General features: G+C 36.1%; 2 protein-coding genes across 2 annotated transcripts; one reads left to right on the top strand and one right to left on the bottom strand.

Moving 5' to 3' along the window:
* Positions 1-51,259: 51,259 nt before the first annotated feature.
* Positions 51,260-54,118, bottom strand: LOC117334853 (early nodulin-75-like). Its single transcript, XM_033894677.1, has 2 exons — positions 54,107-54,118; positions 51,260-52,597 (listed from the first exon to the last, which is right to left on the bottom strand). Exons 1-2 carry the CDS (start codon positions 54,116-54,118, stop codon positions 51,260-51,262), a joined length of 1,350 nt encoding a protein of 449 aa, XP_033750568.1.
* Positions 54,119-65,314: 11,196 nt separating this feature from the next.
* On the top strand, positions 65,315-143,872 carry LOC117334487 (zwei Ig domain protein zig-8-like). Its single transcript, XM_033894143.1, has 8 exons — positions 65,315-66,029; positions 113,710-113,799; positions 123,306-123,439; positions 135,228-135,441; positions 137,196-137,216; positions 137,634-137,921; positions 142,330-142,356; positions 143,350-143,872. Exons 1-8 carry the CDS (start codon positions 65,942-65,944, stop codon positions 143,448-143,450), a joined length of 963 nt encoding a protein of 320 aa, XP_033750034.1. The 5' UTR covers positions 65,315-65,941; the 3' UTR covers positions 143,451-143,872.
* Positions 143,873-144,179: the final 307 nt, after the last annotated feature.

The following is a 144,179-nucleotide window of genomic DNA, read 5'->3' as shown; positions in this document are numbered from 1 at the left end:
AGCCCACATAAGTCCTCTCCAAAGGTACCATATATATAAAGAGAAAGGTGAATAAAGGAAATATCATAAATAGTGAAGTATGTAAATAAAGAGAAATAGATTAAGGGATGTAAGAATCAATGGTAATATCAACACACACACACACACACACACACACACACACTCTCACCCTCACAACCCCTCACACACATGCCCTCACACACACACACATCCACACACACACTTCTCAACACATATAAAGATGTGTACTCAGCCTCAGCAAGTACTACTTGAATAATTATTGTAATCATATCTATAATATCAGACTGAAATGGTAGATTTTTAGTAATTCAATATAATTACTAATTTGTTTTGTACCATTTATATAACATTTTACATTAGTTAAGGTAAATTCATAAGTATCATCCGATAGTGTATTATCACCTGAAGTTAATATGATTGAATAGAACCGCGGTGGCCGAGTGGTTAAGGTGCCCGACACTTTATCACTAGCCCTCCACCTCTGGGTTGCGAGTTCGAAACCTACGTGGGGCAGTTGCCAGGTACTGACCGTAGGCCGGTGGTTTTTCTCCGGGTACTCCGGCTTTCCTCCACCTCCAAAACCTGGCACGTCCTTAAATGACCATGGCTGTTAATAGGACGTTAAACAAAAACAAACCAAACCAATTGAATAGGAAAAAACGAATACAGTTATAAATATCAAGAGAGTTTTGAAGTTTTGTAAGATGTGTATGCTTAGCTTTTCTAAGAAGGTCAATTACAGAATTTCTCAACATTCTAAATGTATACCAATCATTTACTTTATTGGTATTTTATGTAGTCTATTCTATTCCCTTAATTGGGTTCTATTTTCATTAGTCAGCCATGATTTGTTATTAGGTTTATTCTTATAATATTAAATGAAATATACTCTTTTCAGTAAACCAGTTTATTTGATATATAAGTATCCCATTTATTTCATTCACATTATCATTATATCCGATAAATGTATTCCAATCAATTGCTAGAAGACCTCCATTTATTTCATTCCAGTTTACTTCACTATATTTGAAAATTTCTTTAACAAATGATTTTACTATTAATACTTTAAAATATTACTTTATTTGACCCCCCGTGATCATGTAAGAGGGTCAATGATCAAACTTGGTATTCCTTCATCTCAGCATACTTCTAGCAAAATAGCGGCATCCTGATATTACTGCGAAAAAGAATTTGAAAAGGACATTTGATCTTTGTGACCTTGAAAGTGGGTAAAGTTCATTAATTAGAACAAACATGGGAGCGCCCTCTATACAGATATGCTACAGGCCAAACATAAGTACCCCAGGCCTAACGGTTAGAGAAAAGAGCTCTCTTGAAGATTTTAAGTCATTTGACCCTTGCTACCTTGAAATTGGGTCAAAGAAACCCATTGCAACACACTTACAATTAGTAGTAATTCATCCCAGCACACTACATGCACCATCTGCATTACTGGATAATTTGACAACAGATGCTGCACCACGAAATATGATCACTTCGCCTTTTGGGTCAGGTGAGTTAAAATGGAAATTAAAAAAAAAAATATTTGCTAGCTGTAATAGGATAAACATATTTACCATTCTATAACTGTTAGAAATTACAAATATATAACTACTATGATAACATGTAGTCATTGAAACGGCGCCCTAATCCGTTACACAGACGTTCCACAAACGAACCCTGCAAGTCATAACCATGCTCTTATTTCCGTTATATACCTACAAAGTAGAATTAACAAACTGGACAGCATATAAATTTCGACCAATCAGAGACTTCTATTTCCCTTCCCATTGTTACTATAATAATAAAATATATGCTGTTTAATTCAATAATCCACCAAATATAGTTTTGCATATTACGTCATCAATATCTTATTATATTGTAGAATAAATACATTTTACACATTTAACGAAGTAACATATTATGAATGACTTTTCATTTAAACAAGTACATGTGCTACAATGCTCGTGCAGAAAACAATGCAAACCATTTCACATGTATGCCGTATAAAATATTCCACAATGTCAATGTATACACTAGGGTATACTTATAACAGACAATAGCACGGTATTCAGCCAGCATACCACGACTCCCGAGGTACATACAGAAGGCTCTGGTGTCGATGTAGTAAAGTAGTCGGCGTACATGTACCTTGTCAGGATGCGAGAGCCAATTGAAGATACAACGTTTACAATATAACACACAATGATGCCAACTGCCACCTGCAACACAAATCTATCCACAAAGTGCATATCTTATGCGTGGAGTAGAGTAAACAAGTTACAGTCTTCTATCAAATTATGTAAACGTCGTCGGTGTTTCCTCCCAAATGTTGGCTGTAGACATCATGTTCAGTGCCAGGAGGTAACAGCTCAGACAGGTTATGGAGGTGGCATCGGCGAGAGATATCAGAAACGTTCATGTCAATGCAGGGAATTAACATGCATTCTCCGCTGCTGAATTTTTTGTCTACAATTTACCTCAAATTGTCTGTGTAATATCCATACCGGACAACAAGTCGTTTTATGTAACTATACAATTGATTTTATTCGCTTTAAAAAGATATTTGATAAATTGATACATGTACATGCATACACGTGAATATTTAAAAAACGGCGTGCCTGTACAAGCTCTAGGAAAGAATATGCTTCAATGACAGTCTACCATTGAATGAGGCGACCGTTTCATACGCGGAAATTGTGGTGTGCTAGATGAACATGAAAAAAATCAAATTCACACAAGTAAGTTAGTATTTACTTAATTCAAGTCGCATCTCGACATGCTCCTTAGTTTGAATCCATTTCAAAATAAATTGACACGTTGAAATTCCCTGTAGTTGTTGACATTCTACGGCTTTCCTAAATAGAGGTTACACAACGAGTGGTTGTTGGATATGGAATTTATTTCACACGAGTAAGTTATTTTTTAAAAGTTACAAAAGACACGAGCTTTAGCGAGTGTTTTTTGCAACTTTTAAAAAATAACTTACGAGTGTGAAACAAATTCCATATCTAACAATTTCGAGTCGTGTGACCTGTTTCTACCACAGTAATATCGGCTTGAATCAAAGGGAAACGTCGCCAAGTATAATTTCGCTTATGCAAATAAAGTGTACCGGTGACGTCCGGGACCCGGTGATGTAACGTCATTAGATTATTGATGACGTCAATAACAATTGCAGCTTGGGTCAAAGTTCACCGTGTTAGCCAATCGAAATGCGTACAGAGTTTTTACCAAGTGTGGTATAAACAGATTGTTAATCAACAGCTGTAATGATTAACTGATGGTCTGAGAGTTGAATAATACGGCGTATTGTGGTAGAAACCATGTTACCAAACAGTGTAAATAGAGGTTGTAAAACGAGTGATTATTGTATATGATGTGTCTTTCACTCGAATTAGTTATTTTTCAACAGTTACAATAACACGAGATTTAGCGTGTTCAATTGCATTGAACCATGTGATTAAAAAATAACCCTGTCAAAGGTCATCGTATCAACCAATCAAAACGCATTTTTAAACCACTTGTGGTATATACTGGATATTATTCATCAATTGCAAGGATTATTCTACGCCTAGATAGTTGAACAACAACCGCCTATTGTGGTGGAAATAAATTTAAAATACGTCGAAAGCAAATTTGAACATACACTATGAAATACAGGTGCTAGGATGCTTTGATCATATATGTTACCAAATACAAATGTAATGCAGGTGTTAGAATATTGGCTAATTCGAGATAGTGTTAATTATTAATTAGAATGTCATGCAGGTGCTAGGATGCTGGATATTTGGAGTTAGTGTTACGTAATAGAACTTCATACAGGTAATAAAATGATGGGATCATTTAAAAAAAAATTACCGAATAGAAAGTCATACAGCTGGATTATTAAAGATTACGTTTCATAACAGAATATATTTAGGTACTAAGATGTTGGATCATTGAAGATAGTGTTACCTGGAAGAATGTCATAGCTGTTAAAATGCTGGTCATTAAATATTACGTTTCCTTACAGAATGCATTCAGGTAATAAGATGCTGGATCATTGAAGATAATGTTACCTGGAAGAATGTCATACAGGTGTTTGATTGCTGGATCATTGGAGCCAATGTTACCTTACATTATGTCATACATGTATTAGATTGCCTTGATGCTTAGAGCTAGTGATGTTTTATACAATATATATGAATTAACGCCTAATTTAAAAGTAAGCATTATATATAATAATTTCACAACAAAAGCATCAATTGGAAATGCTTATCATAATGACATAATTTGCAAACATCACATTCAAATACCACTTCAATTATATGCAATTGATTCATTTCTCTATACATCTATACAATAGAAGTGCGGACTACATTTGTGTGTTCGTGCTGTACTGAAAACTGTTTAACTGTTTTTGCAGAATAAATGGATGATTATATCATCTACGAACTCTCGTCTTTTTCAATAGTTAAACAACCAAGATTTTAGGCTTAAGTCATTACCATGAAACTATTGATTCTTTGTACGCAGCAAGCTTTGAGAAACAATCAATTCTCTGTTAAACTATAGAAGGAGATAACGACTTTTTGTGTGTCTTACAAAAGGTTCAACCGTTTGATGTTTTCTGTCAGATATATCGTTAAGTTCACAGCAGGTCCGAAAATGGGTGTTTTTGCTATTGTAAATAATACAAAAAAACTCAACTTTGATACATTATATGATGATATACATTATTAACGGAAGTATGAAGCGTATGTTATCAACTCCTAAATATTTGCAATACATAGGAGGACTCACCGTATAATATTTCAACTTTTGAACCAGTATCTTTTACAGCGACAGATTTAATTTTGCGAAGTACAAATTGAGCTGTATGGTATGGTATCTGCCATTAACGTGTTTAACCATTAGGGAAACACATCTGGATCAATAATGGTAATAGAAATCTATGGGACCACACATTAACGTTATGATATACATTGCACATCATATACGGGCCATATTCCGGTGGAATTTCCCTATATCAGACTCCGGCGTGAGTCGCAGTAATGACAAACATCCGTGGCGTTATAGCTTTTAGTTACGGTGTCATACATAGCTCACCTCAACTGTAATATCTTTTTTTTTATAATTTTTTTATTTTCAAAGACATTTCATTTTGGATTACAAGGCAATAAACATCACATTCACACACCTCACATTCACACACTTCACATTCACACACATATATACTGAAGAAAACCAAACTGTCAATTAATGGGTTTTTTTCATTGTATTATGTATTATGGAATAAATTTAGTATATATGAAATTGTCAAAAGTCAATTGATCTATAATATTGAGTATAGTTAATTGATTAAATGACATAATAGTCACTATATTGCTAAAGAACTTTTAAGTACATATAAGTTGTCCAAAATATTAATGCCATATATAAAGTTATATGTATATCCAAATTACTATATAATATCAACAGTAACATGTAACATAAACACTGTACGTAATATTGCACAATCAAGAAACATACATATCTCTTTCATATATAGTTTTCCTTTTTTAAATTATAACTTTTTATGTGTGTGCATACATATCTCACAAACATATACACCTTTACATCCATTCACCATACATACCAGGATAATACAGTAGACAAACATTGAAGAGATAAAAATTAACTGTATTAAATTGAAATAGTAGAACTAAATATCGTAGGAGACAGAGACACACACAACATAGAAAGAGAACAATAAAGAGAGAAAGAGAGAGAGAGAGAGAAAGGGTGTAGGTAGGAAAGAAAAGGAAGTTAGAGGTCCCATAGCTAAAATATCCGAAATATATTCAAAATTCCTTGTATAATTTGAGTATTAATAAAACATTACATTTTCGAACAATAGGCAAAAGTCAGAGCATGCGATAGCATTAACAATAAAAAACATGTAATAATATTTCAACTTTTGAACCAGTAGCTTTTACAGCGACAGATTTAATTTTGCGAAGTACAAATTGAGCTGTATGGTATGGTATCTGCTATTAACGTGTTTTAACCATTAGGGAAACACATCTGGATCAATAATGGTAATAGAAATCCATGGGACCACACACTAACGTTATGATATACATTGCACATCATATACTGTACGGGCCATATTCAGGTGGAATTTCCCTATATCAGACTCCGGCGTGAGTCGCAGTAATGACAAACATCCGTGGCGTTATAACTTTTAGTTACGGTGTCATACATAGCTCACCTCAACTGTAATATCTGTTCTGCAGTCGATTTACCACATTTTCTTATAAAGTAATTCCTAGATATAAAAGTGAATCAAATTACTAATTCTACATCGATTGACGATGCAATATTAATCAATTACAACAGTATGTCAGCATGAATACTTTCCGAAAGGGACATACTGATTCAACATGCAAACATTACGATAATGTAACAAAGCGAATGATTAAATTTAATTCAGGATCGCACTCTTGACTTCTGGATTACTAGTCTGATATTGAAGCTTTTATTTTACCAAGGTTACATACATGTACTCCCCTCCCAATGCAGAACTCGTCCTCAAATGTATAAGAGTCACAGCGATACTTTCACAAGTAACGCTAAGCATACTTTCCGATTTCCTACATAGGCGTCAACGTAACAGAGCGCACGCTTAATTAAATCTAAATTACTGCCCTCGCTTTTGATCGAACCAGGGTCGAACTTGGCTGGCTGAAGTTAGCAGCGGATTCGTTATACGTTATTTGAGAATCGAATAGCAAATCCGCAGCCAGCAAGTAGTGGCTTGTGGATGCAGTTCTTTATGTTTATTTGGTATTTTATTTAGAGAATATGATAGGAGATTCGGAAAATGAATTTGCTGCCATCGCCAGATTAGGGGGATTCAGTTACATATTTGTATTTTCTTTTAAAATCCGATTGGATATTCAACGCATCCGCTGCCAGCAACGGATTTTGGTTTCAGTTCTTTATATTTAATTCAAATCTTTTCTTGAAATTTTGAGTGAGGATTCGAAATATTAATTTTGCTTATATGTCTTTCGAATAACATTCTCGTTGGCAATTATGTGTAAATGATAAATAAGCCACAATGCAAAGGAGACATCTTCCTTGTGGTTTCCGAACATTACCTGAAATTACTTGATATTTTGAGACAGCAACATATATAATTATCGGAGTTTGATGGAACAGAATTAGGCGATCATTATTTTCCCTTCAGTGTCATATTTTCTTATAGGTGGCGTGGTGGTCGAGTAGCGCACATGCTTGTGTACGCGGTATGTGACTGTCTGGTCATTCAGCGATAGTTGCTCTGACAGTCCACACGGGTTTTTGTTAGCGGCATGGACGACGAGGGTCAGGACAGGAGTTCTCGTGATAAAGATACGTCAGAGGGCGGGTTGGAAACTGTCCGCCAGTACGAGTGTCAACAGTAGCTAGTGACTCTGATGGTGAAAGTAAAAGAGCAAGAGCCGTTAAGAGGAAGAAAGATGCATCTCTTTCTTGGATTCGGGTACTTAAGGGGTCCCGGCAGTCAGCCTGCTTACCCCAGGACAGGGACATCGTATGGGGGAAGGGCGTGCTTCAGTTGCGGCGAGTTTGGCCACTAAAGACGTTAGCCTCCGTACACAGGAGGGTCAGCGATTTCAGTTCCCCCACAGGTCATCAGCAGAGGACACGCAGATTCCATCAAAGGATGACATGGAAGATGGGTATTTCAGTACTAATCAGTTTATACGCGACTATTACGAATACGAACAAGGGGGCAAGAACATTTTAGTAAAGGACAGAAATTTACGATTTCTGAAGGAATATTGGTACTAACGAGTACATTTTAAATGTTATTCTTAATGGATATCAGAAACCATTTTATTCAAACCAAGAAAGCTGTACTTTAAAGAATAATAAGTCGGCGTTAGCAGAGTCTAGTGTTGTAAAAGAAGCTATTAGTGATATTATGCAGAGGAATTTAGTAGTGATCTGTAGTGACATCCCGCGGGTTGTCAATCAACTGACAGTTTCTATACAGAGGAATCCTAAAAAGAGATTGATTTTGGATTTAAGAGTAGTTAACAGACATCTAAGGAAGCAGTCCGTGAAGTATGATGAAATTCGTACAGCATTAATGTATGTTCAAAAGAACTGTTGGATGTTTAAATTTGATATACACTCTGCGTATCATTTTGTTGATATATTTTTGCCACATACATAGTATTAAGGATTTTCCTGGACATACAAGGATGGTGGAACAGTTTACTATAAATGTTTAGTGTTGCCTTTCGGGCTTTCTTCTGCCCCATACATATTCACAAAACTTTAATAGCGAAATGGAGAGGGGAGGGGTAGCTGGTATTGATTTATCTTGATGACGGCTTCGGTTGTTTAACGATTTTTTAGAGACTCGGAATTTAGCTCAGGATATCAAATTTGACTTGCTCAAGTTCGGCTTAGTTCCGAAAGCGAAAAGTCGTTGTGGGTACCAACCCAGGTCTTACAGTTTTTGGGTTGTGGTATTGATTCTGAGACGTTTATTCTGTATGTTATGGATAGCAGGGTTGTCAGAATTTTGAATGCTTAGATCATATTGAGAAAACGATCAGGAAGAGTAGGGGGGTTCCGGTCAGGAAAGTAGCCAGTTTGGTGGGTCAGATCATATTCATGAGTGTTGTAATAGGAAGTGTTTCTCAAGTTATGACGAGGTATATTAGTATGGATTTCAAAGGCTGGTTTTTGGGATGCTTTTATAAAGTTGTCTGACGAAAGTCTATTACAGCTTCAGTTTTGGAAAGACAATATTAACAATGTTAATGTTAAAGCCTTAAGCGATGTTGAAAAGTGTTCAAAAATAGTTTATAGCGATGTAAGCGGCTCTAGGTTTGGTGGATACGAGGTTAACACAGTATATGGTGTAGCACATGAGGAATGGACTGTGGAGTATTAAATCGTCAACTTGGCGGGAATTAGCTGCGGTTTTGAGAGTTTTAAAATGTCTAGGAAGTAGTTTAAGTGACCATAGAGTGAAATGGTTTACGGGTAACACAGGGGTTTGTAAAATTGTGGATAAAGGCTTTATGGAGCATGATTTGCAATTAGCTGCTATGTGTCCTGTTATAAACTTTGCAGTTGTATTTTACCAGCCAGTTTGATGCAGAATTCTGAGAAGTATGAGTTTTGTAATGTATCTGCTACTAAATATGGTTACAAGTTGTGGTTGGACAACAAACCCCTATGTCTTATAGAAATTTGCGGGAGCTTATTGTTGGAACCTTTAGACATCATGTTGATGATATTTCTCAATTTTGTTTGCATTCATTGCGGTCTGGTGGTGCTACAGCAACAGCTAAGAATGGCATTGGTGATAGGTTGTTTAAACGTCATGGGCGTTGGATTACGAAAATGCTAAGGGTGGTTATGTGGAAGACGTGTTTTCAGAGCGCCTTAATGTTTCTGAAAGTTTAGGTTTGTAAATGTATATACCTTATATCTCGTTCTTTTTTATTCAGCGGCGATTATGCGCTGCTTATCAATAGATACTATTATTGTTATTCAAGTGTTGAGTCTTTCCTGTCAGAAGGTATGGTATAAGAAGGAAATATATCTATCGGAGTTTGATGGAACAGAATTAGCCGATAATTATTTTCCCTTCAGTGTCATATTTTCTGATAGGTGGCGTGGTGGTCGAGTAGCGCACGTGCTTGTCTACCTGGTATATAACTGTCTTGTCATTCAGCGATAGTCGCTCCGACAGTGCATGTGGGGTTTTATTTTTGATCTAATATATATACAAGTATAATCTAAATATTTACATTTTGGCGGCAAAGCCACGATATAAACTAAGTAAAAAGATTTTCTATGTGAGCATAATTGACACCCAAAACGTGACATCAATCCATGCCGCGCATAAATATATTCACCCACCGGAACTACCTGTAACTAAAGTAAATAATCATATGGCTCTATGGAAAAAAAGCTAGGACTACGTCATTTTTTATGTTAATTAAAATTAAAGTATCAAATAGAAATTTTATACAATATTGTTACACAAATTATAAAAAGAATTGAACAGACTGTGTTTTTTTTTCTTTTTTTTTTCGTATTATTTCAATGCACTTTTTTGTTTTCCAGTCTGCACATGCCAAATGAAAGTTGAAAAAATAGGCTGTTCCATTTGTCTAACCTCATTGACGAAGTCGCTGAATATTTGCATTTTTTATGCTAACTCAATTTTAACTTTCAAACAATATCAAAAAAATATGTCGAGAATGTAAATATAAGAATTAAACTGTCTTTTTTGGTGTCTATGGTCTCTTCTTTCCTGACAAAAAGCAGTCAGTCGAATTCTAAAAACGCTTGATGCTTTGTTTTAATTCATCATCTGATGGCCAATTCCTGTGCCCAAGTAGTAAAAGTTATAATCTTAACATTAATAGGGCACTTTAACACTCGAGGTACAGGCAATTTTTTTCAATTATTAAGCCCTGAAAATTCTCAATTCGCAAGACGGTTTGTATGTGCAGTACGTCTTTGTTCTATACCGTTTGGTGTTATTTTCATAACATGTACAAGTAGACACAAACAATTATATAATTGTATCTATACTATGTATGCATAAATTATGTTTTGTATGTATGAATGCAAACACTATGTTATGTAAGTACATTGTATGCATGTATGTATGTATGTATGTATGTATGTATGTATGTATGTATGTATGCGTGCGTGCGTGCGTGTATGTATGTATGTACTTTAAAATGTCGAGTGAAGTGACCCCTATCTCTTTTTTGTTTTACCTATGGCCCTGCCGCGACACTGCTCTGTACATTTATTGCTATTGCCGATCCCTCCAGTTCGGGTCTCTTGGCTTCATTTTCTGTCAACGCTCCTTTAGATTTGCAATAGACCGGACTAGCTAATGGGTGAGCGTGATGTCCTTTTTCGCGGATCTCTTTTGGGGTAGAAATTAACTGTCTTGACAAGTCTTTTCTTTTTTGCGAATCTATATCTTTTTAAACCTTATTATATTGAGGTAAACATCACGTTTTTAATTATACTGCTCTATATGTCCTTATTCTAGACTCATGTATGTATGGATGTATATATATATTCTCCTACCGTACTCCTCCATTTGCTCATGCCAAACTGATTTTGATATCCTCCTGATCCATCTACTGTTCATCATGCTCTCCAACCTTTTGACTACTTTACTTATCATTTTTTGCACGACCCCTTCCCTTCACAACTTTCACCCTTTTATAAATATACTCTTCCTCAAATACTACACTGCATTATACTTTCCTACTCAAATCTCTGTTGGTCTTAGTACGAAATGGTTCATTATGTACCCTATCCGGATGAGATTTTTCATGTTTCTCCAAAGATTATCCTGTGTAACTTAAATGCCGATTTGCCCTAGTTTGTATTGTATCCGGATAGGCTATTTTTACAATCGTTGTTATTCTGTATTTTGCAACCACGCATGTGTGTCTTGAGCTATGCTTGTAGACATCTTATTTGTGCTATTTGTACTACATGTATTACCGATATTGGTGAATGTCTTACTTACTCCGATTAAGTTACAAATACATTTTACTGATATGAATGTACCTAATGAAGTTAAGAGTGTTGTGTCTCTCTCAACTACGATATGTATCACCTTGTTAATAATTAGACTTTTGCTCCTTCTCTCTGGTGATGTTGAGAGTAACCCTGGGCCAAGTCAGTCTGAATCAGATCTTCCTCGGTTTCATCATACTCTTCTAATTTTACAACTTTATTTAATGACGCCAATTATTCTTTTGTGCACCTAAATGTCCAAAGTTTAAAGCAAGAACTTGATATTCTTTTCAATGAACTACATAATATAACTATCCTGTCCTTTACCGAAACGTGGCTTAGTCCTGACGAGATAACTTCTGATTTTGACTTTCCTGGTTTTGCATCCCCCTTTTGTTACTGCAGACCCAATAGGCAAGGAGGAGGAGTGTCAGTATATGTAAGCAATGAAATTTCCTCTAAACGTCGACCCGACCTAGAGTTAACCTCAGTCGAGTGTGTATGGTTGCAGCTAAATATTTCTGGAAGGTTCATTTTATATGGGACTTTCTATAGGCCCCCCGATGCACCAGTTTCTTCCTGGGATCACATTGCCCAGTCTATAGATCTCTCTTTCAGTACCGGAATCACTAATATAATTGTAACTGGTGACCTCCATGCAAATTTACTAAGTGATACTAACCATTGTCTACACCTACGTAATTTACTATCTACTTTAAATCTTACCCAAAGCGTTGCCAGTCCTACTTTCTTCACTGAATCGTCTTCCTCCCTATTAGATATAATTTGCGCAAGTGATCCATTTTTGGTAAACATGTGTCATGTCGGTAAAAATTTCCTCGATCAGCCTATTAGATATCATTGTCCCGTGTATGGCACTCTTAACATTTCAAAACCCCTAAAATCCAGTTTTAAACGTAAAGTATGGCTATACGACCTAGGCAACTACGACGAATATCGTGACAGACTTTCTAACGTTGATTGGGACAGCACTCTCGACAGTGATGACATAGACATAAGTACATGCAGTGCAGTTTACACGTTGTTTACTTACAATTGCAAATGAGTGTATACCTAATAAAGATATAATTGTAAGAGCGAATGATGCTGTTTGGATGAATGGTGCAATTCGAAAATTGATTCGTAGACGTAAGTATATACACCGCAAATCCAAACAGTCACAGAATGCTGACGACTGGTCGAATTTTAGGAAAGCTCGTAATATGTGTGTAAATGCCATTCGTAAATATAAACGTGATTATTTTAACAAATTATGTACAAAGCTTAACCATACTAATACCAGCAGCAAAGAATGTGGAAAATTGTTTTACATGTATGTCTAACTCAAGCAAAAAAACCCATATTCCTCCTACTTCCTATAACGGTAACTTTATACACGACGACTTAGACAAAGCCAATGCCGTTAACACTTTCTTCAGCTCACATTCTAATATAAATGACACTAATGTTGACCCTCCTGATCTACAAAAATCCCATAGTCATACTCTTTCTGACATTGTCATATCACGACAAGATGTTCTTGGCGTAATACCTTCTCTTGACTGCAAAAAAAGCTGTTGGCCCTGACCTCATAAACCCACGCCTAATCAAAGAAGCAGCCGAAGTTCTTAGCTGTCCACTTCAAACATTATTCAATCACTCTCTTACTACTTATAAGTTCCCGTCGCAATGGAAGAGGGCGAATGTTACTCCCGTGCACAAAAAAAGATGATCCTTCTGTTCTCGGAAATTACCGTCCCATCTCTCTTTTGTCTATACTAGGTAAAATGATGGAAAGGTGTATATATAAATATGTTTATAACTATTTAACTGACAAGTCCTTACTCCCATCTTGTCAGTCAGGTTTCAGATCCGGTGATTCCACTATAAATCAACTTGTATTTATTTCTAATGATATATTTCCGCTTTAGATAATGGTAAAGAAATTAGAATGGTCTTCTGCGATATTAGTAAGGCTTTCGACCGAGTATGGCATCGTGGTCTTCTTTCTAAACTCCAAAACTTTGGCATTGCAGGTAAATTATTTGATTGGTTCTCGAGCTATTTACGTAATCGCTGCCAACATGTTGTCATCAATGGTAAACAATCAAACTTAACTTACATTTCTGCTGGAGTGCCTCAGGGGTCAATTCTAGGTCCATTATTATTTCTAATTTTTATAAATGACATCGTCCAAGATATTAATTGTATCATAAAGTTGTTTGCTGACGATACGTCTCTATACGTTATAGTGGATTTGCCGGATTTGAGCGCTAATCTCTTGAACGATAATCTAAACAAAATTCATGAATGGTCAAAAACATGGCTTGTCGATTTCAATCCTAGTAAGACAGTGTCAATGACAGTAAGTAGAAAAAATGACAAACCACTTCATCCCCCTTTGTCTATGAACAACAACCCACTAACACAGGTAGCATGCCACAAACACCGTGGTGTCTTTATCTCGTCTAATGGAGGGTGGACTGATCATGTTCAATATATAATAAACAAAGCTTAAAAAATGGGCATTTTAAGAAAACTGAAATTTTCCATTGACAGAAAAACGCTTCAAACTATTTACTTTACTTTTATTCGACCTTTGTTAGAATATGGGGACGTGGTATGGGACAATATAACGACAGGCCAAAGCCATCTGTCAGAAAATATTCAACTCGAAGCAGCCATGATTGTAACTGGGGCTACTAAATTAACTAGTCATGAGAGATTGTATTTAGAAACTGGCTGGGACACTCTTATTGAAAGAAGACGAAAACATAAAATAACTCAACTTCATAAGATTGTTCATGGTCAGTGTCCCTCCTATTTAACTAACATACTCCCCGCTCGTCATTCTGACATTCACTCTCACGATACTAGAAACGCAAATAAATTCTGTCAAATAAGATGTACTAAACTCTATAAAGACTTTTTTTACCTTCCTCTGTTGACTTATGGACAGCTCTTCCGGACGACGTTAAGCATAATCCATCACTTACTAATCTTAAGAAGTCTGTGTATGTCAACTATAATCACAGTAATCTTGTTCCATCCTATTATTATTAGTGCAAATGTAGATTTGGCCAAATTCACCACGCTCGGCTGAGGATGAACTGTAGTTCCCTTAATAACCACTTATTTTTACGTAACTTAGATGAAATTCCAATGTGTTCTTGTAACCGTTCTGATGAAACTACTGAACACGTTCTCCTCTTTTGTCCTAACTTCGAACAATTTAGACTACAATGTTTTACTAATTTTCCACCTGGGAATAATTTAAATCTGCTGCTGTATGGAAATCCTGATATGCCAGATCAATATAACTTAAATTTTTTTGACTCTGTCCAACAATTTATCTGTAAGTCGAAACGATTTTAGGGCAAGATTTATTTACTTTATTTAATATTATGTAATTATTGCGTTTGTTTAAACAATGTACATTAACTTTGAAACCTATGTTGTTCGATAACACTTGTGACATTTAGACTTAATGAGTCTTGTTGATACTGAAATTAATATAGACTTCAACACTCATGCATTTTACAGGATATCAGTATACAGTGGAACTTCGTTAACTCGAACTCGGAAAACTCTAAAAACTCGGATAATACGAAGTGAAAATTGGGTCCCAACAATAAAAATCCTAATTAAAATGATCGAATAACTCGAAGTATCATTTTTGTGTCCCAACGATCGGTGGTAAACGCCGACATTTTTTCAACATCGAAATTCCGTTTGTATCGGCACTACAATTCTACCGACTATAATACGCGATTATAAGTGTTTCATAAATTCATGAAAGAAATTGTAGGTGGAATCTTATAACAACAACTGTCGGTGATAAACGGTACTGTTTTACTTACATCAGGTAATTTCCTAAGGCGGTCGCCGATAATAGTACACACGATAGTCAACAACTAATCTACCCGCTCGCTGAAGCGGAACTAATCTCTGACACACCGGTAGATCTACTCGGCTGATGTTTTTACAGGTGTAGAAATGAGTCACCGGTGCCTATTAAATCTAAACTGCTGAAACAATAGCGTAATTACTGCCGAGGTATTCAGAGTACAACTGTAACGGTCAGTGCTGTCTATTAAATCGGGTAAAACGACAACTCAGTTACAGTAACATTTTATACGCACATGCGCAGTACCAACTTCCTGTGCTAATACACATGGAAATGGCGTGGTTGTCGGTAAAACGTAAGTTGGACTATCAAACACTATTTTATATGTCCAATATAAGGTAATGGTTCTGTTACGTTTACATACAATCTGTGTTAAATTTAAACGGTTATTTGATATAACATTAATAAATTGTTATTCGGTTGAATTCCATTTTATCGTTATGCCTTTTGCAAACATGACATGAACACCATATCGTTATTGAACTTGAAGTGACTAAGTGAAAGAAACTTTATCGAGACTGTATATCGGCAAACCTACACCAAACTACAAGTGACAGAACGAAATATTACATATACATTTACATGTATTGACCAGTCTTTACACTGAACTGATGAGTGACAGAGCGGAGTTATAATGATTATATAATGTTGACAAATATTGACCAAACTTTGCACCGAAAATGACAACTCGCTTAATTCGAACACTCGGATAACTCGAAGTTTTCTCGTGGTCTTCGAGTTAACGAAGTTCCACTGTACTTTTTGATTGGAATCAACATAAGGTAATTTAGAGATTTCCAATGTATTTAATGCATCCTTATATAGAGCTTATTAGGATACCTTTTCATGAATCACATTCCAACCAGATTCAATCAAGTAATGCAGTTCTTGTTATTCTCTTCGTAACCACTTTCTTTCGTTTCCTGATGCATCCCTTCTGCCCTCCCCTCCCTGATTTCTTCTTCTTCTTTGTCTATTATACTATCAAAACACATGTAACAGTGCCGTCCTACTGCCTGATTTATTAATAAGGAGACGAATTGATATAAGTACGTATGTACTTGTTTTCGAATCCTTTTTGTTTATTTTTGTATTATTTTGTCACTGCCATATTTTGAATAAAATACTGTTTTAACTAAACTAATTATATAATCATTAGTTGGCCATTGATTTCATCAATAGGTTTTTCATGCATCTGATATACGGACGTGGTAATGCCAATTATTGCGGTTCGTCTGTTTGTCTGTCCGTCGGTTTGTCACGCTTCTTTTTCTCTTTTCTTTTTTAAAGTAAGACACAATCCTTAAATATTATTGGAAAACTAAATTTTAACTTCTAAGCAAGTTTAACAAGTTACCTTGAGCTAAAAAGTGGTAACAATATAAAGGAAATAGAGCCATTAAATAGTATTTCACTTGCGTAAACGGACGTATTACTGATATCCGAAGATACAGTATCAATATTGATACCACGGCCGCTGTCGGACAAGTATTAAAGGGACAATTTAGTCAAGTTTGTTTACCTTTTTTATCATTTCACAAATTATTTCATGAAAGTGTACTTCAGTTCTCCTTCTGAACTATCCTTGGTCATATATTGATACAAGTTTATGTTTTCCATGCGTTTTTTAGTTAATTGTAAGGGGGATCCTAATCGTATAACCATACGATTTATATGCAAATGAGCAAGTCGTCTCTACACACTTTGTATAAATGTGTGCAAGCACAGCCCCGTCTCGTGACTGTTTGCATTTGAAGCTGTTAGCGGATATTTTAACTGGGTTGCGGATCTCGTACCAAACGTAGACAGTGAATGGATAAACAAAATATATGGAGAATTACTGTTAGGTCATGAATATAACAGATGTGAGTTTTTCGAACGGTTGCGACAACAATGAAGAAGTTCATACGGTTGCAAGCGAGTCTGCCGAGACTTGACCTAGATCGGCCTACGAAGTAATGTTGAGGTGCGATATTTTTGTCCTGTACAACTTCCATTATCATAATTCCATTCGTACTTGTTATAAGTATTGTTCTGACTACATCATGGACGAAATAAATCACCTAGATTGGTGTTAGCGTTTGTTTGCATTCATACACAAATGAAAATACAATCTTTTTTCTGCATACGTATCGGCCGTATACATGCACGTGTGTACACAATTATATGAACACGAATTCCCGTTCGATGACCCTGGAATAAACCTGTGTTTGGTCGATTTGAATTGTCAAAACAATAAATCATTATTGAATCTATCAATCATGATACATGTAACAACTGTTTGCCACGCATGTTGTTAAATCGAAATCCAAAGAAATAAGTGTACGTCGGATCTACCGTGTCGTCACTTACAACCAACTCTGTTCCCGCCAGAGGGCGCAACAAGTTGCACTATATTTGGAGCATAGCTATATTTGACGTGGGCTTTCCCAAAACTTAAAACTTACCATAATGGACATTGGCTACGTAGAGATAGTTATTGACCGCAAATGTTTTTGTCTGGATAATACTGTAGTAGTGTAATATTTGTATTTTAAATCCTTATTATATGTTTTAGGAAATGTTGTAATTAATGTTGATGCTATATTTATGTGCTTAATTGGTAATGTATTTTAATAAAGGTACATGTATTATAAACATACCTGTGTTATATTAGCAGCCAGGTAAAATACCCGTATTGTCTTTGTATTCAGCTGGCGGTAGTCGACACACATCCTAAGGCTTCCATCACGTTTTCTTGCAAGGACTACACATGGCGCCCATGTAGATTGATGGACTATCTCTGTTTCCAATGCCAATGAGGTTTGATTTACTACCAATGAAGTTTACTTCCAATTTTCCCGCCTTTCCGGAACTATAGTCTGGAGCCTTGAAGTTGACTCGACGACTACGTCATACGTCACTACTTCTGGATCGTGTTTTGAAGTGTGTTAATTATCAACAATGATTTCTATCTGTTCTTATGTGTTGCTGAACTTTCAAAAGTTTGTCCAGTAATTGACATTTCTCGGATCTCAGGTGAATATGTTCATGACTATAAAGACATTTCATTTGATTATATTATACAGAGACTCTTATCTATATTGTGCTAATATTTATGCTGATTTCATTGAATTTGTTACTGTGATTTTGCGTAAGTTAATTTGTGTTTTTGCACGATATAATTTATGATTTTCTGGAGGTAATTGTAATATTTAGTAACACTATGTATGTGTGTTAGACATTGCATTTATTTCAGGTATTGAATGTTACATTACTAAAAGTTTGGCTAGCAGTTTGTTTGTTAATCTTCAGGTATTTACATTGTGTTTTACTTGGCAACATCTACAGTAGATAAATACAGAATTTTTTTCTTTTTCTACTTATTTTTTATATAGGTTACTTAGGTTAACTTTTGTCTTTCTTCATTTACTCTAGTTAATTTTTTTTCTTATTTATGTCATTTTATAGTCTTCTCCAGTATAGAGGGTGGGAGAACTTTAGTTGTTGCTCATCAATACAACCTTGATACTTGACCTGACCTCTTATTTGACTTTGACATAATTACTCATTTGATTTTTTCTTTAACATCAAGCAGGGTAACTACGGTTTATATTTCTTTGAAATTTTTTGCTTTATTTACAGATTTGACTTTGCAAATTTCATAGTCTTTTATGTGTGTGCATAATTTAAATTTCAGCTGATAGGTTGACGATTGTATACTTTTGTCAACATTATTACACTCATTTTACTTGGTATTTGTTCGTAATTCATATCTGGCATTGTCATTTATGTATACCGGGTAATATTTTGTTATCTGCAATCATGTCTATATCCAAGTTACACTTATGATTTTGGTTCACAGGTTTAACCTTGTTATACTTACTGGTATTGTGGATCTTCATGTCTCTTATATTTTGTAATTATATTGTGTGTTGTGTCATATTTACATTGTCAACCATGGCTCTTTCTGCTGATGATTTGTCTAAATTAGATAATTATTTACAAGAAATGGACATTAAGCCTGATTTGACTTCCAAGGATGCTTTTGAACAGTGGCTTAGTCATGTAAAAGAAAAGGAGACAACTTCTGAAATTGAAAGTAAGCCTGTACTTACTTCTCGTCAACGCCCACGTATTTTCCAATTTTCATGGTTCTCAGCCAGATAAGAAGGAACAAGCGTCCTATGAGCAATGGCGTTACGAGGTCCAGTGTCTGTTGACAGACAAGATGTATCCCACAGAGGAAATTCTACTCGCCATTCGACAGTCTTTGAAAGGAGATGCGGCGGGAGTTGCACGTAGGTTAGGATATAAAGCTGATTTATCAACTTTAATGGAAAAAATGGACAGCGTTTATGGAGTCGTGGAATCCCATGAGGCACTGTTGGAAAAGTTTTATGGAGCATCACAGAAAGATGATGAAGATGTCGCCACATGGGGTTGCCGTATTGAAGAGTTGTTGTTAAAGGCTACTGAGAATAGTGCAAGGCGTGTACCACGTACTGTCTACAACGAGATGTTGACTTCAAAGTGTTGATTTGTTGACAGCATCAACCGATAAATACAATTACCAAATGCAATGATATATCAAATGTTTTTAAAGCTTTTGAAACAAACAATTTGGTTGATAAATTGATTTTTTTTTTTCGTTTTTTTACGTGTTTTTTCGGTAGAGTAATAGTTGATATTTCCTCATTATGTTCCTGATGTAAAAAATATAGCGGCTTGCTACATTTGCAATTTAGATATCAGAGTCTAGGACGTTTCAGAGTGATAAATCTGATCTAGATCTTATTTTGTTAATATTTCTTAATCATGTACAAAGATTACACTAACCTTTCTGTTTCTATATGAAAATAACAACACACCAAAAATGCAAATGTAGTCTACCATTTTGTTTAAACTTCCGCGGGCGAGCCTAATAACTACTTCCGGTACGTAATCCGGAAATAACACAAAGTACGGAAAGAGTTAAGATGGCAGCTGTTGTGCAAGAAGAAAATTCTGAGATCAAAGAGATCAAGGGTATGATTCAGCAGTTATCAGCAAATGTTGCTAGGTTAGAAGGTCAACAGAAGCAGTCTCAGCCATTCAACAAAGACAGAGCATGGAAGGACACATCTGGTAGTTACAGAAACTACTCAAGATCCAAGCAAGACCGGAAGGATGATGATGACACTGTTGGAGGTCCGGTATGTTGGCGTTGTGGTCAGCAAGGACACTTGCGAATTGGATGTCGGGTCATTATTGATCATTCTAAGAAGGCTTTAAACGCCATGCAGCCTATGAAGAAGGGTCAGTCTTAGGCTGGAAGAAGTTGAGGCCCAGGAATTTTTCCCAGATGTCTAAGCAGAAATCGACTATGGATACTGAATTAGTTGGAGCAGGTAACGAGGCAACTATTTCAGTTGAAGGACGAGATGTATCGGCCTTATTGGACACTGGTTCCACAGTTTCAACTGTGAGTGAGTCTTATTATTTTAACTATTTGTCACATATTCCATTACACTCACTGACGGAGTTGCTGAATATTGAGTGTGCTTGAGGTACAGCTTTGCCTTATCTTGGATTTATAGAAGCTGCATTGGACAATATACCTTTTAGAAAAGAAATGCATGGTTTATTTCTTGTTATGCCCAATAGTAATTACAACAAGTCTGTGCCTTTTCTTATTGGAACTAATATATTAGTGCCTATATTTAAATCTTGTAAGGAAGATTTTGGTGAGAGATTTCTACAAACAATGGATATGGAAGCATCTTGGTATATGGCATGTAGATGTGTTACCTTGAGGGACCGTGAACTTTTACGGAAGAATTTGTGTCTCGGAATAGTCAAGAGCGCAGAGACAGATGCTGTAAGTATTCCATCTAATTCTAAGGTAACTATTAGGGGATACGTTGACAAGAAAGTGGATTATTTACCCATCTGTGCCTTAGTGCAGCCCACTGATTCATCGAGTCTTGATCCCGATTTGGATATTACGCCAGGGGTAGTACATTATGACTACAAGGACTGTGGGTATATTCCTATTACCATAGCCAATGTTACTACAAGGAATGTCTTGGTACGTCCTAGGACTGTTATTTGTGAGTTACAACCTGTATGCATAGAAGGGTCTGTGGAGGATGAAACACTAACCTCTGCTAGTGACACTCAGTTCATCAATTTGTTGAATTTGAATGAGGTTGACCTCAATAAAGATGAAGTGGATAAAGTACATTCTTTGCTAGATGATTTCAATGATATTTTTCCTACAGGTGACCTAGATTTGGGTCATTACACAGATATTCAGCATCGTGTGGATTTGACGGATTCTACACCATTTCGCCATCGGTATAGAAGAATCCCTCCCGCTATGTTTGATGAGGAGAGAGATCATCTACGACAGTAAGCTGCCTGTGGAGTCATCCGTAAGTCTCATTCTCCTTGGTCATCATGTGTAGTCCTTGCAAGAAAACGTGATGGAAGCCTTAGGATGTGTGTCGACTACCGCCAGCTGAATACAACGACAATACGAGACAGCTTTATCTTAGTAAAGAAAACTCGGAAAACTGGGGCTTATGGACAGCGTAAACAGTGTTTACCTATGTGTAGTTTTACTTGGTAGGTATAGATATGGATTTAAATACAGATTTAAACCTTTGAACCTAGACTGACCTGTGGACTGAACTTGACCGGTTGTTTTTATTGGATACCATCTAGAGCGGGAAAAAGGCATGCTTTTTAGACATTTATTATAATGTAAGGATAGATTGGGTCAGTTTGATCCCAGGCAAGCTAGGAGAGCTGTGCAACAATTTATTCAAGAGGGATGGGATATTATTGGTAAGTCATATTCTTATTATAGTATTTTTTATATCATTGTTGGTAATTGTATGTAATTTATTATTTATACTGTACTATAAAGCATAATAAATTACTATCAGGTTATAATTAATATTATGAAATTCTTTTTTTGGATTGAGTAATGTTATTTTTTCCATTTTAAATTTATATATTGATAACTTGTGACTTCTGAATATCTACAATGTTGCCAGATATTGTAAGTAGTATGTCATATTTTAGAAATATTGTGTTTTGTCCATTTAGGAAAATATATTGAAAATGTTGTCCTGAGAGAGATAATTCGTCCATTACGAACCCATACAGATATATACCACTGCATAATATGTAGGGTGAGTTGTGTTAAGTTGTACTTAGCACTGTCTGTAGACATGTGTACAATTATAATATAAAAGATAAATTATGTGTATGAAATCCATGATACGGTTAAGGAAAGAAATAGAGGATATCTAACAGTGTCTTCAGTAATACCAAATATATTTCATGAGTGGGGCTAATATTTTGATATTTTTCACGAGTGCGCAGCACGAGTGAAAAATATCAAAATATTAGCCACACGAGTGAAATATATTTGGTATTACTGAAGACACTGTTAGATATTCTGTTTATTACATTTTTTATCAACGAAAACCCTACCCCGTATGCTAAGTAGGACTACAGCGATAATTTGTAAACAAAAACAGTAGTTTCCCCTGTCCAGGTGCTGACATATATGTCGGGCTTTCTGATTGGTCAATTATTTTGGTATTTTCTAATATTTAATTTGATTGGTCAAATCAGCAAATATGATATTCTTCACTAGTGAAAAATATGATATTCTTCACTAGTGAAAAATATCACTTTTATAGAATGAATAATTTTTGATATTTCACTGGTAAAAATGTAATAGTATGTACTCTTCCTTATGTATATGATTATTATTATGTGATAATAATAATGAATGATGAATTTTTTATATTGTCAAGATATGGTTAAGATATGTAATCTGGTTTTATTTTAAAGATAATTTGTAATTTGAGATAGTGTGTAAGAAGAGTACATGTGGTAAAATTATATTTGTCAAGGTTGCGAGTTGTTTCCCTTGAGTGTGAGAGAGTGTTTACTGTATTTTTGTATTTGTCTATTTCAGGGTATTTTTTACCTACTTAATAAATGGTGAACCGTCGATTTCATTTTTCGTCGTGTTTTAACCACCTGCTACAATAGGAAGTGAAAATTTGGTCCCAACAATAAAAATCCTATTTGAAATGATCGAATAACTCGAAGTATATTTCGTGTCCAACAACAATCGCAGGTAAACGCCGACATTTTTTAACAGCTAAATTCCTTTTGTAATACATCGGCACTACAAAGCTACATGCTATTATAAGTGTTTCATAATTTCATTAAAGAAATTGTCGTTGGAATCTTATAACAACAACTCTTGGTGATAAAAAGTAATGCTTTACTTACATCAGTTAATTTCCTAAGGCGGTCGCCGATATTAGTACACACGACAGTCAACAACTCATCTACCCGCTCGCTCAAGCGGAACTAATCTCTGACACACCGGTAGATCTACTTGACTGATGTTTTACAGGTGTAGAAATGAAACAGTCACCGGTGCCGATTAAATCTTTAAACTGCTGAAACAATCGCGTTATTACTGCCGAGGTGTTCAGAATACGACTGTAACGGTCAGCGCTGTCTATTAAATCGCGATCGGATAAAACGCTAACTCAGTAACAGTAACATTTTAAAGGACACGCGCGCCAAACTTCCGGTGCTAATACACATGGAAATGGCGTGGTAATCAATAAAACGTAAGTAGGCCTATCAAACAGTATTTCATACGTCCAATAAAAGATAATGGTTCTGTTACGTTTTATATACAATCTGTGTTAAACTTAAACGGTTATTTGATTTGACATGAATAAATTGTTATTCTGTCGAATTCCGTTTTATCTTTATTACTCTTGCAAACATGACTTGCACATCAGATCGTTATTGAAGTGACTAATTGAAAGAAACTTTATCGTGACTGTTTATCGGCTAAACTACACCAAACTACAAGAACGAAACATTACATATATATTCACATGGATTGACCAGTCTTCACACTAAACTGATGAGCGACAGAGCGGAGTTATAATGATTATACAATGTTGACAAATATTGACCAAACTTTTCACCAAAAATGATAGTTAACGAAGTTCCACTGTATATGCATGTCCTTTTGTACCAAACTACTGAATCCGTAATGGAACACGACTTACCAGCCGGACTGAACCGGTCCATGTGGTGGTGGTTCGTTTCTGAAGCCTTTCACATAGATCCAAGTTAACGGAAGTGTGATTCTCATTTCATCGAAAAGTGAATTTAGTTACAACAAGGCAGTCAATTTTCTGCCATGATTTTTATGTGATGAAGATCCATAAATGTATGTTGGCTGATTACGGCCATCTTTGTTGGAGCTTTTGAGTGTTGGCGCAGTTTGTGATACGCGACATCGCGACTAAATCTAAATTGTATATCATTTGTGTCTTAAAAATGAAAATTATTGAGTTTTTGTCTCGCCTTCAACGGAAGTCAAAGAAAACGAGACAGACTAAGATGCTCATTTCGACTGTGGCTGCGGCGTCGACATTTGCGTTAAAGTTCACCTGTAACACAGCTGTATGTATAGCTATCAAAATGAAACTTGGCGATGGCCAGCTCACTAATACTATCAAACTGAAAACCCAGCCGTTATGTTGAAGAGGTCATTGTAAGAGAGCAGGAAATCGAGACATACAATTACGCGTTGTCTGTTGTAATGGAAGCGTATCTTTTATTTAGATGCCGTCATTCTGGGAACGTGTTAGAGGTTAAATTTAAACGAAGAACTTCGCTATACCGATTCATGGATTCATCGATTTTATCCCATTGAATCCAAATTGCACGATTTGCCATTTTCACCACCAGAAATTGAAAACAATAATTGATTTTTCTTGTCAAATTTAGTGTTTCTAAGACCTGCTACATTACTGGATGGATTTTTAAATATTCGAAGACATTTAAATTTCAAATTGGCAAATTCAGTTAAATTCTATTTATTGTAAGTACATGTCTAATGTTCATGCAATGATATCGGATAAATTGATATACTTCAATGAATGAGGTATACACTCATGTTGTTAAAAATTGAATGATAGTGTCTTTTACTCTTTTTTGTTTGTTTGTTTTGTTTAACGTCCTATTAACAGCCAGGGTCATTTAAGGACGTGCCAGGTTTTGGAGGTGGAGGAAAGGCGGAGTACCCGGAGAAAAACCACCGGCCTACGGTCAGTACCTGGCAACTGCCCCACGTAGGTTTCGAACTCGCAATCGAGTGGTGGAGGACTAGTGATAAAGTGTCGGGAATAATGCATGGGTATCGCTGGATATAAACTCAGGAGACGACTTTGTTGTTCAAAAGGGCCAAATTACATATGGCATTTTGATTCGTATGACAAGCTGCGTCAATATGGAATTTGCATCAACGGATGTCTTGATGGATTTTCGCGCAAAACAATTTGGGTTAAAGTACTGTAGAACAGTAGGTCAAAGTCAAAGTGATAATTTGATCAATCTATGTGACCATTTATCCCAGCATACTACAGACCCAATATCGACCGACGGACCAAGGACGGTTAGATCACTTGAGACTTCGTCGATTGTTTTTCTCAAGATAACAGTCACCTCGGATTTCAAAACAGTTTGGTAAAATACCAACACTTGGTAAGGACCATTTCAGGATCATTTCCAAATAGGTTCAAGATAAATCTCTCTAGTAGAACTTAAAAAGAATTTACACCAGTGGTATTCCGGCAAACATTGATTACGCAACCATGTCATAAGATAGCACTTTTCTTTATTACCTACCACTTTCCAAATCAATTGCATTAGTGGAACTTGGGAAGTTTAAAATATGTTTTCCAGCATGGCGGTTTAAGATGCCATCTTGAATTTCAGGAAAATAACAATACATGCTCATTTGAGCTTAATTCCACTGGTGGAATTTTAGAGGTTTAAAAGATTGCACAATCATGCTAAAAGTGGTCGCCGTGGCTGTCATCCTTAACACTCCAACCAATCTGATCATTTGAGGAAAAAGATATGTTAATACTAATGTGATAGTGTTGATTGGTGACAAATGTGTAAAGACGGAAGATGGACCAAGGATGAAGGGCATTTTGTATAGAACAACATCTGATGACGGTGGCTCAAATATGACATTGATGTAACAGAAGGGACTGGAATGTTTTACTTAAACAATATGATTTTTTGGATTCTGCTTGTATTGCTATTGGCTATTAGATCTTTTTTTGTATCATTAACACACCGCAAATTCATTCCAGTATAATAAGAAGTCCCGGGATGAAAAGGCAAAATCACCTGATTTTGTTAAATCACAAGTATAGACAAACACGATGGATTTCAAAATTTTTCCAAATTTTGAAAATAAATTTGAAATAAAACATCTACTTGAAGCAGGTTGGAAAAGGACTATCATACTTTCTATGCTCTCAACATAATACAATGTCAAATATACCTATACAATATAGGTCAATCATTAAAATTTACATGCATGTAAAGATATGTTATGGGAATTTATTAAACATTGAGTCACTGACTTCCTCTAAAAATGTCCTTATGTATAGTGTGTACTTCCAAGTCACGTTTTTTTTCACGTTTTCTTTTGCACTGACATATCAATCAGAACATCACCATTCATTTTTATATATAAACACTGTCGAAATATAACATGATTTTACAGTGTAAAAAACCATACGCAATGCAAAAATACATAAAGTAACATTATTAAAACTATAGTTGGTGACTGTAAAACAACCAACAACATAAAAACTTGAATGAAAAATTGATAACATATACAACATAATTGATTTGCAATGACTGTTGAGAGGATCATACATATATTACTTATACTCCTGATCATATCATACCATGTGTAGTATGTAATATACATGTAATAGGTGACCATGCCTTTTAAGACAGAGTGGTATTATCCATGTTCTTCACGACCCTGAGACAAGATGATCAAACAGCAACAACAATTGCGATCATTTGTTGACTCTCAGAAAGGAACACAGATAAAAACATTAATGTAAAAAATAACATATTTAAACAAATATTGGAGGAGAATGAACTATCAGGCTCTGGTTTCATCAACATTTCTGAACTTCAGGAAAGTCCTGTACTTAAAATTCTCCAAAGAAAAGCATTACAGGATTTAGGGGAAAATCTTAAGGAAAAATCCTTCACGTCTGTAATGTTTTCCTAGGGACAATTTTCAGTTAGGAAACTTTCTTTCATCAAGCATTACAGGATTTAGGGGGAAATCATAAGGAAAAATCCGTCACGTCTGTAATGTTTTCCTAGGGACAATTTTCAGTTAGGAAACTTTCTTTCATTAAGTATTTAAAGAAATATTGATGAAACTGGGCCAATATTATAACAGATAATGGTGAATGTGATCACAGTTCAATTTCTTCAACAATTACCCTTTATAAGAAAAAAGCATTTATAGGAATCAATTTTCAACTCCATTACTAAACTTTTACTTCTGTGTGTTGCATCTGAACACAGGTAAAAGTTGTTTATTTCACACCTAATTACATTTCACACCTCAGCGGGATATGCAAAGAAATTAAAATGGGGGAATTCGATAAATCCCTTAAGAACGAAGAGAGGTTCCCACCCTGATTTATTGAAGACTGATACTATTGCCAAAGCCGAAAAAAAAGTTTTATCAATAAATGTCCATGAAACTGAATCAAAAGCTTTTTTTTCAAAGTCAATCATAAGACGCATTATGGGTATAAAAATTTCTTCATTATATTTCAAAATATCCTAAATGAGTCTAGTGTCTTCACCTATGTAAATGTAAATCCTATTTGATCATTATTTATTTCTTAGTTTTTCTAAGACCGTTTTTAACCTTCCCGCTATAATGCGAGCTGCCATTTTATAAACAATATTTGTGAGAGATATTGATCGCCAATTTTTAATTTGTGATAGAGATTTCATTTTTGCAATACACAAAATTAAAAGAACAAACAAAAGTACCTATTTGTTTCCAAAAGCATTAAAAATAATCTGCTGTAAATCCATCTGAAACTGGACTTTTATTATTTTTCATTTTACTTAAAGTTTCCCCTGTTTCCTCCAATGTAATAATACCTTCTAACTTTTTCTGATTCAGTAACATCTTATTTTGGAACGTTACAACCGGATAAAAAAATCAGTTAAATTGATATATGCAGTATCATCTGAATTATCATTCAATTTCTCATAAAAAATCATTAAACTTTAATAATCAGTATCTTCAGAAAGGGTTAGGGTCATACCCTTTTTATCCTGTGGGAAACACTAACCCCTGTGGTATAGTCAAACATTCAAGGCCTGTTATACAGAGAGAAAAAGAACAGAACGTAGAACATGCAAACGTAGAAGAGAAACATAAAAGAATAACCTATTTGGTTTTAGTCATAGACAACAGTTAAATTACGCGCCTGAAAACACAAACAGCAAATTAACTGCTCGACGAAACCGTGTAAAACGTAAACTGGAAGTAAACATGAAAACCGGAAGTTTGCCAGAAATAAGATCCAAATGCCGGAACGAAATTCCGGGAACTTGATATCTATACAATAATGAAATAAAGCAAATAGGAAATTATAACCGCTGAAAAACTATATCTAACTCATGTGGTGTAGTAGAAAGTAAACGATTTTTAGAAACATAATCAAAGAAAACGGAATTAAATCTGGACGAAAATAACTACTTAATTAATATATAAGAAATTATTAACTCTACTGTAGGACAGTCAGAGTAAAAAATATTCGCAGAAAAAGAAAGAAAAAGCCAGTACAGTTTATGTATATGTACATAATTATTTATATGTAAATATTTCACTTACAATATAAAAAAGAAAAATAATCAAAACAAAAAATATGTGTATCAATAAAGCATGATAAGCTCACCTGAGTAGGAACAGGGTTATCTCAACTCGACATGCTTTCCAGGTAATTGAAATTTAAAATAAAACATCACACTCAGAAAGCAACAAAACAATACGTAGTAAGGTCACATATAGCAGAAAGATCAAAACCCACTCAAACACAAATTGGTAAACCGGGAGCTACCCCGCAAACGTCCACTACCGATTTGTACTAATATCCATTCCAGTTCACCTAAAATTTCCATCCTTCAACAAATGTTCCTCATTCAAAGGGGTGTTGTCAAATAGTCTACGTCCTATACCGCCCTTCAGAATAATATACACTTTCCCGTCGATGCTTTAATAGTTCTTTACACACTCTAGTCTGTAGGCTTCCCTAAGGCGACTTGTGTTATTTTGGTGAGATCGTCGAATATCGTAATCCCAGTATTCTTAAACGTTACTTTTAGAAGTTTTCAATGTTTTCAACTGTTTCTCTGAGCTCGACATTTTCCTTTTCTAGATCGTAAATTATCCCTTCATAAGAGTCTATTAGTTCACGGGTCTTTGTCCGGATATCTTCCTTCAGCTTAGCAAATGTTTCCTTCATCTTATCTGTAATCCGTTGAATCTCTTTGTCACAATATTGGAAAGCATTGAACTGCTACTCCTTACTCCCTGTTTACCCATGACTCAATAGTTAGTAATGTAATGCAGTGTATAGTTCAAGACAAGTACAGCTGAACATACACTATTCACACAGGAACAAGTATACCAAGCGCATTATTAATAGCCTAATCCATTGTTTGGTTTTCAATTTCCCAAAAAATCATTTTCTCAGATCCGCGTGACTTTGACCTTCTCAATTTTCTCTCTCTATTATTTTCTGTAAAGTAGCTTTAATCTTTTATAGACGAAATGAACTGATAAGTGATCGGTAAAACAATATATCAAAGTTTCTGAAATCTCTACTATATACGAAGGTATATGATAATTTTGTTGTCTTGTTGGAAAAACATAGCTGTGTGGTCTTGGATAGTTATAGTTAAAATCTGTTTAATATGTACATAAAATAGGTAAAATGACATTCAGTTTTGAAAAAATGCAATATCAATTTTAATAAAATCTGTTTAAAAATAAAATATTGCTCAACCAAATGCGACAGCTTCGTTTACATTGAACAAAAAGTAGGAAATACTATAAACAGTTATACACTACCCTATACTATACACAGTTATACACTACCCTATACTATACAGTTATACACTACCCTATACTATACACGGTTATACACTACCCTATACTATACACAGTTATACACTACCCTATACTATACACAGTTATACACTACCCTATACTATACACAGTTATACACTACCCTATATTATACACAGTTATACACTACCCTATACTATACACAGTTATACACTACCCTATACTATACACAGTTATACACTACCCTATACTATACACAGTTATACACTACCCTATACTATACACAGTTATACACTACCCTACACTATACATAGTTATACACTACCCTATACTATACACAGTTATACACTACCCTATACTATACACAGTTATACACTACCCTATACTATACAGTTATACACTACCCTCTACTATACACAGTTATACACTACCCTATACTATACACAGTTATACACTACCCTATACTATACATAGTTATACACTACCCTATACTATACACAGTTATACACTACCCTATACTGTACACAGTTATACACTACCCTATACTGTACACAGTTATACACTACCTTATACTATACACAGTTATACACTACCCTATACTATACACAGTTATACACTACCCTATACTGTACACAGTTATACACTACCCTATACTATACACGGTTATACACTACCCTATACTATACACAGTTATACACTACCCTATACTATACACAGTTATACACTACCCTATACTATATACAGTTATACACTACCCTACACTATACACAGTTATACACTACCTATACTATACACGGTTATACACTACCCTATACTATACACAGTTATACACTACCCTACACTATACACAGTTATACACTACCCTACACTATACACAGTTATACACTACCCTATACTATACACAGTTATACACTACCCTATACTATACACGTTATACACTACCCTATACTATACACAGTTATACACTACCCTACACTATACACAGTTATACACTACCCTATACTATACACAGTTATACACTACCCTACACTATACACAGTTATACACTACCCTATACTATACACAGTTATACACTACCCTATACTATACACAGTTATACACTACCCTATACTATACACAGTTATACACTACCCTATACTATACACAGTTATACACTACCCTATACTATACACAGTTATACACTACCCTATACTATACACAGTTATACACTACCCTATACTATACACAGTTATACACTACCCTATACTATACACAGTTATACACTACCCTATACTATACACAGTTATACACTACCCTATACTATACACAGTTATACACTACCCTATACTATACACAGTTATACACTACCCTATACTATACACAGTTATACACTACCCTATACTATACACAGTTATACACTACCCTATACTATACACAGTTATACACTACCCTATACTATACACAGTTATACACTACCCTATACTATACACAGTTATACACTACCCTATACTATACACAGTTATACACTACCCTACACTGTACACAGTTATACACTACCCTATACTGTACACAGTTATACACTACCCTATACTGTACACAGTTATACACTACCCTATACTATACACAGTTATACACTACCCTATACTATACACAGTTATACACTACCTATACTATACACAGTTATACACTACCCTATACTACACAGTTATACACTACCTATACTATACACAGTTATACACTACCCCTATACTATACACAGTTTATACACTACCCTATCACTAGTACACAGTTATACACTACCCTATACTATACACAGTTATACACTACCCCTATACTATACAAGGTTATACACTACCCTATACTATAACACAGTTATACACTACCTATACTATACACATATACACACCTATACTATACACAGTTATACACTACCCTATACTGTACACAGTTATACACTACCCTATACTATACACAGTTATACACTACCCTATACTATACACAGTTATACACTACCCTATACTATACACAGTTATACACTACCCTATACTGTACACAGTTATACACTACCCTATACTATACACAGTTATACACTACCCTATACTATACACAGTTATACACTACCCTATACTATACACAGTTATACACTACCCTATACTATACACAGTTATACACTACCCTACACTATACACAGTTATACACTACCCTATACTATACACAGTTATACACTACCCTATACTATACACAGTTATACACTACCCTATACTATACACAGTTATACACTACCCTATACTATACACAGTTATACTATACACAGTTATACACTACCCTATACTATACACAGTTATACACTACCCTATACTACAAATACATAACCCCATACCTAACACCATTTCTTACTTTCATTACCATTTTTAAACCCAACCTAACCATAAAAACCATCCTAAAACTATACAATACCCCTATACTTTAAACCAAACACACTAAAAAATAAACACTATAACTATAACAGTTAACCTACCATACTATACACATTATACATACCCAAAACCGTACAAACTTTCCATCACATTTATACAACCTTACAAAATAAACACACCCTTTATACAGTTACCTACCCATACTATACAATTTTACATCCCTATATTAAAAAGTTTTACACACCTAACTAAACAACCCAAATTTTTATAAAACCCAATATCAAAACACTTCCCACACTAATACCCTTTTACACTTTACTCCCTTAAAACATACAACATTTATTCCCCCTATAACACTTTACACTACCATCTAACACTAACTACTTTTACCCTTTTAAAAAGTTTATACCTACACTTAAAAAACTATATATAACAAAACTACCATATACTATACAGTTATACACTACCCTATACTATACACAGTTATACAACTACCCTATACTATACCAGGTATACACTACCCTATACTAGACAATTATACACTACCACTATACTATACACAGTTATACACTACCCTATACTATACACAGTTATACACTACCCTATACTATACACAGTTATACACTACCTCTACTACCTATACTATACACAGTTATACACTACCCTATACTGTAAACAGTTATAGCACTACCCTATACTTACACGTTATACACTACCCTATACTATACCAGTTATACACTACCCATTTACTATACACAGTTATACACTACCCTACTACTATACAAGTTATACACTACCCTATACTATACAGTTATACACTACCCTATACTATACACAGTTATACACTACCCTATACTATACCAGTTTATCCACTACCCTATACTTACAACAGTTATACACTATACCCTATACTATACACAGTTATACACTACCCTATACTATACAGTTTACACTACCCTATAACTATACACAGTTATACACTACCTATACTATACACGTTATACACTACCCTATTACTATACAGTTATACACTACACTACACTATACTATACAGTTATACACTACCCTATACTGTACACAGTTATACACTACCCTATACTGTACACAGTTATACACTACCCTATACTATACACAGTTATACACTACCCTATACTATACACAGTTATACACTACCTATACTATACACAGTTATACACTACCCTATACTATACACAGTTATACACTACCCTATACTGTACACAGTTATACACTACCCTATACTATACACAGTTATACACTACCCTATACTATACACAGTTATACACTACCCTATACTATACACAGTTATACACTACCCTATACTATACACAGTTATACACTACCCTATACTATACACAGTTATACACTACCCTATACTTACACAGTTATACACTACCCTATACTATACACAGTTATACACTACTACCCTATACTGTACAACAGTTATACACTACCCTAGTACTGTACACAGTTATACACTACCCTATACTGTACACAGTTATACACTACCCTATACTAGTACACAGTTATACACTAACCCTATGACTATACACAGTTATACGACTACCCTATACTATACACAGTTATACCTACCCTATACTATACACAGTTTATACACTACCCTAATACTGTACACAGTTATACACTACCCTATACTATACCAGTTATACACTACCCTATACTATACACAGTTATACACTACCCTATACTATACACAGTTATACACTACCCTATACTATACACAGTTATACACTACCCTATACTATACACAGTTATACACTACCCTATCACTGTACACAGTTATACACTACCCCTATACTATACACAGTTTATACACTACCCTATACTATACAGTTATACACTACCCTATACTATACACAGTTATACACTACCTATACTATAATATAACATTACACCCTTTATACTTTCACATTAACATACCCTTTTATAACTACATTTCCCTACTTTAACAAAACCCTACTATACACAGTTAAACCTACCCTATACTTACTTTAAAAACCCTACATACCAGTTTTAAACTACCCAAAATTAAAATTAACACTACCCTATCTTAAAATATACCTAACCCTATACTACAGTTATAACACCCCTATAATGACACGTTATACAAACCCCCATAACAACGTATACACTACCCTAACTATACAGTTTATACACTACCCTATCCCCATTTACAACCCTATAACATTATACCCTACCATATAAATTACACTACCCTTAAACTTTTACTCCCTATACTAAAAGTTTACCATACCCTAACTTCCCGTTTACCTCCCAACTTTCACTTTTACACTACCCTAATAACTTTTACAACCTACTATACACAAAACATACCCATTAAACACTTTTCCCCTACACTAAACTTAACCCTAATAAAACAGTTTAACACCATACTTTGTTATACACTACCCTATCTATACCTTTACACCAATTTTACACTACCCTTTCTTTTACCATTTACAACCCTATACTATACAGTTATACACACCCATACTATAAACAAATTTTAACACTACCCTATATACAGTTAAAACCCCAAAAATAACCTTTTAACACCCTATAATACACTTTTACAAATATTTTTAAAGTAACCTCCCTATATAAACAGTTTAACTACCCAATATAACACTTTACACTACCCTATACTTTCAAACCCTTATCAACAACAATAACAACTACATTATACACACCTTACCCTTTCACTTAACCCAACCAAGTTATACCCTTTCCAAATAACGATACCCATACTTAAACCCTTAACCTACCCTATACTGTACAATTTTTACACTACCCTAACACATATACACACACCTTACAAATTTTAACTACCCTAACTAACAATTAACACTACCCTACTATACACTTATACACACCCTAATGTAACAGTTATACACTACCCTATACTATACACAGTTATACACTACCCTATACTATACACAGTTATACTACTACCCTATACTAGTACACAGTTATACACTACCCTATACTATACACAGTTATACACTACCCTATACTGTACACAGTTATACACTACCCTATACTATACACAGTTATACACTACCCTATACTATACACAGTTATACACTACCCTATACTATACACAGTTATACACTACCCTATACTGTACACAGTTTATACACTACCCTATACTATACACAGTTATACACTACCCTATACTATACACAGTTATACACTACCCTATACTATACACAGTTATACACTACCCTATACTAGTACACAGTTATACACTACCCTACTATACACAGTTATACACTACCCTATACTATACACAGTTATACAACTACCCTATACTTATACTACCGTTTATACTAACCCTATACTATACACAGTTATACACTACCCTATACTATACACAGTTATACAATACCCTATACTATACACAGTTATACAACTACCCTATACTATCACAGTTATACACTACCCTATACTAGACACAGTTATACACTACCCTATACTATACACAGTTATACACTACCCTATACTATACACCAGGTTTATACACTACCCTATACTATCACATTATACACTACCCTGATACTTATACACAGTTATACACTACCCTATACTATACACAGGTATACACTCCCCTATACTGTACACATTATACACTACCCTACACTATACACAGTTATACATCTACCCTATACTATACACAGTTATACACTACCCTATACTATACACGTTATAACACTACCCTATACTATACAACAGTTAGACACTACCCTATACTATACACATTACCATACTACATCCAATACAACCCTTTTACCTTCCCCTAACACACAATTTTACAATTAAAACTAACCAATTTTACACAGTTATCCTACCCAATTATTAAAACCCGTTATACACAACCCTAACACTTATACACTACCCTAACTAAAAACTCCTAAATACACTTATAACCTACCCTATATACACATAAACACTTCCCTATATTTACCTACCTAATATAAACAGTTATACCCAAAACCCCATACATACCAATAACTAACCCCTATACACAAGACTACACTTAAAACCTACCCTATACATACTTATACACTACCCTATACTATACCTTTTACATACCCTAACTATACACATTTTAACACTACCTATACTATCAATAACACCCCAATATAACATTTACACCCCTATATACAATTTTAAAAACCCCTACTTTCAACGGTATACACTCCCTATAATAACGTTATACACCTTTCCCCAACTATAACAAACCTTTTACATACCGTTTTACTACACAGTTATAACACTACCTATACTATACACAGTTATACACATACCCTATAACTTACACAGTTATACACGACCCTATAAATATACACATTTAACACTGCTACCCTTACTATACACAGTTATACACTAACCCTTAACTAATACCAGTTATACACTAACTATAACTTACACAGTTATACACTACCCTATCTGTACACAGTTATACACTACCTACCTGTACACAGTTTACACTACCCCTATACTACACATTTATACACTACCCTAGAACGGTACACAGTTTATACACACCCTATACTACACAGTTTATACACTACCCTATACTACACAGTTAACACTACCCTATCTATACACAGTTATACACTACCCGATATATAACAAATTATACACTACCCTATACTATACCAGTTATACACTACCCTACACTATACACAGTTATACCTCCCTATACTATACACAGTTATACACTACCCTATACTATACACAGTTATACACTACCCTATACTATACACAGTTATACACTACCCTATACTATACACAGTTATACACTACCCTATACTATACACAGTTATACACTACCCTATACTATACACAGTTATACACTACCCTATACTATACACAGTTATACACTACCCTATACTATACACAGTTATACACTACCCTATACTGTACACAGTATCACTACCCTATACTATACACAGTTATACACTACCCTACACTATACACAGTTATACACTACCCTATACTATACACAGTTATACACTACCCTATACTGTACACAGTTATACACTACCCTACACTATACACAGTTATACACTACCCTACACTATACACAGTTATACACTACCCTATACTATACACAGTTATACACTACCCTACACTATACACAGTTATACACTACCCTATACTATACACAGTTATACACTACCCTATACTATACACAGTTATACACTACCCTATACTATACACAGTTATACACTACCCTATACTATACACAGTTATACACCTACCCGAGACTATACAACAGTTATACAGCTACCCTATACTAAGTACACAGTTATACAGCTACCCTATACTATAACACCAGTTATACACTACCCTATACTATACAACAGTTATAACACCTACCCTAGACTATAACACAGTTAATACATACCCTATACTATAACACAGTTATACACTACCCTAGACTAGACACAGTTATACCACTACCCTATACTATACTAGACACAGTTATACACTACACTACCCTATACTATACAAGTTATACACCTACCCTATACTAATCACAGTTATACACTACCCGATACTATACACCAGAGTATACACTACCTAGACTATACACAGTTATACCACTAACCCTATACTAGTACACATGTTATACACTACCCTATACTATAACACAGTTTAACACTACCCTATACTAGTAACACAAGGTTATAACAACTACCCTTATATACACAGTTATACACTACGCCTATATATACAACTAGTATACTATACACAGTTATACACTACCCTATACTATACACAGTTATACACTACCCTATACTATACACAGTTATAAGTTATACACTACCCTATACTATACACAGTTATACACTACCCTATACTATACACAGTTATACACTACCCCTATACTATACACAGTTATACACTACCCTATACTATACACAGTTATACACTACCCTATACTATACACAGTTATACACTACCCTATACTATAACAGTTATACACTACCCTATACTATACACAGTTATACACTACCCTATACTATACACAGTTATACACTACCCTATACTGTACACAGTTATACACTACCCCTATACTATACACAGTTATACACTCCCTATACTATACTACAGTTATACACTACCCTATACTATACACAGTTATACACTACCTATACTATACCACAGTTATACACTACCCTATACTATACACAGTTATACACTACCCTATACTGTACACAGTTATACACTACCCTATACTATACACAGTATACACTACCCTATACTATACACAGTTATACACTACCCTATACTATACACAGTTATACACTACCCTATACTATACACAGTTATACACTACCCTATACTATACACAGTTATACACTACCCTATACTATACACAGTTATACACTACCCTATACTATACACAGTTATACACTACCCTATACTATACACAGTTATACACTACCCTATACTATACACAGTTATACACTACCCTATACTATACACAGTTATACACTACCCTATACTATACACAGTTATACACTACCCTATACTATACACAGTTATACACTACCCTATACTATACACAGTTATACACTACCCTATACTATACACAGTTATACACTACCCTATACTATACACAGTTATACACTACCCTATACTATACACAGTTATACACTACCCTATACTATACACAGTTATACACTACCCTATACTATACACAGTTATACACTACCCTATACTATACACAGTTATACACTACCCTATACTATACACAGTTATACACTACCCTATACTATACACAGTTATACACTACCCTATACTATACACAGTTATACACTACCCTATACTATACACAGTTATACACTACCCTATACTATACACAGTTATACACTACCCTATACTATACACAGTTATACACTACCCTATACTATACACAGTTATACACTACCCTATACTATACACAGTTATACACTACCCTATACTATACACAGTTATACACTACCCTATACTATACACAGTTATACACTACCCTATACTATACACAGTTATACACTACCCTATACTATACACAGTTATACACTACCCTATACTATACACAGTTATACACTACCCTATACTATACACAGTTATACACTACCCTATACTATACACAGTTATACACTACCCTATACTATACACAGTTATACACTACCCTATACTATACACAGTTATACACTACCCTATACTATACACAGTTATACACTACCCTATACTATACACAGTTATACACTACCCTATACTATACACAGTTATACACTACCCTATACTATACACAGTTATACACTACCCTATACTATACACAGTTATACACTACCCTATACTATACACAGTTATACACTACCCTATACTATACACAGTTATACACTACCCTATACTATACACAGTTATACACTACCCTATACTGTACACAGTTATACACTACCCTATACTATACACAGTTATACACTACCCTATACTATACACAGTTATACACTACCCTATACTATACACAGTTATACACTACCCTATACTATACACAGTTATACACTACCCTATACTATACACAGTTATACACTACCCTATACTATACACAGTTATACACTACCCTATACTATACACAGTTATACACTACCCTATACTATACACAGTTATACACTACCCTATACTATACACAGTTATACACTACCCTATACTATACACAGTTATACACTACCCTATACTATACACAGTTATACACTACCCTATACTATACACAGTTATACACTACCCTATACTATACACAGTTATACACTACCCTATACTATACACAGTTATACACTACCCTATACTATACACAGTTATACACTACCCTATACTATACACAGTTATACACTACCCTATACTATTACACAGTTATACACTACCCTATACTATACACAGTTATACACTACCCTATACTATACACAGTTATACACTACCCTATACTATACACAGTTATACACTACCCTATACTATACACAGTTATACACTACCCTATACTATACACAGTTATACACTACCCTATACTATACACAGTTATACACTACCCTATACTATACACAGTTATACACTACCCTATACTATACACAGTTATACACTACCCTATACTATACACAGTTATACACTACCCTATACTATACACAGTTATACACTACCCTATACTATACACAGTTATACACTACCCTATACTATACACAGTTATACACTACCCTATACTATACACAGTTATACACTACCCTATACTATACACAGTTATACACTACCCTATACTATACACAGTTATACACTACCCTATACTATACACAGTTATACACTACCCTATACTATACACAGTTATACACTACCCTATACTATACACAGTTATACACTACCCTATACTATACACAGTTATACACTACCCTATACTGTACACAGTTATACACTACCCTATACTATACACAGTTATACACTACCCTATACTATACACAGTTATACACTACCCTATACTATACACAGTTATACACTACCCTATACTATACACAGTTATACACTACCCTATACTATACACAGTTATACACTACCCTATACTATACACAGTTATACACTACCCTATACTATACACAGTTATACACTACCCTATACTATACACAGTTATACACTACCCTATACTATACACAGTTATACACTACCCTATACTATACACAGTTATACACTACCCTATACTATACACAGTTATACACTACCCTATACTATACACAGTTATACACTACCCTATACTATACACAGTTATACACTACCCTATACTATACACAGTTATACACTACCCTATACTATACACAGTTATACACTACCCTATACTATACACAGTTATACACTACCCTATACTATACACAGTTATACACTACCCTATACTATACACAGTTATACACTACCCTATACTATACACAGTTATACACTACCCTATACTATACACAGTTATACACTACCCTATACTATACACAGTTATACACTACCCTATACTATACACAGTTATACACTACCCTATACTATACACAGTTATACACTACCCTATACTATACACAGTTATACACTACCCTATACTATACACAGTTATACACTACCCTATACTATACACAGTTATACACTACCCTATACTATACACAGTTATACACTACCCTATACTATACACAGTTATACACTACCCTATACTATACACAGTTATACACTACCCTATACTATACACAGTTATACACTACCCTATACTATACACAGTTATACACTACCCTATACTATACACAGTTATACACTACCCTATACTATACACAGTTATACACTACCCTATACTATACACAGTTATACACTACCCTATACTATACACAGTTATACACTACCCTATACTATACACAGTTATACACTACCCTATACTATACACAGTTATACACTACCCTATACTATACACAGTTATACACTACCCTATACTATACACAGTTATACACTACCCTATACTATACACAGTTATACACTACCCTATACTATACACAGTTATACACTACCCTATACTAGTACACAGTTATACACTACCCTATACTATACACAGTTATACACTACCCTATACTATACACAGTTATACACTACCCTATACTATACACAGTTATACACTACCCTATACTATACACAGTTATACACTACCCTATACTATACACAGTTATACACTACCCTATACTATACACAGTTATACACTACCCTATACTATACACAGTTATACACTACCCTATACTATACACAGTTATACACTACCCTATACTATACACAGTTATACACTACCCTATACTATACACAGTTATACACTACCCTATACTACACAGTTATACACTACCCTATACTATACACAGTTATACACTACCCTATACTATACACAGTTATACACTACCCTATACTATACACAGTTATACACTACCCTATACTATACACAGTTATACACTACCCTATACTATACACAGTTATACACTACCCTATACTATACACAGTTATACACTACCCTATACTGTACACAGTTATACACTACCCTATACTATACACAGTTATACACTACCCTATACTATACACAGTTATACACTACCCTATACTATACACAGTTATACACTACCCTATACTATACACAGTTATACACTACCCTATACTATACACAGTTATACACTACCCTATACTATACACAGTTATACACTACCCTATACTATACACAGTTATACACTACCCTATACTATACACAGTTATACACTACCCTATACTATACACAGTTATACACTACCCTATACTATACACAGTTATACACTACCCTATACTATACACAGTTATACACTACCCTATACTATACACAGTTATACACTACCCTATACTATACACAGTTATACACTACCCTATACTATACACAGTTATACACTACCCTATACTATACACAGTTATACACTACCCTATACTATACACAGTTATACACTACCCTATACTATACACAGTTATACACTACCCTATACTATACACAGTTATACACTACCCTATACTATACACAGTTATACACTACCCTATACTATACACAGTTATACACTACCCTATACTATACACAGTTATACACTACCCTATACTATACACAGTTATACACTACCCTATACTATACACAGTTATACACTACCCTATACTATACACAGTTATACACTACCCTATACTATACACAGTTATACACTACCCTATACTATACACAGTTATACACTACCCTATACTATACAGTTATACACTACCCTATACTATACACAGTTATACACTACCCTATACTATACACAGTTATACACTACCCTATACTATACACAGTTATACACTACCCTATACTATACACAGTTATACACTACCCTATACTATACACAGTTATACACTACCCTATACTATACACAGTTATACACTACCCTATACTATACACAGTTATACACTACCCTATACTATACACAGTTATACACTACCCTATACTATACACAGTTTATACACTACCCTATACTATACACAGTTATACACTACCCTATACTATACACAGTTATACACTACCCTATACTATACACAGTTATACACTACCCTATACTATACACAGTTATACACTACCCTATACTATACACAGTTATACACTACCCTATACTATACACAGTTATACACTACCCTATACTATACACAGTTATACACTACCCTATACTATACACAGTTATACACTACCCTATACTATACACAGTTATACACTACCCTATACTATACACAGTTATACACTACCCTATACTATACACAGTTATACACTACCCTATACTATACACGTTATACACTACCCTATACTATACACAGTTATACACTACCCTATACTATACACAGTTATACACTACCCTATACTATACACAGTTATACACTACCCTATACTATACACAGTTATACACTACCCTATACTATACACAGTTATACACTACCCTATACTATACACAGTTATACACTACCCTATACTATACACAGTTATACACTACCCTATACTATACACAGTTATACACTACCCTATACTATACACAGTTATACACTACCCTATACTATACACAGTTATACACTACCCTATACTATACACAGTTATACACTACCCTATACTATACACAGTTATACACTACCCTATACTATACACAGTTATACACTACCCTATACTATACACAGTTATACACTACCCTATACTATACACAGTTATACACTACCCTATACTATACACAGTTATACACTACCCTATACTATACACAGTTATACACTACCCTATACTATACACAGTTATACACTACCCTATACTATACACAGTTATACACTACCCTATACTATACACAGTTATACACTACCCTATACTATACACAGTTATACACTACCCTATACTATACACAGTTATACACTACCCTATACTATACACAGTTATACACTACCCTATACTATACACAGTTATACACTACCCTATACTATACACAGTTATACACTACCCTATACTATACACAGTTATACACTACCCTATACTATACACAGTTATACACTACCCTATACTATACACAGTTATACACTACCCTATACTATACACAGTTATACACTACCCTATACTATACACAGTTATACACTACCCTATACTATACACAGTTATACACTACCCTATACTATACACAGTTATACACTACCCTATACTATACACAGTTATACACTACCCTATACTATACACAGTTATACACTACCCTATACTATACACAGTTATACACTACCCTATACTATACACAGTTATACACTACCCTATACTATACACAGTTATACACTACCCTATACTATACACAGTTATACACTACCCTATACTATACACAGTTATACACTACCCTATACTATACACAGTTATACACTACCCTATACTATACACAGTTATACACTACCCTATACTATACACAGTTATACACTACCCTATACTATACACAGTTATACACTACCCTATACTATACACAGTTATACACTACCCTATACTATACACAGTTATACACTACCCTATACTATACACAGTTATACACTACCCTATACTGTACACAGTTATACACTACCCTATACTATACACAGTTATACACTACCCTATACTATACACAGTTATACACTACCCTATACTATACACAGTTATACACTACCCTATACTATACACAGTATACACTACCCTATACTATACACAGTTATACACTACCCTATACTATACACAGTATACACTACCCTATACTATACACAGTTATACACTACCCTATACTATACACAGTTATACACTACCCTATACTATACACAGTTATACACTACCCTATACTATACACAGTTATACACTACCTATACTATACACAGTTATACACTACCCTATACTATACACAGTTATACACTACCCTATACTATACACAGTTATACACTACCCTATACTATACACAGTTATACACTACCCTATACTATACACAGTTATACACTACCCTATACTATACACAGTTATACACTACCCTATACTATACACAGTTATACACTACCCTATACTATACACAGTTATACACTACCCTATACTATACACAGTTATACACTACCCTATACTATACACAGTTATACACTACCCTATACTATACACAGTTATACACTACCCTATACTATACACAGTTATACACTACCCTATACTATACACAGTTATACACTACCCTATACTATACACAGTTATACACTACCCTATACTATACACAGTTATACACTACCCTATACTATACACAGTTATACACTACCCTATACTATACACAGTTATACACTACCCTATACTATACACAGTTATACACTACCCTATACTATACACAGTTATACACTACCCTATACTATACACAGTTATACACTACCCTATACTATACACAGTTATACACTACCTACTACACAGGTTATACACTACCTATACTATACAGTTATACACTACCCTATACTATACACAGTTATACACTACCCTATACTATACACAGTTATACACTACCCTATACTATACACAGTTATACACTACCCTATACTATACACAGTTATACACTACCCTATACTATTACCAGTTATACACTACCCTATACTATACACAGTTATACACTACCCTATACTATACACAGTTATACACTACCCTATACTATACACAGTTATACACTACCCTATACTATACACAGTTATACACTACCCTATACTATACACAGTTATACACTACCCTATACTATACACAGTTATACACTACCCTATACTATACACAGTTATACACTACCCTATACTATACACAGTTATACACTACCCTATACTATACACAGTTATACACTACCCTATACTATACACAGTTATACACTACCCTATACTATACACAGTTATACACTACCCTATACTATACACAGTTATACACTACCCTATACTATACACAGTTATACACTACCCTATACTATACACAGTTATACACTACCCTATACTATACACAGTTATACACTACCCTATACTATACACAGTTATACACTACCCTATACTATACACAGTTATACACTACCCTATACTATACACAGTTATACACTACCCTATACTATACACAGTTATACACTACCCTATACTATACACAGTTATACACTACCCTATACTAGTACACAGTTATACACTACCCTATACTATACACAGTTATACACTACCCTATACTATACACAGTTATACACTACCCTATACTATACACAGTTATACACTACCCTATACTATACACAGTTATACACTACCCTATACTATACACAGTTATACACTACCCTATACTATACACAGTTATACACTACCCTATACTATACACAGTTATACACTACCCTATACTAGTACACAGTTATACACTACCCTATACTATACACAGTTATACACTACCCTATACTATACACAGTTATACACTACCCTATACTATACACAGTTATACACTACCCTATACTATACACAGTTATACACTACCCTATACTATACACAGTTATACACTACCCTATACTATACACAGTTATACACTACCCTATACTATACACAGTTATACACTACCCTATACTGTACACAGTTATACACTACCCTATACTATACACAGTTATACACTACCCTATACTATACACAGTTATACACTACCCTATACTATACACAGTTATACACTACCCTATACTATACACAGTTATACACTACCCCTATACTATACACAGTTATACACTACCCTATACTACACAGTTATACACTACCCTATACTATACACAGTTATACACTACCCTATACTATACACAGTTATACACTACCCTATACTATACACAGTTATACACTACCTATACTATACACAGTTATACACTACTAACCTAGACCTATATCACAAGTTATACACTACCCCTATATCGACCAGTTATACACTACTAACTATACACAGTAAACCTACCCTATACTTAAATTATACACTAGCCAATACACGGATACACTACCTAACTAACACAGTTAACACCATAACAAGTTACATACCCTATAGTTCACGTATACACAACCTATCAACACGGATACACACCTTACTATACAGTTATAATACCATATATTATGATAGACAACTAATTTCAGACACTTAACAGTAAAAACAACAAGTCACATAACAACGTCCCTACAAACGTTTCTCCATCTAAAAGTTAATTACAGAAACCCTCTATCAGCATCCAACTTCCGCGTACAATAGAAACATTAAGAAAAAATTAATATGAATTATATCCCAATAATCATACCCCTATCAAGAAAAACCAGTAATAAATTCGTGATATCAAATAACAGCTATTTTGTTATACCTCTATCAATTTACAATTATCAGTTTCACTCCCTTCAATTTCACACTTTCACGTTTCAACATATAAATTTTACTTGATCTCCTTTTCTTTGCTGTTCAGAAAGTCATCCAATGCATGTTTGACGTCATCATCGGACTGAAATTGGGTGACTAAAATAGTTGTTTTCAGTTTTGGAAATAGATAAAACTGTGATGGAAGGATAACACGTGAATGAGGCGGATGCTAAATCAATTTAAAGCCTAAATCCATCCTCGTTAAATTACTGACTTGGCCCTAAACCTTCCTCGTATAATTACTGACTTGGCCTTAAGCCTTCCTCGTTGACCGAGCCCTAAACCCTCGCCGTTTTATTACTGACATGGCCTAAACCCTCGCCGTTTTATTACTGACATGGCCCTAAACCCTCGCCGTTTTATTACTGACATGGCCCTAAACCCTCGCCGTTTTATCACTGACATGGCCCCTAAACCCTCGCCGTTTTATTACTGACATGGTTCTAAACCCTCGCCGTTTTATCACTGACATGGCCCTAAACCCTCGCCGTTTTATCACTGACATGGCCCTAACCCCTCGCCGTTTTATTGCTGATATGGCCCTAAACCCTTGCCGTTTTATTACTGACATCACCCTAAACCCTCGCCGTTTTATTACTGACATGGCCCTAAACCCTCACCGTTTTATCACTGACATGGCCCTAAACCCTCGCCGTTTTATCACTGACATGGCCCTAACCCTCGCCGTTTTATCACTGACATGGTTCTAAACCCTCGCCGTTTTATCACTGACATGGCCCTAAACCCTCGCCGTTTTATAACTGACATGGCCCTAACCCTCGCCGTTTTATTGCTGATATGGCCTTAAACCCTCGCCGTTTTATCACCGACATGGCCCTAAACCCTCGCCGTTTTATTACTGACATGGCCCTAAACCCTCGCCGTTTTATCACTGACATGGCCCTAAACCCTCACCGTTTTATTACTGACATGGCCCTAAACCCTCACCGTTTTATCACTGACATGGCCCTAAACCCTCGCCGTTTTATCACTGACATGGCCCTAAACCCTCGCCGTTTTATCACTGACATGGCCCTAACCCTCACTATTTTATTACTGACATGGCCCTAAACCCTCGCCGTTTTATCACCGACATGGCCCTAAACCCTCACCGTTTTATTACTGACATGGCCCTAAACCCTCGCCGTTTTATCACTGACATGGCCCTAACCCTCGCCGTTTTATTACTGACATGGCCCTAAACCTTCACCGTTTTATTACTGACATGGCCCTAACCCTCGCCGTTTTATCACTGACATGGCCCTAAACCTTCACCGTTTTATTACTGACATGGCCCTAAACCCTCGCCGTTTTATAACTGACATGGCCCTAAACCCTCGCCGTTTTATCACTGACAGGGCCCTAAACCCTTGCCGTTTTATTACTGACATGGCCCTAAAACCTCGCCGTTTTATTACTGACCGGACCGTAAATCTTCCTCGTTGTATTACCTCCTGGAACATCAGCTTCCCTTGTGTAATTACTGAATTGGCCTTAAACCTCATTCGTTTTATTACTGACTTGACCATAAACCTTCCTTGATTTATCACTGACTTGACCCTAAACCTTCCTCGTTGTTTATACTGTCTGGACGATAAACCTTCTTCGTTTTATTACTGACATGGTCCTAAATATTCACCGTGTTATTACCGACCGGCCCTAAACCTTCATCTTTTTATTACTGATCGGGCCCTCAACCTTACTTGTTTCATTATTAACCGGACCCTAAACCTTGACCGTTTTTATACTTACCGGGCCATAAACCTTCCACGTTTAATTACTGACTGGATCCTAATTCTTCCTCGTTTAATTGCTGACTGAACCCTAAACCTTCGCCGTTTTATTACTGACAGAACCACCAACCTTTTTCGTTTTATTACTGACTGGACCCTAAACCCCATATTGTTTTTTGTTATTTTTTTTTTTTTTTTTTCAAATTCTATATAAACTATTATTACTGTATCTTTGTAATTCTATTACTGTTGCATTGTGTCTTGATAGAGGGGCGAATTACTTCGAAAATTTAATATTTTCCATTGTCCACACTGTTGGAAGTACGTCTTTGCCGCACGTGAACCATTTTAAACTATATTCAAAATCAGAATGCAATTCAAAGTCGAATTTGAAATTCAATTTACATAAAATTAAATATTTTCTTCATAATTTATTCAACTATAAAAGAATAAGTAAAACAGTGCGGATGCAAAAAAACATATCCTAAATTGTAGAAATGCAAGTCATTTCCTGATCCCTGGCCCGGGTCACCACCGGTAGCTTCCTTTGATACAGCATTGAGTTGTAGCGAGGGGTTGTCTGTCAACGACATCAAAATACCTTCAAAGTATTAACCTATTAGAACACGGCAATACTAGACATATCACAGTGCAGTCGTTTATTATCACAAAGGCTGTGTATAAATGAGGTAGTTATATTTACACATTATGCATATAGCATCATTACATCTCCGTTTACGAAGTCAGATTACACAGTGAAAGTCATGGCCCACTGACGGCCTACGCTTATATATACCCTGACGTATTCATCAGGTCGGCAGTTTTCTTTCTGGCTCAAGTTCATATCTGTCAGGTTTGTATCATTTACATCATATGACATCGTGGGTCCCCACGGAGCCTTCTCAACGTTTCACTCGTTTGACACGTGTGAACACTAGCTTCAAAACCTGCGGTTTTACATGAATCTTCATACTGTATTTTTATCGACCAATCAAAACGCGTCTTATTAATGAAGCTCGTCTTCATCCAAAGATTGCTGTGCTTATGTGTCAGCACGATTTGCTATCTGCCATTTTGCAAAACAAACCAAAGAACACATTAAACAGAGTTTCCAATTGATAAGATTTTTCGAAGCAAGTTTCTACGAAAGCAGTCAGATAACTAGATTTGGTTATTCAACTTTTTGTCGAGTGCCCACACGGATCGATCAGGGCTGTGGATGTACCGACGGTGATAGTAGGGTGACTCGTGGACGTACCGACGGTGGTAGTAGGGTGACTCGTGGATGTACCGACGGTGATAGTAGGGTGACTCGCGGATGTACCGACGGTGGTAGTAGGGTGACTCGTGGATGTACCGACGGTGATAGTAGGGTGACTCGTGGATGTACCGACGGTGGTAGTAGGGTGACTCGTGGATGTACCGACGGTGGTAGTAGGGTGACTCGTGGATGTACCGACGGTGGTAGTAGGGTGACTCGTGGATGTACCGACGGTGATGGTAGGGTGACTCGTGGATGTACCGACGGTGGTAGTAGGGTGACTCGTGGATGTACCGACGGTGATAGTAGGGTGACTCGTGGATGTACCGACGGTGGTAGTTGGGTGACTCGTGGATGTACCGACGGTGGTAGTTGGGTGACTCGTGGATGTACCGACGGTGATAGTAGGGTGACTCGTGGACGTACCGACGGTGGTAGTAGGGTGACTCGTGGATGTACCGACGGTGATAGTAGGGTGACTCGTGGATGTACCGACGGTGATAGTAGGGTGACTCGTGGACGTACCGACGGTGGTAGTAGGGTGACTCGTGGATGTACCGACGGTGATAGTAGGGTGACTCGTGGATGTACCGACGGTGATTGTAGGGTGACTCGTGGATGTACCGACGGTGGTAGTAGGATGACTCGTGGATGTACCGACGGTGATAGTAGGGTGACACGTGGATGTACCGACGGTGATAGTAGGGTGACTCGTGGATGTACCGACGGTGGTAGTTGGGTGACTCGTGGATGTACCGACGGTGGTAGTTGGGTGACTCGTGGATGTACCGACGGTGATAGTAGGGTGACTCGTGGATGTACCGACGGTGGTAGTAGGGTGACTCGTGGATGTACCGACGGTGATAGTAGGGTGACTCGTGGATGTACCGACGGTGATAGTAGGGTGACTCGTGGACGTACCGACGGTGGTAGTAGGGTGACTCGTGGATGTACCGACGGTGATAGTAGGGTGACTCGTGGATGTACCGACGGTGATGGTAGGGTGACTCGTGGATGTACCGACGGTGGTAGTAGGATGACTCGTGGATGTACCGACGGTGATAGTAGGGTGACACGTGGATGTACCGACGGTGATAGTAGGGTGACTCGTGGATGTACCGACGGTGGTAGTAGGGTGACTCGTGGATGTACCGACGGTGGTAGTAGGATGACTCGTGGATGTAACGACGGTGGTAGTAGGGTGACTCGTGGATGTACCGACGGTGGTAGTAGGGTGACTCGGGGATTTACCGACGGTGGTAGTAGGGTGACTCGTGGATGTACCGACGGTGGTAGCAGGGTGACTCGTGGATGTACCGACGGTGGTACTAGGGTGACTCGTGGGTGTACCGACGGTGGTAGTAGGGTGACTCGTGGATGTACCGACGGTGGTACTAGGGTGACTCGTGGGTGTACCGACGGTGATAGTAGGGTGACTCGTGGATGTACCGACGGTGGTACTAGGGTGACTCGTGGGTGTACTGACGGTGGTAGTAGGGTGACTCGTGGATGTACCGACGGTGGTGGTATGGTGAGTCGTGGATGTACCGACGGTGGTAGTAGGGTGACTCGTGGATGTACCGACGGTGGTAGTATGGTGAGTCGTGGATGTACCGACGGTGGTAGTAGGGTGACTCGTGGATGTACCGACGGTGGTAGTAGGGTGACTCGTGGATGTACCGACGGTGGTAGTAGGGTGACTCGTGGATGTACCGACGGTGGTAGTAGGGTGACTCGTGGATGTAACGACGGTGTTAGTAGGGTGACTCGTGGATGTACCGACGGTGGTAGTAGGGTGACTCGTGGATGTACCGACGGTGGTGGTATGGTGAGTCGTGGATGTACTGACGGTGGTAGTAGGGTGACTCGTGGATGTACCGACGGTGGTAGTATGGTGAGTCGTGGATGTACCGACGGTGGTAGTAGGGTGACTCGTGGATGTACCGACGGTGGTAGTAGGGTGACTCGTGGATGTACCGACGGTGGTAGTAGGGTGACTCGTGGATGTACCGACGGTGGTAGTAGGGTGACTCGTGGATGTACCGACGGTGATAGTAGGGTGACTCGTGGATGTACCGACGGTGGTAGTAGGGTGACTCGTGGATGTACCGACGGTGGTAGTAGGGTGACTCGTGGATGTACCGACGGTGATAGTATGGTGTCTCGTGGATGTACCGACGGTGGTAGTATGGTGAGTCGTGGATGTACCGACGGTGGTAGTTGGGTGACTCGTGGATGTACCGACGGTGGTAGTTGGGTGACTCGTGGATGTACCGACGGTGATAGTAGGGTGACTCGTGGATGTACCGACGGTGATAGTAGGGTGACTCGTGGATGTACCGACGGTGATATTATGGTGACTCGGGGACGTACCGACGGTGGTAGTAGGGTGACTCGTGGATGTACCGACGGTGGTAGTAGGGTGACTCGCGGATGTACCGACGGTGTAGTAGGGTGACTCGTGGATGTACCGACGGTGGTAGTAGGGTGACTCGTGGATGTACTGACGGTGATGGTAGGGTGACTCGTGGATGTACCGACGGTGATAGTAGGGTGACTCGTGGATGTACTGACGGTGGTAGTAGGGTGACTCGTGGATGTACCGGCGGTAGTAGTAGGGTGTATCTCAGGACTGATTGGATCACATCGGGATTAAATAACAGAGGGTTTTCTCTTTACATTTTCTCTACCATTACATGTATAAGGACATTGATAAAACATTGTGTCGTAGACTTGATACCGCTTACCGATGGAAACATGACGAAACAGGACACACCATTCAATGGTCAATTGAGTGCTTTAATCGGTATTGTGAAGTCAATCTGACTGCTGGTCTACTTAAGGCATATACATGTAAATGTTAGAGGTGAAATATTGTGCCCTCTGTATAATCAAATAAAAGAGACGGAAAATTGCCATGATGTAATTATTGACCATATAGTAACGGTATATTAGGTCTAGGTGCTCTGTTCTGGGACTTTACCTATAGGAACAGAACCCACTCTTTTCGATTATTACAATACATACTCAACATTATAAAACATCAAGTAGCATATGGTGTCGAATATATTTTTTGTTTTTTTTATTATCAATGTGGTTGTCTGTTGGAATGAAATTAAACTATTTAAGGAAAAAAAACAAAAAAAAAAAAAGAGACAACCAAGCAAACAAAAACAAATGTAATGCATTCGAAGAAAAGGAACGAAACACAGTCGCCTTATTTCCCAAAAGACATGCATAATGAGCTGAGCCAATGGCAACATTAGGAAATGTTTTCCCTAACCTCCTTATCACCGTGTTAAGTGATCTAAATTGCTGGGTTTCCTAAATATCTCCATTTTCAATTGAAATGTACTGTAACAGAATCGATTGAGTTCACGTTCATGTTATATAATGAAGAGGACGCGTTTCCCGTAGAAAAAATGACCATTTGCAGTGAAAATATTGTGTTGCTCTAATCGGGGAATGGACGGAGATATTACGGGAAGAATTCCGCTTACACAAGTAAAGGATTACATGCAGAAAATTTAAAACAGACTTGTCTTGTTGACGGCGCAGTAACTACTGCTCGGCCTTAAGAGAATCATCGTGTACTTATCTAGTATATACATACCATACTGATTGATTGTTGCTTGATTCATAAAAATGGCCACAGAACAGTTGTAAAATAAACTTCGTATGGCAAAAGCTAATTGCTCGACCTCTGATTCACACAGGTATACCATACCGGCTCACACACGACTGGTGTAACCTAATACATACAAATTGAGTACATGTTCACCGATACTACAATGTATTTCGTATGCCGCACGTTACATATTTGATAAGTCATTCTAGTAGTAATCTTACTGCCGGTCAGTAGGATCACGAGCACGAGTGTACATGTTTTCGTGTAAGGAGGAGAAACTAAAATATTCTGCCTGACTCAATGAAATGTTAATTGCACACACAAAATTAGCCTTAATCTTTATGATACACAAGAGCAGGGGAACCAGTTCCGTGATAACTGATAATGAAATGGACTTTCCTCTAAAATAACACAGTTGCCCTGTTCCATATGGCTGTTGGAATCGTGCATCTGTCTCACGATCATCTATCACGTATCACAGGAATAATGAAATACACAGGTATTGTCTCTTCCTCTTAGTAGCGATTCTCAGGACACTAGCGGATCCAGTCAGGGGGGTCAGAAACAATGGAAAACAAGAAATATCTTTAAAAAAGATAAACGGCATAGTTTTAATGACGGTGGTTATAATTATGTTAACTGCTGGTGAAGTAATTTATTGAATCAATGCGTTTCAGCACATATAACAAAATTATACAGTTTGAATCAGTTTTGGTAATAATAAGATTGCACTTGATTCAGGAATATAATTGTATCAATGTGTCATTTGAAAAGATACATCCACTTATTAAGCTTACTAAGATATTAAGCTTAACTTTGTTTCGTTTTTAACTGCATGTCTGCATTTTGCATTTACCGCTACATTGACCTATCACATACTTCATCTTGACCAGTAACGCCACCTGTCGCGTCATATTCGGGGCCAAAAGAATATTATACAGCTATGCCGAAAAAGATATCCGCTCGCGCCTACGGCGTTCGCATTATCACTAAATTACTGGACCCCACTTTGGAAAATCCTGGATCCGCACCTGACCTGTTAGACTATTGGATCAGTTAGTACTGATTTAATTTGTGATACCACATTTTTTTGTCATTTTGTCTCAATCAGTGGGGATTTAGGATTTGACGGTATTGATAAATTTAGTATTTCTTTACGTCCTATTAATGGCGGGATGCACTACGGTGGCTAACCTAGATCACAATAATAAACAGTTAACATGACATATACCACGAAGCATTGGGGATTCACATAAATTACGAATAACGAAACAAAAACTATTGTGAAACCTTGGTATAACGAGTTGTTTTCTGTGTGCCCTCCACTAAAGAACAAAAAAAAAAGTGATATTTTTTTTACTCTGGGACCTGTATTTTTCTCTACTTGAATTGTACTTTCTAATGCATTACTGGGCAGTAATACCACTCAAGCAGCACAGCTTGCTCTTGACGTTCTGCTATAGATATTTAACGTAATTCTGAGTTTTAATTAGCGGCGATGTCAACCGTAACACTTTCCCTATGGTCCTCACCAACGGTATCGTTCTACATTTCGCGTTGTTTATTTTCTCTGCCAGTAGTCGACATAGGTTAAGATACTTGTGAAAATGGTAACCAGTACATGCTTTTCGGATCAAATGAACATGTCAACAGCGTAGGTAGAAGCAGGGTGTTGCTATGAAGAAATGGAAAATGAACAATTCAGAATATGAAATCATCTGTATTTTCTATGGTGGGCACTGGTCGTATGTTTAACGATATCCGTTCCCGTTAAATTCTCAACTATTTCATCTCTCTTGGAAAAAAACAAAACAATCCCAACACAAGAAAGCTAAGATTGGAATAGGGTTGGTACTGCAAGGAGTGGAGAAAGTAAAGGCCTTTAATAGAAAAGAACATTTGATGGGATGATAATCAAGATTTAACTAATGCTCTTTGGAGTTCTTCAAAAGCCACAATTCAGTATTTCCGCTTTTGGAGTAAACAATATATCGCCATATACAACTGCATCCCCGACTATACGTTACTAAGATTAGTAAGGAGAAGTTTGTATAAAGTCTTGGTTGTCAACATTTCAAGCAACGGACAACATATTATGTTTAGTGACTCCAATGCAGTTTCTTGTTAAAACATAAACGAGGTAGACACGAACTCCGTCAACGTACAAAGACGTCTACTTCTATCTACAATATCCAGAGACAAAGGCAATATTCGGAAATCACGTGATACAAATAAAAATACAAACAGACAGGAAAACATCACTTGTAATATAGCAAGAGATTAAAATGATGCTAGTGATATACGCTGTTAGGTAGGGGTTTCCCCAACCACCTGGGACTGATAGTACTGATGCTTAAATTTAGAAAGTGTATTGATATTTTATTTATTGTCTCCCTTTGGTTTACAGCACGCTTCAAGTGACCTGTTACAATTAGAACAATATTTATCTTTTTTTTTATATACACTTCTGTTATCGAATTCAAGCCAGCTTCATACAATGTAATAAGGATTTCTGTAAATTATACACTACAAATTATGTATAGAATACTTATCTTTATGTCGTTATGATTGTTCCAAACACTGAAGTGCTTGGTACATCATAAAAATATGTTTGTCAAAATTGAAGATTTATCTGGTGTTTGAATGTGTAACTGGCAGCACGTGTACCGCACGCGTGCCACGTGTGTCGGCCTACTACCAAGTTTTTGCCCAGGGTTCGAGTGCCGCTTTCGCTTGCAGATTCCGCATACAAATCAATTAAGAAGCATTTTGATCAAGTGGTGAGAATGAAAATAGACTCATCGTATAAAGTTCAACAATTTATTAACAGGTGTAAAAATACAGTACGCGAGGCCTAGTGAGAGTTGTTCATTAATCACTTTCTGGACATCTAGTCTAAATCATATGCCAACCATCGTTTAATCACTAATGACATATATAAAGTAAGACTTTATTACCCCGGGTCAATTTATCAGAAGTGACTTTATCAACTTATATGTTCGAAGATAACCAACTCACTATAACGAGATACTTAGTCGTTATAACAAGATACTAATTCGTTATAACAAGATCAATTTAATTGTTTGGGTATCCCTTAATCAGCCATCGTATTACACCCTATCTGTGCGATATAATTCACAACTGTCATCTGCATTTCAAGGTTAAAGATGATCAGTGTTTATTCATATTATAAAGTCAAATCTGGTCAAATCTGGTCAAATCAATGTTCCTATTTTGTGCTGTAGACACTTGTGAGCAAAACGGCATCTCTATTTTGTGCAATATATGTGATACAAATGAGCTAATTGCGTCCTCCTGAAACATGAATTTAACCCATGCTTTGTTGAAATTTACATACAACGTAAAAAAATTCATGTCAACAACAAGTCGAATGGTACGCGGTGATACATACTAAATGTTGATAAAGTTATTTCTGATAAATTGCACAATAGTAGGGATTTGTAGGGTTTTAAAATAACACCGATGTCACTTGATTTGCTATTAATAGGCATCACGTGTAGTTTGCATTAGAAAATGAATTAACTACTTTGAATTTGAATCGTCTAAAGAAACTAAATGTAAAACTGATTGAATTTCTATCGACATAAAATATTTTGGAAAGGTAGTTCAAAACCTAAAATCGCTTCAATTCTCATTCCAAAGCTGTTTCAAGTCATATTTGGCTCGACAGGGACATCTCGAACGGCCGTCTCGTCCTCTTTCTGGCCAGGACATCCCGATCGGCCGTATCGTTCTTCCTCTGGCCGGGACAACCCGATCGTGCCGGAAAAAAAAAGAAAGCAGGACAATCGGCATAATATGCTAGATTGAAAGGTAGAGAGAGGTCCCGCACTTTGTCCATTGTATCAAATAATGGATATGGAATAAAACAATAGCCAGTGATATCATCCAATGAAGAATATGGGGTTGTATAACAATATGATTTTATTATGATGATCATGTCTTTCTGTCGACTGTATCTTCATGGACATTGCACGTTATAGAGATTTTATTATTGATGTATTTTTCGAAAAAAAATCGATTGTAAGCCTTCCTTTTTTCTGTCATCCTCACTGTGGCTGCACCAGAATAATTTCAGCATTGTAAATATAAAATAAAGACGCCATATAACCGATGTACATTTGTAACCTGTCGATCGCATTACCGGTTCTCCCGAAGTTGATTTTGCTTGTGTCGATACGAGCAGCACCGCTCATTGGTGCACGGTTAATACCGTGATCTGTTCTAGCATTCGTTATGTTTACTCTTCACTCGATCTGATCATTATGATTGATGTACGTCATATGAGACACATCCACGCTGCGGTCTCGGGCTAGTTATTCCCTTGTCGCCGGATGTCGTGAGAATTGACAACACTAATAACACCTAAACAAGTTCTGACAGTCACAGTTGTGTGTAACCGAGGGAATATAACCATTGTTTCATTGTTTATTACTTTGGAAAGTACATTTACCTAATGTTTTACTTTTCGAATATCTCGTGTCCAAAAATTCACTTTGTCTAAAAAAAGAACGCGTCCCAGAAACCTAGACAGTGTGAGGCTAATATGGTGCAACAGTAACTGCCAAACACCCAGCGGTGACGTCTCCTCGTTGTTTAAGTCATGCTCGCTATTTTTCTGTCTAATTGAACATTTAATTACTTGTGTCGCAGTGCAATGTATTATGGGGCCGATTGAATTACCTCTACAACTCCCCATATAGACTTTGACATTTCTTTCGACCTATTTAGTGGTTTATATCAACAACGAATGCCCTGAACATCACTGACGAATCAGCTGTATGGTACGGTTAATATATTTTCGCTTTACTGCATCCAACTGTTTTGGTGATACATTTTTTGTTATTTATACATGTATATAAAATACGAAAACGGATTAAAGTCAAACGAAGAGCAATGAATATCTTCGTGTCATTTAAATATTATCAGAATCAGTGTTTCTTATTTTTCTTAAAATTGACTTGGACATAAGTTTCAGATTAAGATCTTCAGCAGCAAAACAGAACATAATCCCGTAACATTATGGTTTCCCTGATATTTGCCTGTGTCATTGAACCACTAAAATATTTTGAAACTCAAATTGAGATAAATAGTCTTTTCTGTAATATTGTTTTTCATGGACAAATTGGTTGTATTTGGCAGATTTTCTGTAAGGGACATACCTTTCACACTGCAACAGTCGGGGTCAAACAAGGTCATCCTGGTTGATACCAGCAGAGGAAAACAAAACACAGAGAGAAATAATAAGCAGGAAAGGGGAGTGAAGTCCACGTGCAAGCTGATGCCATGAGGAAGTGAAGCTCACGAGCAAGTGGGTACCACGAGGAAGTGAAGCTCATGTGGGGGTGGATAGCATGTGGAAGTGAAACCATGCGGAGGTATGATATCTCCTTGCTCGATCTGAAGTTCGTCGTGTTCGATATCCATTGGAATCTTCCTGGTTTTATGATCTTTACATACTTAATGAGGATATTTTTTTTTATTTCATTATTCTTTTTTTTAATGCAATGCAATATACGAGACAGAACATGCACTCAAAATATATCCACTCTAGCACATTATGCTGACTATGTATGTTACAATATAAAACAAACCCACAAACACACCCTCACGAACTCACGATTATACCGGTATATTTCGTTTATGTCTGCTCTCATTTGATATATTTTGACAAGGGAATATGAATTTGTTATTGAGTGATGATTGGCAGTTCATTGTGGCACTAAGAGATGTTTGGTGCTATATGTACAGTGTATATTGAAAGGTCCTCTTTGTGATGTCTAGGAATAGTGTATGGTATAAGGGGATTTCTTGTATGATTTAGTATGTGTCATTGTTTACCTGCTGTTATATTTGTGAAGTTCAAGTACATGACTTTGATGAGTGGTTTGTAATCACGTCTACCGTTAAGTATGTATAATTGAAATTTCCTGCGATTCGCAGTAAAGCAGGAAATGTATGTCTATTTGTTACGAGAGAAAGATAGCTCTTGGATATTGATGAGTGAAAATGAGTTGCACGTGAATTGTATGATGCGTGAGCAGGTGGTGTGGTGTGCAGGTGATATAGCTCATTCTAGCCTGCGACCTCAGAGTGCACGGTCAGGTTTTGTGTTATTTTTGTTTTAGTTTTTTTAGGTCACCTGAGACAAAGTCCCAAGTAACCTATTCTAATCCCCTTTTGTCCGTTGTTGTGCGTCGTGCGTCGTGCGTCCGCAAACGATCTACATTTTCGACTTCTTCTCCAAAACCCCTAAAACCAAATTCAATAAAATTTTGCAGGAAGCTTCTACAGCTAAAGGTCAACCAAAATTGTAAATTATATGGTCCCCACCCCCCAGGGGCCTGAGGGGCGGGGCTAAAAAGGGTCAAATTGACTAAAACTTCAAAACTCTTCTTCTCTACTCTCAGATATGGTGGAATCAAACACTCTTCATAGATGGAAGGGTCTTAAGGTGCTTTACAAAAAGTGTAAATTTCATGACCCAGGGATCTCAAGTTTGCCCCTGGGGAGGTGTTAACTTTACTATAGTTTATATAGGGAAATCACATTTTTGACTTTTATTTGTTTTATTTCTATTGGAATTCATTCTAATTTGGTAAACATTGTCAGCATGGGATGACAGTTTGATGGCATGCACATGTTGGCCATGACTGACCCCCAGGGGCTGATGGGCGGGGCTAAAACGGGTCAAATTGACTGAAATTTCAAAAATCTTCTTCTCTACTCTCAGATATGATGGAATCGAATACACTTCATAGATGGCAGGGTCTGAAGGTGCTTTACCAAAATTGTGAATTTCATGACCCTGGGGTCTCAAGTTTGCCCCTGGGAAGAAAAAAATTTGTTTTGATTTCTATTGGAATTCATTCTAACTTGGTTAACATTATCACCTTGTGAAGGCAGTTTGTTGGTATACACATGTTGGCCCTGACTGACCCCCAGGGGCTGATGGGCGGGGCTAAAAAGGGTCAAATTGACTGAAATTTCAAAAATCTTCTTCTCAAGACCCAAATAAGGTATAGTCAAATACTCTTCATAGGCGGAAGGGTCTTATTGTGCTTTACTAAATTTATGAATTTCATGACCATGGGATCACAAGTTTGCCCCTGGGGAGGGGGTAAATTTTACTATAGTCTATATAGGGAAATCACATTTTTGACTGATTTGTTTGATTTCTATTGGAATTCATTCTAACTTGGTTAACATTTTCAGTGTGGGATGAAAGTTTGATAATATGCATATGTTGGCCCTGACTGACCCGTAGGGGCTGATGGGCGGGGCCAAAAAGGGTCAATTAAATTAACTGAAATATTTCAAATCTCAAATGACCGTTAAGGCCCATGGGCCTCTTGTTTTTCTTTAATTATAAAAACTGGTAAGAGTCGAAATAGATGTAGTTTTAAACGTTATTTGCTGAGTTTAATATTTTTTTCTGATTGATCATCGTTTTCAGATTGCTAGCAAATACCATTGATGTAACCGTCAAAAGGTTTTCCAGAGTTTTTGGCTTATTAAGTTTTCTCTCTGGTTTTTAACACTGGACAGTTTATTGATGTCTTTGAGGTTGTTGGATTATGAGAGGAAGGATAGACAAATAGGCATAATGATTTATATTGATGTACTATATATATGTTTAAAATTATTGATTAAATACTGCTCCACTGGGTATCTCTGTCTGGCAGGCACAGGGTTTTTGAGTGTTCGAGAGGTAGAAGGAATTGATCCTCTGTTCGAAGTTTAGAACAGACTTGAATTTATATCTCCGTGTACTAATTTGATGACTTCTGCGGGGCAGGGATGCAACGAATAATGTGAGTTTAACTTGATTGTTTCAACGTTCACGTCAAACTCAAATGTTTTGTATCATGTTGATATTCGAAAGCATATTTCATGGTCTGCCATCAAACAAAACCTTATATGATATTACGTAGGACTTGTGACACACATCCCTGCCGCTTGTTAAAATAAGCTTACATAGAACTTTTCAACTGCTTGAATAGTGTCGGTTGTTATGACGGATTATATTTGAATTAAATTCCGACGTTTGCAAATACAAAATAATGAATTTGAGCTATTGTTGTACTTTTGAGATATGCTGCTTTTTCGTAACAAAACAGAAAAATCTAAGAGTATGGTTATCCAAGCTAGACTTGTGTTATTCTAGATTAATGTGTTTATCAGAGAAAAGTCAAGGCAAAATAGCCCCCATCACAGCATGACATCGCTCCATAATCAACGTAAACCCATGTCCTATATCATTTAAGACTCATTAGCCAGATAGCGCAATTACAAAAACCATAGAAATGATGTCTATTCTTGTACAGATACTCTTCTGTCGGTATGAACCCCCCCCCCCCCCCCCACTAAAGTTTGAATCAAAAGCTGATACATGAGACTTTGCAAACCGTCTGTTTAATAAACTCGTATGAAAGTATGAAGACCAAAGTTTAATAACCTTATAAAAACGGACAACAGCTCTCCAATTGTACAGCATATTCTGGTGGAAGGTAAACTGTGCACTTGTTTTACTTCCACAAATCAAAATTATGTGGGTTTGTTTGTCGTTGTCGAGAGTGTGAGCTCATCGGCAATAGGACACGTCATCCCTTTAAATTGTTACCTATCTACCAAGGGTAATTTAGTGCCCTGTATCGTGTTAAGATATTTCGATAAAGAAAGTCGATGTATGTTGATTTGAATATCAATTTGCGAATAGAACGGCACATGATTTTATAACGAATTGTTGATGTCGTGTTCTTTTTCATAATCATAACTAAGAAATAATAAACACGTAACTATATATATTGATGTAAGTATTAGGCGAGTTTTGTTTCATTAGTATCTAGTTAATGTGCTTCACTAACTAGAACACCCTGCATGTTTATAAACACGGGACACAAACATCTCCAGATAATCACTCACAGGTGCCAAGCCAATATTTGCATAAGCTGTCACACATTAATATGTAAAATGTAAGACAAATATTTAACCCGAGAGGCGTTCTGTAACCGATTTGTCGCTGTACATACATGGGATTATATGGCTATACAAACAGATAAGCCGTCCCAAGTAAAATCGTATATTATTGCGAGACATACAATGCAGGTTTAGTGTTCGGTAGTCGACAATACCCCGCTGTGATCTTAAAGTCAGTCATGATTACTACATGGCACAGTGATAACACGATGTAAATTGGTGAGGGTGAGGGGTCACCAGCCCGACCACGTAGACCCCCCCCCCCCCCCCCCCCCCCACGAGTATTCCGGTTTCCTCCCATGGTAAGACCTCTTGCGCTTTATTCCGAGCATATACCCTTGATTAACATATAAGCTGATATAAACTGTAGATTGTTTCACAGATGTAAAATAAATAAAGTTAAATCTTACCAATAAACGTTTTCTGACATATAAATATGATAAATGACTGTTTAAAACTTAAGCTAAATGAAATCAGGTTCAATCTGCTAAAAACCACTTTACGCTACTGGTCGATTTATCGGTTTTATTACGCGACATATGTTTCTGAAATGCTATTCCTGTCAGTTACTTTCAGGACGATCCTCAGGTTGATGGAGTTGGAGCACGCAGACGCCCCGATTCTACTGTATAGAAGTGATGTAATAAAAAAAATATTGGCTAGCACTCGAGCGAGAGGACACCACCACATTTTCGTTTTTTTTTACCTCGAATCTTTAATTTAGTCTGCTCTTTCACAGACATGACGATTTGTGAGCGACACCCATTAGCCTGAAGATAGGGCTTGTCAGTGTTTAACGTGGGGTATGTAATTAAAAACCTCAACATTCGACATTATTAAAGAGGATAGACAGGAGTTAGACTCAAGGTCAGTCGCTTACAAGATGTCAAGCGGGATTTTAACCAAATCTTGTCTACACGATGTATCTTAGATGATCCGGTTTCATTTTTTTTAACCAACTGAGTTACGAGGTGACAGTATACTTCAGTGGGGTAGATCTATAAAATCGGCACCACAAAGGTAAAAACGCAAGCATAGTGTAGCCTCCCAAGAAACACGCATTTTTACTCATATGAATGGCATATTTTGTATCTGAAAGGAACTCATAAAAATAAGACAAATATCTAGGCTAAATGAGAACCTATCTACTTTATAACAAGGATGAAGGCTACCCAGACTCCTCCCGTTACAGTAACAATGACACTCGCTCAGTGTTACCGTCAGGACAAAAATACTTGTGCTACGGTCCTGTGTGAACATAGTACTACAGAAAACACAGTTAAATACACCGAGCACTTGGCTCAGCTTCAGTAGTAGCGGCCCGCTCTCTTCAGTAGCACACACACGGATCACAGAGATCGCGGCCACTGAGCGGAACCCAAGCTGGCTGTATGTGGGGCGCCCAGTTATAATAGACTATTAACGAGGATGTGTATCAGTGTAAGCAGATTCACGAATAACATAACAGATAACGGACATCCATTTAAAACAAATTATTATGGCTGAGCTGTCAAGTGATACAAAGAGGAGGCAGTTTCTGTGTATTTAGTCGTTTATGTTATGTTTGATTACCACTTGTTCTGTTCTTTATTGATACGCTGATTTAAATGACGGATCAGAGACTTATTGGTGTTGACTTAAATACAGGCTGATTGGTCGTGTGTTGATACTGTGTCTTAAGTTATTCTACCAAGAATGATATTGTGATTAACTTCATGTTCTCAGAAGACTTAATGTCGAGACTGAATTTCGTGGATTACTTTTCCTTTATATTTGCATCTCCTTTAAAATATATCCTAAAGCGTTGAAGTGATTGTATTGGGAGTCTGTTGTTTACATAGTCAAGGCGTCATTCGTTACTTTTACGTATAGCTGTGCACGTGTCGGATTTGTACCGATTCCAAAAGAACAGTTAGGGACAGGAAGACTCAAACTAACTTCTCGATCTGACACAATGGATGTTACAATGATACATACGGTTGGATGTTTCCTTAAAACACGGAATATTCTTCTATCGTGGATATGTTTGTGTATTATGGCAGGTAAGTAAACTTCTTATTTCATTGTAGGTACAGTAAACTTCTTATTTCATTGTAGGTACAGTAAACCCTTTTCGTTTATAGTTATACTGATCGACATGTGTTGTAACGTTACACCGGGTAAGTCTGTCAGGTGAGATATAAATAGTTACATTTAATCAAAACATCGTTTAACATACTACCGTAGTTAAACCCGAATAAAGAATGAATACATTATTGACAAGATTAGGAGAACACACGCACCAGTGTGACGCAAATGGAATACATATGAAAAGAGGAGAATCTCTGTCATATGATAAGGGGATACGAAGAACGGGCTCCGACATTTACTCTGTCGGGGTAGCCAGTGTTAAACAGACATACATACACGCGTCAAGTTTAATAAATCACTGAGGATAAAAACTAATCCATATTTCTTTTTAAAGGGAGTAATAAACTTGCTGCTGTCGAGATAATGCCGTCAACATATGTATTTGTTTTGTCGGCCGAATATCTATACCTACGCATTTGGCAGGAAATTGTTATATACCTGCACTGGACAATTTGTTTTTATAACATTGTCTTTCTTTAAGAATTACTTCCACTTGTTGTACTGTAATCCATATATAAATACATGTGTAATCACAATGTGTAAACAAACCTACAGGGTACATTAGGGGTTCATTGGGTATATATATGTTTGGTTTGCACACTTGTTTAGAATCTCGTGTGGAATATGTCAAAGCAGCTATAGAAACGGTAGTCAGTGTCACTACATACCTATTTTAGGAATAACGAGATAAACTCGTCACAGAGATAAAGAGAAGCTGAATTCAATTTATCGTTCAATGAAGAGATTTGGCGTCCCAGTGTGTGTATTTTACGACGTTGTCGTCTGGATCCTCGTCAACAAGTCCATGAACATATCGACAGCGCAATTCATTGTCAGGAAACCACCCCGCGTGTAAATGATATAAAAGTTCCACATAAACGTTTCATTGATTTAAGTTAATATTTTATGATTAAAAAAAACACGCTTAATCTCAATATTAAGAACATCAATGACTTTTTAATTTGCAGTACACAATTTACGCTGGGAACTCTTGTAATATATTTCGCATAAATACAAAAAATAGTGTTCACACACTATTTTTTCAAAGTGGCATATATTCCCATAATGCTTTACTACCAGATAACGACTTTCATGTGATACTTGACGATAATAGGCTCACAGCTGGTCATTGGAACCACTAAATTTTACTTCTAATAGCGAAACATGCCACCTCATTTTTATCAAGTAATTTGTACAATTGTCTTAAAAAATGTGTAATCACAAAGACAGGAATGATTAGGCAAATTGTCGACATTGTGCACGTTATTCCTTGACTGATAGATAGTTATTTTATAGAACATGTGTTCATATCTGAACATGTGTTCAATTGACATCGGTAGGATAATTACTGCAAAGTTATGACTACTTTGTCATTAGCGGTTGATGTAGAACAGTGTCTCGAGAGACACAAGTGTACCACCCGGACAGCGATGATACAGAGTGGTTATCTCAATGAATGCTTCTAATTAAACGTGTAGTGTACATCCTCTGCTAAGTTATATATCACGAGTGGTCAGGTGATAGACTACTAAAGTTAAAGGTACCATCTTATCAACGTCAAACGTGGAGCTTTAATAATATCGAGGTTTCCACCGTCACAAGATCATTTGATCTTTTTATACACACAAGTGCATAATGGCTTACCATATGCTTATATGACCTTAGTTTGCCCTACGTATTGATAAAATCAATGGCTGGGATAGTTTATTTTTGTTTAATGTCCTATTAACAGCCAGGGTCATTTAAGGACGTGCAAGGTTTTGGAGGGTGAGGAAAACCGGAGTACCCGGAGAAAAACCACCGGCCTACGGTCAGTACCTGGCAACTGTCCCACGTAGGTTTCGAACTCGCAACCCAGAGGTGGAGGGCTAGTGTTAAGTGTCGGGACACCTTAACCACTCGGTCGCAGCGGCCCCTGAAAAAAATACATAACGTTAATTTGTTTATATCCAAACATCGTCCAATCGTGTGGCTTCGTCAAGTGGGCTCAGCTATCCTAGGGACGTACATGTAGCAGGGAAAACCCAACAAATGTCTATACATTTTTATAACATCAAATAATTTAATGATAATTGAAATGTGATTGTTTTAGTGTATTAAATGTTAATTTTAATGAGATTGTTTTAGTGTATTAAATGATAATTTAAATAAGATTGTTTTAGTGTATTAAATGATAATTTAAATGAAATTGTTTTAGTGTATTAAATGATAATTGAAATGAGATTGTTTTAGTGTAGTAAATGATCATTTAAATGAGATTGTTTTAGTGTATTAAATGATAATTTAAATGAGATTGTTTTAGTGTAGTAAATGATAATTTAAATGAGATTGTTTTAGTGTATTAAATGATAATTTAAATAAGATTGTTTTAGTGTATTAAATGATAATTTAAATGATATTGTTTTAGTGTATTAAATGTTAATTTTAATGAGATTGTTTTAGTGTATTAAATGATAATTTAAATGAGATTGTTTTAGTGTATTAAATGATAATTTAAATGAGATTGTTTTAGTGTATTAAATGTTAATTTTAATGAGATTGTTTTAGTGTATTAAATGATAATTTTAATGAGATTGTTTTAGTGTATTAAATGTTAATGTAGATCGTCGTCAGCTGACATCCGGTACAAAACTGAATAAGTTCAGATTATATAAATTTATTCTACGTCTACATGTATGAATGACCAGTACCAATGGCAGGTCAGCATCCTCGGGATATACACCCTTTTACTTATATGGGTCAGAGAATTGTATGTCTAAACATTGATGTGCAATCAGTAATATTTGATAGACGAATGGTAAAATGAACTAGCTTATGACTCTATGTGTATAAATGTCGATTGTATACACTTCTTGACATCAGATGCATTTTGTTAGTAATAAATAAAGACTATAATTATATACAAAATATACACCTACATTATATGAAAAGCAGGCTATTGGACTGTGGAGTGTTGAAATATGTATGAATTACACATATTCAGTCACATTCCTATTTCCCTGGTGATGGACAGCGTTAAGATTCCTTTGTCCTTTTTTGTGTCGCGTCGGTTTTGTCTCCTGAGCTAATAACAATCCAATGAAGATTATACAAAGGTTGATAGGGGACACTGCGCTAACACAAGTTTGATTGATTTGGATTCTTCTCTCTTACGCGCGAACAGGTCCTCAGCATACCTTCATAACATACATGTAACGAGTTCGTTTATAACTAAACAGCTTGTGCACTCAGTAATGACGTAATCCAATACTTTATCCATAAAAACAATTTAATGTCATTAAAAGAACTCATACAGCACGTAATGTCAATACAATGTATGGATATAAAACTCAATTTAAAACATAACCGCCATAAGCGGACACGCTTATAAGAAGACCGATAACTGCTATTGCTATTGCTATTATAGTTTTGTTCTATATCCCATGACTAGACGTATGACTGTTCTATAACCCTTGACTAGAGGTACAACTCTGTTCTATAACCCTTGACTAGAGGTATGACTCTGTTCTATAACCCTTGACTAGAGGTACAACTCTGTTCTATAACCCTTGACTAGAGGTATGACTCTGTTCTATAACCCATGACTAGAGGTACAACTCTGTTCTATAACCGATGACTAGTGATGTGGTTTTGTTCTATAACCGACGACTAGAGATTTGATTTTGTTCTATAACCGATGACTAGAGATGTGGTTTTGTTCCATAATCGATGACTAGAGATGTGGTTTTGTTCTATAACCTATGACTAGAGATGTGGTGTTGTTCTATAACCGATGACTAGAGGTAAGACTCTGTTCTGTAACCTATGACTAGAGATGTGGTTTTGTTCTATAACCGATGACTAGAGATGTGGTTTTGTTCTATAACCGATGACTAGAGGTAAGACTCTGTTCTATAACTCTTGACTAACGGTATCCCGCTGTTCTGTAAATCATACATTTTGTAACGACCAGTATGGCATCGTTCTATAACCCTTGACTAAACGTACCCATGACTAGAGGTATGGTTTTGTGCTATAACCCATGACTATCGGTAAGACTCTGTTCTATCACCGATGATTATATGTATGACTCTGTTCTATAACCCGTAACTAGAGGTATGCTGTTCTATATGCCATGACTAGATGTATGACTGTTCTTTATCCCATGACTAGGGTATGACGCTGTTCTGTAAATCATGACCAGAAGTATGACACTGTTCTGTAAATCATGACTAGAGGTATAACGCTGTTCTATATGCCATGACTAGAGGTATAACGCTGTTCGGTAAATCATGACCAGAAGTATGACGCTGTTCTGTAAATCATGACTAGAGGTATGACGCTGTTCTGTAAATCATGACCAGAAGTATGACGCTGTTCTGTAAATCATGACTAGAGTTATGGATTTGCTCTGTCAGTCATAACTAAAGTTATGTCTCTGTTCTATAACCCATGCCTGACTGTATGGTTTTGTTTGTAATTTTTTTATATCGGTATGACTCTGTTATGTATGTCATAACTTCCGGTACAACTTCCGGTATAATTTTCGTAATCAATCAGCACTACTATATTTGTTTCAAGGGATTGTTCTATAACCCTTGACTAGAGGTACGACTCTGTTATATAACCCTTGACTAGAGGTACGACTCTGTTCTATAAACCTTGACTAGAGGTACAACTCTGTTCTATAACCCTTGACTAGAGGTACAACTCTGTTCTATAACCCTTGACTAAGGTACAACTCTGTTCTATAACCCTTGACTAGAGGTACGACTCTGTTATATAACCCTTGACTAGAGGTACGACTCTGTTCTATAAACCTTGACTAGAGGTACAACTCTGTTCTATAACCCTTGACTAGAGGTACGACTCTGTTCTATAACCCTTGACTAGAGGTACGACTCTGTTCTATAACCCTTGACTAGAGGTACGACTCTGTTCTATAACCCTTGACTAGAGGTACGACTCTGTTCTATAACCCTTGACTAGATGTACGACTCTGTTCTATAACCCTTGACTAGAGGTACGACTCTGTTCTATAACCCTTGACTAGAGGTACGACTCTGTTCTATAACCCTTGACTAGAGGTACGACTCTGTTCTATAACCCTTGACTAGAGGTACGACTCTGTTCTATAACCCTTGACTAGAGGTACGACTCTGTTCTATAACCCTTGACTAGAGGTATGACTCTGTTCTATAACCGATGACTAAAAGTACAACTCTGTTCTGTAACCGATGACTAGAGATGTGGTTTTGTTCTATAACCGATGACTAGAGACGTGATTTTGTTCTATAACCGATGACTAGAGATGTGGTTTTGTTCTATAATCGATGACTAGAGATGTGGTTTTGTTCTATAACCGATGACTAGAGGTATGACTCTGTTCTGTAACCTATGACTAGAGATGTGGTTTTGTTCTATAACCGATGACTAGAGATGTGGTTTTGTTCTATAACCGATGACTAGAGGTATGACTCTGTTCTGTAACCGATGACTAGAGATGTGGTTTTGTTCCATAACCGATGACTAGAGATTTGGTTTTGTTCTATAAACGATGACTAGAGATGTGGTTTTGTTCTATAACCGATGACTAGAGGTAAGACTCTGTTCTATCACCGATGATTATATGTATGACTCTGTTCTATAACCCGTAACTAGAGGTATGCTGTTCTATATGCCATGACTAGATGTATGACGCTGTTCTTTATCCCATGACTAGAGGTATGACGCTGTTCTTTATCCCATGACTAGAGGTAATACTCTGTTCTTTATCCCATGACTAGAGGTAATACTCTGTTCTTTATCCCATGACTAGAGATGTGGTTTTGTTCTATAACCGACGACTAGAGATGTGATTTTGTTCTATAACCGATGACTAGAGATGTGGTTTTGTTCTATAATCGATGACTAGAGATGTGGTTTTGTTCTATAACCTATGACTAGAGATGTGGTGTTGTTCTATAACCGATGACTAGAGGTAAGACTCTGTTCTGTAACCTATGACTAGAGATGTGGTTTTGTTCTATAACCGATGACTAGAGATGTGGTTTTGTTCTATAACCGATGACTAGAGGTAAGACTCTGTTCTATAACTCTTGACTAACGGTATCCCGCTGTTCTGTAAATCATACATTTTGTAACGACCAGTATGGCATCGTTCTATAACCCTTGACTAAACGTACCCATGACTAGAGGTATGGTTTTGTGCTATAACCCATGACTATCGGTAAGACTCTGTTCTATCACCGATGATTATATGTATGACTCTGTTCTATAACCCGTAACTAGAGGTATGCTGTTCTATATGCCATGACTAGATGTATGACTGTTCTTTATCCCATGACTAGGGTATGACGCTGTTCTGTAAATCATGACCAGAAGTATGACACTGTTCTGTAAATCATGACTAGAGGTATAACGCTGTTCTATATGCCATGACTAGAGGTATAACGCTGTTCGGTAAATCATGACCAGAAGTATGACGCTGTTCTGTAAATCATGACCAGAAGTATAACGCTGTTCGGTAAATCATGACCAGAAGTATGACGCTGTTCTGTAAATCATGACTAGAGGTATGGATTTGCTCTGTTAGTCATAACTAAAGTTATGTCTCTGTTCTATTACCCATGCCTGACTGTATGGTTTTGTTTGTAATTTTTATATCGGTATGACTCTGTTATGTATGTCATAACTTCCGGTACAACTTCCGGTATAATTTTCATAATCAATCATCACTACTATATTTGTTTCAAGGGATTGTTCTATAACCCTTGACTAGAGGTACGACTCTGTTATATAACCCTTGACTAGAGGTACGACTCTGTTCTATAAACCTTGACTAGAGGTACAACTCTGTTCTATAACCCTTGACTAGAGGTACAACTCTGTTCTATAACCCTTGACTAAGGTACAACTCTGTTCTATAACCCTTGACTAGAGGTACGACTCTGTTATATAACCCTTGACTAGAGGTACGACTCTGTTCTATAAACCTTGACTAGAGGTACAACTCTGTTCTATAACCCTTGACTAGAGGTACGACTCTGTTCTATAACCCTTGACTAGAGGTACGACTCTGTTCTATAACCCTTGACTAGAGGTACGACTCTGTTCTATAACCCTTGACTAGAGGTACGACTCTGTTCTATAACCCTTGACTAGATGTACGACTCTGTTCTATAACCCTTGACTAGAGGTACGACTCTGTTCTATAACCCTTGACTAGAGGTACGACTCTGTTCTATAACCCTTGACTAGAGGTACGACTCTGTTCTATAACCCTTGACTAGAGGTACGACTCTGTTCTATAACCCTTGACTAGAGGTACGACTCTGTTCTATAACCCTTGACTAGAGGTATGACTCTGTTCTATAACCGATGACTAAAAGTACAACTCTGTTCTGTAACCGATGACTAGAGATGTGGTTTTGTTCTATAACCGATGACTAGAGACGTGATTTTGTTCTATAACCGATGACTAGAGATGTGGTTTTGTTCTATAATCGATGACTAGAGATGTGGTTTTGTTCTATAACCGATGACTAGAGGTATGACTCTGTTCTGTAACCTATGACTAGAGATGTGGTTTTGTTCTATAACCGATGACTAGAGATGTGGTTTTGTTCTATAACCGATGACTAGAGGTATGACTCTGTTCTGTAACCGATGACTAGAGATGTGGTTTTGTTCCATAACCGATGACTAGAGATGTGGTTTTGTTCTATAAACGATGACTAGAGATGTGGTTTTGTTCTATAACCGATGACTAGAGGTAAGACTCTGTTCTATAACTCTTGACTAACGGTATCCCGCTGTTCTGTAAATCATATACATTTTGTAACGACCAGTATGGCATCGTTCTATAACCCTTGACTAAACGTACCCATGACTAGAGGTAAGACTCTGTTCTATCACCGATGATTATATGTATGACTCTGTTCTATAACCCGTAACTAGAGGTATGCTGTTCTATATGCCATGACTAGATGTATGACGCTGTTCTTTATCCCATGACTAGAGGTATGACGCTGTTCTTTATCCCATGACTAGAGGTAATACTCTGTTCTTTATCCCATGACTAGAGGTAATACTCTGTTCTTTATCCCATGACTAGAGATGTGGTTTTGTTCTATAACCGACGACTAGAGATGTGATTTTGTTCTATAACCGATGACTAGAGATGTGGTTTTGTTCTATAATCGATGACTAGAGATGTGGTTTTGTTCTATAACCTATGACTAGAGATGTGGTGTTGTTCTATAACCGATGACTAGAGGTAAGACTCTGTTCTGTAACCTATGACTAGAGATGTGGTTTTGTTCTATAACCGATGACTAGAGATGTGGTTTTGTTCTATAACCGATGACTAGAGGTAAGACTCTGTTCTATAACTCTTGACTAACGGTATCCCGCTGTTCTGTAAATCATACATTTTGTAACGACCAGTATGGCATCGTTCTATAACCCTTGACTAAACGTACCCATGACTAGAGGTATGGTTTTGTGCTATAACCCATGACTATCGGTAAGACTCTGTTCTATCACCGATGATTATATGTATGACTCTGTTCTATAACCCGTAACTAGAGGTATGCTGTTCTATATGCCATGACTAGATGTATGACTGTTCTTTATCCCATGACTAGGGTATGACGCTGTTCTGTAAATCATGACCAGAAGTATGACACTGTTCTGTAAATCATGACTAGAGGTATAACGCTGTTCTATATGCCATGACTAGAGGTATAACGCTGTTCGGTAAATCATGACCAGAAGTATGACGCTGTTCTGTAAATCATGACCAGAAGTATAACGCTGTTCGGTAAATCATGACCAGAAGTATGACGCTGTTCTGTAAATCATGACTAGAGGTATGGATTTGCTCTGTTAGTCATAACTAAAGTTATGTCTCTGTTCTATTACCCATGCCTGACTGTATGGTTTTGTTTGTAATTTTTATATCGGTATGACTCTGTTATGTATGTCATAACTTCCGGTACAACTTCCGGTATAATTTTCATAATCAATCATCACTACTATATTTGTTTCAAGGGATTGTTCTATAACCCTTGACTAGAGGTACGACTCTGTTATATAACCCTTGACTAGAGGTACGACTCTGTTCTATAAACCTTGACTAGAGGTACAACTCTGTTCTATAACCCTTGACTAGAGGTACAACTCTGTTCTATAACCCTTGACTAAGGTACAACTCTGTTCTATAACCCTTGACTAGAGGTACGACTCTGTTATATAACCCTTGACTAGAGGTACGACTCTGTTCTATAAACCTTGACTAGAGGTACAACTCTGTTCTATAACCCTTGACTAGAGGTACGACTCTGTTCTATAACCCTTGACTAGAGGTACGACTCTGTTCTATAACCCTTGACTAGAGGTACGACTCTGTTCTATAACCCTTGACTAGAGGTACGACTCTGTTCTATAACCCTTGACTAGAGGTACGACTCTGTTCTATAACCCTTGACTAGAGGTACGACTCTGTTCTATAACCCTTGACTAGAGGTACGACTCTGTTCTATAACCCTTGACTAGAGGTACGACTCTGTTCTATAACCCTTGACTAGAGGTACGACTCTGTTCTATAACCCTTGACTAGAGGTATGACTCTGTTCTATAACCGATGACTAAAGTACAACTCTGTTCTGTAACCGATGACTAGAGATGTGGTTTTGTTCTATAACCGATGACTAGAGACGTGATTTTGTTCTATAACCGATGACTAGAGATGTGGTTTTGTTCTATAATCGATGACTAGAGATGTGGTTTTGTTCTATAACCGATGACTAGAGGTATGACTCTGTTCTGTAACCTATGACTAGAGATGTGGTTTTGTTCTATAACCGATGACTAGAGATGTGGTTTTGTTCTATAACCGATGACTAGAGGTATGACTCTGTTCTGTAACCGATGACTAGAGATGTGGTTTTGTTCCATAACCGATGACTAGAGATGTGGTTTTGTTCTATAAACGATGACTAGAGATGTGGTTTTGTTCTATAACCGATGACTAGAGGTAAGACTCTGTTCTATAACTCTTGACTAACGGTATCCCGCTGTTCTGTAAATCATATACATTTTGTAACGACCAGTATGGCATCGTTCTATAACCCTTGACTAAACGTACCCATGACTAGAGGTAAGACTCTGTTCTATCACCGATGATTATATGTATGACTCTGTTCTATAACCCGTAACTAGAGGTATGCTGTTCTATATGCCATGACTAGATGTATGACGCTGTTCTTTATCCCATGACTAGAGGTATGACGCTGTTCTTTATCCCATGACTAGAGGTAATACTCTGTTCTTTATCCCATGACTAGAGGTAATACTCTGTTCTTTATCCCATGACTAGAGGTAATACTCTGTTCTTTATCCCATGACTAGAGGTAAGACTCTGTTCTGTATCCCATGACTAGAGGTATGGATTTGCTCTGTTAGTAATAACTAAAGTTATGTCTCTGTTCTATAACCCATGCCTGACTGTATGGTTTTGTTTGTAATTTTTTTTATATCGGTATGACTCTGTTATGTATGTCATAACTTCCGGTACAACTTCCGGTATAATTTTCGTAATTAATCATCACTACTATATTTGTTTCAAGGGATTGATTGAACACTCATCATAACAACAAAAGATTATAACCTATTTTCAGCTTCCATTTTGTTCTCAGCACTTTCGATTATTTTACAATTTGAGGATAGCGTGACAAAAATCTCTATACAACAATACACAATTGTACATATGGTATGCGAGTTCGAGATTATCAGAGTACATGCTGGGGTGATCGCAACACGTTTTTTGCGTTTGTAACCAGGGAATCAAATCCCAAATCATACCTTTGCCAGTCTAGCTGCCTTTGACATCAATTCCTTTAGGCTACAAATCCTGCATCCTCTAAAAGGACAAACGTATATACTGGTTATTTCTCTCTTTGTCAATGATACATCAACTACAATGTACAACGGACAGTTAAGAGCACAGGAGCAGCGTAAGATCGCTATAGTACAACAATTATATTGTAGCGGTGTTCGCTAGATTGTAATTACCCTCGTGTCCTTATGTTGTATGCGTCGTTAGTGTGATATTTCACACTGATTCTGTTAGGTAAATGCAGAACAGGATATTTGAATATATTATGGCGCCTTCTGCCATGCTATGAAACCCGATTGCCTTTTTAGCTATGCTGTGAGTAAACATGTAATAGATACAGGTTGGGATATACTCCACCAGTTCCTGTTCGCATTTTAAAATCATAAAGCCGTGTTATCAGATCAGTAGGGGAGAACAGGAGTAGCGAAACGACGTAATGGTGTAACGATGTACAAAGTAATATAACGTTGTCACACATTTACGGGTAGGGGTTCAAGTTACCTGCCAAAGATAACCATTAACTGTCAAGGCAGACGGACTGGTTCCCCTGGAGTATATAGGCCACATGACGTACTCGCAGTAACCGTTACAAATTCGAGTTAATAAAACAATTGGGTAAAGGTGTCGTATTTATATCGGTTCCGTGCTCTCTGGAGACGCATATACATACATATTATATAACTTGCACTTTTGTTTGAATATATATATATATATACGGCAGGATTTACTCAATACCTCCGGTAGTTAGGCCAGCGTGATGAACGACCTCGCTTGCCCATTATATTTCAGTATATTTACATTCCGAGTGTTGATTCTTTATATGTTTGACCACAGAAACACTATGAATACAATTAAGCATTGAACTGTTACCAAATGGTAGTATACAGTCGATGTGAATACAATTTGGGTGACAGATAAATAGAATGTCGCCCGTCGTATTCATATCGACTGTATACTACCATTTGGTAACAGTTCAATGCTTATATTTACATTCATATTTTTTATTTACTGTAGCTTAAGACGCGTTTAAATTTGCCGCTTCCCCTATCACTGACGTCATCAGGTTCAAATACCGGAACAGCCGAAACATCCAGAAGGATTAATATAGTCCCTCATATCGTTATTAATAGCAAACACATACAAATGGTTTTGCACAAATTTGGCCGTATTTTCTATTTCATATACGTTTGTAGATATCGTCAAATTATTCACAATTGCATAATTTTTGGTTGTTTAAAATCCAGGCCGTTTTTCGGCTATACGGTTAACATTTAGAAGGTATGCGGCTTTGGACGGGTATTGCAAATTACAGACTCGATTCTTCGGAAATACTTAAGTTTCTATCGACTGGATTTACGTTATTTTCAGAAGAATATCCGTTTTTAAATTCTAAATAAAAGTCGTCTTGACAGTAGGTGAAAACGATTTCAAAGATATTTCGTTCGAAACAGATTCAAGTCTAACCAGTCGCATCTTAGCAGACGATTTTCAACTTCACAGTGGCTCGATTTTGTAAGGTACAGTAGGCCTTTAACATCAGTGAATAACCACAAAACTAAAATCCAATATACATACACAAACGGAAACCATGTCGATGCTCCCGATTTTTTACAAGATTTTTATTTTATTTTTCTATAAATACTTTACTTTTAATGTTGTCGTGTCCTACATTTCTGAAAATTCGGAAAACGAGCCCCTGTGAGTGTGACGACATTGACAATTTGATAATTATTAGATCAATAACGGCGCTCATAGTTATTTTATGTTGACCACATTTTGTTTTAATTATAAAATATTACTCTCATAACTTGTGAAGTTGCTTTATTTTTTGTGTTGTGGATGATAAATGCTACCATTCGAAATCTCTCCAGGCCGAAAGTAGCTGGCGGCCATTGTTTTGACCTGCAACATCTGGGGCTGTATTCCTACTCTGACCGAATCACTGTAAATTGTAGTATACAGTCTCATGAATACAATTTGGTTTACTAACGACATATAGGCAAATGCAACACAGAATGTAAATATTACAGTGTGAATGCATCATTTCACGTGCTGATTTTCCACACACTACAACAGACAAATATCAATACGCCTGAAAAAATAGTCCCCGTTTCATTTCCGTAAATTGTGTTTTCTTTGCCTGAAACAATTTTATGTAAGAAGTTATATCGTATTTGATGTTATTTGATGTCATTTTTAATGAAAAGCAAAAAGAAATTTTTTAAAATGTTCTTTATGTTCGCACTCTAATGCCAACGCGCACCTATGGGTATGTAGATAGCTACTGCTTTTCTAGCCGCAACAATAACGAGAAAAAATCCTTCAGTTTCTATACAAATGCAAGTTATAAAAATAAGAGTCATTTTCAATTTTCTCTAGGTTTTCACTTTGTCAAATATAGTATTTGCACATGGACTTGCAGGAGTGATATCAATACCTAACATTCACCTGTTGTCGTTCCCCAAAGTGATACCAACTGATACCTAACATTCACCTGTAGTCGTTCCCCAAAGTGATACCAACTGATACCTAACACACACCTGTAGTCGTTCCCCAAAGTGATACCAACTGATACCTAACACACACCTGTAGTCGTTCCCCAAAGTGATACCGACCGATACCTAACATTCACCCGTAGTATATACTGATACCTAACATTCACCTGTAGTATATACCGATACCTAACATTCACCTGTAGTATATACCGATACCTAACATTCACCTGTAGTATATACCGATACCTAACATTCACCTGTAGTATATACCGATACCTAACATTCACCTGTAGTATATACCGATACCTAACATTCACCTGTAGTATATACCGATACCTAACATTGACCTGTAGTATATACCGATACCTAACATTCACCTGTAGTATATACCGATACCTAACATTCACCTGTAGTATATACCGATACCTAACATTCACCTGTAGTATATACCGATACCTAACAGTCACCTGTAGTATATACCGATACCTAACATTCACCTGTAGTATATACCGATACCTAACATTCACCTGTAGTATATACTGATACCTAACATTCACCTGTAGTATATACCGATACCTAACATTCACCTGTAGTATATACCGATACCTAACAGTCACCTGTAGTATATACCGATACCTAACATTCACCTGTAGTATATACCGATACCTAACATTCACCTGTAGTATACACCTGTAGTATACCGATACCTAACATTCAACTGTAGTATATACCGATACCTTACATTCACCTGTAGTATATACCAATACCTTACATTCACCTGTAGTATATACCGATACCTTACATTCACCTGTAGTATATACCAATACCTTACATTCACCTGTAGTATATACCGATACCTTACATTCACCTGTAGTATATACCGATACCTAACATTCACCTGTAGTATATACCAATACCGTACATTCACCTGTAGTATATATTGATACCTAACATTCACCTGTAGTATATACCGATACCTAACATTCACCTGTAGTATATACCGATACCTAACATTCACGTGTAGTATATACCGATACCTAACATTCACCTGTAGTATATACCGATACCTAACATTCACCTGTAGTATATACTGATACCTAACATTCACCTGTAGTATATACCGATACCTAACATTCACCTGTAGTATATACTGATACCTAACATTCACCTGTAGTATATACTGATACATGTACCTAACATTCACCTGTAGTATACACCTGTAGTATATACCGATACCTAACATTCACCTGTAGTATATACCGATACCTAACATTCACCTGTAGTATATACCGATACCTAACATTCACCTGTAGTATATACCGATACCTAACATTCACCTGTAGTATATTCCGATACATAACATTCACCTGTAGTATATACCAATACCTTACATTCATCTGTAGTATATACCGATACCTTACATTCACCTGTAGTATACACCTGTAGTATATACCGATACCTAACATTGACCTGTAGTATATACCGATACCTAACATTGACCTGTAGTATATACCGATACCTAGCATTCACCTGTAGTATATACCGATACCTAACATTGACCTGTAGTATATAACGATACCTAACATTGACCTGTAGTATATACCGATACCTAACATTCACCTGTAGTATATACCGATACCTAACATTGACCTGTAGTATATACCGATACCTAACATTCACCTGTAGTATATACCGATACCTTACATTCAACTGTAGTATATACCGATACCTTACATTCACCTGTAGTATATACCAATACCTTACATTCACCTGTAGTATATACCGATACCTTACATTCACCTGTAGTATATACCAATACCTTACATTCACCTGTAGTATATACCGATACCTTACATTCACCTGTAGTATATACCGATACCTAACATTCACCTGTAGTATATACCAATACCTTACATTCACCTGTAGTATATATTGATACCTAACATTCACCTGTAGTATATACCGATACCTAACATTCACCTGTAGTATATACCGATACCTAACATTCACCTGTAGTATATACCGATACCTTACATTCATCTGTAGTATATACCGATACCTAACATTCACCTGTAGTATATACTGATACCTAACATTCACCTGTAGTATATACCGATACCTAACATTCACCTGTAGTATATACTGATACCTTACATTCACCTGTAGTATATACCAATACCTTACATTCACCTGTAGTATATACCGATACCTTACATTCACCTGTAGTATATACCGATACCTAACATTCACCTGTAGTATATACCAATACCGTACATTCACCTGTAGTATATATTGATACCTAACATTCACCTGTAGTATATACCGATACCTAACATTCACCTGTAGTATATACCGATACCTAACATTCACCTGTAGTATATACCGATACCTAACATTCACCTGTAGTATATACCGATACCTAACATTCACCTGTAGTATATACTGATACCTAACATTCACCTGTAGTATATACTGATACATGTACCTAACATTCACCTGTAGTATACACCTGTAGTATATACCGATACCTAACATTCACCTGTAGTATATACCGATACCTAACATTCACCTGTAGTATATACCGATACCTAACATTCACCTGTAGTATATACCGATACCTAACATTCACCTGTAGTATATACCGATACATAACATTCACCTGTAGTATATACCAATACCTTACATTCATCTGTAGTATATACCGATACCTTACATTCACCTGTAGTATACACCTGTAGTATATACCGATACCTAACATTGACCTGTAGTATATACCGATACCTAACATTGACCTGTAGTATATACCGATACCTAGCATTCACCTGTAGTATATACCGATACCTAACATTGACCTGTAGTATATACCGATACCTAACATTCACCTGTAGTATACACCTGTAGTATATACCGATACCTAACATTCAACTGTAGTATATACCGATACCTTACATTCACCTGTAGTATATACCAATACCTTACATTCACCTGAAGTATATACCGATACCTTACATTCACCTGTAGTATATACCAATACCTTACATTCACCTGTAGTATATACCGATACCTTACATTCACCTGTAGTATATACCGATACCTAACATTCACCTGTAGTATATACCAATACCGTACATTCACCTGTAGTATATATTGATACCTAACATTCACCTGTAGTATATACCGATACCTAACATTCACCTGTAGTATATACCGATACCTAACATTCACGTGTAGTATATACCGATACCTAACATTCACCTGTAGTATACACCTGTAGTATATACCGATACCTAACATTCAACTGTAGTATATACCGATACCTTACATTCACCTGTAGTATATACCAATACCTTACATTCACCTGAAGTATATACCGATACCTTACATTCACCTGTAGTATATACCAATACCTTACATTCACCTGTAGTATATACCGATACCTTACATTCACCTGTAGTATATACCGATACCTAACATTCACCTGTAGTATATACCAATACCGTACATTCACCTGTAGTATATATTGATACCTAACATTCACCTGTAGTATATACCGATACCTAACATTCACCTGTAGTATATACCGATACCTAACATTCACCTGTAGTATATACCGATACCTAACATTCACCTGTAGTATATACCGATACCTAACATTCACCTGTAGTATATACTGATACCTAACATTCACCTGTAGTATATACTGATACATGTACCTAACATTCACCTGTAGTATACACCTGTAGTATATACCGATACCTAACATTCACCTGTAGTATATACCGATACCTAACATTCACCTGTAGTATATACCGATACCTAACATTCACCTGTAGTATATACCGATACCTAACATTCACCTGTAGTATATACCGATACCTAACATTCACCTGTAGTATATACCAATACCTTACATTCATCTGTAGTATATACCGATACCTTACATTCACCTGTAGTATACACCTGTAGTATATACCGATACCTAACATTGACCTGTAGTATATACCGATACCTAACATTGACCTGTAGTATATACCGATACCTAGCATTCACCTGTAGTATATACCGATACCTAACATTGACCTGTAGTATATACCGATACCTAACATTCACCTGTAGTATACACCTGTAGTATATACCGATACCTAACATTCAACTGTAGTATATACCGATACCTTACATTCACCTGTAGTATATACCAATACCTTACATTCACCTGAAGTATATACCGATACCTTACATTCACCTGTAGTATATACCAATACCTTACATTCACCTGTAGTATATACCGATACCTTACATTCACCTGTAGTATATACCGATACCTAACATTCACCTGTAGTATATACCAATACCGTACATTCACCTGTAGTATATATTGATACCTAACATTCACCTGTAGTATATACCGATACCTAACATTCACCTGTAGTATATACCGATACCTAACATTCACGTGTAGTATATACCGATACCTAACATTCACCTGTAGTATATACCGATACCTAACATTCACCTGTAGTATATACTGATACCTAACATTCACCTGTAGTATATACTGATACATGTACCTAACATTCACCTGTAGTATACACCTGTAGTATATACCGATACCTAACATTCACCTGTAGTATATACCGATACCTAACATTCACCTGTAGTATATACCGATACCTAACATTCACCTGTAGTATATACCGATACCTTACATTCACCTGTAGTATATACCGATACATAACATTCACCTGTAGTATATACCAATACCTTACATTCATCTGTAGTATATACCGATACCTTACATTCACCTGTAGTATACACCTGTAGTATATACCGATACCTAACATTGACCTGTAGTATATACCGATACCTAACATTGACCTGTAGTATATACCGATACCTAGCATTCACCTGTAGTATATACCGATACCTAACATTGACCTGTAGTATATAACGATACCTAACATTGACTTGTAGTATATACCGATACCTAACATTGACCTGTAGTATATACCGATACCTAACATTGACCTGTAGTATATACCGATACCTAACATTCACCTGTAGTATATACCGATACCTTACATTCAACTGTAGTATATACCGATACCTTACATTCACCTGTAGTATATACCAATACCTTACATTCACCTGTAGTATATACCGATACCTTACATTCACCTGTAGTATATACCAATACCTTACATTCACCTGTAGTATATACCGATACCTTACATTCACCTGTAGTATATACCGATACCTAACATTCACCTGTAGTATATACCAATACCTTACATTCACCTGTAGTATATATTGATACCTAACATTCACCTGTAGTATATACCGATACCTAACATTCACCTGTAGTATATACCGATACCTAACATTCACCTGTAGTATATACCGATACCTTACATTCATCTGTAGTATATACCGATACCTAACATTCACCTGTAGTATATACTGATACCTAACATTCACCTGTAGTATATACCGATACCTAACATTCACCTGTAGTATATACCGATACCTAACATTCACCTGTAGTATACACCTGTAGTATATACCGATACCTAACATTCAACTGTAGTATATACCGATACCTTACATTCACCTGTAGTATATACCAATACCTTACATTCACCTGAAGTATATACCGATACCTTACATTCACCTGTAGTATATACCAATACCTTACATTCACCTGTAGTATATACCGATACCTTACATTCACCTGTAGTATATACCGATACCTAACATTCACCTGTAGTATATACCAATACCGTACATTCACCTGTAGTATATATTGATACCTAACATTCACCTGTAGTATATACCGATACCTAACATTCACCTGTAGTATATACCGATACCTAACATTCACCTGTAGTATATACCGATACCTAACATTCACCTGTAGTATATACCGATACCTAACATTCACCTGTAGTATATACTGATACCTAACATTCACCTGTAGTATATACTGATACATGTACCTAACATTCACCTGTAGTATACACCTGTAGTATATACCGATACCTAACATTCACCTGTAGTATATACCGATACCTAACATTCACCTGTAGTATATACCGATACCTAACATTCACCTGTAGTATATACCGATACCTAACATTCACCTGTAGTATATACCGATACATAACATTCACCTGTAGTATATACCAATACCTTACATTCATCTGTAGTATATACCGATACCTTACATTCACCTGTAGTATACACCTGTAGTATATACCGATACCTAACATTGACCTGTAGTATACCGATACCTAACATTCACCTGTAGTATATACCGATACCTAGCATTCACCTGTAGTATATACCGATACCTAACATTGACCTGTAGTATATAACGATACCTAACATTGACCTGTAGTATATACCGATACCTAACATTGACCTGTAGTATATACCGATACCTAACATTGACCTGTAGTATATACCGATACCTAACATTCACCTGTAGTATATACCGATACCTTACATTCAACTGTAGTATATACCGATACCTTACATTCACCTGTAGTATATACCAATACCTTACATTCACCTGTAGTATATACCGATACCTTACGTTCACCTGTAGTATATACCAATACCTTACATTCACCTGTAGTATATACCGATACCTTACATTCACCTGTAGTATATACCGATACCTAACATTCACCTGTAGTATATACCAATACCTTACATTCACCTGTAGTATATACCGATACCTAACATTCACCCATAGTATATACCGATACCTAACAGTCACCTGTAGTATATACCGATACCTAACATACACCTGTAGTATATACCGATACCTAACATTCACCCATAGTATATACCGATACCTAACAGTCACCTGTAGTATATACCGATACCTAACATTCACCTGTAGTATATACCGATACCTAACATTCACCTGTAGTATATACCGATACCTAACATTCATCTGTAGTATATACTGATACCTAACATTCACCTGTAGTATATACCGATACCTAACATTCACCTGTAGTATATACCGATACCTTACATTCATCTGTAGTATATACCGATACCTAACATTCACCTGTAGTATATACCGATACCTAACAAACATTCACCTGTAGTATATACCGATACCTAACATTCACCTGTAGTATATACCGATACCTAACATTCACCTGTAGTATATACCGATACCTAACATTCACCTGTAGTATATACCGATACATAACATTCACCTGTAGTATATACCGATACCTAACATTCACCTGTAGTATATACTGATAACTTATATTCACCCGTAGTCGTTCCGCATTAGTTTTACATATGCTGTCATCCGAACATGTAGATTTTGTATGTCTTTTAGATTAAGTGGTTTTATTCTGTTGTAGCAACTAAAACAAAATACATCGGCGTGATCGCCCTATAGATAGATGAAAGTGGGCAGGAAACAGTTATAGAAAAAAAAAAACAATTCAGAGTGAAGCCATGTACAGACACTAACGACACTTCATTGGGTTTGTTATACAAAAACATCATCTTATGTTTTTATCTTACCATGTGCGATTTAATTAGTGGTATATATTATACACTACGTTTGATGTGAGGTATGCTAATCTTGTTCATTATATATATATGTTATACCCTTTAAAACGAGACCAATTATATTTGTGTGTGTACATATATGTTATTAAGCCATGTTTTGCATTTCCTCCCTAAAACCGCATGGATAAACAGCATGGGGTGCAGTTATACCGGGTGATTCTGGTGTCAGTGGAAAAGTCAGGCTAATAATGAGGAAATCATGTGACTTAGGGGGGGGGGGGGGGGGGGGGGGGGGGGGGGGTCTGCATGAAAGGGATTCGGAAGACATGTTTACCCTCATACAATACATGACCTCATGTCATATCATGCAATACGCTTACTCTCCAATTGTTTTCATACGTGATAGATGATATAATTATGCAACATATATAGTTGTTTTCAAATGACGCCTTCTTCTCACGTTTTCTGAATGAATTTTAAGTGAAAATTTAAATAATATAAAATCGCTGAATTGTTAAAACTCAATATCAAATCCAGTGTACTTAGTTTGCTACTGATTCCATTGTTACTTACAGCTGTAGCATTTCGACGTATGACGCATGCTTGTGTACAGCGAACAAACCTTTTATACGCGTTATTATCAATTATTATTATTCTCTTTATTTCCTCCAATAATGAAGATTGCATTAACAGAATAATTAAAGTAGAAGCAACATTCAGACGAGGATCATATCAATGTATACTGTTATTTTACGAGTGAAAAGGGCATTGGAGAATTATTGGTAATTAAACTTTTGACAATTCATAATTAAATGCACTTTCAAACAAAACATTAGTAAATAGTTAAGTGTATATAGATATGCAAATAATTTAATATCCATGTTTCTGGTTAAACAGCATCACAATTCGTCTCGAACATATTCAGTTAGAAGTGAAGAATTATATGTATTGTTATGATATCGCTGTATAACATACCACAGTAATTACATAATTCCATGTTGTTCAGCAAGCGAGAACTTACGCATACTCTCAGAATAATATGAACATAATTACTCATAATACAAGGGTTACATGTATGAATAATGTGATTCAAGCTTATTACTGTATGAATTGATTTAAATCTGAAAAAAAATCGTTGTCTTTTGACATACATTTTAACTATTTAACATAAAAAATCGTGTAATAAATATTTGATGTACTGACATACGCCAATTTACGTATATTAAAAACGCACGTTTACCTTAACCGTGCACTTAATGATACTATATACGCCTCTAAATCAACAACACGCGTGTGGCTATTCACGATGTCGCAAGACTTTCCTCCTCCGTTGTCGCTATTGTTGACAATAGCCGGGGAGTTTCCGAACAAGTCCAGCTTTAAAAAGCCCTATCGGTGCTTTCTCCCTTTACTAGTGTGATTATTTGCCTCTTATCAGTTTTGTGCAATTTTTTATTTTTATTTTTAGAGTTTAGAGGAGAGCTGACTATCTCCACTACTCAATCATAACCCCAAATAAGCATGTTGTTATTAACATGATCGATCAGGTCATACGGTGGAGAATTCAGGTGTGTTTACATGGACAGCCAGTGTTGGAGCGAAAGCGGTGTGACAATTCCGCGGGCTTTTATGGGGATCGGATCCAGATATCGGTAACCAAGCAGAGGACAAACTAAAATGTCGGCGTTTCTTAGATACGAACATACTATGATATCGAATACGGAAACTCCGTGTACTTTTTAAATGTCAATTGGACGCGTTTTGACGTGCACTGTCAGCTCTAGATCCGGATTACATGAGATGCGTAGATGGTCGTTACTAGGGGGCAACCAACCAATTGTTTTACAATAGACTTTAGTGTTAACGTTTTGGAGTATATCATTAAAATTCGTGAATCAAATATGGCGATTATGGTTTATAACAAGCGGTCCTTCAGCTGAAACTTTTTCCAGGGTGGCCATTTTGAAAATGGGTGAATTTCGCAGTAAAAATTCTCAAAAATCTGAAATGGTTTACCTGTTAATCATTTTGACCTGAACTTTTGAAAAAAAAGGTAAATAAATAAATCGGACTTACGAAATTTATTTCAACATTTCCTATGGATAGTCACCTGTTAGGAGGCTACATATCTATTTTGTAATTTCATAATATACTGGCTAATCAGTGACTGCCAGGCATTTTATTCCTAGCTCAAAGGGAGTTTCAAAAGTCTATTTTTCTGATTGGTTGGTTGTTCCCTATACTACTGTTTACAGCAAGGACTCGGGTAAAATTTCGCTATCATCACTTAGGGCAATAATTCCAGTTTAATCACGACTCGTACACATTACCATTTCCCACAATGCATTAATATATAGAGGATATCTAACAGTGTCTTCAGTAATACCAAATATATATTCCACGAGTGGGGCTAATACTTTGATATTTTTCACGAGTGCGCAGCACGAGTGAAAAATATCAAAATATTTGCCACACGAGTGAATTATATTTAGTATTACTGAAGACACTGTTAGATATTCTGTTTATTACATTTTTTATCAACGAAAAACCTACCCCGTATGCTAACTAGGCCTACAGCGATAATTTGTAAACAAAAAAAGTAGTTCCCCCTGTCCAGGTGCTGACATATATGTCGGGCTTTCTGATTGGCCAATTATTTTGGTATTTTCTAATCATTAATTTGATTGGTCAAATCAGCAAAAGTGATATTTTTCACTAGTGAAAAATATCACTTTTATAGAATGAATAATTTTTGATATTTCACTGGTAAAAATGTAATAAACAAGAATACCTACATCTTAAGCCAAGTAATTGCAATTCAGGATAATTTAAATGTCAGTCGATTGTTTTGTTAAAATGTCATCTAATGCAATTTTGATTAGCATTTCCTTATTGTCATACCTTTTACCCCAGACATTGCTGACGAGTCCAAAAAGTAGTGTGATGCAATTATCTGGTTCTATTTTTGACTTTTGCGTTTTTGTCTATTCAATTATATATTATCGCTTGCTAATAAATGAAAAAAAGATAAATAAACAAATAATAATAAAAAGATGGGCCAGATATTATTAGTAATGGTAGAACCTCCCTGTGATAAACATACTGACATATGGAATGTGTATCATACCACCAATCTATATTCGCTAACTAAATATGTAATAATTCATTACATCAAATACCTTTTTATTCAACTACTTTCCTTCTGTATGAACACAGTCGTTAAATAGAGATCATAACATACCATTAACAGGTTTTGTTCATCGTGAAATTTCTCCAGGCAGTTCTTCCTGTTTTGTTTTTTTCTTGTTTGTTTTTGTTTTTGTTTTTGAAAACGTCACACCATACCGAGAAATGATACCTTTGATGATACAATGATCTCGTGTTTGGGACGTTGTGGGTACATTGTATACCTCAGGACTGTTTAGACACCTAGTGGTGTCGAGGTGGCCGTTAAGTAGTAGTAGAGAACTCTTAATTCTGTATTTGTACTGAAGATTTAAGGTCAAATCGTTTGTTATTGTTAGCCAGATGTCGGTCTGTGAGTTTGGTCCCGTCGAATGGCTTTGTTGTGGTCACCTACATGCACGGTAACATCAGGAGGAAGCATCGGTCCTAAGTCTGTTGTTAAACCACTCCTGATCTCTACCAGAGGGTGGTGTCGCTTTGTAGGGTCAGACTGTGTAAGTTAACGATCGGGACAAGATTTTTTATCAAAAACATTTTTTCAGCTGGTCTTTTGGTCGATGTCACCCGTGCTAGAGTCGATAACGTCATATTTCCTGACGGTGATTCGTCTGTTTAACACAGAACTGAGGTTTGGGATATGGGAACACAGGGATTGAGGTTAGGGGTGTGTGAACACAGAGATTGAGGTTAGAGGTGTGTGGACACAGGGATTGGGGTTAGGGGTGTGTGAACACAGGGATTGAGGTTAGGGGTGTGTGAACACAGGGATTGAGGTTAGAGGTGTGTGGACACAGGGATTGAGGTTGGGGGTGTGTGAACACGGGGATTGAGGTTAGGGGTGTGTGAACACAGGGATTGGGGTTGGGGGTGTGTGAACACGGTGATTGAGGTTAGGGGTGTGTGAACACAGGGATTGGGGTTAGGGGTGTGTGAACACAGAGATTGAGGTTAGGGGAGGGGGGTGAACACGGGGATTGAGGTTAGGGTTGTGTGAGCACGGGTATTGAGGTTAGGGTTGTGTGAACACAGAGATTGGGGTTAGGGGTGTGTGAATACAGGGATTGGGGTTAGGGGTGTGTGAACACAGGGATTGGGGTTAGAGGTGTGTGAACACAGGTTTTGAGGTTAGGGGTGTGTGAACATGGGGATTGAGGTTAGGGGGGTGTGAACACGGGGATTGGGGCTAGGGGTGTGTGAACACGGGTATTGAGGTTAGGGGGGTGTGAACACAGAGATTGAGGTTAGGGGTGTGTGAACACAAAGATTGAGGTTAGGGGTGTGTGAACACAGGTTTTGAGGTTAGGGGTGTGTGAACACAGGGGTTGGGATTAGGGGTGTGTGAACACGGGGATTGAGGTTAGGGGGGTGTGAACACAGAGATTGAGGTTAGGGGTGTGTGAACACAAAGATTGAGGTTAGGGGTGTGTGAACACAGGTTTTGAGGTTAGGGGTGTGTGAACACAGGGGTTGGGGTTAGGGGTGTGTGAACACAGGGATTGAGGTTAGGGGTGTGTGAACACAGAGATTGAGGTTAGGGGTGTGTGAACACGGGTATTGAGGTTAGGGGGGTGTGAACACGGGGATTGAGGTTAGGGGTGTGTGAACATAGGTATTGAGGTTAGGTGTGTGTGAACACAGAGATTGAGGTTAGGGGTGTGTGAACATAGGGGTTGGGGTTATGGGATGTAGGAACATAGGGGTTGAGGTTAGGTGATGTAGAAACATAGGAGTTGAGGCTATGTGTGTGGGAATAAACGGTTTGAGGTACATTGTAGGTGGTCTGGGAACATATTGGTGAGGTAGTGTAGGGGAACATGAGTATTGATGTTGGGGTGTGCGAACTAAGGGGTTGAGGTAGGGTAGGTAAATATAGGGGTTGCTGTTGAGGTTTGGAAACATAGGGATTGAGGTAGGGTAGGTGAATATTGGGGTTGTGGTTGAGGTAGGGGAACATCGGAGTTTAAGTTAAGGGTTAGGGACAAATAGGGCTTGTGGTAGGGGTAGGGGTGATGGGACAAAGGGGTTGAGGTAGAGTAGGGGAACATAGGGGTTAAGTAGGAGTTAGGGGAACATAAAGTTTGAGTTTGGGGGTAGGGGGGAATATTAGTTTGGGCTGGGGTAGGGGAACAAAGGATTTGAGGTTGGGGGTTAGGGAAGCATAGGAATCCAGGTTGGGGTAGGGTAAGAAAGGGGCTGAGGTAGGGGTAGGGGATCATAGGGGTTGGGGTAGAGATATTGTAACATATGGGCAAAGGTAGTTGCATACAGGGATTGAGGCTTGGGTAGGGGAGCTTAGGAGTTTAGGAAGAGTTGAGGTAGAGGAACCTATAGTTACATGTAGAGGAACATAGCGGTTGAGGTAGGGGGTAGAGGGATATAAGGGTTGAGGTAGGGGGTAGAGAGATATAAGGGGTTGAGGTAGGGGTAGAGAGATATAAGGGTTGAGGTAGGGGGTAGAGGGATATAGGGGTTGAGGTAGGGGGTAGAGGGATATAGGGGTTGAGGTAGGGGGTAGAGGGATATAAGGGTTGAGGTAGGGGGTAGAGGGATATAGGGGTTGAGGTAGGGGGTAGAGAGATATAAGGGTTGAGGTAGGGGGTAGAGGGATATAGGGGTTGAGGTAGGGGTAGAGGGATATAGGGGTTGAGGTAGGGGGAAGGGGGATATAGGGGTGAGGTAGGGGGTGAGGTATGGGTTGAGTAGGGGGGTATGAGGGATATGGGGTTTGAGGTAGGGGTGGAGATTAGGGTTAAAGTAGGGGGTAGAGGGATTAGGGGTTGGGTAGGGGTGGGGGAGGGGTATAGGGTTGAGGAGGGGGTAGAGGGGAGGTTGGGTTGGGGGAGGGTGGAGGGGGATATAGGGTTGAGTAGGGTAGAGGGATATGGGGGTTTGACGGTAAGGGGTAGGGGGAAATAGGGGTTGAGTTGGGGGTAGGGGGTTAGTTGGTGGGTAGGGGGGTAGAGGGTAAGGGGTGAGGTAGGGGGTAGAGGGTTAGGGGTATGGGTGGGTAGGGGGTAGATTAGGGTTGCGGTGGGGTAGAGGATATAAGGGTTGAGGTAGGGGTAGGGGTTTGTTAGAGGGGGTTGAGCTGGGGTTGGATATAGGGGTTGAGGTTAGGGGGTGAGAGGATATAAGGGTTGAGGTAGGGGGTAGAGGGATATAGGGTTGAGGTAGGGGGGTAGAGGGATATAAGGGTTGAGGGTAGAGGGATATAGGGGTTGAGGTAGGGGGTAGGGGGATATAGGGGTTGAGGTAGGGGGTAGAGGGATATAGGGGTTGAGGTAGGGGGGTAGAGGGATATAGGGGGTGAGGTAGGGGGTAGAGGGATATAGGGGTTGAGGTAGGGGGTAGAGGGAGATATAGGGGTTGAGGTTGGGGGGGGTAGGGGGATATAGGGGTTGAGGTACGGATATGGGAACATATGGGCTGACCTAGAGGATAACGATTTAAAATGATACCGTGTTAAAATTGCTAAAATGTTAAGCATTCGTTTGACATCATATTTTCCCCTCCTAGTTGGTACAGAATACTCCAGAAATCGATTTTTCTTTACTTAAGTTGTCGAGTACTTCCCATGAGGGGTTTCATAATTTGTTGATGTAAAGGTATTATTCAACTAAAACTAAGCCAACAGAAAACTGCCATTCAAATCGATTATCTTCATAAAGGAAAATACCGGATCTTTACAGTAGTATTTCGACTTGTGTTCTATCATACGGCGTCGCAGTTATTGTATTTCAATGCATCGTTCTTCATTGTGCTATAAACATGACATCTTTCAAAGGCGCAATTATCAGTTTCGTTATGAATTATAGAATAGGTAAAGCAGTCAATTTGGTAACACGCGCAGTCTATTACAAATATCAAACTCAAACAAGCAGCTTGATACGATACGAGTGATAACGTGTATTCGTCAGCATTTTAAATAAGTCCCTCGGAACTATTCACTCTTCCCCAACTTGGTCGGGGAAACCAATGATAAGCTCATCTTGAAGGTCAACTAATTTGTCCAAATAAATAACGAAAGTATACTGGACGTTCAAGCTTATTTCAATGACTGTAAGTTTGACGCTGTCGAGATTTTAACACAGATTTCTATTGATTGCGGTTTCTCTCAGCATGACTGATCTGTCTTGCTCACAGAACGTTTTGTAAGCAACGTTCAAGTGAAGCGAAATATTTATTTCACCAAAGGAAATGGGCATTGATTGATGTCGACCCATCCCGACAGACAGACTGGTTCATTAAAGAAACCGTTAAGTAATTCCAGAGTGGAGTTAGTACTCGCAGGAGATTCTACAAATGTTCAAATATTTGCAGAAGTTAAGAATTTGTTTACCTTTATAATTATCACTTAGTTTATTTCCATTATACTTTAATGTCACTGGTCAATTGTTTGGCCCGAGGTGCTATACGTTGCTTTGTATAACAAAGAGAATTTCAACATAAAGTCATTCCGATATGTGGACTTCAACTGTAAAAGGCGTAAGAGATTGTGTAAATGTTATCAAAAACCCATTTCCATTCTCGTATTGTCGCTGACTAAATACAATGCCACTGGTATTCATGGTATATGTTTTTGATTTAAATCTGTATCAGAAAAGACACACGTAGAAATCTTATTATTTCCATAGGGTTTCCAGCGTTGCTTGATTAAGCCGTGGTTTAACATAAACATTTTACTGCATCTTTTCAGGGCTTTAAAAACTCCAATAGCAACAGTATCTTTTTAAATCTCGTACTTTTTTCTATTTGCCCAAAGTATAATGATAGTTTCAATGGGTATGCTGATGAAAAAAAATCGATTATCCATGTCCCTTTGTTGTCAAAGTGCAACAGAAATCCTATTGCATGTAGTTATTACCAGCCTGATTGACTACCCAATAATGATATCGGCAAGTGTTTTTGTTATATCACCCTTGCCTATCGATCTGTTGAAAAAGGTTTCAGATGAATCATCTTTCTTTGTCATATTTGTTCTTTGTCTATCGTCCCCAATCACTCACGATTGTTTTCAGGTTTTTCATTGATGTCACTGATGATGACGTATCATATCCCGGCCATCTGTCTTTAATTCGTATAAGGCAAATACGCCGATGCATCCATCCATGACTGTCAAGATTATAGTAAGTTAGTAACCGTAATGCTTAGTCACCAGCATGAATTATATATGTAAAGTATCCGTCCACATGATACGCACGGGTGCCGAAGGCATGTGCCGGGTGAAATACAACGATGACTAATTGATTCATCCAGATGAAGTGGCCAGCACCTGCCATACCGACCCCTTATGTCGGTCTATCGATTTGAGGTCAAGGTCTGACACCTCATTGCTTCGTCAGTGTTAATGACTAATTTGGCACCATTTGTACACGACGCAATCGATAGAAACTAACCGTAATTCATCGGTGTACTTGTGAAAGAAAATCATATGGTGCTATTTTGTATAGGAATAATAGATTTTAAGTTCAAGTAAATATATTCAATGATGATGGTCGTCCTCGAGTATCTATTAAAACAGGTTATGAGATTGGCGTGCTGTGCAGTAACGAGACTTATCAAATAAATAAGTTTACTATTTTTTGTAAGCATGAATACTTGTAAGTGTGGTTTACCAAATGACAACAAGATTTTAACTTTGGAAAAAAAAAAAAAAAAAAATAATAATAATAATAATAACAGTTTTATAATGTACAACTTTGGCAATGCTATATATTCGAGAGTGTGTTTGGTGTTATTTCCGTTTGTTCGTCCACCATTTTCTGGCTCTAATGGCTTCATCATGCATGATTGATATACTGGGAGTTATTTAACATAACCATCATTCGTGGTCTTTCATTCACATAATACTGTTTATCGTGGTTGAATTAGTATCATTGAAAATGCATGACCTGTCTTCTACACTCCTCGAACAATAAAACACAGTGATTTGGTTTACGCTACTTTATACATTCTGTAGGAGTACATAGCTGGTACGTCTATCTCAGTATTGCTTGAACCGGTATAGAGCTTGAGGAGGACATAAGTGAATTACTGTATGTTGTTCCCGCAGAATGCACACGAGATGATCTTCTGTCGGGTTTCGATTTACAGGCAATATAAAACGTAGATGTCAAATCCTATGTGGGACTTTTAGTCTGCAATCCTCACTATGTTATCTTTACAAATGTATGGATAACACATTGTTGATTACAATATCTGAAAAAAAAATCGGAATTTACAAAACCAATATATCATATATAGGTTAGAATTTAATGAGAAAAAGGGTTAAACGACGAATTATTTTCAGTCTGAATACAGCTAGTTGTTACCGAGTGGTATAGTTGTAACGCATTTGCCTTTCATCTTGGTAAGGGTTCGACTCCCCGATCAAAAGATATAGGGTCTCCGGTTTCCTCCAATAGTAAAATCCTTTGAGCGCTTCTATCAAAGCACACGAGCGTGATTAATGTTAATTAATGTACGTTGAAATCATTGAAAAACGAATATCATACGTTTATCATTATTAAGACCTGTTAGGTTCATTATCATCAAAACTTGTTCTGTGTATCTTCATTCAAACTTACATCAACATTATTAATCTTATTAAGTTCATTATCAAAACTTGTTTATTATATCATTATTAAAACGTTTTCAGTTTATCATTATCACAAGTTTATCATTATCACAAGTTTATCATTATAACAAGTTTATAATTATTATAACTTTATCATTATCACAAGTTTATCATTATCACAAGTTTATCATTATCACAAGTTTATCATTATCATTAGTTTATTATTATCATAAGTTTATAAATAGCACAAGTTTATCAATATCATAAGTTTATCAATATCATAAGTTTATCAATTAAACTTGTTTATCATTATCACACGTTTATAATCATCATAAGTTTATAAATATCACAAGTTTATCATTATCATAAGTTTATCATCAACACAAATTTATCATTTTTATCATTATTATAAGTTTATCATTATCACAAGTTTATAATTATCACATGTTTAACAATATCAATAGTTTATCATTAACATTAGTTTATCATTATCACAAGTTTATCATTAATATTAATTTATCATCATCATAAGTTTATCATTATCATACGTTTATCATTAACATTAGTTTATAATCATCACAAGTTTATCATCATCACAAGTTTATCATTATCATACGTTTATCATTAGTCTTGTTCGTTTTTAAAAGTTGTTAAGTTACCAGTATGTAATCAGAGCATTTACGTTACACGATTTGTAAGTTTGACTGTCAGTTTGTGAACGAAATTCTTGCTGGTGTTTCGTTGTAGACGATATTTTATCACCATAACAACTTACGTAGCTATTTAACTAAGTGTCCCAGTGATGCAATCAGGGCAATGTCTGGCTACAATTATTTATTACGTGTATGGAGCATATACTTCATTATTCTCCAGAATTTCCAGATCAAATAATAATGTTATCTGAAGATATACTACCCATGATAATCTTGGCTGGGGAGACATAGCACTAAACTGAGAGAATTGATGCGATATCAGATACATGTATAATATTTCTATATAGAGGTTGTCATTTCCAGTATAACCAAGGTTATTACGTATAAATTGCATTCCCTTATTAACAGTGGGTACTTGATATTTTGGGCACAGGCGAGTGTTTAAAGATAATATCTCCAAAGGAGAAAAGTAGCGTAACTGCCGAATGGGACGCGATACCCTTTTATCGCTACTGCCCTGGCAAAATATAAAAAATCTAAATAGGATTCTGTTTTCAATCAATATTTCTTCTAAATCTGTGCTTTTATCATCCTGTGACAAATCGCTTTATGTACACGAGGAGCTGTATGTGTGACAAAGAGCACTGATTTTGTACGAACTGACACTATAAGTTTTGAGAGGGAAGAATAGGCCTGTATGATGAATGCATGTAATGTGAATGGTGCACAGCCTAAGTACGCATGCTATAAAGCACATGTATCGTATCACCTTATATAAACTGGTGTATCTGTTTCTTATTAACATACACATGTTTAACTAAAAGTAGGATAATTAGGTTCCTATTGCATACCATGTATGTCTCGTAAAATGACAGGGTACTGATACTTTTGCCATGAGTACCAAAATAACCCATCAGTTGTAATGTATAAGAGTTTAGGGTATTTAGGTCATTTCAGCATATGCACCGGTGACGGCTCGCTAAAAAAAAAAAACAAACAAACAAACGAAAAGACGCATACACATGCCGGCGACTTATTTTATCCATTTTTGGTATGCTAAGAATGTACTAATAACTAATGATAAGATATATAACGAGTCACTCTTATACATGCGGAATGTGCATTGGCAGCACCATCCAATAAACACAGTACATATCAGTCATATTAGTCAATGAAATATAAAAAAAAAAAAAAAGCAAACAAACAAAAACAGAACTTTGTAGAAACTTTATACACAATACCTAGATAAAATATAGTGGAAAGGTCAAATCAGCTCTCAGGCTGGACTCACAGGGTATTCTGTCGACTTTACCTGAACACTTTGTGGCCGTAAAAATGCTGTAAATCTCTGAAAATGATTAATTCGCTATTGCATACAAATGGTTGTGTGACTGATATGAAAGTCAACCCACAGGCAAGGCGAGTATACAATGGCAGAGCTAGGGATTTCCCATACAAGGCCTGAAAATACCATAAAATATGACATATAATGTGGCTTCCAATCAACCCTTGAGCCTCAACAAATAGAACCGGTAATTTAATAAAATAGCGGGTAGAACTAACTGTAATCTGAAGACAGGCGGCATGTTGCTGCTACTAGCTGCACAGACTGGTGCATAGCTCGGACAGGCCCCAATACAGTTGTCAGCTGGCATTCGGGGCATCATCTCACATCAGCCAATTTACACGGACAATTCGATATAACTACAAGGTGTTTGTTCTACCGTCTTAATTAGGCAGAAAGTGCATGCACTGTTTTGAATAATTGTGTTTTTAATTAAAGTTATCCTAAGCAGCATGGTTCCGTGAATCGAATGCAAGATGAACCAGGAAAGCAAATACCAGAATATTTGTTATCTAAGTTACAGCTACAACTCATTTCCAACCTTTTGTGTCAGTATAAATGTAACCTAACTTTGCTTCAACCTACGCTGATAATCCCATAAGGTTAAGTTAAGCTCTGACCTCTGATTATGGATTGGGTCGTTGTATTTTCCTCGTTAATATGGCGCCTGGCCTTTCAGCAATGTCGATTATTACATTTAGTACTGGGAATTACACGTCAGAGTTATGTAGTAATTTTTAATCCGGATATAAGCAATTGGTCCGTAAACTATGTCGATTTACTCAGTATAACATTCCCATACAGGATTAGCTGAGAAGCAAACAATCCTGTATAATTAACAACAGTAAATGATATATTCGTTATACTACGATTTGCTGTACTAGCTATGCATATATTAAAGGATGAACGTCAAGTGAGACATTTCTCTTTGTGAGCTTCGACTGTTAATGTTAATTAGTCTACGGTACAAAGAAATGCTGATAATCAATGGTCTCGTTGGCGTTCTACAGATGTAAATATCTCATTCGGTGTAGTTCAGATGAGTACCGTTTCATTTCCTAAAATAGCCTGTAAAATGCTCATTTTATGCTCTCAAACGAACAAACGAGAATAGGATACGACACGCCATCTGGTGCCCAATGCCAGCACTTGGTGACAGAATGGCAATGGAAATTTATCCTTGATCTGTTTTATGGCGACAATTTTACGAGAAAAGTAGAAAATCTCAGCTATTGGAGTTGAAATGTCAGGGTGTAAATGGCCGCTGTGGTGATTTCCAACGTAAACCTTCTAACCTGTCTTCAGGTTATGTGTTTGTAATTGATACCACTCCTCTGTGTTTAGTGCGCATACCAGTGTTAATAAGAGCGCTTATAGTCACATTATTGTTTCAATGGCGATGTTCTACTTGGTGTGCATGTACGATTTCCCAGTTCTATAATTAATTTTCCTGATACTACGTAAATAAAACCGATATTTCAGGAAGGGTTGTAGATCTATAACAGCAAATGAAACATCTATAACAGGAAAGAAAACAAGGAAGCTGACGACGCCTGAGTAATGGAGCGCGAGACAGTGCCATGCTGCGGGTCCTGAATAAGGAATGGCTATTTTTATATCCGACAACAGAGCTTCAGACAAAACTTCGCATATGTACATTTATATCAGATATAAAATGTTAGATTAATTAATTCTGAACCACCGAAAACTGATAGCTACTAACATGGCGAAATATACTGGATTTAATGAGGTCTACAACAACTACAACAACAACAACAACAAAAACACAAGAAAACAACAACAACAATAACAACAACAAAACCGGCTCCATGTGGAATAATAAACATGTTTAGCTACGTCAATTTGTTGTCTATTTACGCTACTTACACTTCTTCGTAATTTATCATATCTGCTACTGGTTTAATTAAGAACAACTCTGATCGATACTTCAGACCAACATTGTTTTTACAAACATACTTATGTGAAAGAATTAATTATGGTATTCCCGCCTATTTGACATAACGGCCCGAGCAGTCACTGTATAAAATATCAGCGTTAATACCAATAGAACGTATGTACTAGTACTGTTGTTGTGTATCTATTGATATAACGATGCTTACCTTTCATCAACACGCGTTATGTAAACGGTACATAACTTGTCATGTGATATGGTTAGTTTGAGATTTATATATATCGATGGAAATGTTGGCAACATCAAACGTCATAATCGTGTTTATTGCTATAAAATGTATGCATAATCATATTTCAAATACACACATATACATAATATTCCTTTGTCAATGTGTGCTGCCGCTACATATTCGTAACGATGATATTATCTATTTCTGTACACATAGCACACTGTCAAATTAAGGAAGTCAGATAAATCGACAGTCTAGGGACAAAGGGATAGACGGGGAAATTGCATGACTAGCAAGGAGAAGATGTCGATACTTGATAGTGATTAGTAGAGGTAGTGAAAAGGCAAAGCGATAAAGAAATTGAGAGATAGGATACACCGTTGAGAGAGATACGAGGAACGCGCTAAGGGAATCAGTCAAATCATATGTGGGCAGGGCAGTCATATGTACTCTAGGGAGACAAATAGCACACTTCTACTAAGCTATTCAGTGAAAACCTTGTAGGAGCCCAGACACTTGCCGAATGGTTTATGCATGGGAATATTATGAAATCGTACATAATATATGGAGCTGCGGGAAAGGCTTGTTTGGTTTTCAGTGAATGACGAGATTGCGCATCCTTCTGTTGGGTTCAGTGCCTGATGACACGTCACATCTATCACGAAATACTAACAGAGGTAACACAGACGGCCACATAATATAAACAATGGGGATTTACCATCGTTTCCTTTTGTTTGACAACGTTAACGGGGCCGGCAGTGTCTTTAGTGATTGCGTTGATAATGTAACCATATTATGTTGGAATATTGATTACATAAATATGTACGACTAAATACACGCTACATGTATAACGATACTTGCTCGCTACTGGCACGACTGAAAACAGGAGAAAAAAAAACCAAAAAACAAAAACAAAAACAAAAACAAAAAACGTTGTACTTGGGAGTTTTTAATTTTTTGGGGGTTCTGGATATCTGGCTCAGATCCTCACAGGGAAGCACGAACTCCGTTCTAAAGTAGAAACGCTCTGTCACATCGTACAAAACTCGCAGTTAACTAGTAAAACCATACAAGTTATCGGGTAATACAATATTCCAATACCAACAATCGAACAATGTAGTGTTTTGCGGACATTAGTTACAGAAAAAATATAATAGAGTACGTAGCGTGTTTTTGTATTCGACATTTTTATTCTACTGCCACCTACAAAGAGTTACCGAGGTCAACTTTTGTAACAATTGCATGCCTTACAATGATTTATACATCCTTTAAAAATAATAGAATTTTAATGTATAAAGTTAACAATACCCTTCGAGATTATCTTATTGTGATAAAAAGTTGTTGGTTTTGTGGGGTTTTATATATCGCCGTGCCCTGCCATGTCATTTTAATGTGATGGCAGTGTATTCTTTTTTTTTTTTATAGCAGATCTTCATCTATTTGCAATAAAGACAGCAACACCATTCAAACTATATTGGGGTGGGAATATGTGTCCTAAAACGATAATGACTCAGATCTATACTAGAAGACATCATGGTTCAAACACAGTATAACTCACAAACAAGGAGCAAAACACTATTGTCTAAATCGTTATATATAATGACTAATTTTGATTAATCAGTTTCCCTTTGGACCTAATACACCCATGATGGAACAATACAATTAAAATTCCTCATATTTCTTACTTCACATTGCTCAAATTTGGTCGCCTCCCGTCGTCGTTTGTTAAGTTTTTTTCCTCTCCTACCATTGTATATTTAATGGTTAATATTTCTATGTAAAAATCACCAAACTCATTAACTTAACATATATCATAAATGATGTTTGGAAAAATATCACTTTTTTTCGAATTGCGAGATAATGTTAAAATACATTATGACCGCTGACTCGATGAAACAAATGACGGTTTATACCCATATTTCATTTGGTCGGCCCTGATTATTCAGGAAATGGTAACGTGTTGTTACATGATTATTGTCGTTAAATCTTAAAAGAGATTGCTTTTGTCGGCATTCAGAAATTAAAACATATTAACATAAATGTGTAACTTTAATTAGGCGCAGACTTGGGTACATTACAGTTTTTTATGAGGTATGTGTACACGAACGTAACATGGCATTCGTCACACTAGCGTGATATCTTACTTTAAAGAAGCAGATGAGATGTAACGAACTTCAGTTAAGACAAACATCGCGTTATAATTGATTATGTAAATCGTACATGTGCTCGTAATTGGAACCGGGACAGAAACAGATGAATGAATACAGTGTGTTGAGGGAGGGTGACACTATGACACAGCAATTAATAATATTAGAAATGGAAATTGAGAATTAGGTTAAGAATTCAGATAGGGAGATTGATATAGTCAGAGAATTTATGTAGGTATAAGAGAGGCAGATTCGGCATTAATGATGGCATATCCAGCATGGAGTTTAATTTGATAAGCAGTTATGTACCTCAGTCAATGTTCAAGGAGAGGGAAATAGATAAGTATGCTTTAAGTAAACAGTTTGCTTAACTACAGATAATGCAATCAATGTATAGAACAACGTATCTATTTAGAAATCATACAGTGTATTATCCCAAACATTTATTTTTATCAAATGGTTTGTTCCCTCTACTTAAGAGTTAAAGCCACATACTCCCAAACAACCTAAAATTCTAGTTGCGCACATGTATTAATGGCATCCAAGTTGCTCATTCACGCTCTCCTTACATTAAATGACCACTGGCCTGGACGCTTAACGGGAGAAGTCCTTGATACATCAGTGTATGAAAAACTCCCCGCATTTATATTTATCGCGATATTTGTCAAGGAGCTGAGAACGAAGCTATAACAACGAATCATTTCCTTTCCTAAGGAAATACTCGGGTTTTGCCGATTACACTAACTTTTGCGTTTTTTTTTTTGTTTTTTTTTGCAGAATCTGTCTGCGTTTTCATAGGTCATTGCTTTCGGCGTTCTGCCATTTTGTATAGACTGTAAAACCCGCTGTTGCATTGTGGGACTAATTTTCAGAGAAACTTGGTCGGGCAGCCACGGGCCTGCTGTATGTTGTTCAGGGAGGTAGTCACTAACTACCACAGAAAAAAACCCAGAACAAACAAACTAGCCAAACAATCACTTACGTAAAAAATATTCAAGTTATCTTCATTACATCTATGTTTTGTATATATTTCCAAACATCAAATGCTAATTATGTTAACGGAGAATACCCTAGTAAGGCTTCCGCATCGATGACGTAGTACATCGCAACGACTGACAAGATGCAAGTTTCTTCTTTGATTGCTAGTCGGAGAGACATTTCCTTGAGGTTGAAGACGTAGGTATTATAACGCTTTCTTCACGATGATCTACTTCCCTATCTCTACTCTCTCTCCTCCTTGATAAGTATACACACTAATTCATCACCGATACAATGTACGGGGTCTGGGCCCCCGGGGACGGCATGCCGGATAAAAGATATTCTCCTCTTTCCTAATCTATCAAGTGATGTGTAATTGATCATATGTTCAGTCTATGTATTGTCAATGGAGAATACCAATATTGTCGGTGTTGACATTGGTTGCTATACACTTTAATGTCACACAGGGTCAGTCCAGAAAACCCCACTGTCATTTATCTATATTCCAGCGAACATAAATATCCTACTGAAAGTATTTCCGATAGGAAGCATTACTAACGCACGGGGAAGTTTTTGTTCTTTTGATGTTCATAAGATGGGTCCATAGGAAGGAATCGGTGTAATATTTTATCCAACGTTTTATTGAATTATAACGTACACAAGACGGGTATATCACTAATCTGTGCAGTCGCCTACGAGACACGAAGACGCTTTACTGAGACGTGCCAGTAAAGAGAGAATCCGCTATGAGTGCATTCATCTAATTCATTTAATTAACATTTGGCAGCCAAGCGAAATACAACAAACTCGCCAGACCTAATGTGACAATCCTGACACCGAGGAAATGATTGGTTTGAAATGTCTATGTATTTCCCCATTTGTGCTTCTCGATAGTTAACGCTGAATTACCATCGATTAACTATCCATGCATATTATGTTGTCTGCCTATGAAATCAAGGAATCTGTGCTAGACGAGCTTGGATGTTTCTCCTAATTTGTCGACGATCATTTTTTAATCAAGTCTCTTTTACATATAATTTGCAATCAGTCGCTTAATAGTACACATACATAGTAATCCTATTAACACGTACGCCGAATGGCCCTGCAGGTAGTGCGTAAGAATTGTACCTGCTGCCCCTATTGTGTGTTCGCATAATTAAATTTAGATCATACTCTTTCTCTACTTTCTAATCAACTTATTCTTCCTTACGTCTCCCATGGTGCAGCCTCACTTTTCACCTTTCTTTAGCTGAGTTTTCGCCCTTGCGAGGAAGACTTCGGGTCCTGTCCTCTTGCCGATACAATTTACTCCTGCTTACCGTGAAGCATTTTACTACATTCCTTGAGAACATTGCTGAAGACCATATTGACAACTGGCGAACCAGTCGCCTCACTATAAGAAAAGTACCAATTGAACATAAGAAACTGAATTCCCCAATCCGCTACGGAAAGCGTGTTTGTTATTCGAATCCCCAATAGCAAACAACGAATCCGCTGTTAACTTCAGCCCGCTGACAGGATTTCCACGGAGGAGGATTATACGGTCAGTATAGCCTTCTACAGGTGGTACAATGTAAGAAATTATACTTATAGATACGATGGCAGCTGAATGTTGTTAACGCGATCTTACTGTGTACTTAATATTGTCTGTTTTTTATTCATTATTATATCGCGATTAGGATATGCTATAAATGTTTATCAACATATTGAAGATCAACACTTTGTATTGCATCACTCGGATATTCTTAGTTCCTGTGGGGTGTCAGAGTGCTATACGAATCTCAATTGACCAACAAATTAACATAGACTAAGACTGTCAGTACATTCAGTTTAATTCTCCAGTGGTCCAAAAGGCCGAAACTCTTGTCCTAATTATCTTTACAACATTTATACGCCAATGTACGTTAGAGACGTTTGGATTTATACGCCGATGTACGTCAGAGACGTTTGGATTTATACGCCGATGTACGTCAGAGACGTTTGCAAAATTGGATTTATACGCCGATGTACGTCAGAGACGTTTGGATTTATACGCCGATGTACGTCAGAGACGTTTGGATTTATACGCCGATGTACGTTAGAGACGTTTGGATTTATACGCCGATGTACGTCAGAGACGTTTGGATTTATACGCCGATGTACGTCAGAGACGTTTGGATTTATACGCCGATATACGTCAGAGACGTTTGGATTGATACTCCGATGTACGTTAGAGACGTTTGAATTCGTCCCATCACATTGATCTTTAACCTGATGTAACGTTAGTAATTACTTATCTAAGAGTTTATTCTTGTGATATGTTTGTATCAAGAATATGGATGTCTGAACGAGTTTAAACTACATGTAATTTTATACTTTTATTTTGTACATTTCCTGTGATAGTTGTATGGCCCACTGATCAAATTACTAAAGCTAACTTTGTTCCTTGTTTGTAGCCTGTTAATGTAGCTACAATCACAGTGCTCACAGTGTAAAACTATTCCTTTTGATGTCATCCAATTCGAACCAGTAATATCACCATACACATATAATGTACACAGTATAATGCTCGATCTGAATAAGAAAAAGAAAAAACAGAAGTATGCTAATAACATATTTAACGTAATAATCAATAAAGGTGCTTGCAGATCTTTCCTGTATACCATTAGTATCTACATGAGTTAGTTAGCATTTCCCATGATCGTACAATTAATATCTACATGAGTTAGTTAGCATTTCCCATGCTCGTACAATTGATATCCACATGAGTTAGTTAACATTTCCCATGCTCGTACAATTGATATCCACAAGGGTTAGTTAACATTTCCCATGATCCTACCATTAGTATCCACATGAGTTAGTTAACCATATCCTTGATCCTACCATTAGTATCCACATGAGTTAGTTAGCATTTCCCATGATCCTACCATTAGTATCCACATGAGTTAGTTAACCATATCCTTGATCCTACCATTAGTATCCACATGAGTGGATACACATTTCCCATGATCGTACCATTAATATCCACATGAGTGGATACACATTCCCCATGATCCTACCATTAGTATCCACATGGGTGGATACACATTTCCCATGATCCTACCTTTAGTATTCACATGTGTGGATACACATTTCCCATGATCCTACCATTAATATCCACATGAGTGGATACACATTTCCCATGATCCTACCATTAGCATTCACATTAGTCGGTTAACATTCCCCATGGACGTACCTTTCGTATCCACATGGGTTTTGATTAACATTCCCCATAAGAGTACCTTTAACATCCAAAGGAGTCGGTTGATATTTCCCATGAGCACATCTTTAATATCCAAATGAGTTGGTAAACATTTCCCATGAGCGCCCCTTTAGTATCCACGTGAGTTAGTTAATATTTCCCATGAACGTAACAATAGTATTTACGTGAGTTGCACAATATTTCCCATGATCCATTCATTGACCATGGACGTACATTTAGTATCCACATGAATTGGTTAACATTTCCAATGATCGTAGATTCGTCCCTTGATCGTACATTTTCTGGCTAGATAGAATGTATGGTTATTCAACGTTTAATTAATGACAAAATTGTCAATTTGTATTCATTTAGCTCTAGGCGTTAGCGTCCCAAATTTTCGAGGAAAACGTACTTCTAAATGTGCCATTTTTGCGTATTGGGATAGCCCTTGCCTGATCATTATACAAATCTTTTTTTACTCGGATATCTTTTACTTCCATGATGTCATGGGAAAGCAAGCCATGTGTACGCTTTATATCAGGATACAATCGTACATTGGTTTGGACTAAGTGCGCACGCGCGGACGGAGGCTGTATAGCACGACGTGAAGCGGTCGTCGTTTATCAACATTCTACACAATGATAGCGTTTATATTACGTTGATTCCGAAATGCACAACATGGTACGAATAATTCAACCTTATCGTGAAAATGTAACAGCATATATCGATTTGCAATCAAATATATCGTGTTACTGAATCTCATAGTGAATTAGCAAGGCCGATCAGATATTTTTTAACGTTGCTATCTGTTCTTGGTTAAACGAAAGTTGAAACATTGGATTACAATAATTCGAATAATAAAATTCCCTCCAATATTCTGTTCAGTAGATTAGGATATTTTCTATTAATGTTTTGCAGTGTTCCGTTTTTGGCAGTAGTTAATTGAATTGTTGAGCAGACATATGGCTGAGGTCGGCTCTACCCTGGTAACACAGGCTTTGTAAACCAATCGCAAAGGGAGACAAATGGACTTCCTTGTCTTTTAATGAAAATTAATAACAGCAAGCAAAGACATTGCGATTAGGCCAATGTCGACACATTCTACGTTCAATTTGCTTTAAATCCGGGATTACGTGATTGTTATGTGGTGGAAAAATACAATCCCTCCCGTCAATGAAGGAGTGTGGAAGACGTAGCTCGAAGACCTCTGTAGTCTGAAACATGGACTTGTAATTATAAGATGTCAGGGAGCGAAATAACATACATTTTTTACCGACCACTTTTTGGATTTGTTTCCGAATAGATGTGAATGCGTAATGACTCATCACTCCCGAAGGTTCTTCATCAAATCTAAGTGTCTTGTTTTAATCAAACATTTCAATTGACGATGTTTCACATGAATGACAAATCTCTAAAACGTTAAAGTGTCATATACACATCGCCATTCATTTTCTGATATCAAAGGTTAGAATAACTCACAAAGCCTGGTTAGCTAAAATACGAACGATCTCACAACTATTTTTCGTTCTGGAACAAAAAAAAAAAAAATATTAAAAAAAATGATAATCATCTTTCTCAATCGTAGAGTTATTGCTTATTTCCTTACACGTTTAGTTACACAAAGTCATTAATATGTCTATAATGACTGACATTCAAATCGCAGTATCGTCCCTACCATGAAAGCTTAGTCAATTATATCGTTATTACGAATTGCGTCCGACAGATATAGATTGGTGAATGGAAAATGAGTGATGTCTCAGCCGAATGTTAAAATTGAAATTGCAGTATTAACAGTAGTTTCCTTTAAGGATGCTGTGTCTATTTATTGTATTTATTTTACAGCACTGAGTAAACTGTACATTGCACACATGCTGTGCTGTTTTTCTCGAGGCCTAAACAAGGCCGATGTAATTGACTCAGCGTCAATTGAACGAAGTCAGATCAACGGGAACACTTGCACGAGGAGTTTGGGAAAGTTAAAATGAGACTTTTGTCTTATATAATGATGTACTTGATATTGGTGTAGTAAAATGTTACGGTATATTTGTAGAAAATTTCAATCAATGAGGAGTATCCTTAAGGTGAGCGACATATACACAATATATATGAAAACATAGGCAGTGCCTGATTTTCATTGGTTCATAATATATTATGACGTTGTGAAGCACTAGATTTCTACAGCTATGCTTATTCAGACCAAACTTATTCCTTGCATAGATGTATATTTCTTGGAACTTTAAACTGACTGGTTTTCTTCCGATTCATTCAGCATGAGTTCAAGAAAATAGCCTAGATAGATAATACATGTATGTGACCTAGAAGTAATACTATAGATATAAATACATATATGTGCCATAGAGTAATATTCTAGATAGGTAATATATGTACATGTATGTTACCTAGAAGTAATATTCTAGATATAAAATACATATATGTGACCTAGAAGTAATATTCTAGATATATAATACATGTATGCATGTGACCTAGAAGTAATATTTTAGATAATACATATATGTGACTTAGAAGTAATATTCTAGATATAAAATACATGTATGTGACCTAGAAATGATATTTTAGATAATACATGTATTTGACTTAGAAGTAGTATCCTAGATATATAATACATGTATGTGACCTAGAAGTAGTATTCTAGATATAAAATACATGTATGTGACCTAGAAGTAATATTCTAAATATATAATACATGTATGTGACCTAGAAATGATATTTTAGATAATACATGTATGTGACTTAGAAGTAATATTATAGATATATAATACATGTATGTGACCTAGAAATGATATTTTAGATAATACATGTATTTGACTTAGAAGTAATATTCTAGATATAAAATACATGTATGTGACCTAGAAGTAATATTCTAGATATATAATACATGTATGTGACCTAGAAGTAATATTATAGATATATAATACATGTATGTGACCTAGAAGTAATATTATAGATATATATTACATGTATGTGACCTAGAAGTAATATTATAGATATATAATACATGTATGTGACCTAGAAGTAATATTATAGATATATAATACATGTATGTGACCTAGAAGTAATATTATAGATATATAATACATAGATGTGACCTAGACGTAATATTGTAGATAATATAGGTATGTGACCTAGAAGTGATTTTCACGGACAACCGTGATTGGTTAAAGACTAGAACTTTCCTGATTATTTCGACACTTTTTTTTCATTTGCTTCCCTCGTTATACACGAGGTAGACAAAAGGTCACGAGCCCGAGCCGCACAAAGAAACCAATTTTGTTTCCAAATTAACCAAACTCATCAGTAGCGACTGGATATAAAGATTGCACGCCGTTTCACATATACATTTATCTGGTTTCTGTGCGTATATTTATTCATACAAAAAAAAAGGTTCTGTTGTAAAGGTTTGTCGTTCAACGACAATTTTACATTGCTTACATTTACCACTTATTTTTTCTTGCATGATATTTTTCTTGTGTGAGGTGTTCGTTAACAGTTCCATCGCTATGTGTTCTTGGTCGAGATGTTGTTAACAGTTCCATCGCTATGTGTTCTTGTGTGAGGTGTTGTTAACAGTTCCATCGCTATGTGTTCTTGTGTGAGGTGTTGTTAACAGTTCCATCGCTATGTGTTCTTGTGTGAGGTGTTGTTAGCAGTTCCGTCGCTATGTGTTCTTGTGTGAGGTGTTGTTAACAGTTCCGTCGCTATGTGTTCTTGTGTGAGGTGTTGTTAACAGTTCCATCGCTATGTGTTCTTGTGTGAGGTGTTGTTAACAGTTCCGTCGCTATGTGTTCTTGTGTGAGGTGTTGTTAACAGTTCCGTCGCTATGTGTTCTTGTGTGAGGTGTTGTTTACAGTTCCATCGCTATGTGTTCTTGTGTGAGGTGTTGTTTACAGTTCCATCGCTATGTGTTCTTGTGTGAGGTGTTGTTAACAGTTCCATCGCTATGTGTTCTTGTGTGAGGTGTTGTTAACAGTTCCGTCGCTGTGTTCTTGTGTGAGGTGTTGTTAACAGTTCCATCGCTATGTGTTCTTGGTCGATGTAAACAACTGGATGGTGTGTTACTATTGGTTGCTTCAGGCTTATTTCGAGCGGAATTTCTCGACGTCAAAGTCGCTGACGGGTTTAGTACATATCGCTATGTCATGGGATCACATTTCTAATGAAGTGACCTTTTTGAGATAAGAGGTTATTTTTATAAGGAATTATTGTTCATCAATAAGCTTTGATTGAATGGAGATATGACAGATACGATTTTATCTGTTAAAACCTATTCTGTATCATTAAGTTTATTCAATGTTACCGACGGTCATAGGTAAATAGAAATGGGTGATTCAGTGAGAGTCGCGGAAACAGTCTGTATATATGGTACGTACCGTTAGTAAGGAATAGGTACATTGGAAATGTAATTGAAACCATTATAGTAGTAGTCGACATAAAGCGGAAAAAACGAACAGGCTCGAACATTACTGGCTCGTGTTACGCTGATTTGTATATTGTGCCTGGTGTCCACCAGAGAATGTTCGGGTATTGTTTGTAACGCGTAGCATGATGGCTATTTACATTTAATGTACTGAAATGAGAATTCCAGTCTTTTGCTACAGACGTCGCCCACCAATTATTCTCTAGATTACAGGAAGCGCTATAAATATAATTTATTTCATGGAAATAAATACATTTGTGTAAGATGGGTTTTTCCCCTTTTTTACTTTTAACATTTTAATTGTTCTGATACTATTGTGTGTATCTATATGCATGGTTAATTAATATGAGGCTGGCTCTAGATTATGTGATTAGAGGTTATTATTTTCAGTCCCTGGTCATCTCCCAGTTACTGACCAGCTGTGGCTACTTTGGCTATCACGTGTTTTGGACATGCATGCCTTATCCCTTAGGGAGTCATCACGCGTGATCAGTGCATGGGGGTCAGCATGACCCTTGCCGTGTTAGCCCCAACTGACCAATCATATAGGACGTGTATTCTGTGGACCAATCCGCGTTGCTCACTGCCCAGCGGAAATTCTGGCCATGTATCGCCATCTTACATTAGTCATATAATTCCGTGCGTCTCCACGTGTTTTTCAGCCATTCATATGCTGTGGACATTTGTGTTTATAAAACCCACCCCTTTTTATCCCACCCTTTATGTTTATTCTAGAGCCAGACCTGCTTATCATTTGTACCCCATCTTTGTTGCTACATCATTATATTCAGTAAATACACTCTGTTTTTATGGACGCAGGCTGAAAGCCTCTATATCCATATCCAGTAAATTACAAAGAAATAATAATTAAATAATATCAGTCCGGTGCAATGTACATGTAGCATTTGGAGATTTTTGTTCATTATATATAAACCGGTTATTTTTCCAATAATTGTCCAACAGGATTTCAAACTGATAAACAGTTTCTGCATTTATGACATGTTGGGGAAGACTGTTCCAGAGATCAAAAATTCGATAGCTAAAGAAGTGTTTCCTTGCATCCCGTCGACATCGTTTTTTGAAAATTTTCTGGGAGTGACCCTTAGTTCTGTTGTTATTGTTCATTTGGAAAAAGTTTTTCGTTACTCGACTATCATATATATTGTTCATTATTTTAAAAAACATTGATGACATCTCCTCTAGTTCTCCGATGTGAAAGTGTTGGAAGATTTAATCTTTCCAAACGTTCCGAATACGATAGCATTTTAAGTCCTGGGATGAGTTTAGTTGCCCTCCTCTGCACATTTTCAATCATATCAATATCGTTAATTCTGAAAGGGTTCCAGACGCTCGCAGCATATTCAAGATGGGGCCTTACTAGTGCTTTAAATAGTAATGTAAACATTGATTCATCTAAATACACAAATGATCTCCGTATCAATCCAACTATGCTATTTGCTTTGTTGACACTTAATTGTATGTGTTTTTTAAAGTTCAGATCTTCGTCGATCATGACACCAATATCCTTCTCACACGTAATGTTTTCTAGTTGATTAATGATATATTGTGGACTCGCAAGAGTTCATCAGTCATTCAATAAATGACCTTTTAACAACAATATAATTTTTGTTGTCTTTAATTTGCGAGTCATCTTTTTGCAACAAACAAGCTTCAGTCTCTGAACATGATCCAGGCTTACACAAATCATATTATGGTAAAAATATGCATTGTTTAACATTGATCAAATATTTATAGCCAGATATAAGAAACTAGATCAACATTTTTTGTCGTTTATGCCAAGGTTAAAATAATGAAACAATATACGTGATTAAAAGAAACACTTACAGCCAGGTGTCTTTATGGTAAGAAATCAGGATGTCTTCCAATTTAAAAACATTAGTAAAATTCAAAATGTTTCAACCTATTACACCAGCCTTATAATTCATTCATGTATTATTATTATTATTTTCTTATTCGGTAATTTTGATTTTTCATCTCCATTTTTCTTTTTTTTTCAGCCGACTATTCCAAGGCATTGAAGCCAACCAGATCAAGTTTGAAATCTGAACTTCCATCGTCTTTCCAGCGGATGCATCAAAATGATAAAGGTAGGATTGTGTCAAAAATATTATAAAAGTGCCATTGTTACCAGTGGTAACCCACAACTTTAACACAGCAATTACAGACAGTCTACATGGCCCAGACACAATGACATACAGTCCGTTAGAACAACCCAGACAGCATATAGAAAATCTTCTCAAATGTTTTCTAGGAAAAGAGAGTGTAACGATCGCCAGATAACGAGGCATTCAATGTATACTGAGCAGCAGAACGTATTGTACTATACCACGGAATACTTCTGTCGATATTGTATCAGAAAGGCAGAACAAACTTTCTGGTTATTTAAAATCCACGCCTGATTCACAGATATTTCCTAATCGATCGTTCGAACATAACGATTATAACAGTAGACTATGATGGTCTGGGCACACATGATTGTAAATATGTGCCTAACGCCAGCAAATACAATGTCGAACAATAATCGGGTCCAATCGCTATTTACATCGCGAGCAAATATTGTACTTTACAGTAACTCTAACCGTCTGTAATCACAATCAACTACACATTATTTGTGTTACATAACACAGAAACGCGTAGTATGTACATTTGTACATGTTGCTTACTGGAGAGTTCCTGATTATATTGATAATTCCCTTAAATTAATAACCACAAAAGTTTTGAAATCGTGAATGAGCTCCCTCGTGAATTAACACGCGAAAATCAATATTTTGTAAAGATAATAATGATTTCTCCATATGTGTGATGCAATTTTCGTTGTAAATGACAATCCTATTAAAATGAGGATATACTTCCATGCCATGTTCGCTTATACACGAACAGAATAACAGTCACATATAGTTCTGTACATCCATCCATTTATCCTTTTTATCCCAGAGGAATATCCGCTTGAGATCGCAGTTGCTTCAGAAAGTTTGACGGTTTTGTGAATTTTTGTTATTGGCAGAAGAGATAGGCTGACTACTGTTCGACCCTACACTAACATGCTGTTCATATCTGTTGAACACTTAATCAGCTACTTTGATGCCGTGCCCCGTTGTAACAAGTTTGACCTATATATTTTAATTATCTTGTTTTTTATTCTGTTTCGTTTCCCTGGACACCTGTGGTGAGCCTATTGTTGAAATAGCGTGACATGGTATCATACTACTGTGCCTAACGCCAGCTACGCTACTCATAACGTTATGAGTAGCGTCTTAACATGACCTTAACACAATGTTGCCAAAAAGACGGTTCCCGTTTATGGTGATGTAGATGTACAATTGGCTTCTTTGAATAGGTAACGTAAACAAAATAAATATTTTCAAGATTCAAATTAAACTTAGATTGTATTTCAATTTCCAAATGGCGGCAGCAGAATTAGAGATAACACAAAGTGTCTGGAAATATGCTAGCAGTATGATGAGTTCATTGTTAGTATTAAAGAGAGAAGTAATACTGTAGATATTAGTGTTTTATAAATGCTATTACATTGACTGTGCAATTGACACCACAACAGCTCTTCAGACCAGAACGTTTTATTAAAGGCACGTTTTTTTTACAAGGAAATGTAATTTCCAAGATGATAATGATGAAATAGCTAATTTCTATGGTCAGAAAGTACTCGTTTGAACCTAGGGGTGTTCATCATAAAAACATGTACAGTTATATTAAAACATAGCTCATGCATAGCAAAATCAATATGTATGGTTTCACGAGGTAATAAGGAAAGGTGGCTGCAAACTGCTTCATGACAAACAAAGGCAATTTAATTTTGTTCCGATAATTAATATTATTTTAACTCTAACTCTAGAAATAATTCTAGAAACACATCACCTTAGGAATATACAAACGCATGGGGCTCTGTGCATGCAAATGAAGTCTAAATGTCAACACATATACTTACGTCCGTTTATTTCGTTCTTATTCACTGCGGCATTTTGTGCATAAAACTGTATATGATAAGTCAGAAGACTACGGCAAGTAAGAGCTATATCATAGTTCATACAACTTTAAATGTATGCAATAGTCAATGGTATATGTTATGTTACTGTACGTATTAATGATAGGAGAGAAAGGACAATACAAGATGGCCTCATTAGTATCTAGTTTTATCGTTACACCGACGCATATTATGAACAATTCATACAGCAATACATCAAAGTACCTGATATACTTTGTCAGCATGTCATCATTCAGCAATGCCAACAAAATGAAAACGACCGAAGTGCCGTATCAAATTACATCCTGTATATTTCAAGCTCGCTTGTTGCTTCAATTGTAATGTTTCACTCTATATATCGCCCACACACTTTGAAGGTAAACGTTATCACTGAACAGATGTTTTAGTTAATGTTTTGAAACCTTCCGTATCAGGGCTTAAGTTTCATGGTGATTTGAATATGATTCTCAAATATAATTGATTCAATCTCAATGAGGTCGCAGGTGATTCGAAGAAATGAAAACGCCGCATCAAAACGTTGAAGATTCCATTTATTTTAAAAACAGTATCAAAACACCGGACATGGTTGAGTCTTGGCATCTGTAAAATATCAGTCTCCACAATATATTTCTACACATAACTGTCACTTGCAGTCAAATCATATTGACAATATGAAAATCAATTTCGGACAAAAATGTATAAATATGGTTCTGCATTAATAATTTTACACTAGGGTGACTGTAATATCTGCCCATGCCCATCTCCTGTCGCCCCGATCAGTAATTTAATGACTACAGATCCTTCCGATCATCCGACAGACTCGCCATAATTGTCCTCCTGACATTTGTGCCGTTGGTTAACGGAAACATATATACTACAGCTCTGTTTGTCATGACAATGCCAGCCTTGGGGGGATTAAACGTAAATTTACATAACAGCGGAGCTTTCCGATCCAAACGAATGGACCATTGTCACGATGTAGCCATCTATCTGTAGAATCCTGGACATAGTCTATACTCGACAAACCTTCTCCATTTCTGGTCCCGGAAGAGTATCAGTCATTACTGATTTCCGATTCCGTAGCCACAAGCTGATGTGATATACAATCACGGATTTCGTAGTTTTTTTTTGTTTTTGTTTTATATATATATACTCATGTATCAATAATACCCGTGCGGACATTCTACATGTCTTTTCGGTCCTGCTTCATTGTCCTTTAAATATTAGTACAAAAATCTACGACTTTGTCATTGATGTTACAACTGCATATATAATAGAACTTAATGTGAAAATGGAAAATAAGAGTAGACCGATAAGGGCTAAGAATAATGCATCCTTGCAAATATGACTTACTAGCTATATATATAAAGCTAGCGTCTACTGATCTTCAGGTCCTTTAGTGTGTGTATATTCCTTGAAACGGACAGGTAGGAAGAGACTGAGGAATGCTATTAAGTCTTTTGAAAATCTGTCAATCTAGTTCTACCAGATATGATTTTATCGGAATTTCAAAATTGTCGTTAAGCATAATCACATTTTTAAACAACCTGGGCATGACACCGTGTTTTCACGTGGCAATAAACGTTTAACCATTTTTATTTCGCGCAAATACTCTTACGCTTTAGTAATGATTTTTTTTGACAGACAAACGAACATGTATAGGAGAGTTGAAGATGCGATTTGTTGTAAATGTAATCGATAGGGAGGTTTATCAATATTGACATCGCAAAACATACTAATATATACTCAGCATTGATAATGCATTAGGACGTTAACAGGTAACTACGTGACCATATGATCACGGCTGATAGTGTATTTAGATGTGTAAATGTGAAAACGAAAGCTATGTTAAAGGAATACGGTTTAAATTAGATTTAAATGAAGCAGCTTACTGGTATGTGCAATGCAGTTGGGTTACCTGTTTATTTCATCCGATGGTTTTCGAGTGAAGTACAACAATGCACACATGGAAAATCATGCTATCAAACCAATGACCTTTAATTTCAAATTAATTAGCCAGAACAAACAGACGGCTTCAATACTATTGGTTTGGTAGTATACACAGGTTACATGTACATGCGTTTTTGTCCTTTGGATCAGAGGTGAAATTTCACAAATGGACGTTGATGATGCGTGTATGTCTCGTAATGGTATGTAGCTTACCAGGTTCAGTTTCTGTGATATATTGTACCTGCATTGTTTTGTTGACTGCTAAGACTTAATCTCGGTTCCATAGACGTGGTTGGTGTTGTAGATTACTGCTTAATAATTGAAACCTTTGCTTATAGTTCGATTGTTTCTGGTGTTACTCGAACGGCTATTTTTAAGTAGATACATGTATCCTACGCAGTATATTATGTTTGTCTTTCGAGCTATTTTAACTCCTCGTTGCAGATTTGATTGTTGACAGTCGGTAGTTATCACCCTGGCTGATATATTGCAAAACTTGTTCAGTATGTTTTATGTATTCGTGCCTTAAAAAAAAAAAAAAAAAAATAGGCGGTGTCATGTTTCTAACGAGTCTTCTCTAGTCCTTACTTTTATAAACCCTAGTGTCGACAGAAACAAAGATTGATGGTCTTTTTCTCAGTTTGTTTGGTTTGCGTGGGATGCGTCATTATCAACTCGTTAACAGAAACGTTGCTTCACAATACTTAGTGATATTATACAAGAATTTGCCATGTTCAAAATATTTTTTTTTTTTTAATTTTTCGTCAAGATAAAATTCTCACGTTTTATCAGAAACCAGCTGTAGTAGAGTTTTGCTGAAAGTCGTCAATAATGGAAAACATACATTTGAATTATTTGTTTTCCCAAGGTGTTATGCCATTTTTTTCTGAGGAAATTAGATCTTTAACATAATTTGATGCATTAAGAATATGAAAAGATTATTTAAAAATAAACACAATATATGATAGATTAAAAAGACAGTTGTTAATTTTGTAAAGTTAGAAATCGAGTGTGAGTTTACACGTATGTCAGTAAACTGGACCATTTACAATATAAAAAGGTAAAAGCCCCATTGAATCATCGATATGGCGGATGATTACTGTCAAAGCGACAGCGGACTGCGGAGACCAGGTGTCAAAAGGTGTCTGTCTAGATGCCTTCCCCATGTGTTATCATTATAACTGTAGATATACGGCGGACAGTAAGTGGTCATAACAAGATTTAGTCGGACAAGTATGGCACACACCAGACAGTCCTCTGCCTACCAAGTCATCTCCCGTAGTGTCCTATGGTCAATCACTGGTAATTTAAGAACGTTCTACACGCCCCTTGGCTATAACAGTATAGCATATTTTACCCACGAAACGTTATTCAGTCAGATATTCATTGTTTGTGTACTCCCTGATTAATTACGTTTCGTACAATACTTAAATCCATTATGCTAAAAATGATATATGTAGTATAAAAAGGTGATTTACGTATTAAGCTGTGTAATTAAGGCGTCATTATCATCATCTATGTTGCTAATAATGATTAACCAATATAAGTAAAACAGTGTATTTGTTCGGCATTTTGAGTTAATGTATTTTTCTATTGTGACATTGTTGAAGGACAGCGTTGCTTCACAGTTATATCAAGATATGAAATTATGTCCTAGCTGGACGCAAGCACACTAGTACATAGCACATGCATTTCATTTGCTAATGAGGGCGTGTCAGCATTACCATCTTCGTCGCTTGTATTTAGTGCAACAGAAAGATTTGGTTTGGTTTGTTTTTGTTTAACGTCCTATTAACAGCCAGGGTCATTTAAGGACGTGCCAGGTTTTGGAGGTGGAGGAAAGCCGGAGTACCCGGAGAAAAACCACCGGACTACAGTCAGTACCTGACAACTGTCCCACGTAGGTTTCGAACTCGCAACCCAGAGGTGGAGGGCTAGTGATAAAGTGTCGGGACACCTTAACCACTCGGCCATCGGGGTCTCAGAAAGAAGGGGCGTAACAATAATACTACGTTCAATGTCAAATGATATTGCCTACAGATGCAAAAGCAGAAGGTCCGATAAATATTTCCTGCTCTACGCATGGCTCTCTCGCGATGTTAATACCAACCATTTGAAACAGTAATATTGTTAGACAGTGAACGTCACGATTTGAATTTGAGTTTCAATGTCGTGTAGATGTGTTGATGGATACGTTTATTTAATATCGTGAAACGTTATGTCATGTGCCTACTTGACAACATCAGGCTTAGATAAAACATCATTTAACTGAAATGATTCCCAACGGCCTATTGACATTTTATTATTTCGATCAATTATATTGATAATGGATTTTGTCAAAGGATTGATTAAAGAAACATTTGGGTTCGAAGAGAATTTAATAATTGATGAATAAGCTATAAGATTATCACCTAACAAGAAAATATTGTTTATAAAGATTACATATCAAAAGCATGCTATCGGTTGTAAACAAGTTATATTTATCAATGGTACAAAAGGTACAAGCTCTCGTTACCCTGTTTTGTCGTTCAATGATCCTATAGACATGTGTTTATTACAGATCATACCTGTTTTGAAGGACAATGCAATACAGCTTTATGTAGAAAACAACTGTAACGCAATAACGAATGTGCACGCATGAGGAGAATACATCGATATCACCTGTGTTATCAGTAGACAGCCGGTCGTGATGTGTGGAACGTTGACGGATCGGGCTTCTGTTTGGCAGTATTACACGACCGATTGTCCGATAATCCTTCTGCTAACCGGATACGTGATATATATAGTGCGCGTGTCTAATTGTTCTGGAATATGTGAAGAAATGTTGTTTGTATGTTGATTTTCTGATATATTATTTTCGTCCGAACCGCTGATCAAGTTAATTGCGGTTTCGCAATATGCACTGTATGTAGAAAATTGCCATTAATAAGAGAACATAATTTTAAAGAATGAAATAAATCAGATGTGGAAGACATATATGTACCTTTCGTTGTTCAGTAGAAAATTTCCGTAACCTTAAAAGCAACATACAAATTGCAAGGTAGCCGACACTTACCATATTATATATTGATTTTGTGTAAATACGCAGTACTTTGTGAATCGTTGGGCTATGAGTCAAATGCCGCCCTTTGTTTCACGTTTGAGTCTCCATAATATGTTGGCTGTCAAACAGCCTCATATCTGATCTCTCCCACAGCGAAAACGTAGTCACCGGAAGTTAGAGGTTAGACCAATTACATATCCTGATCTTCACCGATATTGACATAGTATATGCGGCCATGCGAAAATCGTTTTATTCTACAATAGACAATAATCAGTTGTTGAGATATACACTGTAAAAACCACTATAAATGAGTTGGTGGTTTTCTCCAAAATCACTTAAAACATCGAGTCTATAATATTATGAAACTAATTGAAGTGAAACATTCTGGTGCTTCAAGAAAACAACACATTTCAATATTTACTTTTTATTTCATTCTTAACAAATAGGCACCAGGCTTAGTGCCAGTAGCAAATACCATCAGCGCCATTTATAGACACGACAGTGATAGGAGATCAACATAGCTCGAATAGTACAGATACCCTAGAGACAGAGTCAGTCGACATTTAGTCTCGTACAAAAAGATGACGGCCACTCTTCACTGGGTCTTATAGTGGTTATTTAAGTCGTCAAGCGAGGTGACTTATCGCGATCATTGGCTATTTATTTATCCTCATGGAATATGCACCGATGTTTAAATCTATCTTCAATAGGTTTAAACATACTTGATGTTGATTAAGCTGCATATTATAATTCACTGCGTGAACTTGAAAATTGTGTATTGTTTTGCTGAGCAAAAAGCCATATTGGGTGTCCTTGGATGCTTTTTATCCCGACTTGAAATTTTATATGTGTTTCGGGAAGCGTTTTAACAGCACAATCTAGCAAATCATTCCTCTGGACCAGATTTTATTGATGTTAGTACTTGTGTCATCAAATAATATATCTAAATTCCGAAGAATATTCTAATTGCGAAAGAAACATATAAATATGCTATACTATTCTGACGACAAATCGCAAGCATGTTTTGTCCAATACTGGTTTACTGGTTTACTATTACAGAATCAAGCCATGTCGATGAATTTCCTGAAATTTTAAGAACAACATGCGAAAACAAGTCCTCGCATAAACGTAATGTTTATGTACAGGGCCTTTGTACACTTGATGGATTATCTTGGTTTTTATTTGCTTGTCAAAAAGAATTATGATAATCATGTATAATTTCTTTTCATATATAACCATATATATGATAGAGTTATGGTTTCTAGATCAGAAAGCTAATATCGAAGACGCCCATTATTGGGAGGAATGCTCCTGGTTTCTCGTTCACCCTCACCGTAATACGTTTACGGTTTTTGCATTAAATTTGAAAAAAAGAACAGATTTAAAAAAAAGAAAAGAAAAATAAAGTATTTTACTGCCTGCCTGTTTACTAATGAAACCGTCCGCTATCTCAAAATGTTAGAGATAATTCTTCGTCATTCACAGATTTGTCTCTCATTTTACATTTCCGGGATTCTTCTGTCACCAACTAGGGTGTGATTTTTCTGTCACCCCCCTAGGTGTGATTTCTCTGTCACCCACTAGGGTGTGATTTCTCTGTCACCCACTGGGGTGTGATTTTTCTGTCACCAACTGGGATGTGATAATCCATCAGCCTTAGGCTATGACAGATAGCACGTGCTGATAAAAATATAATGACGTCATGGCGACAACCTAGGCACGTTACTACATAATACTGCGAGGTATATTATGGGCGTCTACAATGTTGTAACAAATGTTCAAATGGCATGCCAGGTATATGATCAATGTTCATCAGGCTTCGGGGATACCTTATAACATTTTGTCGTGGCAACTATTAACTGTCAAATCGCGTAAAACAGACATAAAGGCGTCACACACGTTAGATGTCATGGATATACAGCATATTGTTACTTTTAAAAGTGTACTAGCAAATTATGAGCTTAGGACAGACCTGCAATAATACTCGATCAAAATCTCAAAGTAAGCTAATTCGTATGAGGAGTGTCGTCGATGACGCAGACGACACTTACTCTTCTAGAACATCTTATTTTATTCTTCTTGTATCATTTTAGGAGTCTTCATACACACTATGATTTTGTTTGTATTTTGCCCTGAATTACAGATTTTGAGTATTAGTTATGTTTTTATTATAATACCGGCATTCTTTGTTGCTTTTATAACACCATTAACATTGTATCTGCTGGTAAAACGAAACAGACGCCACATACACTGACTTAATCTGACGTGGATGAAATATGTACATAAACACCACCAAGTAATGCTTTACGTTTCTGCCATTGTTTGGCTGTCTCTAGATTATGCTCCTTTAATGATGGTGCTTTTAGAAGCAGATTTCTCTGATAATGATCTTAATAGTTCTAGTCATTTTCTGGAATATGATATCTGTGAAATAGACACGTGCCGCATTTGATAGGAAGATCAAATTCTATATCAACGATGAAAATACCAATAATAGTATCAAATTATTATAGCAGTGGTCGTGTCAATAAACACAGCTGTTGTCAAAGATTGTGTCCATTTGAATACATGGCTGTGGTCAGTGCGATATCAGTCTGAAAATTATGGTCTTTTTGTTACAGGTCACCGGTATTTTACAGATCGTGGTTATGCCACCCGAACCCCTGAAATTCTTGCCACAAAGAAAAACTATACAGTGAAAAGGGGTAACCTAGCTATCCTACACTGCACAGTCCAGAATCTCGGCACAAAAACGGTAAGCAATCTCCATTACCAATATTCCAATACCAATATACACTACATGCAATTGTAATGATCGTAGCCCACAAAGACAAATTCTTAAGGAACCATGTCGTCAGCTATCAATTGCAAATCCCAGCGAATGTATACACTATAATCGTGTTAAATAAACAACAACTGTATACACTATATTCGTGTTAAATAAACAACAACAGCATACACTATAATCGTGTTAAGTAAACAACCAACGTTAAACATAAAGGGACATGAATAGGAGCTACATAGTGATTTCAGTTTTAGGTATCTTAGTGTTTTATATGTATGCATATAACAACTTAAATAACTCCAATCGTAACCACCTGAAGTTGCGCATAATCTTATTGAATCAAATGAAGATAGTTAATATCTGTTTAATCATTTTTAATTTTGGATACCATTTTGGATACACACAAATATTCAACCATGGGATTCTTACAAAAATTAAGTCATCTGAGTACGCATTAACTTTATAAAAATAGAAAATCAAATAAAAATAAAAACAAGCGTGAAATCGAAAAAAAAAAAAAAAAAAAAACCCACCATAAACTATATAATTATATAAATAAATCAATATATTTATTTGTTTAATTATTAGCATTGTATATGATAAAAAAAGATTCATCAAACGTTAAATAATTAAAACCTCGAGATGAACAGCGCATGCTGGCAATTACTCCTTTGTTTGGTAATAAATATATTTTCACGATCAGTACGACAGAAATAGACATGTCTCTGTGTTGATAATGAGATTTTTTTTATGATTGAAATGTAGATACATCAGTTACCATGGAAACATCACGGGATGCCGGACAGACAGTTTAAAAGTATTAGTCTTGAACCAATAATATATTATTTATATTTTATTTTATATTTAAACGTGCTTTTTATTCAGACGTGTGTGTTTTGCATTTCATTTAATGTCAATCTTCAAACTGATTAAGATATCAGTGTTGTAAAATTCAAGAACCGATTTTTATGATATTGTCAGAGAGCCACGGATATGACTCTGTGTTAGGACATTCACCGACAGATCACAAAGATTCATCGATAATTATGACTCTTTGTTAGCACATAACCAACAATTTGTAAAGAGTCATAGATATGATTCTGTGTCAGGATATTCACCGTATATCACAAAAATAAGCTTTTTGAAATTAACAAAATTGCAGTAAAGGTTCAAAACCTTTAATAAGCTCAATTAAATTGTTAATATTAGTTGAACTACTTGCCTTACTGTTAAGCACTAGTAATATGTGTCCTGTTGGCCACACTCAGACGATACTGCTGGAAGTTCAATAAATCTTTCTAACCAAGCCGAATGTAACTAGTAACTTCTAAATACGTTGTACTTAACGTATAGTTTTATAAAGTTTACCGAATATAGGTCAGGCCTCACAAGTCAAACTTCCTCAAATGAGCCTCAAACCTTTCGCGTATGACAACTCGTCCCTGGACGGAATCCATTATGTACCCATAACCCCTATAGCTCTGAGTAACACTCTGACACCAGCATTTCCAATGTAATATTTCTTCTCCATACAACATCTTGGAATGAACTACTTTAGCCTATGTGAGCACCAAAGCCTGTATCGGAACAGGAGCCCTTCCCTTTATCAACACCTCAGCATGTCATAAGTATCCACTTTTCCAACACCCCTGTAATGAAGTGCAAACTTCCATAACCATTATTTTTTCTTAGATAGGGACATCCGGAATGTAACAATGGTTGTCCCAATTAGAACCATGCACTTTATCTGGTATTTACATCAAACACCTAATATCACCGATAAGTTTACGTCTGAAATGTACTAATGGGTATGATTATCACCATAATATGCATATTGCGACGTTTCGTTCCAGTTTACTTGTGAAATGTCGCAATATTTGTACGAAAAGTGTAAAATTGTGTCTCTTCATTTAGTTAAATGTATAACGATCAAAGGAACAACCCTTACACTGTCGTTTGGGATGAAACAAACTAAAGATCCTTTCAAATACTAGCATAACAAGTTCATTAGCATTTTATGCAAGGATTCGATCTAGCGGCCTTCGGCTACGTAACCCTGCGTCCTTGCAATAAACCGTCGTGATTAACCTGTTTATATGTAGAAACGACATGTCGTTTTGATCTTTGTTAAATAAACACGAGAAAGGATACAAATATACGCATGTTCACGTATTCTGTTGTTCTGTTATAAGTAACACATTTAATAAATGTGTATGTTGAACAATGGATCATACCAAAGATGCTGAAATAAACTCAGCTCATATCAATTCATCTCTCCCTTATGTTTCGTTTTCTAGAACTAGGACCGTTGTCAGATAACGTGGACCCTGATTGTTCCCTGTCTAGTATACATCTATATCTGTGATGAAGATTAGATTCTGTACTCAGGATGTAAATAATTCATTGTATGGGAGGAAGTACCAGTCAACGGGGAGTCAGCGAGGCCAATATGAACGGAATCACGATAATCCTGTTCTACAAGTCAACTACCGATCCCCGTGTTGACTGCCAATCTGCATTACATCGTGGCTTGTCGAGGGATGGGTTGATTATGTGTATATGTAGATAGTGTTAGGTGGACATGGGATTAAAATGCGGGTATCTTGTGTTCCTATCATCAGAGTTCTTTTTTTGGTTTTCATTTCCTCTTACTTTTCAAGATTGGAAAATGTGAAATCTTACCATGTAATATAAAATGTATGGCACTTCTGAAAATGCGGTATCGAATTTCCATTGTGTGTAAGTAGGTTAGTAGTTTACTGTGAAAGTCCCCTAAACGGAAAAAAATAAGCCACATGTTTTAGATATGAGCCAGGTAACTTTAGATATTACATATACAAAACTATATTATATATGTTACATATATATATGTTACATATATATATGTAACATATACAATATTTTGAAGTTTGATACAGCTGCGAAGTATATGAAAACTTTTTTCTAATCTGTTTTCCCGACCTGTGAAAACCATAGTAACCACTTCAAAAGGCCTAAAAACTTTAAATATTTTTGGACCAAAATTATACAATTCCCTACACATTTTTTTAAAAACCTATTTTAAATTAAATATCTCTATCCAAAAATAAATCATGTTTTAAAATATTGTTTATCATTAGGTTTTTCTGCTATCTGACCTCCTCTGCTTCACATCATTTTCTGCATGTAACTATATTTCCTGTTCGAAAAATCCGAAAATTCATAATCTCGAAAACATTTTGTTTCAGAATTGTGAAGCCTGTATATACTTCTTCCTAATTTTCAAGTTTTTTTATTCTGCATATCATAATACAGGAGTTACCGGTTTAACAAAAAAAATATTCATTTATGGCTGGGCTATCTACAGAACCGGCTTAACAAAAAAGTATTCATTTATGGCTGGACTATCCACAGACCCGGCTTAACGAAAACATTTTCATTGAGGCTGGGCTATCCTTCTGTTGTTTGCTACATAAAGGGCACAAATGTGACAGTTTAGCTATTGTTTTCTTTACCCGGACGGGTTAGACTAGAATCTATTGGCAGTGCTATTCAAACAGAAGACAGTGTTTGTTTCTGCAATGGGTGAGGAGAGAAAGACATGTTTGTACACATTTTCTTTTGGATCTTAAGCTGCTCCTTCAAGCAAATTGTGTACCTATTTCCCATTTGCTTCTTTAAGAGTTGGTACTCCGTTGACAACTTTTAGGTTTTAGCAAACGATTTCCGAATATTCCATAAATGTATGTCATGCTCAGAATGACTGACCTGTATTGGTGGTTTCTGAGACGGTGTCCAACATGTACAGTTTTTATAACCTTCATATGAATAAGTTGCTAATGTTGTCAGGGGAAAAGGTAAAATAGTTCATCTTCTAAGCAATGATAATTACGCATATCGTCACCGTAACTGATTAAAATCACATTATTTATTACAACCACCTCGTGGTTCTTATTTCAAATAAATAAATTGTACATTGACACTGAAAAGAGCGTTAAATATTTATCGACAATAAGGTAGCATCACATTCTTGCAATCGATTCTGATCGATACTAAATATTTAATTAAAGTACTTAGGATAATTAAGCTCCGGTAAATCGCAACCAAGGAGTTATGTTATGACCCGTAAGAGCTTGATCATTTTTTGCATGCCGTTATAAATGAGAGGCATCGTCATCCTGCTATTTTTAATATCATGGCCAATAATGGACAACATTAAATGCATTTTGAAGATATGTTAATGACAATATAACACATATAACATAGGGATGGGTATACCACAAATGAAGTGGCACTTTAATTTGAGATTAAAATATCGATTCAGTAATCATTCAAACCACTTACCAGTGAGATGCCTATTTCTTTATTGTATCACTCGACATGGAAGTGGGAAATGAGGCGTACTTGTTATCAAAGACTGATATGGTAAGTGTTCTCCTTAGGAGTTGGTGCGTGGAATTTTGTGCATACCGATGGCTCCTAGTGTACAAAACCTCGTTATGCGATGTGTGGTTGACCACGAACTCACATCCTGGAAAATTGAACGGCAGCCAAATACGATCGGTGATCCATAGTGTTTCCTTTGATCTACTGTTGTATGTGTCAGTCGATAGGACGCTTTATGAATTAAGTCAGACAGATTATATGAATAAAACCTTACATTGTCTGTAAATATTGATAATTACTGCTTATTATGGTAACTGTATAGGATAACAAAGCCATGTACGTTATAATGTGATATATATATGTTTCATTTTGGCTTCATAGATAGATAATTATCCGATTAAAGCTGACTATCACAAACAACTGAATGGGAATACAATAATATTCAGCTCCATAACAATTGAATACAGATGTCATTTGGCAGTCAATGGCCCGAGCTAAATCAGATACATTTATTTAGATAGAAATAAATGATTTTACTGATAACCAATACTTCAACCATTAAGATCAGCTATGGATAGAGAATGTTACTAAGACAATGGTCTTAAATTCTTATTTGACGCTTTTGTGTAATTTCAAATTATATTGTATACTTTCCTTACGTTTTCAGTATTTGCCTAGTTATTGTTCTGAGAACAGCCATATTGTCACTCTAAAACACCTAGCAGAGATAATTTTAACACATAATGGTGTGAAAAATACTGATCTTATTGCTAGTCATTATGACCACCATACAAGAGACAAATGGGACCAATTAGGATTGATCATTTACTCATCACGATTACCCGACATTTAAATATGGTCACTTTAGGTAATAATTGCACCGATCAAATGCATATCTCATGACTGATTGCAGTTTCACGAGCAAAAGCAGAATTATTATCATAAAAGGACAAAGCTTATTATTGATGATGAACAAACTCATTTTAAGAAGAAAAATTATTCGGTTAACGTAAATGTCTGCATCCTGACTTAAAACAATAATATCTAAGTATTTGTTGTTTGTAACATTTTTTTTCTTTTCATAGCAATGACATGTATATTTCTGACGTTGTTTGGTATATTTAATGCTACGCGGACGCATACTAAATGTACTTGTAACAGTCTATACATCTTTCCTATCCTTAAATATGCAAAGTTACACGAGGAACATTTGAAGTAAAGATGATTGATGTACCTATAAAGAACACCATTATTATGATGCATGCTCAGTACCAATCCTATCTGTCAACTTGTCATTTCAGGAAATAGAATTTATATCTAATCGATATTATCAAAATGAATTTATTTCCTTGGTAATTTTGTCTCGAAAGATGATGAATTATAAATGCACCTGATAGGTATGGTGAATGATGCTTAATTGTAAGATTTTTATATGGCGTGTCAGATATTTATGGCACGTTGGCTCTGTTGACCTTTCACACTGGTGCCGATTATAGCAGAGTACTGGATACACACCTAGGGGCATTGTTTTAAATAATTCATTAAGAGATTCTGGAAATTGCTAGAACAGTGTAACATCACTGGGGAATCAAAGCGTGTAAATGATTTGACTGTTCAATAAAACCAGACAAGTTGCTAATTCCATAGCACTTGATACAAAGATAGCAGCTCTGTTTTACATAGGTGTTCTTGTTCTGAAAAGTGCTAAATATATTTATCTACAGTTGTTTGGTAGTACGAAATGGCGCGATATTAGATGTGCTCACTATGCGCGAATGATGAACGAACGCAATGAAATGTGTGTAATAATTTGATAAAGTTTTGTTTTATGAAGCATACATGAATAATACATACATAATAGACACATGTATACTTATTGTTATGTCTTATTGTCGATTTTTATCTAGATTATAAAATTAATTTACCAATTGTAGCGCTGCATGTATCAACAATGTCCAGGTGTAGCCCGTCTTTGTTCACCCTCAGGCAGTTACTGATATTTACAAAAAGGAATACCTGTAATATACTGTTATGTTTCATTTTGAACATGTAAGAGGGTTTTTGACACATTCAACGAGCATATATACTCACCAATAGCAATATTCAGTAAAGTCATGTTGTAATGGTCAATTAACATGTGCTTCGATTATCAACGAGCAGTGTCTGTTATGGTATTACGTCGTTGGTAATACAGAGATAGGACCTTAAGACAAAATCAAATTTTTGTTGATTTGTTCACAGTATTTTTTATGGAATAATCAATCACTATTATTCCTTAAACATTAAACATGAAATGTCCCAAGGGAAAACATTACAGCATCTATTAAAATGTCCTTCACTTGGGATTTGTTTACAATACAATAATGATTGCATATGACAAACTTCAGGATAAGTGCAGAAATGTTCCTGCTATTACGCCGTTTACGATAGTGATACTGATAACTTAAGTGTCATATATATCAAAGCCGCATTAGTGTATGAATATAAATCCCCGAATTTATAATTTATTTTAATCGCAAGATTTGTTAAGGAGCGGCGAACGAGGCTTAATCGATGTACACTTCACCAAAATAACACCCGGCCGTTGTAGTTTACATATTGAATATATTTGAATTTGCCTAATAATGATTTCATTTGAACATATTATCAAAATATTATCGTACTAATTGATCGATATATAACAATATGTATATAACAAACCATTTATAAAAGTTAGATCGGTGAAGTGGAAAATGTTTAAGAATACGAAAAATGCTAACCAGCAATTCAATAGACGTGCGGCAAAATCGGAATTCGAGTCTATTCCCTTTTCTTCTCATGCTAAGTTCCAACGAATCAATTATTTTCCTAAGGAAACTTTCCGGTTTGGTCGATTCCAGTCCCTTTTACGTTTCTTTTTGGCAGAATCTGTCTTTGTTTTGGCAGGCCCACGGTTTCGTTAGCCTTCTCATAGCGTTGAGGGACTAATTACATAGAAACTTTGTCCGTCAATTATTATTTTTGGGAATTTCCTCTATATTTTCATAAAGACACATTTTCCTCCAGTTTTTTATTCGGGATAATTTGTTAGGTAAATATTTTAATCTGAAAACTGCCAAGAAGTCCAAATGTAATCACTCAATATATTCCTTTGGGAGTATTGGGATTTAAGTTTGTTTTTTGTTTTTGTTTTGTTGTTGTTTTTAATACACCTGATTATAACTCGATAATTCTGAAACATACGAGTTTGCAACTATCAGCCTGTTCAACAAAACAGAGTGGAAGGAATGACTAGGCTAACAGCACTATTTTAAACACCAGCATAAACGCGCGTTTATTAAGGAATTGTAACATAGGATATTTCACTCTTTTTGTTGAATTGAAGTGTGAAACTTGAAATATATTGTTTGGATTATACAGTTTAATTGATTCACCCACCTCCAAAATTTAATATGCATTCTACAGGTTAACAAAATGACATTGTTGACATTATAATCTTGTAAGTTATATTCCCGCTGCTTGGAATTTCAAAGAAACAATATAACCACGCGCAGAATAATGAATTCTTCTGAAATCATATTATCAGATAGAAGACACTCTAACAAAGAACAAAGATAATATTTCTTCACTACTAATGTCTAATCTTACACGTAAATGGCGAATGATGCCCAAAAACTTCAATCACGTGACGGCAAAAGAGTTGGAAGAAACTGGGAACAGGATATCTTTCCAGACTCAAAAGCTGATACTATAATGTGATGTAAATTGATAAAGACTTTCCGGAAAAAAAACCAGAGCAATATGTTGTGCACCAGAAAAATACCACGCACACCTCTGAAAGCCGTGGTCGAAGTCTTTACGAATTGGAGAATGTGCCTGCAATATAAAACAGGAACACCCAAAGCAGCGAGGTGTGAAATTTGGGAGGGATGAAGCGGATTTGCCTTTCTCAGTAGCTTTTCCAAATATGTCTGCCGGATATACTATGTAAAGGGGGGTAACTCCAAAATAGGGGAGGTAACTTGGCACACTGCACAAATCAATAAATAGAGAAATAATGCATGTAGTCGTATAATTCCTGTGCATGCTAGAAAAGGGAATATTATAAATGAGTATCAAACTAGCCCCCAAAATTAATAAGCCTGTCTACTTATGATAAGTTAAATTATATCTAAGAAATATTTTTAATAATAACAAAATTATATACGTTGAGTATGGATATTTGCTTACTAGAAGGAAACACAGTAATGCGTTTTACCGTTCTAGTTGACGTTTATCTATCTCTCCCAAAAATAGATACTTGTTCCGTTAACCTCAATATCATTACAAAATGCTGTGTTTGTGACAGGTTTTACTCGTTTAAAGGCGTTATTTTATAACGAATAGAGGAAAACGTACTGTAATTAATGTATTTGCGCTACATGGGAAAACTCGGTGCTTTTCTGAAAGTGCAAATCCACGTTTGGGCATCGATTAGGGAATAACACCTTTCTGTCAATTATGTAAATTTGAACATCGAAACGCTTATCACTTCAGCTAATGGATGATATATACAGATACCATGTGCATTTTGTTTTTACCTTTTTGGGGACCTATAACAGATCGTTGGTTTTCTTCTCCTTCTGGTGATGTGGACTCTCCATTTTAAGGTAGACGTATTGGTATCAAGATGAAGGTATGCAACGAGAATTTCCCAAAACAAATCAACAGAAGTAGATCACGTTGTTAAATTTAATATCATTTATTGACTGAGTTTTATAAATGCCGTAACATAGGCAATATTTGGATTCCAATTGCACAATATGTACTCTATAGTGAATGGCATTTTCTAAGTAACTAATAGATTGAGACCGACCACTATTCAATTTATCTTAAGGAAAAACTTGTCGGAAACGCGTTCTTTTCATTCTGTGTCTTAAGTTATGGCATATTCAATTGCATTAGTTTTAACCCATACGAATGTTATCTATCAAATCGAAACCCATCAAACACCTACTTTTAGTGAAGTCAATTAGATTTGCTGGATGAACATGAAAGGGTAAAAGCTGCATGTTCAACGTTCTTGGCCAAATTTGATTACTGGCAGTTTTATTGGTTTCTTACAGACCTTGGTACTCGCTGCCCAGATCGAATATATGATGCATCTCGATCATTTATTTTATTTGTAATTATTTTGTAAAGGTTATGCTGCGTTGCTTTAAGTCGGATGTTTTCTTTGGGGTCCTGTGTTTGCTTTCCTTGTTGCTTTATTATATTACGCATTCCCTGGCGGGTGCTCTAATACCTCGGTTTGAAACATGCCGTGGTGGACTTTTGATTTGACTGGGTTTGGGTTTGACTGGGTTTGTCTTAACACGATTTGAACTGGCGGACGTTTTTTTTGGCTCAGTTTGAACTGGTCCCGCGGGTAATAAGAAAGGAAATAGACGATTCAACATGACATAGGATGTTATATACCATAAAAAGAGAAATCAATGTATATGTCATAAAACGTTCCGGATGGTGCTTAACGTGCAGATCCCTGATATTCGCCTATTATTTGAATTTTGGTTTCTTAGAAATTAACTATTGCAACTTCTTTGTTCTACGTATCAAAATGACAGTAAAGTAATATGAAGCATCCAATGCTTTTTCATGGAAAGCATACCGCAGCTGCAAAATGAATGATGAAGTAAATATGGACCGACATGAGGGACATTGGGATGAATGAATTTCAAAACCCAAAATATCGACACGCGTAGAGTCATATTATTAGATAGATTATGTTATATGTTCAGGCGAACAAAATCTTATTTTCCTTTAAAAATATCAGAATTACCGACACATCATCCTCGATGTTGTATGGAATTCCGCGGCTTAATTTGCTATTCATTTAACGTTTGATGTCTTTGTTGTTTCCAGACATAAGTCAAATTTAATAGGAAAACCAGTGCACATTTGAACGTATTGAGGTCACGAGAAATCTATAAAACATCATTCTTTGATACTTATTTAAGCATTTTAAGATCAATTAAGGAAATCTGCAAAGTGCATCAGTAAATAAAACACATCCAATGCACGGAGGTTCTCAATTTAATTATTTTATCTTATCGAATCAATGACACTCAAAAATGAGCACATCCACTCCCGGGGTCGCCCAGGCCTCATTGTAGTACGGTACAATGCAGGGTCTATTACATGTATAAAGCTATGCATAACAAAGTCAGATCGCTCCCAAGATGGATTCCTGTGCAGATTAATTGATTTTAGGAAGTAAAAATACATATTGATCAAATATCTGATGAGTATAGTTACGTTGTATAGAGTTACCAGTTAAGTATTTTCTTAAGAAATTCAAATTAAATGAAAAGTCGTGCGATAAAAATGCTTACTGATTGTCCTCAGTGCATTTCATATTGAAATTTAAAGTCTTTAGTTAAAATCCCCGAAGAAAAGACAGAATCAATTAAAATCCTTTAGGATAGTAAAACAGTTTCAACTGTGTATATGTTTAAACACCGGATATTTCCATATGCTGCCGACTGAAACTTACACAATTCCACAAAATGGCACGAGCAATGCTGATTTGGGTTTTAAACATAGATTATACATTCGGGAGCATTATTCAGGTCAAAATCTTGTGAGGCGAGGCCATTGTTATTGGTAGACATGTACATGCATGCGAGTTAAATTAAAAACTAGTGGATATGTTAATGGGATAGTATACAGGGTGTTTCAGAAAGCATGTTCCCAATTTAAACCTCTATAAAAACTAAAATGGAAATCACATTTATAAATTAAAGATTTTTCAAATGATTACCTCAATGTCATTTGATTAATTTATAACTTTGTTTACATTTTCATATACAATGCATTTTGAAATAGCATTAATTTTACATAATTTTGAAAAATAACTTATCAAATTATTTTTTTATGTTCATTTAATGACGGTCTCCTATGTGATTCATGGGTGTAGTGTATTTAGGTGTGCACCTTTTTGGTGGCTACCGTTTATTCCAATTGTGATACAAACTAACTAGAAGATCACCCCACCTAGTCAAACTGTACTGACAACGGGTGAATAGACACCCCACTCCAAAAATGTTGATAGAAGTTACGATAGATACATTTATAGGCTCTGATATGGTTCGGTCAGGGGAAAGTTCTCAAAGCCTTCCCCACAGGGAGGAATGCTCAAATAAAAGCCAAAATTTAGAAAGTGCAAAGTGAGAAATGAGAAAGAACGTAATTTCAAAATATGACAAAAAAAATAATATCTCAAATTAAGTCGCATTGTACGATTATGCAACGGAGACAGCAGTTACAAATCTAGCGCCATAACTAGGGGGTATACGTATATACTGGATATATTAAAAAATGATAGGTTTTTGTATTTCATATTAAAACTGTTATAATGTTGACTTTCCTCATCTAGGTCGTTTGGAGACGAGCTTCGGAAGAAAATCCTTTAACAGTCGGGGACTATACTTACGTTTCCGACGCTAGGTTTAGTACACAACACAAAGTTCGTCTTGACCAGTGGAATCTCCACATCCGGAACGTAAGTCTGGAGGACGCGGGGACGTACGAATGCCAGGTCAGCACCAAGGACAGAAGTATCAGACGCGAGTTTAATCTAGACGTCCAAGGTAGGCATACACATATAACTTATATCGTCAGACTATCTATGACATGGAAATATTCCTTTGTCAATACTTTATTGATATGATAATTTTGGAGGAAAAACATGACAGCTATCTCGTATTATTCAAGTTCAATCTCTTTAACATTATATAAACAAAGAACATCAGTCGAGTCAGATCCAGTTAGAGGGATCAGTTGGTTAAATCCGAAGCTTCATTGTGCCAGTTTTAATCTGATTTGTTCTACAGGAAATTAAATATTCATTGGATTCAAATTGATTTACCGGACTTCAATGAAATAAACAGGCTTAAATTAGTGCTGGGATATTATTAACTTGACTATGGAGTTGTATCAGCTGTCTTCCTTGACTCAGTAACATGAAACACAATCTAACTATCGCCTTTACACTGACCTGATTAGGAGATGCATATGTCTTTGACTCAGCTAAGATGATATATAATCTAGATATTACCTTGACCCTGACCTGATAGGCGACGCCTATTTTTCTAGAAGACAAATTGTTTTTGGAACGAGTGCTGTATCAAGTTAAAGGTTAAATAACTGAGGTTTTGTTTAGCCCTTGCATTTCACTTGTAAACAGTAAAGCATGCTCATCACTGACATGGTTTACAAAACTGAAATTGTTCAGAGGACACAGATTTACAAATAGTAATGTATGAATATATGCCGCGATAGATTATATCCACAATGAGATTTTAGTATAGACCATGTATACACCATGAATTCACAGTTATATTCTAGTATAGACCATGTATACACCATGAATTCACAGTTATATTCTAGTATAGACCATGTATACACCATGAATTCACATTTATTCTAGTATAGACCATGTATACACCATGAATTCACAATTATATTCTAGTATAGACCATGTATACACCATGAATTCACAGTTATATTCTAGTATAGACCATGTATACACCATGAATTCACAATTATATTCTAGTATAGACCATGTATACACCATGAATTCACAGTTATATTCTAGTATAGACCATGTATACACCATGAATTCACAATTATATTCTAGTATAGACCAAGTATACACCATGAATTCACAATGATATTCTAGAATACAATAATTACGTTTTAGTATAGATCATATATACACCATGTATCCCCATTGACGTTGTAGCATAGATCATGTATACATCATGTATCCACTATGACGTTTTATTATAGATCATGTATACACCATGTATCCACATTGGCGTTTTAGTATAGATCATGTATACACCATATATCCACTATGACGTTTTATTATAGATCATGTATACACCATGTATCCACTATGACGTTTTATTATAGATCATGTATACACCATGTATCCACTATGACGTTTTATTATAGATCATATATACACCATGTATCCACTTTGACGTTTTAGTATAGTTCATGTATAGACCATGTATCCACATTGACGTTGTAGTATAGAGCATGTGTATACACCATGTATCCACTATGACGTTTTATTATAGATCATATATACACCATGTATCCACTATGACGTTTTATTATAAATCATGTATACACCATGTATCCACTATGACGTTTTATTATAGATCATATATACACCATGTATCCACTATGACGTTTTAGTATATATCATGTATACACCATGTATCCACTATGACGTTTTAGTATATACCATGTATACGATATTGCCATACGAAGTTAGTGGATAATAACATCGATATATGTATAGATATATATCGATTGTTTCGATCTTTTTCAGATTTGCCAATATACAATGCAGGTAATTATGCTGTATTTGCAAACATTTCAGTTTCTTTTATGACTGTGTATTACATAACAAGGCATGGCCGTAATCGTTTGTTTAGTTTAGTTTTTTTCACATTAAACGACACATTTCTGCCTACAAGTTTTGTCACATCAGCGGGGCTCTTAAAACTGGCAAAGAAGCTTTCTTTCTTTAGTTTGCATGTGGGCGGATTATGCAAATTTGACCACTCTACCGAAAATTAGCAATACATTTGCTGATAAAAGTACAAACATTGATAAAATAAAATCATATTATATTCCAAAAAATATGATAACGATATGTTGACATAGCCACGATGAGTCCGGTTTGCTATGTGTACGATATTACAGCCCAATATCTGTTTTGATTTATGTAAACTATTTCTGTATTAATATTGGACATCTTTTGCAGCTATAAAAATAACTGGCAAAAGGTACGTGGACAAGGGTGAGCCGATTGTGTTAAGTTGTAACGCCACCGACTACTACGCTCCTCATGACATAGATTGGTTCAAGGACGGTGACAAACTCAACTCGGATAAACTGAGAGGGATCGAGATAACCAAAAGTGTATACCTCTCTAGAAAGACAATTACAAGTGTGTTGAAAATCAAGAAGGCTAAAATGACCGACGCTGGAGACTATTTGTGCAGAACCTCCGAACGCTATATAACAACAATACATGTGCAAGTTTTAAATGGTATTTCTTTGATGTTTCGCTTTTTCCCTCTGATTTACCATCAATGTTCAAAGCATATTTTGGTTGTATCGTATAAAACGTAGTTTCTTTTAGATTTGTAATGTTACACTTGAAAGACAAGAACCTTTTTCCGTACATGTCCCTTCTTTTGTATTGTGACATAGCTGCACTGTGAAAGTGTTATTTCACCTTTTATTTTCTACCCATGCTAAATTATTAACGTCCACTGTTTGTATCTTCGTGAATTTTGTCATTTCCTTATCAAACTTATTCTAAGAATACATCCATCAATATTTACGAACATGCTTTAGTAGAAATCGTTTTGACACTGACAATACTATTGGAAAATCTCGTTTGTTCTGGGTTCCTTCCATCTACACTAAATTATTGGGGTGTCCACTGATAATACGGACACTTATTGTCCAATACAAAAACAATGAAATACTATAAAATTGGTGGCACCTAACAAAGCCCTGATAATAAAACAAACATTGATCATAATGAAAGCAAGTTTTAATGTAGTGCGACTTAAACGAGGTTGGTCTAGGTAATACATGTATATATCTGACAGAAATTGATGTGTTTTACCGTTAAAATGCTAAAGCATCCGCTAGAAACCACCGAATGATGAGTCCTATGGCGCCGAATCGTTATGTTCAAACGAGACGTTATACTGAATATTTCGGTTGAGGTATTACGTGCATGATTACTAAAGCTGAGTCAATCGTCTATATATTTTTTTGGTGGTAGAGCTATTGGTATCAAGGACCGATAACGTTTAATTTTGATAGATGCTTTGATATATGGCAGGTAGACATTTCTGTGTACAAACGTCTTGTTGGGTGTAAAGATTTAGTTAATGAATCTCTATCAAAATTCTATCTATTTTGATAAATGTCATTTAAAAACGTTATAAATCATGATAAATGAATGAATCAGGAGTCCAATTGCCTTTCTAGCCTGCCGCCTCCTAATATCCATATCAATGGTTTTCCCAGTGCAAATATCTTATTTCTATAAATGTTTGTGTTGGGAGCATGTTTTGTATAATCAGTTATTATCCATATACATACAGATATATGTTACGCAATACGGTCAATATATTGATACATATACACATAGTACAGGTTTATATGCAGTGGAATGACCAGTACCGGAATGCCTTAGAGCTGCTGGATCACCAGTGTTTTACCTCTATCAGTATGGAGATGATCATTGTAATTCCTAACGCCAGGTTGTTAGGCAGAGAGGTGTGCTGGTGTAATACTCTGCAATGTCTTATCACAGAGCTAGTAAGCCAGTTTATTCCTACAGTGTAGCCTGCTAATGAGCTGGGCAATGTAGTGAACCGGTATTGGAATAAATTGGTGTTGATTAAATTGGAAACAATGCAGTCTTGAAAAGCATACAGAAAATGAACGACAATTATAGGACATATACATGTATCGGTTAACTGATTTCAGAAAATACATAAGAAATATTAATTGTCAATTTTGCAAATATATAATTACAAACTTTGAAGTAAGTTCAATGCTGGAAGGGGCATTATAAACCCGCTTATTTTCAGATTTTGTATCAATTTTATGACGCTTAATTAGAGGAAACCAATTATCATATAAACTTGAGAAGTTACGGTTAACTATAGGAGGAACAACCCGTTAAGTAGTTAGAAACAATTTATCATTACATTCACTTATAACCTTAGGTTTAAATTCTGACAAAAATGATGAATACGAGAGACAGTAAATTGCTTTCAGGTATCTTTATTATAATTAGTTTGATGACATTTCAAGACAGTAAGAAAAATGTCAGCATGCACTGGTCCCCTGACTTGATCAAACAGATTCATTAGCAACAACACAATCTACACGATTTACATTTGTCCGAGAGTGGATTGCCTTTTCTCCAATAAATTCTAGCCAATAACAAACAAAACCCACAAGGACTTAATCTGAGAAGTGCAATTCAATTTAAAATTGTTTCTTTCCAAATTAGAAAAAAAGAACTCTGACGAAACCTGATTTTCTGTGCTAAGAATAACATATCAAGGCTGACTAATATGAATTTGAAAGTCAGCGTTATACACCGGGGAATTTTAAATTCCGACAATGCTTCGAAAGGTCTCAGGAAACATGTTATTCTCGACCATTAATGTGGGAGATTAAAGAAATACAAATGATTGCTGCGACAGTTTTCGTTATAATTTGAAAGCGATGTTTTTTTTTTTTGTTTTTTTGTTTTTTGTTTGGTTTTGTTTTTGTTTTTGTGTTTTGTGATTTTGCTGTCTTAGCCCTGTGAACTTTTCTGATACTTCTCAACAGTAAGAGCTACGGTTAATACAATTGGTGGCATCATGATATAGCTGATCTAATTACATCATATCCAGTTCACGTAGGGTCCCCTCTGAATATACGACAACAGATGTTTATTTGATGTTGAATGACGAGTCACAATTTGAATTCATCTTGAAATTATTTCAAAATATTTCAATGCAAACTGTTATATTGACGTTTCCTACATAAAATTTGATTGCTTTACACTCCTAATTTATTTTGAATCTAACATCATTGTATCTGGAAATGCCCATAGTAAATCCCTTTCTTTCTTATTTATATTCAATTAAATCTTCGATTTAACATTTCAGGATTTGTTAAAATTTCGTATTCATTTATATTTTTATTTTTATATGTTTTAAATAACGATTGATTTATCATTATTTTGAATATATCCCTATTCATACTAAATTTGAGGGTGTGCAATGATTAGCAAAATAAACCATTGTCCGGGAATAAGTGAATCAGCTACATGTGATGGAAGTAACGGAATGATCGCGGATAACATCCGATGAACACGTCGTTTAAATGAGTACATCTAATTTGGCTTTGACTCCGCGAACAGATGGTAGAATGTTGTGAGGGATTTACGCTACATTTTAACCCTCCACCGTTTAATGTACGTAGAGGATCAGACTCTGAAGTATTTGATTTACATTCAACACATTGTTTACTACCTGTATATTGGACTTTTAACGATGTAACAGTACATAACGATGTAATTCGTGTGTTTTCGGTCGGAGAATTACACGTTTATTATTGGTTTTAGTGTATAACGTGATTATACGAGTAGTGCAAATATGTTAAAGACGGAAACAGGTATAAGGGATGAACATTACTGAGATATACAATGGTCTTACGCGTCAGTCAGAAAGGCATTTTTCTCTACTACCATTGGACGGTAATAAACGCGTCTACAAGCCATAGAAAAAAATATACAGGTAATTGTTTTTGAAATGAATTAGCTTCGATCGGAAGCAAATTCCAATTTGGCTGTTTTGAGATACGGGTTATGTAATAGAATTATGAAAAATAAAATCTAGTTAGTCGTCTGATGTGTTTTGGGTCATGTTCAGTGGCGTTGTATGTAACAATTATTTAAGATCGTGATTTGAAAAAAACGGATCTATAGTGTGCATTTTCAGCAGTCAGTAGAGAGCAGGGTTTGATTGATGTTTTTATAACTTCTATATGTAAAACTGTAAAATATTTAATTCTGAAATAAGCCTTACTGCTCTAACGACCGTTTTTATGATACTAGTCTGTGTTCTAATATACTTATCTTGTACACGGTATACAACACGATGTACATTGTACAAATTAAACGTTCTTAACCACACGTATGAAGATATTGATTGTATAGTAATATTACCATAAAAGTAGCAGGACATCATTGCTCTCTGGAGAAATCATTTCTTACAGTTTACAGCTTATTGCTAGATTAGCAAGCAAGTGTTGACTTTCACTCTTATGTTTGATAATGGGTTCTTTTTTAATCTTTTTAAAAGAAGAATTTATCAGTACAACCAAATCATATTGATATGTATTCAAAGGGGGAAGGAGGTATTTGTATATCGTAGTAAATATTATATTTAATTCTTATGCGCTAAACTACTTACTCTATACACCAATCGTATACAACAATTGGTATTCATTGTAAATGCATTTTTACGTTCATGTTTCTGGAAATTTCAGTCTTGTCCATATAACTTAATTTTAAAATAACAAATTAAAGCTTTTAGATAATCCCTTTCTAAAGCAATCAGCTGTTTTCAATCTATATATATTGACACCTACATAGCAAACCAGGTGTCACGTGACACCAAGTAACGTAAGCTTTAGAAAATATGTACATGTAAATGTATAATGTTAATACAAACAATGATGAGTTTAATGGAATGCAACTAGTATGTATAGTTTAGTGGGGACCTAATGATATCGCTGTTTTATCATGTTTTAATACAGTAATATATCATTAACAAAACCAGTATGTCGTGATATACAAGTACTCCTTTCAAATAGCGATGATAACTATATATATACGAACTAATATGTCTTTCTATCTTGCTTTTCAGCGAATACTAGTAATAATGTAAAACGAGGTAAGTCACTTATTGATTTTAATGTTTATATTATTTTCTTTGTTTTTATATGGCTAGATAGAATTATTATAATGATGATATTATCATGTCCTGTTTATATGTTTTCAAGTTAATTACAATCTTCAAACGCAATCTGATCTTTGGAAACATATTTTATAGTGCATGTTAAATCAAACAAACAGAAGAGAATACCGTAATTCTAACTCAAAATCGACAAAAAACAAAGAATTTGGACAAAAACATCATTTTGATTGGGCATTCATGAAACAATACATAGAGAATACGACCATGTCTTGTGAGAGAGTAACCATCTGCTGCTTTATTGAGGACATCGGCAATACAAATCTATGTCAAATCTGGTTTTACATATTCCCAAAAGGACAACGAAACCAAGGGACATTTCAACAAGCACCGAACACGTCTGACTTGATACATGGAAGGCTATAGAATATTTGAAATGATATATGATGTCAGCCGTAAAAAGATACTCTTTATAAACATGCCTCTCTAGAAACCTTAGGTTGTAATCTTTAAATGTAGTCGATAGAGGTCACGAAAACCATGATAATGGATCCAGTCCCCAAATATCGATTAAACCGTGATCTGTAAACATCTTGGGTCGGTAAAGCAGGGAGTTACTATCTAGAAACAGAACATTATCATTTGGGGCATTAGAATTACCACGCTTATCATATAGTTTAAGTTTAAGTCGTCCATAATGGTTACGTTGTAAGTAACGATAACTTATCATCAATATGAGGGAAATGGAAGGATTTTTCAAGGTCTATGCTACCAGTTCTGATTTGCTGTTCAACATAGAAATAAAAACATATCGGCCTACACAGTTTGCTTAAATGAGCATGTCTGAAGTCACAGTCTTGATAAGTATGCATTTATATGCATAGTTTAACTGATGTTATATAATCTTCTTAATTCATTACTGATTTACGACACGTGCGAGCAATGTTTTTAAAGCCAATATTTTATTTTTAGGTACACAATCTGGGTTTTCACGTGGCGCCAACAGAGGTCCATCGATCGTGCCAGCAAAATGCGTCCTACTGCTGACAATGATACTTCTTTTTCTAACATGACATCGTAACTACGTTATACGACAATAACGACAAGTGCCTTGAACGGTGATTGCCGAAGGTAAAACCTGCGGAACGAAATTCTGGAAAAATGTAGCAAGAACAGTGGGAAAGAAACAGGTTCCGCATCTCCAATTGATTATTGTATTCTATAAGCGGTAATTCGAAAGGATGCAGAAGGAGCAAACAGAAATTTCAATTGGACGAAACAAATTGACCAAACATATCGCGATGGATTTATGAGAATTGTTCGACTGTTCTTCGACAAAACTCTACGTTAAAATGTGTATACGAGCACACATAACGTGATTTGAAAATATATTATTTTTAACATCAATTAAACTGATGCGGTTACAGGACAATACAGGACAATATTTATGTATCTGACAATAAATATGGTTACACAATATGGTGTATATATTGCATATGGTTTTACATTGTATGCGCAGTGTACATACGTATATTTTGGTACTATACTTCTCACTCATTCCAATTCATCATTTCATCATTCAAACACATTTTACTCAAAAACGACAATTTTACAATTGTTTGTGTTATAAGTCTGACACACTTTGCATGAATCATATGATTACAAAATGTACATAAAACATTACGGAGGATATTGAATATCCAGGGCAATAAAAGAGTTAACATAGGTTTAACCAAAACAATTTAAATCACTTGTAACCTGTCAAGTTCTTGTAATATTGAAAATGTCACTTTATTTTGATA

The sequence above is a fragment of the Pecten maximus genome, chromosome 9 (genome assembly GCF_902652985.1).
Source record: "Pecten maximus chromosome 9, xPecMax1.1, whole genome shotgun sequence".
NCBI lineage: Eukaryota > Metazoa > Mollusca > Bivalvia > Pectinida > Pectinidae > Pecten > Pecten maximus.
Note: the sequence above shows the minus strand (reverse complement) of the source record. Positions and strands in the feature narration are given on the sequence as shown.

Bases quoted from the DNA above. Each gene is read 5' to 3' on its own strand.
- LOC117334487 (XM_033894143.1), top strand. From the start codon at position 65,942: ATGGATGTTACAATGATACATACGGTTGGATGTTTCCTTAAAACACGG. The intron at 123,440-135,227 runs GTAAGCAATCTC...TTCCTCATCTAG, and splicing joins AGAATCTCGGCACAAAAACG to GTCGTTTGGAGACGAGCTTC. The intron at 137,217-137,633 runs GTAATTATGCTG...CATCTTTTGCAG, and splicing joins TTTGCCAATATACAATGCAG to CTATAAAAATAACTGGCAAA.